We start from the raw sequence: 133,802 nt of genomic DNA on the forward strand, positions 1-133,802 counted from the left end.
AAGCATCCATGCACCCAAATTTGTCACGACTCTTATCAGGCAGAGAACACACTCATGTGGTGTCGAGTGTGGGGAGATGCTCAGCTGAGTTTGCCAGAGCTGGCAGTCCTGATGTGGGGACAGATCTGTTCCCCACCGCAAGCATCCTCACCTGGCCCCGGTGCTGCTGGTGGCCAACAGCTCTTCAATGTGGGGCTGGAGCACCCCGAGGGGCTGGGGCTGAGCATCCCGGGCGTGTGGGGCTCTGGGGGGACCGTTTGTTGAGCTGCGAGCGGGTGGTGCCAGCCTGTCCCGAGGAGCTGCCGTCCCTGCGCACAAGCCCTGGTGGGTGAAACATCCTCCGCACGGCCCCAGCAAGCACCCGGCACCCCGGCCAAGCACATCTGGCTGAAAGCTGTGGGAGCTGCCCCGGCAATGAGGACACCAGTCCGGAAACGCTCCCTCCCGGAGAGATTCCCCCGTCCCGGCTGCTCTCCCGGCACCATCCCTGCCCCTCAGTGGGTGCTGGGCCGGCGGGCCTGCAAAGGGACAAAGGGACGGTGCCCAGGGCTGCCACCTGCTCACAGTTTAGGTGGCAGGAGCAGGTGCTTCCCACTGGTGAGGGGAGAAGATGCTGTGGGCAGACACGAGGGTGTGAGCAACTGGGAGCAGGAGCACTGTGGGGGTGAACGGGTTTATCCCTCAAGCTAGTCAAGTCACACAGGGGGCTCAGGTCCCACCAGTGTGCACCCTCAGGACAGCAGACAAAGCCCCACTGTCCTGTGGGAGGAACCGGTGCTGGAGGAAGGCGAGGGCTGCAAAAGCTCCTTCCACCCACCACGGGCACCGTGGCAGCTGAAGCTGCTGCAATGCGTTGCTCTGGGAGCCCGGGATGGGGTTGGGATGCGGCACCGTGGCTGGAACGATGCACGGTCCCTCTGCTGCCGTCAAGGTGGGGCCAGGCTGGCTGGGCACCCAATATGGGTGGGGGGTCACCCCGTGCACCACTGGGTTCTGCGGCATCGCTCCCACCCCGTGTCCCCCCCTTGACTTGTCGCTATTGTCATCTCCAATATCGCGCAGAGATATGAAAGGCTGGAAGTCGCCTCTTTCCCTGCCAGGTTCAATCGCTCCCCAGGAATGTCTATTATTCCCACAAGTCAACTTTCCCCTGCGCGGTATGTGTCCAGGGGTCAGGCCTGGCGCCACATGAAAGCAGAGGGTATTCAATAACCTCGAGCCGTGGAAAGGCTGGAGTCCAACTCCAACCATGTTGGCTTTATTGATGCAGCATGCCTTTCCCCATTTGTTTCCCATAAACAGCACATGGTAATATTTAGTAGGTCTCAAACAGAGCTTTTTGCATATTCTCCCTTGTCTACAATGAGCTGCTCGGTAGTAGACAGTTTTAATTTACTTAATGCAATTTTTGCTTTTTGTTCTTCCAAAGGGTCTGGGCTGGTTTTGACTGAGTTGCCCCAGCAAATGACTGCACAGCACTGTCACTCCTGGGGGGCAGCAGTGGGACCTGCTCCCCGTGGGGACACACGTTCCCTTGGTCACCAAAGGAGGGAAAAGGCCCCGGTGTGAGCTGACCATTGCAAAATAACCCCTTTTAGTTGCAGCATCAGCAAGGACACGGGGCCTCCCTCCCCAGGGACACAGTCCTGGGGCAGCCGCTGCACGGAGCCCGTCCCAGGAGCCGGGGGGTGTTTGGGGACATTCTGTGGGGCCGAGCTTGGCTCTTGCTGCCAGCCGGGCACATGATGCTCACCAGCTCCAGCCAAAGAGAAAACGCCACTTCACTGCACAAGCCGCTGCTTCCCCATCCTCTGCCTTGGGCTGGGGTAGCAAGTCCCTGCTCGTGTCAACACACAGGGCAGCAAAGGGCCAGTCCCCAACCAGACATCGCCGGCTGCTGTCCCAGCGCGGCCCGTCAGCCCCGAGTCCCACCGTGCGCTGGATGTGGGGCACGTTTCCCCCAGGCTCTCACCCGTGCCGGGAGCCGCATTCCTGGTGCGGTGCTGCCGTCGCCCTGCCAGCCCGCACAGCCGCTGCTCGCGCCAGCACCCGCGTCACCAAGCAAAAAAAGGCAAGAGGAAATCAAAGAGTTGACACCGGGATTCCTTTAATGCAATTGCTTTGAAAATGCAGCCTTAGGGTGACTTATAATGGTCAAGAACGAGAAAAAACAGATCTTTTTCACCTCTGCAATGTGACCGCGCGGCACCTCTGCCTGCAAAACCCACCAGCCACCGTGGTTCCTCCGGTGTTCCCCGGCTGCTCCGGCAGCAGCTCTGCCCCTTCACAGGACACATCACACCGGGCACCCAAACCCACCAAAGGGACTTATTTGGGCGAAAGAAAGGGACAGTGTGAGCTATGCAGTGTCCTGATGAGCAACATTCACCCGGAGAACCTAAACAAGCGGCAGCTTTCTCTCTTTCACTTCACACTCCGGCACAAACCTACAAAGGTACCCGAGTCCCGGCTCCGGGGAAGACGGCAAGAGCCGTCGGCTCTAGGCTCCTGATTATCTCTGCAGGTCTGAGCCTTCATGCTATGTAAAGTGATCTGAGAAACAAATGTCTGGCTGCATTTTCTGGCTGAATGGGACGGCAGAGGAAGTTGATTTTCCAGCATCTTGCTTTTTGAGATACATTACTTGGTGTATTTATTTTACAGAGCAGCAGGTGCTGCAGCCTGCCGCAGCCTGCCAACTCCAGTAACGGGGAATTCTGTTGCAGCCTAAACATCTGTGAGAACACCCCCAGCACCACCTCCACGCTGCGCAGCGTTTACACACCCTAACGGAACAGACTCGACTTACTGAAACGCATTTAACACCTCCCAGGCGTTACTCTGAGCTCTGTTTCTCATTCCGTGGACTCGCCCCGTGGCCCCGGGGCTGTACACGCTGTAGAACACCAATGGTATTTTATCCGCTCTTTCCTTCTCTCCACTTTTACTGCTGCTCCTTTGCGATTTAATGGTCCCTTCCAAGAGGGGAGTCGTGAGGCTGCTGGGGAAGAGAATCTGCGGAAAGGCCCAGGGCGCTGGGACCTCGGGAATCCGACGGTGCTCTCCAGCATAAAGAGCCTCCCCAAACAGGCACCAGCGCTCAAACCGCCCTCCCAAGTCACCCCTGTGTATCAAGCTTGTATTTTACGAGTAACTTCAGAATTAAATGTGGGAAGCCAGTTTGGTCTACAGAAATACTACATGAATGAATCTTAAACACCTCTCCTTAAGGACAGCATTTAAATCAGTGGGGTCTCATAGCTTGGTCTCCAATTCTAGTGATAAAAGAAAAATTCAGATTTGAAGAGACGGGAGCTCTTCTGGAGTTTGAGCAGTAGATCTTGCACAACCAAACGGCACAATTAGAAACTGAGTGTTGAAAGAGTCCCCAGGGGAATACGAAAAAGACATCACCTTATGAAAAAGCTTCAGAATGAACCTGTGAAATAAACAGCAACCAGACAATCGTCTTCTACAGAAGATGGAAATAACAATAGAAGAATATAATAACATCTTAGTGAGTCAGTCTGCATGTACAGGGGCACTAGATCCCTATAGATCTGTGAGGAAAGCTAACGGCCAAACCCAGCTGGTCCCCTCCAGTCCCAAAGGGAGAAACGATTCACTCTTCACCAGCGGGAAGATTGTCTTCGATCCGCCTGATGAACTTCATTCTGATTTCCGTGACGCTGTCACCCTTCAGCGTGTCCTGGACGAACTTCACATCAACAGCCATCTGAACCTGGGCAAGGGAAGAGGGAAAAGCCGTTATTCCCCTTATAACAGAATCAGCTGAAGGACTCTGAGGGCGACAGGCAATGGGGAAGCTCTCATTTTCATGATTACATCCTCCTCGCACACAGACATTCCTGTATCTATCCCGCTGGAAGAACGACGTGGGCTCACCATTTCCAGGGCGCCTCGCAGCACTCCACACAGCAGGTTGGAATAGATGAGAGACGAGTGGTTGTCCGGGAGCTCAACAAAGTCCACCAAGGGGTTATTCTCCAAGATCAGGGAGAACTCGTCGCCTCCAGGACTCCAGTTGGTGATGCTCGGAGTGATGCCCAGGTACATCTTAAATGCTATCTGGTGTGTCAAGCAGAGCAAGAACAAGAACGCGTCCCATGAAGCAACAGCACAGCTTTGATCTTTGCAAAATTACAAAGGGTTTTGCAAACACCGCTCCTTTCTCCCAGTTCCCACCAGTCAGCAGTAGTCAGGCACCTAATTCTCTCTTTTTCTTCCCCAAAATCTCAGTCAAACTCTCAGAACAGTCCCGTGAGCAGCAAACCATGACAAAACCCTTTGGGAATTACCTTTGCAATGACATCCGCAGTTTCACGGAAATCGTGGCATCTTCCCACGTTGGAGCGGGCCAGGAAGTCTTCGATGAGCCGAACGCCGATGTTGTAACCCCTGTGAAGGTACCAAAGAGCAATGGCTACAGAGGGGCATGAGCACAGCTCTCAAAAGACAGCTCATGCTTATAAAAGAAGACAGTGGAGGAGGAAAAAAAAATAATCTGAGAAATATCAGTATTAAAACTCAGCCTACAAGGCTCCAGAGCAGCAGATGCACTTACATTTTGTCAAGCTGCTTGTTGACGTCCTCGTCGTTCTCGTAGTCCTTGCACAGCTGGGTGACCAGCGCGCCGTACGTCAGCGTGAAGAGCTCCGAGTTCTGCACAGAGGCAAAAGGGATTCAGCACAAGGCAAAGAGAAAACTGAGCACTGCTGCATCTGTCCAGCGCTGCTTCCATTGGCACGGAGCGGGGACAGAAACCTGCTGGCCCAAAGGAATTTGCTGCTTAAGAGGGAGAATCCCAGCCCGTATTTTGGCAACGCAGCTTTGCTCTCCTCGGAAAGAGGAATCCTCTCCAACAGGAAAGACCAAGCGCTTTCTTTCTGTCCCTCTCTCCGCACACACAGCAAGAGGCTGCTCACACTCTGTAGCCATTCTTAGCAACTCTCATCAGCTGCCAATTAGCATCTCTCTGCTTTAAGGAGGACATCCCCAGTTACCCGGAATGACACCTCCAGGTCACTTCGTGTGCCACTGCCCACAACGTGCAGTTGCCAGGGACCTGAATTCACCTCAACCACTGACCTCGAGGTGCAGAGTGGCCCAAGTGTGTTCTCTGTGCTTCGTTGATACACTGCAAATGAGCAACACTTGTCAGGCTCCATTTCTGGTCCTTTCAACAGGACAAAAAGCGCTTCTCCATTCACAGATGTGTCCCTAGAAAGTTCTCCAGGCAGAGGATTCGCGCCCTGCATTACAATCAGCGCTCAGACCCCGCGGAGGAACGGCACATCTGCTGCTTTCTGTGCCTGGCTCGCATCGGAGTGACTTGGCTTCCCCCTGCACAGCTGATTTGCAGAAAACACGGAGGGAAGAGTCTCCTCTCCCAGCCACCACCTTCACCGAGCCCCAGCCTGAAGTCAACACATGTTTTCTGGGGAGCTGTTATGCCAGACCTGTGATTAACGTGGTCATTAATGGCTGCGGAACAATCTACAATCGGCTTTAGCTTTTCACGGAACCTGAAGGAGGTGTTTTCAGGAACAACTAAACCATCATAATTTATTTCTGCTTTCAGTTTTAGCATTCAGAAACGTTACAGAGAGTCTAATCTCAGATTAAAAGCCTATCACCTACCATGAGATGCATAGATGCGGAAGGTGAAATGAATGGCAAATACCAGTACTACAGAATGAGAGCAGGAGGCAGGAAGGAAGGGAAAAGAGACAACATACATCAGAGTTAAGTGACAGCACCCATCACACTTCATTCCGAGCAAGTTTACACAACGCCAAGACAAACACGGGGAGGAACCACTCCCAAACGGCACCATTCAACAAGTACAAATTGGGTTTGTTAGAAGACAGAGGGGATTCTGCCTTGTCCTAATTCATGAGGTCAACAGCAACGAGCTACCGAAAGGCTTTAAACACGTGGGAAGAACCAGTCAGGCTCCTTGGGGCTTTTGCCCAATTTCACATCTGAAGAATTGACCCATTCTTTGGGTTTTTTTTACTTACAGTTGTGCTTTTATCTTGGAAAGACAAAGGTTGTGCAAGTTCACATCATTCAAGAGCGAAAGACAAGGCAGAAGTCTCCTTCAGCTCAACAGGCAGAGAGTTTAACATGCAAAAAAAAAGCTGTTTTTGAGGATTTCAGTCATTTTAGTAAAGACAGGGCTTGGCAGCTGGGGAGAGTGGGGGGAATGGATGGAGGAAACCCAGCTGCTCCCAGCCCAGGACGGTGACTGGGAAATGAAGCCGTCACCTCCCATTATCAGCCCAAAAGTCTGCAAAGCCAGTGCCAGTCATCATTATCGCTGCTACTTGGGGAACTTTAAAGTGTTATAACAAAGCAAACTTCTAAATTGCTATTTGTAAACAAACTGTTCATTTTCAGTCCATCTAATGGAATTAAAATGCCCTGTACTTTTCCCACTACTGATATTTTTTTGTCTTACAGACTAGTGTATAGCCTCAACACTATAGCACCATTCTGTGGCTAAAAGATGTCAGAATACTAATGAAGTGATACAAACTTGTTAAATAAAAATCATTCCATCAAAGGAGTTGAATCCCTCGCGGTGCAGGGGGAAGCAGGAGCCACCACTCAGCCCAAACCAGCCCATCCGCACGGCCAAGTGGGGCGAGAAAACAGTTTTATCTTTATTATTTGCTTTCAAGTACTGATATAGCACCAAAAATGAATTAACCCGATCAGTCTGAACCCAGGCTGAGGCCGCAGCTCTGCAGTTCGGTTCTTCATCCCTTCCCTCGGTTCAGCCGGGCTGATAACGCGGGATCGGGTTAGACGGTGGATTCCCGTGACCCGTCCCGCTCCCCGGGCCCGGCCCTGCCCGCCCGCGCTGCCCGGAGCTCCGGCGGAGCCGCCGCGGGGCCCGGCCGCCCCAGGCCGAACCGGCCGCGGGAAGGGGCGGCCGGTGTCCCCCTGCAGCGCCCGGGGAGCGCGGGCGGTGCTGGCGGAGGGGCCGGTCCCGCCGATCCCACCCGTGACGAGGCGGCAGCGCGGCCCAGCGGCGGGCGGGCACGGGCGGGCCCGGGGCCTCCGCCTGCCAGCTGGGGCCGGCGCCTCCTCCGGCACCCCCCGCCCCGGGCCCGCGCCCTGCGATCGCCGGGGCCCGCCCGGCCGCTCAGGCTCCGCGGCGCCGCCGTTACCATTTTCTTGCTCTCGGTGCCGCGGCCGGCCTGGCGCGACATCCTGCCCGGCGCGCTGCTCCCCGGCCCGGCCGCCTCCCGCCCGCGCCGCGGGGCACCACGGGACTCGCAGTCCGCGCCGCGCTGCCGGCCCCGCCGCGCCCGCAACGCCGAACTACAAGCCCCAGAGCGCACCGCGGCCGCCCCAGTGCGCATGTGCGCGCTCATGACAGAACGGGCGGGGCCGCGCCTCCCGGCGTGCCTGAGTCACGTGACGGGGAGGCGCCTACAAATCCCGGCGGGCGAAGGGCATCACCTGACCGCCGCTCCCGGTAGGTGGGGCTACGCGGGGCGGGAACACGCGTGCGCAGACACACGTGCGTGCCGCCAGGGGGCGCGCCCGCCCGACGGGCTGGTCTCCCCGACCGGTACCGGCTCCGGGGCCGCCGTGAGCGCTTCTCCCGGTCCTCGCTTCCCCCGGGAGCGGCGTCTCACAGCGAGGGTTCGGCCGTGGGGAGGCTTCCCGAACCGGCGGGTTCTGCCGCCGCTTCGGCCCCGCGCTGCCCTTTCCTGCCCAGTCCCGGTTCCCGGGGCAGCAACGACTGAGCCCCCGGCCCCCCAGTCAGTGCGGCCGGCAGTGCACCGGGCTCTGCTCCCCGCTGGGCGCTGCCTCGCGGTGGTTGATTTACTTGGTTTCTCTGTTCTAGGCTGAGCCAGCTCCGGTTGCTGCCCCGCCATGCGGCGGGGGCTCCGTGCCGGGTGGGGAATGTGCTCTGAGCGCAGGGGAAGCCATTACCGGGACCCCCACGCCAGCTGCTCGGGAATCCAGCAGCTGGGCCATCGCCGTCACCGCCGAGCGGCAGCGCTGGGAGCTCAGGGGCCGGCCAGGCTCCCGCTGGCTGCAGCCGTCCTGCTACCATCTCCTTACATGGCTGCAACCCCTGCTCCTGCGCTGTGAGCCCCTCGGCCTGATAGCAGAATTTGGTGAAGCTGATCCAGGCTGGGGACCCGCCAGCATCACCTCCATCCCCGGCAGGAGCAGGACACGGTGCCAGTGAGAGGCTGAATTATCTGTGCTCCCCCATGTCTCAGCCCTAAAGCTCAGGGGAGCAGCCTGCAAGTGCCAGTGCACAAATGGCTGTTTTATGCTCTCCTCTCACCTCCTGTGTGTGTCCCAGCTGCAAAGCTACATCCAGGCAATGGCACATGGTGCACAGCCCTGTGGCCACCATGCTGGAGGGGGCACGAGCCCCCTGAGCAGGGGTGTGAGCTCACCCACGTGCAGATGCAGCAGGTAACGGGCCTGGGCTGCCCGGCCGCCACCACACACTTTGTCTTATGGGAGTGACCGTGTGAAAAAGCCACAGAGCAAACATTGCCACGTGCCCGGCGGCTTCCCGAGCCGCACGTGCTGCTCCGGGACACACAGCGCTGGCCCTCCCTGGCTGGGGAGCCACCTGGCCAGGTGCCGGGACACGTGCCAGCTCCAGCCACAGCCCCGCCGGCATCCTCACACCAGAGCCACCGCCCAGCCCTGCGCTGTGTCCCCAGGCTGCACATGTGGGACTAGGGCAGCATGGCTGCAGGGACAAAGAGCCTCAGCCCCCAGGCACTGAGAGTCACCATGGCCACCGCGGCTGCTCCTGTGTGTGGGTGCCCACTGGAGGTACCAGGTCTCCGATCACCACGTGGGTCCCTTTCCCATCCTGCTGGACTGGCTGGCCACCGAGGGGCACACAGGGGCCCTGTGCTGGCACTATGCTCTGTGGCTCTCGTTAAAGCACAGCGTGCTAACGAAGGACCTTCCCCTTGTTGCCCTGGGTCTCAGATCCTGGACAGGAGCAGCGATGGGGCAACTTCTGTCCCCAGCCCCAAGTGGGAACCGTGTCCCCCGGCCCTGCCAGCCCCGCTGCAGCCAGGGCGATCCCGGGAGCCGGTTTGGCTGCACCGAGCAGTTCTGCCGCTTCCCACTCCCAGCCGTGCCCACGCCGGGAGGTCCCAGGGTTGAGAACCAAAACTCTGCGACCTCCCCGCGCGGGGAGCCCGGGGACGGGAGCTGGGGCCCGGCCGCACGGTGCTCCGGTGCCGCCGCTTTTCCCCCGGGACAGCGGGGAGGGCGGCTGGAGCCTCGCAGCGCCCCGGCACCGGGACCGCCCGCCCCGCCCCGTCCGGCGGGCTCAGGATCGAGCCCCGCCCCGCTGCGCGCATCGCCCGTGGCCGCGGAGCCCGGGCCGGGCCGCCAGCCGTGCCATGCCGAGCCGGGCCGGGCCGGGAGCGGCGGGGCCGGGGCTGGCGGGGCTCCGGGCCGCCGCCGTGCTGCTGTGCGCGGCGCTGGGACCGGCCTGCCCGCAGCCCTTCCCGTTCCGGGACCCGACGCTGCCCTGGTCCCGCCGCCTGGACGACCTGCTGGGCCGGCTGAGCCCCGCCGAGATGGTGCTGCAGGTGAGGGGCGGCGGGGGCGGCCCCGGGACCCCCCCGGGACCGCCCGCTCAGCAGCGCCGCTGGCCCGCAGGTGGCGAGGGGGGGAGCGATGGGGAACGGCCCCGCGCCCCCCATCCCGCGGCTGGGGATCGGGCCCTACAACTGGAACACCGAATGCCTGCGGGGCGATGCGGAGGCTCCTGGCTGGGCCACGGCTTTTCCCCAGGCGCTGGGGCTTGCTGCCGCCTTCAGGTACCAGCACTGGCACCCACAGGGTGCGGGACACGGACCCCCACATCCCCTGACACCCCCGTGCTTCACCCTGCAGCCCTGAGCTCATTTACCGGGTGGCCAACGCCACTGCCACCGAGGTGCGAGCCAAGCACAACGACTTCACCGCCTCTGGCCGCTACGATGACCACACAGGGCTCAGCTGCTTCAGCCCCGTCCTGAATATCATGAGGCACCCGCTGTGGGGCAGGAACCAGGTGCCAGCACGGGGGGGTGTCCCTGGGCCAGGATCAGGCCACGCAGCACCGTGGCTGACCGGCTGGAGGGTGGCAGCAGCTCCCTGGGGTGCTGGCCGCAGGGGTGGGGGTCCCAGCAGTGACCCGTTGGCACCTTGGACAGGAGACCTACGGGGAGGACCCGTTCCTGAGCGGGGAGCTGGCCCGCAGCTTCGTGCAGGGGCTGCAGGGCCAGCACCCCCGCTACATCAAGGCCAGCGCCGGCTGCAAGCACTTCAGCGTGCACGGGGGCCCTGAGAACATCCCTGTCTCCAGGCTCAGCTTTGATGCCAAGGTGAGTGCCGCGGGGTGCCGTGGGGCCGCGGGACAGCAGGTGGCCCTCTGGGCACTGACCTCTCTGCTGTGACACTTGCAGGTGCTGGAGCAGGACTGGCACACAACCTTCCTGCCCCAGTTCCAGGCGTGCGTGCGTGCCGGCTCCTACAGCTTCATGTGCAGCTACAACAGGTACCGAGCACGGCGGTGGCTGCGCTGCCCGTGGGGTGGCTGGTGCCCGACTGGCCAGGCTGCCCCATCCGCTCTCCAACAGGATCAACGGTGTTCCTGCCTGCGCCAACAAGAAGCTGTTGACGGACATCCTGCGTGGCGAGTGGGGGTTTGAGGGTTACGTGGTGAGCGACGAGGGGGCCCTGGAGCTCATCATGCTGGGGCACCACTACACACGCACCTTCCTGGAGACGGCGGTCGGTGAGCTCATGGGACGGGCACAGGGTCCCCAGGAACCGTACAGGCGTGACGGGTGGTTTCCCTTCTCTCTGGCACGGCAGCCTCCATGGACGCTGGCTGCAACCTGGAGCTTTCCTACGGCATGAGGAAGAACGTCTTCATGCACATCCCCCAGGCTCTGGCCATGGGCAACATCACGCTGCAGGTGGGCGGGGGGCAGCAGGGCCAGGGCTGCCCCCGCCAAGCACAGCCGAGGTGTCAGTGTTGGGGTCTTTGCAGATGCTGCGTGACCGGGTCCGGCCCCTTTTCTACACACGGATGCGTTTGGGGGAGTTCGACCCCCCAGCTATGAATCCCTACAGCACCCTGGACCTGAGCGTCGTGCAGAGCCCCGAACATCGCAACCTCTCGCTGGAAGCTGCTGTCAAGAGCTTCGTGCTGCTGAAGAACGTGCGGGGGACGCTGCCCCTCCGGGCCCAAGACCTGCGTGGCCAGCGCCTTGCGGTGAGGACCGTACACAGAGGTGGGCAGGGGACACGGTGACCCAGGAGTGCCCACCCCCACCCTTCTGCCCTCTGCAGGTGGTGGGTCCCTTCGCTGACAACCCCCGAGTGCTGTTTGGGGACTATGCGCCAGTGCCAGAGCCGCAGTACATCTACACTCCCCGGTGAGACAGCGCGGTGCTTCCGTCCATCCCCCGGTCCTGGGCACTGCCCAGGGCTACTGCTGGAGCCACTCGACCCTTCGCTGGGGACTGGGGCAAGTTGGGGTGTCCCCAAAGTGCCCGTACCCCGGGGCTCAGCAGCCCCTGTGCTCTCTGCTCTCCCCTGCTGCAGGAGGGGGCTGGAGACACTGGCAGCCAACGTCAGCGTGGCCGCGGGCTGCCGGGAGCTGCGGTGCCATTGGTACTCGCGGGCAGACGTGGTGCGGGCAGTGGGGGCAGCCGATGTGGTGGTGGTCTGCCTGGGGACAGGTAGGTGGGAGTGGGGAGGGTCCTCATCCATCCTCCCTCCTCCATCCACGGTGCTCTGGTGGGTGCAAGGGGGTGTCCTCTGCCTGTCCCCACGCAGGGATAGATGTGGAGACTGAAGGGAAGGACCGGAGCGACCTGTCCCTGCCAGGCCACCAGCTGGAGCTGCTGCAGGACGCGGTGCAGGCAGGTAGGGGCTCTGTGGGGCTCAGCTCCACCAGCACCTGGGGGCTGGCTGGGGTCCTAGGGGTCAGGGCCAGCCCAGAGGGGTGATGATGGGCTGGGGCTCAGGGCCACAACTCCCCCAGGTGTCCCCCGTCCACAGAGCCCCCCTGAGCTGTCTGAGCAGCGCTGGTGAGGGGTTCTTGGTGACAATTGTGTCCCTGCAGCCGCCGGGCGCCCCGTCATCCTGCTGCTGTTCAACGCGGGGCCCCTGGACGTGAGCTGGGCGCAGGCGCACGAGGGCGTGGGGGCCATCCTGGCGTGCTTCTTCCCTGCGCAGGCCACCGGCCTCGCCATCGCCAGGGTGCTGCTGGGCGAGGCCGGGGCCAACCCGGCTGGCAGGCTACCGGCCACATGGCCCGCGGGCATGCAGCAGGTAAGGCCAGGGCAGCTGGCAGCACCCAGAGCCCTTCCCTGCCTCAGTGGCCATGGGAGCCGCAGGACATGGGGCTGATGCTTGGCTGTGCCCACCCAGCCCGCTCCACATCCTGCAGGTGCCACCGATGGAGAACTACACCATGGAGGGGCGGACGTACCGGTACTATGGGCAGGAGCCCCCGCTGTACCCCTTTGGGTACGGGCTGTCCTACACCACCTTCCAGTACCGGGACCTGGTGCTGAGCCCCCTGGCGCTGCCCATCTGTGCCAACCTCTCCGTGTCCGTGGTGCTGCAGAACACAGGGCAGCGGGACGGCGAGGAGGTGATGTGGCTGTGGGGGTATGGGTGCAACCAGGGTCCCCCCCTGCCAGGGGGACAGCAGGGGAGTCCTGTTGGTGCTGACTCCCATCTTTCCGGGCAGGTGGTGCAGCTGTACCTGCGGTGGGAACAGTCGTCCGTGCCGGTGCCCCGCTGGCAGCTGGTGGCTTTCCACCGCGTGGCTGTGCCGGCCAGCCGAGAGACCAAGCTGTTGTTCCAGGTGACCGCGGAGCAGCGCGCTATCTGGGCACAGGGCTGGCACCTGGAGCCTGGTGCCTTCACCCTCTTTGCCGGCGGGCAGCAGCCGGGCCAGCAGACGCGGGTGCCCTCGGAGGTGCTGAGCGCACGGTTCAGCGTCACCGGTGCAGCACGGCCCCTGCGCGGGTGCTAGAGGTGGGGGTGACGGCAGAAGGGAAGGGGTGCGCGGTGGCTGCGTGCGCTGCGGGGAGCGCGGTGGTTCGCCTCGCAATAAAGTGCCGGGTGCTGCTCCACAGTGGCTGTGTCACCAGGCTGGCTCGCCTGCCATGGGGCCCAGGCCTGCCCACCCTCCTGGGGATAAGGCAGCACTGCTGGTCCCCTGCCCCCAGCACGGGAATGCGCTGGAGCAGCCCAGCAGCTATAAATAGAGCGGGAGCCACAGGCGTCACCGGCCCGCACACGTGGAGCTTGAGTGGGGTGTGGGGCTGCAGCAGATGGGGACAAGGGCAAAAGCCCTGGGCAGGGCAGTGCTGTCCATCCACGGGGAGGCACCCAGCCCTGGGCTGAGGGGACAGGAGGGAGACCCATGTGCACCCCGGTGTGCACGAGTGCTGCTGCGTCTGCTCCCCTGACGTCACCCCAGGGTCCCCTCCTGCCGCCAGCGCTCGGGATGTGAGAGCCGCCTGCCCAGGACTGTGCTCAGCCCCTTGGCAGGAGCCGCAGGGACCCCTCTGTCCCTCCCTGCCCTGGGACAGGGATCTGGCAGTGATGCTGGCAGGGGATGTGGAGAGCTGAAAGTCAGCAGTAGCTCCAGCCCTGTGGGGCTGGGGCTGCCCAGGCCTGACACCATGACATCAGGCACTAATTACAGATGCGGCCTGGGATAATTACAGAGCAGGCGAGGGCTGTGGCAGGACGGGGCAGGGCAGGGCTGAGCCCTTCGCTGGCCTCTTTGTCACCTGCCCCCACGGGGAATCGTCCTCCAGCAGCAGGGCTTTGCGGCTGGCCGTGATGCCGGCCCCCATGGCAAGATATTTGGGGGCTGGTGGCTGCCCCAGTGTGTCACCGGTGATGGGCTGGTACCGCACCCCTGAGCTCTGGGGCAGGATGCATGGACAGATTGTCACCCCCAGCTTCCTGCTGGGTCACTGTCCCATGGCTAGTGCGGGTCAGCTGGAGCATTTTGAGGGGATGGGGTTCAGGTCAGCCCTCCCGGCCATGGTACCGTGCTCAGTGCTGGCCCTGCGTGGACACTGAAACTGCCCACGTGGAGCCTGGGGCAGGGGCAAAGTCCTGGGGATGGAGGAGGGAGGTGTGGGGCAGAGGGGTGGGGAGCAGGTGGGATGGGGTGTCCCCCGCGGTACTTTGCCCAGAGATGTCGGCAGGGTTTGTTTGCCGTCCTCATCCCTTTGCACTCAGCCTCCCGCAGTGCCGGCTCGTGCTGGCGGGGCAGTGGCCACGCTGCGGCTGTAATCATGCGCCACTTCTGGGGTGCTCAGCCCCCACTGGCTCCCCCACAGCATTTGGGTGAGGCACTGGGCACACTGCAGGGCTTAGAGCCGCAGCTGGGCCCCAACCCACTGGGTGCAGCCCCCTCCCGTGGCCGTGGCGGCGTAGCCCCGTGTGCGAGGGGCTGAGGAGCGTGGGGAGCTCTGGGCGCGCAGCTGCTGGGGCCGGGCAGCATGATCGTCATGAGCTCATCGGATTTTCCATCAGTGCGGGAAGGCGGCTGTTCTCAGGAACCCCGACGCGGCGGGGCTCTGCCTGCAGCAGAACGATCGATCCATGCTCTGTGTGTTGTATAAGCCCATCGACTTGGGCAGGAGCCCCCAGCATCACTGCCCGCACTGGGGGTGCTGCAGGAGCAGCCACCCTGCAGTGGCACAGAGTGGGGCCACCTCATCTGCAGGGGAGCCCGCTCCCCTTCCCCTGAGTCAGAGGAACACGCTTCTGCAGGAAAGGGCTGGGATTTCAGGAAACCTGTTTGCCTGGTAGGCAAGGGAGAAGGGGTGTCAGGGGATCTCCTGGCCCTGCGGTGGCATCATCCCATAACCAGGCATCTCTGATGGGCGCTGCTGGAGCAGACAGACACCCGTGCCCGGGCTGCGTTTGCTCCAGGATGCTGCACGGGGCAGGGACCGCAGCCGCTCTCCTGGCCCACCCCTGTTTCTTACAAGGCCAAGAGGAGTTTCATCCTGCAGCAGGGCTGAGCCAAGGCCTCTGCCCCTACCCGGGGAGTGGGGGAGGCCTATTGTTATCTGCCTGTTATCGAGGCAGGGTGGGATGTGTGGGAGCGAAACCCTCGCCCCAGCAATGGGGGCGGCTGCTGGCGGTGACTAAGGCTCACGTGTGACGGGTGGGTGGTGGGGAAAGCAGCTGCGAGGCCTCGCGAGCAGCCGAGGTGGGGCTCTGGGACGGAAATCAATGTCTCTTTGGGGTGTCTGGAAATCGGGCAGCTGATCTGAGCGGTGCCGGCTGTGGCTCTGGCTGCAGGGGCATCAGGGGGTGTCTGCTGCAGGGCCAGCACCTCGCAGGTGACCAAAACCTCGTGAAATGTGGGGAGAGGGAAGGGTGGGTGCAAGCCCCAAAATGTGGGTGAGGAGAGGCTGGCAGGCAAGGCTGGGGGATGCTGGGCATGGCAGGGATGGGCAGCAGGGCAGGCCTGAGGCCAGGGTGATGGGCGTGGGGTCCCAGCCTGCCTGCGGGAGGGTGACCAAGACCCCGGAGCTGGAGCTCGCGTTTGGGGCAGGGGAGAGGCGAGCCCGGGCAGAGCATCCTCTGCCCGCTCGCTCCCCCCAGCTCGGGCCCGCGGGGCCGGGCGGGATGCGCAGCCGGGGCGGGGAGCGCCGAGCGTCCTCCCCCGCCGGGCCGGGGGGAGCGGGGCGGCGCGGCTCGGCGCGGCTGGGCCAGCCCTCTGCGCCTCCCCGCCACGCCATGGAGAGGAGCCGCGCCGGGCGGGAGCCGCAGCCCCGGCCCCAGCCGGCCCAGGGTAAGGCTTCGCCGCGGGGACCGGCTCCGGCGGCCGCCCGGGGTCCTTCCCGCACCACGGGGCTGCGCCGGAGTCCGTGCTGCGGGATGCGGCCGTGGGGGAGGCGGGAGCCGGGAGCCGGGCCGCGGCGGGGAGCGGGAGCCGGCCGTGGGGGTGCGGATCCAGCCGTGGCGGGTACCGGACCCGACCGCGGGGGTACGGGATCCCGCCGTGGGGGATGCTGACGGCGATGCCGCGGCGGCCGGGCGCAGGGAGCGGAGCGCTGCGCCGGGCCCGGGGGATGCGGCGGGGCCGCCCGCGGAGCCGTTCGGGCGGCAGCGCGGGGCGGGGGCCCGGGGAAGCGGTGGAGGAGCCGGGAGGATGCGTTACCGGGACCGGGGGCTCTTTCCGGGAGGGACAAAGCCCGGGCACGGCCCCTCCATCTTGGAGTGGGACGGAGCCGCGCAGCCCCCGGCGCCGCCGCCGGCGGGGGGTGCAGGGGGAGCTGCATTTGTGGAGCCTTCCCGGGGGCGGCCCCGCCATGGCGGCGGGGTCCGGGGCGGTGGCGCCTGCCCCTGCCCAGGCTTTTTCCCGGCAGCCGGTCGGAGATGCTGGCCGGCCCCCCCCCAAGTGGCGCTGCCGGGGGTCCGCTGCCACATGTGGTAGCGGCTGCTCTGGGGCGTGGGTGGCCCTGAGATCTGTGCCCCGGTTGTACCGGGGACCCCGCCACGGCCCGTCCCGCTGCCTGCACCCAGAGCCGGCTGGCGCGGCCCGGGGCAGCAGCCGGTGCCGGCGGGTCGGGGGGTGCAGGCGCTGCCCCCCGCCACGGGGGCTCGGGGCACGTCCCGGCTGGTCCGGTCCCGGCGCTGCCCCGGGATGAACTCGGCAAACCGGGAGGGCGGCGGCCGGGGGGGGGGTTTGTTTTGGCTCTGCCCCGCAGGGCTCCAGCCAAGCGCTCTCTGTCCCGCCGGGCGCTGCGCGGGGCTGTGACTAAGCAGTGAGGGCTCCGTGGTGGAGCCGCTTCCCACCGATGGAGGAAGAGGAGATGGAGGAAGAGGAGCTGCGGCTCTGCTCCCCTCCCCCTCGCTCCCGGTGCCGCCGTGATTCACCGCCCGGGCCCTGGCAGGGGGGGAGCGATCGCTGCCGGCTCCCGGCGAGGCCCAGATGCCACTTGTCCTTTATCAGTGCCTCAAGAACAAACTGGCTGCAGGTCCCCGGCTGCACCGCCCGCACGGCGTGTCCTCGCTGCGGACATGTTGTCTGTGTCCCCTCGCTGCCTCCACAGCCCAACGGGGCCTTCCCGTCTCTCTCGAGGCCATTGCTGCCCGGGGAGGAGGGATGGCGGCTCCCGGTCACGCTGACCCCCTGCACCCCTGGCCGGTTTGGTTCCCCGGTGCAGGGGGGTTCTTGGCTCTATCGCCAGTGGAGGATGGCACTGGGAGAGCGTGGGTGGCTCTGCAGCACATCCTGCTCTGGGGACCATCCCTGGTCCTTCTCATTTGGGAGACCCGCATGGCTGCGCAGCCCAGGCTGCTCTACATCTCACTGCCCAGTGCTGGTCAGAGCCCCCGGCTCCCCATGATGTGCCGTGTGCTGGGTGCTGGTGGGGCAGGGTTGTCCTCCAGGGACCAGACACACCGTGATGTGGGGCAGCCGGTGGTACTGGTGGGGCAGGAGCTCATGGAGCCGCCCGTGTGGAATGATGCCCCATGGGCAGGCAGGGGGGTGAGGACCAAGGCAGGGAACAGGCAGAGGTTCATTCTTATCTGGGTTTCTGCCAGCTTCTCCTGCCATTCTGCCACTGGGACGGCAGAGAGGGAGGGTGCAGGGTGAGCTGGTTGCCAGCCAGTGCCTGTGTTTGGGCGCTGGCAGCTCGGGAGCTCTCCCCGTACAGGGACACCCACAGAGTCGCTGCTGCGAAGCTGTCAGAGCAACGTGACGCGATGTGTGGAGCAGAGATGTGACAGTCCCGTGGTGCCATGTCCAAAATAGTGCAGCTCTCGCTCGTTGGAGGGCTCGGAGCAGGGACGGGCGGCAGCACAGGCAGCTGGCTGGGAGCAGCACCGGATCCTGCACGGCCCCAGCCCTGGTAGGTGCCACATCCGCGTCATGAGGCTTAGGACCCATTTTTTGGAGGTGTTGGAGGCTGGATCCCAGCAGATGCAGAGCGCGATGCCCTGCCTTTGAGCCAGGTTTCTGTTTTCCTAGTGTGATGCTAGCAGACAGGTTTTTGGGAGTGTGGCTGGGCCAGCTGCCCTCGGTGTTGGTGGCTCCGTGCGGGTCGCCCCAAGGACGAGGGCACCTCCTGTCGCCACTGCCAGCGCTGCCCAGATGGATGGCAGGCAGGTGCCGCCTGCCCCTGCCCTCGCTGTGTTTGGGGCTGTGCCATCACTGCAGCCAAATGGAAAGTTTGCCGTGGGGGTGCTGAGGCGCAGCAGCAGCTCAGGCTCTTTCCTCCATGTGTATTTTAAACCCTGGAAAACCCCCAGCTCTGGCCCTGCTCTGGCCACGAGATCCCATCTCCCAAGTTCCTCTTGTTGCTCTCTGGCTTGGCATGTCACCGCCGGCTCGGTGCTGAGCCGCAGGAGCTCGGTGGCCTCTGCGAGGGACAGCACGGTTCCTGTGTGGCTGCCCCACACCCCCCGTCCCGGTACCTCAGGGCGGGTACAGACCCTGAGAAGGGCAGCAGCAGCACCATGGGATCCCCTCCACAGGGACTGGGTGTCATTGCTGTTGGGCTGCACTGGCCATCCCATGGTGTAGGGCTGCAGGCGCTTGCGTTGTGTATCAACCTGCCCGTGCACATGAGCCAGGGCCGAGGATGTGCGTCAATGCTGCGCCCATGGCTGGGACGTGCTGGGACTGTGCCGGGGTGCTTGCTCACCGTCCCTCTCATCCAGGTGTGCGGGTGCTGCGGAGCGGGGGAATCCCGGGAGCTGGGTGGGACCGGGCAGACTCAGCAGTGAAGCACATCTGAGACATGGCAAGGCGGGGTGAGATCAGGGACAGTGCCAGGGCCCCGAGCGCCGCAGGGCTCTGAGCACTCCTGTACACCCCATGGCACTGCGGTGGCCTCGGGCAGCTGCTCTCCCTGCCAGACACCAGCACCCACAGAGCAATCCCAACCTTGGGGTGCAGCTGCTTCCCTGCTCAGAGATGGTACCTGGTGATGATGAGGAGAGGCCCTGGGGACGCATCCTTCGGGCACTGCCATCAAGGTGAAGGAGGGTGGCAGCTGGAAACCAGCCACACCAGGAAAGGCCCAAGGGCGCACTGGGTGCACGGGTGTCCCCAGGAGCAGTGGGGACCTGCCCTACAGAGCTGGTGCTGGCTCTGGGGGCTGTGGTTCCCCTTGGGACCTCATCCCTGGGCATCGCAGGGACTTGTGCAATGACCGGGGTTCCACTAGCCAGGCGCTGTGACACCAGCCCTTTCAGGTGGCTTTGCAGTGACCACCAACAGGTCCCTGCTGCACCGGCCAGCTCTGCTCTCCTTTCCTCCCGGGGCAGGGATGGGCCCTGTCCAGTGTCCCCTGCGCAGGCACCGCATGCGGAGCAGCCCATGGTGGCTCCAGCCGTGCCACAGAGCGGGAACATGAGGATATGGCGGATGGGGGAGCTGAGGTTAAAGCGTGGTGGGTGCCCCCCCCCGCCCTCGTGGGATGTGCCCCGCGGGGATGTGCAGCGGACGGTTAACGATGGCTGCTGGTTAACGATGGCCGCTCCTTCCGACTGGAGCACCCGCGGGGCCTCGATGTGCTCTCGCTTCACAGCACCAGGAAATTGGCCTCTGCCTGGCTGAGCATCCCCAGCCATGTGCCGGCCACGGAGCCGTGCCGCACCGGTGCTGGGCTGGAGGTGGCAGTGGTGCTTGGTGGTGCAGGTGCTGGTGCCACACGGAACCCAGGAGGAGCCGGGATGGGCTGGGTGACGCAGCGTCGAGGGGCAGCGCTGTGCCATCCCGGTGCCAGCAGCAGGGTCAGTGCCGCGCAGGCTCGCCTGGGCTGGGGCTGCAGGGGAGCCATGCCTGCACGTCTGGGGGGCTGGGGAGCTAATCCCCTGCGGAATGCCCCGTCCAAGGGAGAGGGGACGCCCGCACCGCCTGGGCGCAGGCAGCGTTGGATTTCAGGGCAGCTGCCGTGCTGGAGCAGCGACAGGGACAGATGGCGGCAGGGCTGGCCCCAGCCGCGTGCAGGAGTTTTGGCCGTGCCCGGCAGCCCTGCCCTGGCCGCGGGCGCTGCCGTCCCCTGGCACCGCTCCCCGCACACCCGAGGCTCCCAGAGGTGCTGCCACCGTGGGTCTTGTCCTCAGAGCTGGCACCTGGGGGCTGCCAAGTGCCCAGCCTGTGGGTGCCAATCTGGGGGGACGGGGCAGGGGAGCCCCCAGCTGCAGCCCCAGCATCTTCCCAGCTGCACATCAGACTCATGGCTGCCCTGCGGGGTGCAGCGACGGGGACGCGGGATGTGCAGGATCGGGCCAGGGGATGGGCCGGCTTCCTGCGGCAGAAAATACCCGGAAAGCTGTGCGGGTGTGCGGGGGGGCCGGGGCTGGCTGTGTCCCACGGCGAGGGCTTGGCGTGGGGTGGGGGAGCGGCGCCAGCGCCTGTTTGCAGAGCCCACACTTTGCCCCTCTCTGAGGACTGTGGAGAGCTTGGCAAACATGGCTGAGCCGGCACGTGATGTCACCCCTCGGCAAGAGCCGCGCATGGGGCCGGTGGCTGCCAGTCGCTGGTGTCCTTGCCATCCCTGGTCACCAGAGCTGGGGCCATGCGCTGCAGCGGTGTCTGCGAGGCTGGAGCCAGGTGCCCAGAGCCCTGGTGTGGGTCAGGCATCCTTCCCGGGGCAGGAGTGATGGCCATGCCGCTGCATGTGGCTCGGGCTGTGATCCCGGCGGGTGCTCAAAGCTGTGTTTGCAAAGGGCTGGTTGCCATGGGGGGGTCACCACTGCTGGCCACCGCAGGTGGTCCTGGCACATCCACTTCTGCAGAGGGCATGTGCTGTGGCTTCGCAGGGTGGGAGGCACCGTGTCTCTGTCCTCAGCGCTGGGGCGTGCAGCAGGCTCCCCCACGGCACCCTGGGGCTGGCCAGGGTGGGGGGCGATTCCCCAGGCACAGAGCGGGCACCGTGTCCCCCGCCAGCCCCACGGCGGGGCAGCGAGCGGCCGGGCCCCGCATGGGGAGGGGGCTGTTTGCTGGCGCGGCCTCGTGTGCATTCCTGGGCCATGAGTTCATGGCTGCGGCGCAGCGCGGCGCTGGGGGACATGGGCCGGAGCGGTGACGTCAGGCCGCGGGGCCCGCGCCCATCCTGCCTGTGGCCGTGCCGAGAGTGCCGGCGGAAGCGGCCGCGCATCCTCCAGGGACAGCAGTGGGGACACACGTGGGTCCCCGTGCCTGCGTGGGGTCTTGGTGCCCACGTTCCCCTGTGGCAGGGCCGGCGTGGCAGCTGCTGGGGGAAGAAGGGTGGCTTTGTGGCAGCGGTGCCTGGCAGAGCCCCGGCCGGTCCCTCTGTGCATTGTGCACCCAGTGCCTGGCACCCGCGTGGGTGCCCCCCGAGACAGGGGCAGGAGGAGGGCTTGGGTAGGGGTCGCGCTGCCCTCCCCGGGGGACATGGGGACTGTCCCCAGCTCCTTGTTCCCATGGGCTGCGTTTAGGGGGATCGGGCTGCTCCCGGCTCCCCTGCCGAGTGACTGTTTGCTCTGCTCTTCCTGTGTTGCAGGGAAGCCACCGTCCCTGATGGGAGACAGCGTGCCCCCCCCCACCCTGCCGCCCCCCTCACCTGGGGGTGTCCTGCAGGGAGACCGCACCACCCCCCAGCATGACCAACCCGTCCCTCCAGCCATTGTTCCCTCCGAAAAGACCGTCTCGCCTGTCCCTCCAGCCGTCTCCGCCTCCGAAAAGAACACCTCGCCTGTCCCAGCAGCCGTGACCCCCTCCAGGCAGCCCGTCTGTCCCCCAGCTGCGACGTCCCCCCCCAAGAGCAGCACCCCACAGCATGACCGACCCGTCCCTCCAGCCGTGGCACCATCAGGACAGCCCACATCCCCCACCCCCTCAGCAGAGAGCGTCCCCCCTTGGTGTGACAGTTCCACCCCTGGGCCCCCCCAGCCCCCCACCATGGAGCACCCCAAAGAAGAGGCGTCTCCCCACGCTGCCGGCCAGCCGGTCCCCGTCCTTGCTGCCCCGTGTCCGGCAGAGACGCTGCCCCATGGGAGTGATCCCCCGGCCCCGGCTGCTGGGAAAGGGGCCCCCTCCGATGCCAAGAGTCCCCTGGGCGGCGCAGCTGGGCCATCAAAGGACGTGCCCCCCCGGAGTGACCGCAGCACCCCAGCCGCAGCCTCGCCAGCTCCTGCCGCCAGTGCCCGGCCCAAGCAAGGTGGGTGCCCGCGGGGGCGAGGGTGCTCCGGGGATGCTGGTGCCAGCGTGGCACAGGATGGGGGTCTGGGGGCTGCTCTCATGGGATCTCCCCCCACAGATGCCCAGAAAGCCCAAGCGAGGCACAAGCAGGCGAAGGAGCGGCGTGAGGAACGGGCCAAGTACCTGGGTATGGGCTGGGGGGATCGGGAGGGATGCGGGGCTGGGGGGATCAGGAGGGACATGGGGCTGGGGGGATCGGAAGGGACACGGGGCGGGTGAGCCCAGGGCGCGAGCCAAGAGGGAAAGTGACCGGAGGGAGGCAGGAGCTAAGGAGCTTTGCCGGGTCGCGGGCAATCCCATTAGCTGCCATGAGCTGAGCCCGGGCAGGAGCTGCTGTGCCGGTGGCTCTGCCCCCCCAGCATGGCTCTGTGCCCCCGGCATGTCCCTGCCATGCTCCCCCGGCTGCTCCCTGCCATCCGGATGCCCCCTGGTCTGTGCAGGTGCCACCAGCGCAGTGCCCAGCTCTGTGCCGTGTGCAGGCAGCAGCAGGCAGCCCCGCAGCAGCTCGGGGTGGCGGGCGAGCGGGGCCCCCGCGCTGCGCATGGGGCCTCCTGGTCCCCGTGCTCTTTCCACCCTCATTCCCCCATTGTTTGCCGGCGCGCTCGGCGGGCTCCCGGCCTCCCTTTTGTCCTGGCCCAAACCCCTCCCTCGCCGACCGGCCGCGATGCCGCCTGCCCCGCGCGCCCAGCGAGCCCGGCCGCCTGCCCCGGCCAGCCCACAGCCCTGTGCCACCACTGGGGACACGCGTCCCCATGGCGGGGCTCCCCGGGGCTGTGCCGCGGGTGTGACCCCACCGCCCCCGCTCCCCCCCGCAGCCGCCAAGCGGGTGCTGTGGCTGGAGAAAGAGGAGAAGGCCCGGCTGCTGCGGGAGAAGCAGCTGGAGGAGCGGCGCAAGCGGCTGGAGGAGCAGCGGCTGAAGGCGGAGAAGCGCCGAGCCGTGCTGGAGGAGCGGCAGAGGCAGAAGCTGGAGAAGAACAAGGTGGGGATGGGCGATCTGTGAGCGCAGCAGGCGGGGGGCTGGGGGCGCGCTTGCTGGGGTGACCCTCTGGCTCCAGCAGCCCCTGGGAGCTGCCCGTATGCCCGTCCTTCGTGGTGTGGAGCCCCCGCTGTACCCAGCTCCTGGGGCACACGTGCCCTGGCCAGGCTGGCATCACTGCCCTGTCTCTCTCCAAGCATCCCCATCTCTGCGATAGCCTCATGCCGATGGCACCAGTCGCTCCCGACCCCCTTCCAGAGGCCGCTGGCCTCACCCATCCCTCTCCTCGGCAGGAGCGCTACGAGGCGGCGATCCAGCGCTCAGCCAAGAAGACGTGGGCAGAGATCCGGCAGCAGCGGTGGTCCTGGGCAGGGGCCCTGCACCACGGCTCCCCCGCGCACAAGGACGGTGAGTGCTGGGCTGGGCGCTGGGCCCTGCGGCTCTGCCGGCGGTGGGGACGGCTGGGCACGGCTCTGCGGGGCTCTGTGCGAGGGGGGTGAGACCCCCTAAACCTGTCGCAGCCCCGCTCTGCTCTGAGGTCACGCTGCTGGGCTGTGCTGGGCCAGGGCCCAGGCGGGTTCTTTGGCTTTTCCCTGCTCTCGTGGGGCTGGGTGTCAGCTGGGACTGTGTGTCACGGTCACCACTCTGCCGGGATGTGCCTGGGGACAGCCCTGGCTGCCTGTGGGGAGCTGTGCCCGCGGTGCCTGGGACTCTGCAGTCTGCCGTGGGCTGTGGAGCCACGCGAGGTCATTGTGGTCTCTCATTAGGGTCTGTGCTGTAGTGTGTCCCCTTGTCCCCTGGCAGGGTGGGGGCAGCGCTTGGCCCCTCCAGCCTCAGCATGGGGGTGACTGTGGCTGGGTGTGCGTGGCTGTACTGTGCCTCGCAGTGCTATGTCCCATAGCAGAAGCACTGAGCCCAGCTGGACCCTCAGGGGCTTCTCAGGGACACCCCACAGGGTTCATCACCATGGTTGGGTGTGTGGGGGTCTCCCGTGTCCCCTGACCACCAAGAGGACAGGGCTGCACTGGCAGGCACTGGCACTGCTTGGTGTGGCGGATGACAGCCGGTGGTGTAGAGGGGAGCGCTGTGCCCAGGGTGCGTCTGCCCCCCATGTGCTGTGTCCTGGCTGTGCCTGGCTGGGCTGCGTGTGCCGGCACCGTGTGCCCAGCTGTACCTGTTGGGGCTGTTCATGCTGGTGCAGTGTGTCCGGCTGTGCCAGGCACTGTGTGTGTACAGGCAACGCGTGTGTACGGTCACCACGTGTCGGGTTGTGCTGCACTGTGCATCCAGGTGTTTTCTGGCCAGCTGTGCCCAGACAGGCTCTGTGTATGGGCACCGTGTGGCTGGCTGTGGCTTGTGGCACGTTCAGGTGCGGTGCTGCGGTGCAGCACCCAGCAGGGACTGGCAAGGGGACACTTGCCCCTGCAACTTCCAACACGGGACATGCTACCGGAGCTGCTGCTGATGCTCTTGCTCACCGATCTCCCGGCTGCCGCCTCTGCCGGCAGCGATCTCCTCTGGTTGTTCTCTCCAGAGGAGCCTGGACAGGGCAGGGCGGTCCTGGCACCCCATGGAGGCACTGCCAGCCACCAGCACCCTCCTGGCACTGCCATAGGGACCCAGCACCTGTGTGAGCATTGTCCTGTGTCTGTCTGGACCTGCTGCCCTCAACCTGCTCCATGGGCTGGCGGCTGGCCCAGTGCTGCCGGGGTCCCTGGCCACCTGGCCCCTGTTTCCCAGGGCTGCGTTTGGGGGCCCGGCATGGTGGGGCTCCCCAAGGATGAGATCCCTGCATGATCCCAGCATGACCCCCAGCTGGGGCACTGTGCCGTGCTGGATGCCAGTGCAGTGTGTCGTGTCCCCAGACACCAGCACCTCCCAGCCCCGCTCTCTGTGCCACGTCCTCCTGCCCCGTGCCCCTATCGGCCGTGCATGCTGCATGCGGGGGCCCGGCCCCAGCCCTGGGACCTTAATGCCCTTGTGTCTTTTCCCTCCTCCAGGTGCGAGCCGCTGCTCGGTGTCCGCTGTAAACCTCCCCAAACACGTCGACTCTATAATCAACAAGCGGCTCTCCAAATCCTCTGCCACCCTCTGGAACTCTCCCAGTAGAAGTAAGAGCCCTTTGCATTTGCCCCAGCGCAGGGGGCACAGCCCAGCTCCTGCCCCGCGCTGGGGACCCCCAGGCCAGGGTCCCCCACCCCCAGGCCCTGCCTTGCAGCACGGTGCCCGCAGAGAGAGGAGAAGCCGTTTGCTGTTTGCGGGAGGAGGCTGGAGCCGGCCGGCAGCTCCTTGAGGCTGTGTGCAGGCTGGGATGAAGAGGAGGAGGAGCAGCTGGGTTGTGGCAGCCCCGTGGGGCGCCAGGACAGGGACTGGGAGCCCTGGCTCCCTGCCCCAGGGCAGCTTCGGCAGGTGCAGCTGCAGCCGCAGAGCAGGGCTGTGTGTCACCGGACCCTCCTTGGGGCTGGGCACGATGCTGGTGCCGCCGCTGCGACGCCTGTCCCCACCGGCACCCGGGGCTCGGTGGCACCGAGCACCGTGGGCACGGTGCTGCGTCGGGTGCTGCAAGGTCATCCTGGTCCTGGGCGAGCTGCCTGATGCTGCTGGCTGCGCTGGAGGGCCGTGTCCAGCACCGGGGCTGCTGTTGTGTTTCGGGGTTGCCTGGCGATGGGCGTGCGCCTTCCCGGCTGGGTATAAATAGCCGGAGCAGCTGACGCGGGCGGCTGCGGGGCCGTGGTGACGCAGGCGGCTCCTGCCAGCCCCGCACCGGGGGCTCAGCCTGCGGAGCGGCACCCGGGGCTCTTGGCACTGCCTGAGCGGGAGCAGCATCTCCCTGGGCCGGTGCCAGCCTGGTGACCTGTCCCCCCTGCTGCACCCAAGGCTCTGTTTGCTCCCCTCCTGGCAGCAGGTGCTGCTCCTGGCCTGACTGGGGGCCACAGTGGAGAGGGACAGAGGGGCTCTGTCTCTGCAGGTGCTTCCCATGTGTCCGTGGGGTGTTTGGTACCAGTGACATGCACTGGAGGGCGGCCACTGGCAGCCCCGTGCCCAGCCAAGCCGGCAGCATGGCCGGGAACCTCCATTCCTTGGGTGCCGTGAGCCTGGCCTGGCTCCCGCGGCATGCTCGGCAGCTTTGGCGCAGCTCCCTTGGGGTGAGGGCACGCTGCAGTGTCCCCGTGGCAGCTGCAGCATGCTGGGGGCTTGATCACAGCAGGACAGGGAACAGGGAGGGCACACGCCGATGCTGGGCACAAGGAGAGGGCGAGTGGAGGGGCTGCATGGCTGCACCCTGGCGCTGCTCACCATGGTGCTGCACCGTGGGTGCCGCTCGCTGTGGGTTCATGGTGGTTGGGGTGTCCGTAGGGCATGGGGACACCGTCGTCATTGTGCCACAGCACCGTCGCACCGGCACGCAGCCGCCCCCACGCCTGCGCCTGCACAGCCCCCCGTCCTCCTCAGCCGCCGTGCAGGGCAGTGGGGGCCCCTCCCCAGCGGGGCTGAGCTCTGGGTGCCCCCAGGGCTGCGCGTGTGCCCAGGCTTTGCCGAAACTGCACGGCTGCTCCTCCTGGTGCGGCCATGGGATTGGGGGCAAGGCTGATGTTTGGGGGCTCGGGGACACACTAAGGGCCCCTCTCCCCCCACAGACCGGAGCTTGCAGCTGAGCCCATGGGAGAGCAGCATCGTGGACCGGCTGATGACGCCCACCCTGTCCTTCCTGGCGCGCAGCCGGAGTGCAGTGACGCTGTCTGGGAATGGCAAGGAGCAGGGTGAGCACCCGGGGGGACACCTGGGTCCTGGCACAGGCAGGGGACTGGGACGAGGGAGCCTGAAGCCGGCAGAGAGCTGGTGCCAGTGCCGTGCCGGCTCTGTCCTGACGGCGCGGTCACTCCTCCCGCAGTGCCCGTGTGTCCCCGCTCGGCCTCCGCCAGCCCCCTCAGCCCCTGCCACAACCACCGCCTGCAGCACCGCTGCCGCGACAGGCGGAAGGTGGCCGCTGGCAGCCCCGATGTGACGCCACGCCGCAGGACCGAGTCCTCGCCTGTGAGTGCCACCTCCTGCGGGGACCCCTCGGTGCCAGGGTGGCCGTTGGGCACAGCGTGGCTCCCGGCCGAGCCGAGCACCTGACGCTCACGCTGCCTCTGTCTCTCCCTGGCCGGAGCAGAAGAAGAAGGAGAAGAAGGAGAAGGAGCGGGAGAACGCCAAGGAGCGCAGCGCCCTGTCCCGCGAGCGCAGCCTCAAGAAGCGGCAGTCACTGCCGGCGGCGCAGTCCCGGCTCCTGCCCGCAGCGGACAGCAGGTCGGGACCTGTCACCATGGGGGCTGCTGGTCCCTGGCCCATCGCTGCGGGGGCTGTCTTGGCCCCGCTAATGCCATCTCTCGCTCTGTTTGCAGCCCCGGCCCCAAGAACCGTCCCTCATCTCCTGCCACCCCCAAAGCCCGTCCGGCGTCCCCCAGCCCGGCCCCTGGCTCCCCCCACAAGCCGCCCCTGCCCCGCAGCGCCCACTCCTCTCCCAAGGTGCGGGCGAGGGCGCGGGAGGAGCGGGGGGAGCAGGAGACCAAGGTGAAGGTGCGTGAGAGGAAGGAGGAGGAGCGGGGCTCAGCTCCCCCAGCACCCCCCGAGTCCCCCAAGGTGCCCACAGAACCAACCACAGGTGGGTAGGGGGTGGCCGGGGGGGCGGTGGGGCTGGGGGCGGCGGGAGCAGCTCTCATCCTGTGTGCACGCTGCAGCCGCCCCCGCAGCCCCCAGCCCCGCGCCCGCCACCCCCCCGGGCAGAGCCCCCGCCGGCACCACGGACCGGGAGGAGGCCGCGCGGCTGCTGGCGGAGAAGCGGCGCCAGGCCCGCGAGCAGCGGGAGCGCGAGGAGCGGGAGCGCCGGGAGCAGGAGGAGCAGGAGAGGTGGGTGCTGCCCCCTTGGTCCCCAGCCCCGGCCTCCCCACCGTGCTTAGGGACCCTCCCCGCAGGCGAATGCAGGAAGAGCGGGCGCAGCGGGCGGCGGAGGAGCAGAGCCGCAGGGATGCCCTGGCGCGGCAGCGGGAGGAGGAACGGCGGCTGCAGGAGGAACGCGACGCCCAGGAGAAGGCACGGGCCGAGCGGGAGGAGACGGAGCGGCTGCAGAGACAGGTGTGCTGTGGCGGGTCTGGGGACAAAGCGAGGGTGGCAGGGACAGGGGAGGAAGAGGTGGGATGGGGGATGAAGGCAGGGATGGAGGGGAAGGCGGGGATGCTCTCCTGTGGTCCTCACCCTTGTGGGATGCAGGGGTGAGGACCAGCCCAGCCCCTTGGTGCCCAGGGGATGTGGGGCTGTGCTGAGCCACCCGGGCAGCCTGTCCCCACTGTCCCTGCCCCGTCTCATCTGTCCCCGCTGTGCCACAGAGGGAAGAGGCCGAGGCAAGGGCGCGTGAAGAGGCTGAGCGGCAGCGCCTGGAGCGGGAGAAGCATTTCCAGCGGGAGGAGCAGGAGCGGCTGGAGAGGAAGAAGGTGAGGGCTTGGGGCACCCATGGGCATGGGGAACGGCACGGGGGGCCCTGCACGGGGTCCCGCTGGCGAGGGCTGTGCACAAGCCCCTCTCTGCCCCACAGCGCCTGGAGGAGATCATGAAGAGAACACGCAAGTCGGATGCAGCAGATGCCAAGGTGGGTGCCTGTCCTTGTGTCCCCCTTCCTGGGGACATGGGGTCCACTGCAGAGCCCTCATGGCACTGCTGCTGCCCCTCATGGCTCTTGTCTCCCTGCAGAAGAAGGAGGACAAGAAGGTGGTGAATGGGAAAGCGGCCGAGCAGGAGGATGTTCCAGGTATGCAACCACGCCTCTGGGGTGCCCGCAGAGACATGGTCCCGTCCTGCCCCCCCAGCCGTGCTGGTACAGGGGCCGTCGCTGAGCGGGGACTCTGCTGGTGTCCCCAGGCCGTGAGAAGCGCACGGGGCCGATGCCAAAGGAGGAGGAACTCCCGGAGACAGAGACACCGAGCGCAGGGACACCGGGGGGGCTGAAGGGCCCGGCGGGCGAGGCGCTGCAGCAGACGTGAGCACGGGGGCGGCCGGGGGGGCTGGGGGTGGCAGGGCATGGCTGATCCCAGCCCTCCCACCACACAGCTCCCCGGCCAAGGAGGTGGCATCTCTGGTGAACGGCATGCAGCCCGGCAAGCACGAGAACGGCTTCTCTGGCACGGGGGGGCCGCCAGAGCTGCTGGAGCTCTCCCATCACGGCACCAGCCCTGGTAGCATCATCCCCTTCGGTGACAAGGAGCCGTTCCTCAAACAGGCTGTGGTCAAGCCCCCCCAGGTGACAGGTGAGAGATGGGGGGTGTGCAGGGGGGGAGCAGGGGTGCTGTGGCCGCTCCGGTCTCACTGCTGCCCCCTCCTCCTCCGCAGAGGTGCTGTGAGGGCCAGGCCCCGGCAGACGTCCCCGCGGTGCCACCGCACACGTCCCGACTCGGACGCCCGCGCAGAACCGTAGCTGTTGTCACGAGAAGAACCTCGCTGCTCCCCCCTGCCCGGCCCTGCCACGGGGGGCCGGGGGGGTGTGGGACCCCGGCGGGGGGGAAACCTGGTTTCTCTCTTCGTTCTTGTTTTTATTTTGTTTTTTTAAATATGCACCTTATCAGACTGACACCCCCACCCTAGCCGCCCGCCAGAGCCGCCCCAGATGTGTGGTGTAATACTGTAGTTATTTAACTCGCTGGGTACAATGTATGTGAATACTGTAAATAGAGCTCGGCCGGACACGGGGGACACCGGCCTGGCCCCGCGCGGGACGGGAGGATTCGGGGCTGCCGGGGCCCACAGCCCGTCCCCACATCCCCGTGTGTGCACTGGGGGCCCCCGGCCGGCGCCACGCTGCTCCCCGTGCCCTTGTGACAGTGTTATGCACCCGGACAACCTTTGCGAACAATAAAAGTGGACAAGTGCCCTTGTCTTGCCGTGTCCCCGAGACAGGAACCGCGCTGCCTGCGGGCACAGCCCGTGCGCGGGGTCTCGGCTGCGGGGCCGCGCTGGCAGCTCGGGGGGTTGGCAGTCATCCCCGGCCCGGCCCCGAGCCGGCAGCTGGACCCGCCGGCGCCACCACCGGCCCGGGACAGGCGGGAAATCCCGGCAGCCGCCGCCAGGCTCCTGAGGCCGCGGCCTGAGAAGCGGCGGCCGCTCACACGCGGTCCTTGCAGCGACCGGCTGCTCCGCGGCCTCACTCCCCGGCAGGGCGGTGCGGGGGAGGCCGGGCGGGGAGCGGACGGCGCAAGGACCCGCGCCCCCGCCGCCATTTCCCGCCGCGCGCGCCCCATGGCCCCGCCCCTTTCTACCGAGGCCACGCCCCCTCCGTGGCGCCAGGGGCGGGGAGGGAGGAGACGGAAATGACGTAACCCCAGCTCCGAGCCTGCTGGGAGCCGCAGTCAGCCTAGTGCTGCCAGCCAATCAGCGTGGAGGAAGGGTCAACTGCGGCTCCCAGCAGCCCCCGCGGGCGGGCAGCGGGCGGGCGCGGAGCGGAAGTGCGTGAGGAGGAGGTGGAGGCGCTCGGCCGCTGGGGAGGCCGCGGGCGGAGCGCGGTCCGGTGAGTGCGGGTAGGCCCGGCCTGGCGGGGCCTGGCCCTGCCCTCCGCCAGCTGGGCTCTTCTCTTCCCCTTCTCTTCTCCCGCCTCGCACCGAGGGTCCTCGGTGGCCGCGCCGCTCACCGCGGCCGGGCCTTCTCCGCCTCTCCCTGGGCCTCGGCGCGGCGCTGCTCCCCCGCCCCCCGGCGGCCGCCACGTGCTGGGCGCGGCCCCGCGGCCCCCCCGGGGGGGCTCGAGCGCCGCGCGACGCCCTCCCGGGGCCGGTTGGGCCCGGCCCGAGTGGGGCCTCGTGGCTGGGCCTCGCCCGGGCCTGGCCCCGGCGGCTCATCCCGGCCCAGCCCGTTCCGCCATTCCCGCTGTACGCCCGGGCCTCTGGGCCCCGGCCTCGGAGATTCCTCCCCCGCTCCGGACCTTGGACCTATCCCCGGTTCCCTCCCTCCGCCGGGGTCACGGGCGGTGTCCGGCTGCGGCGCGGCCGGGGCGGGGGGAGCGGCGCTTTGCGGGGGTAGGAGCGTGTCGGGGCCGCAGCGTGTCCCGGGGCCGTGTCCCGGGGCCGTGTGGCTCTCACAGGATCCGTGACCACTGCTGAGCACTTCTCGGTGCAGCTGGATGGATTTGTTCTTTCCACACCCTGTGCCTTGTTTAAAAGTGAAGTTTGGTAGAACCTCAGGCGACGTGCTGCAATGGGCTGTGCAGAGACACGTGTGAACCCTGAGTCCTCATTTTCACCAGGCTGACGAGGGCTTGTTTCCCCAACTCTTGTTGGTTTGGGGAGGTTAATATGTTTGAGATTTCTATAAGTGTATTTCAAAGTCTGCACAAGGCAATTGTCACTGTAATTGCCTCCTGAATGACTTTTGGAGTGTGTTTCTATGCCAGAAGGTGATGTGGTGAGTTAGGGATAAGCAAACTCCACGGAGCAGCCGTGGGAGGCGCAGGTTCACTCGTCTGCTGGCGGGTGTGAGGACTCCCTGGATGCGGAGTGGGTGGTGGTGCGTGTACAGCAGCGTTTCCACAGGACTCGTTAGCGCTGGAGTACTCAGTCCTGGTTTTAAGTACGCGGGGATGTGTGTGATGCTGCTGCGTAAGGACAGCTTTGTTCGCTGAAATAAACGGTACACAAAGCAGTTTGGAAAATATCATACATTGTCTAACAGCTGAGTGGGGAAGGAGAAGAGTCTTCATCTGCTGCTCTTGCATCAGCACAGAGTGTGTGAGAGGCTGCAGGGTCACATCAGCAAATAGGCATTGTCAGGATGCCCTTTCCTAAGAGCACAGACAATTAAATCATCCGGTTACTCTCTGCAAAGGGCTCCTGGGGTGTTCCTTCCCGCCAGTGGCGAGGGCAGGTGGTTATGTCAGAGGTTATGCCGAGGCCCATTTAGGTGTGTTTTTAATGTGCCCTTTGTGTGGCTGCTGCCCTCGAGTGCTATGGCTGCAGAGATCTGTTCTTTGGATTGGTGTTGCGTAACCTGACTTCCAGTCATTTCAAAAGATACATGTTGAAGCTCAGCCCCTCTGATTGCCTTGAAGGGAGTGTGTTGTAGAGACGGAAAAAAAGAGCATTTAGATGCGGCAGTGCCTTTTCCTGGAGCATTTAGTGGCTGGTCTGGATGTTTGCTCTGGCACTTTGCAGGAGTCCAGCTCAGAGTGAGGAAATGGCTGACTTCGTCAACTGCGTTATTAGTTACACAATCCAACAGCAGATAAGAGGATAAAATAAGGCAGTTATTGTAGAGAGCTGTCTAAAATGCATGGTGGTGTGACACAGGATCCTCTGGCGAGTCGAGGGTCCTGTGATTGTCTATATGTTCTTTGGATCCCGCTGTATGCTTTTGTTTTGCATCTTCCCTACTGTGGATTTAACAGGGATGGGCACCTCTGGCAAGTCAATGTTAGGAATTATCACTGAAGTCTTTCAGTCCGTTCTCAGTTAAAATGAGAATTCTGCTGCTAGGGTTGTGAGGGTATAACTTAGCTGTCTGCTGGTTTCTCCAGCTTCTTTGAGCCAGGAACCTTTGTAAACTATTTAAGAAAAGAGCCAAGCCAGGTCTGTGCCCTCGGGGTTCACGAGTGAGGTGTTTGGCATTGATGTGCTGCAGAAAAGCTGGTGAACACCTTCTCACATGGCTGGTGCTATTAGAAAACAGAAACATTATATGCCTAAAGCACCAGGGTATAAAATAGGTGACAAACCATGCAAGCCAGCAGGTGTTTTGTTTTGTTTTTACCTGGTCTCCCTTTCTCTACTGTAAAAGAAATCTTGTTTTGAGAGGCTTTGGAAGTCCTGGGTGGGACTGGTTAAGTCCGAGGATGCTTTTAATTTTAAAATCATGGTGTTCCTTTTGTAGCTGTAACACTAACTACTTAAAAGAATAGCACAGTTTTGCCAAAGCTTGATTTTTTTTTTTAGCTCACTTGGCTTTGTCTTTGCAAAATGACAGCTTGCTGTGTCAGAGCTCGTTAATTGTTTAAGCAGCTATGTAGCCCTTGAACTTTTTTCCATATCTGGAAAAGTTTACAATATACCGAGCTGTGTTTAGTGGCCGCGTGTGCCAGTACAGTAACGTGGGGTTTGGGCTGTACGGTTTCCTCTGAATGACGGTGGTACAGAGAGTTCCTCTGCGTGGCAGGATTCCTGCTGCGTGTTTGACCGCAGAGTTCAGGGCAGGGGCACTGGCGGAGCAGTGCGGGGTGTCTGTAACGGGGCCCAGGCTGAGGACAAGGTGTTAGGTTTAGCGCAAGAGCTCATGTCTCCTCTGTTCCTGCTGGACTCACGCCCAAGTGGCGCCTGGGAGCAAGTAGGTGCCATTTTGTTTCTGGGTGACGCGCTGGGTTTGTAGGTCTGGAGTCTCTTACTGTAAATGAAAACATCCTTCCCCTCTGCACAGCGAAACAGCATTAGCAGAGGCTGAGTCTCTGCTGTTAGGCTTGAGAAAGTTAAGGGCTCCTGCTTAATTTAGCTTTATCATGTCAGAGCTATGAATAGTGAAATCATGGGATCACATTTCATGCCAGCTGAGAATTGTGTTTGCGCTGTTTCACTCCATGGTAACCGGAAGCTGTCGCGTCCATAAAAAAAAGAGGCACACAGAGATGCCACCCAGCGTCGCCGCGGGAGCGCTGGCTCCTTGGGGGGTAGTTTTCTACCCAAGGAAGAGTGTTTCTGTCAGCTCCCCTCTTTTCCTGTCACATATGAAAATACTTGGTACATTTATCCCCTTTTGTAGGGGAATGGGGCCTTTGCAAAGCCCTGCTCGTAGCTACTCCTTTGATACAGGAGGGAATGGACTGCTCCTAAGTTCATCTCCAGATTTGTCATCTGGCCATTTTTAGCCTGTCGTGATGTACAGTGTAAGGTAGCTGCACAAACCCCAAAAAAGCCCCTGCGGTCATGCAAGGGGTGCTGGAGCTGCGCAGCCGGCCTGCGTCCTCCCACCCGCCTGCCTTTCACTTCTGGTTTTGCTTCGGTGGAAGGAGGAAAGGGAGCTTGGCCACTGACCTGCGGGTTTCTCTGCTCTGGGAGCACAAAAGGTGGTGGCTCAGGGGGCATGGGGGGGGTTAAGCTGAAATTCTGTTCTCAAGAGTATTAGGTTCAGTATTAACGATGTTAACTTGTGACTTAATAGAGGGCTATACACATAATACCCTATGTGGGTTGTGTACCTGATTATTTCAAGCCGTGGGTATCTGGGTACATTATTGCAGTTAATTGCTCCTGTAGGGCTGTGGATGAGGTTGGTTTCCTGCGTTAAGGATCTGTGTATGTACTCATTTTAATGGGGAACAGTGCCGGAATGAATGGCCAAAATCAGAATCCTTTTCAGTGCTTGCAGAATGTGAGGATTTGCCAGTATCTTGATTGGTTTAAATTTGATTTTCCTTTTTTTTACTTAGGTGAGAGCTCAATCGCTTCTAATAAAGCAGTATTCAGACACATAATTGATGGGAGACTTATACAAGGTATGTAAACACAGCACTGAAAACTGTCTGTTTGAATAAGCTTGTTCCATACATACAAGGTTTCTGTGGACAAGCATTTGCCTCTGTTCGTAGCTAGGCAGAGTGTCGGGGTAACCTGTCCTGATGACTTGTGCTTACAATAACTCCACGATTTTTACTTTTTTTTTAAATGACTTTTACTGTTACATCAAGTGCTTTTCCTTGTTTTCCCCTGTGCTAATGAGGTTCAAGTTAAGGTAGAGATAAATAAGGTGCTGGCTTGAGAATAGACATATGAATGGGTTTGCTTTTTGCTTGTATTTTCATAGTTAAGTCTAAGAAGTGTAGTCATTCTTTAGGACAGATTCAGTTTTGGCTGCAAGTGTACCATGAATTTCGGAAGATATTCCAAAGAGCCCCAGATTCAATTGTTTTTTTCGTTATTTGCTGTTTCTTTGGAAGCAGAACTTCCCCATTTTTGTAAGTGCATTGTGGTCACTAATGAAGGAAATACTGGTGTGCAGTGTGCGGGTTTCCAGACTGCAGTGACCTGAGGACCTCACTGGAGCTCACAGTTTATTCTTCTGTTGCTGTGTGGGGAGGAGCACAATAACTTCCATTATGCACAAGTTTGAATTCTTTTGATTAAATGATTTGTGAATAGTTTTCTTACGTAAATTGGACTGTTTCTTGTTTCTCTTGGGGGTTCTTAAACTACAGGCACATGGATTCAGAGACCCCCAATGGTTTTGACAAGGGTTCAGTTCACATCCAAAAACTGCCCCAAATAGTAAGGCTCGCAAACACTAAAGGGATGACAAGACGCCCAGGCAGGAATGTGTTCTCTAATGAGGTGCTATCTTGTTTGCTTTGGGTCTTACAGTGAAATAAACTGTAACAGTTTCATTAAATGCTGGCCAGAAAAGAACAAGTACATTTTTGTTTTCCTACGACAATTATATAGAGCTTTCTACAAATTCTTTTTCAAAATATTTAGTAATTGCAGGTTCATGTTTTGTAAACACTGCAATAAACTGAAACTACTGTAACAAGTTTTGCAGTGTTGTGCACGCTTCTGAGGCATGGACATAAGCCATTTCACTTGTTTCCAAATGTTCTTAGTGTTTGTGCTCAGTGTATTATAGACAGATATGAAGACAAATTAACTGCTTCTTTTGGCAGGGACATATCTGCTGTGTTTTCCTCTCAAAGCTGGCGAATTGTGGTGCTACATGGTATAGCGATCCCTGATGACATGCTTGAGATGGAGTGATTGCCGCTGTAACGTTTTGTTAGATGGCTTTTTTCGTACAGGGCTGTGGTGGTTCTGTTCTGCTTTAACATCTGTGAAAGGTCTGAAATAATGATGAGTACTGCTTGAAAGACTTCAAACCATGGAGTGGAAGATGGAAAGAGACAGTCGTAAAGTAATACAGGCCAGTTGGAAATAGGAAACAAATTCCTGGAAAAAGGCCTTGTGAAAACTAGAAGTGTTCTTCATTTGACCCGTGTCTTGGCATATAGAAATGTTATTTACAGTGTTTTGGAATAAGAAACTCCTGGACTATGATTTCTGCTTCAGCAGAGAGCTCTGAGCATGTTTCCTACTTTCCATATCTGGAAGAAAGGTTAGCTGTTCTTGCTTGTTGTGTCTTGTCTTGGTTGTTATTTTTTGTAGTACTACTCTGAATATGAGAACAGTATTCTAAAGAAGAGAATTCAGTGAGCTGGATCACACCTCTGGAGATGGCGATGTGCTGGTGGATGAATCTGTCAGGAAAACAATTGTTTCTGTTGGCTTGTGGATTCTCTTTAACAATACGGGAAAATGCTTAGTCCTGAGTCCAGTAAGACCACACAGATGAGCTGCTTCAGTGTGTTTTCTTCTAATTCCAGGTTTGCTTCCTGATTTCATAATTGACAAATCTGAGACGGTGAAACCTGACTGTTGAAGGGTGCAAGGTGTGAACCTGCTCAAGCAGGTAGGCAGAAAGACAAGATAAAAACCTCTAAAGTGGTGAAACTGCCTGCCTTGGGATTTGTAATATACCTCCTTATATTCCTTCCATCCGCGTCATATTGCGAGTAAAACTGTATCGGTTGAATTATTTTTTCCACTGTTGCTGTGCCAAAAGGACACTACAGGATTTGAAGAAAAAACGCAGCCTTACCTCTTGGAATGTTTTGGCTGGTAAATAGGAGGGTAAAATAGAGCAATTTTGTGACGTAATCTTGCGTGTCCAGAACAACCACCTACTTTAGGGGGTTTTTTAATGTGATGTTGAGTGATATTTAGATTTACACCCTGGTGACGTTAGGGACAAAAGCAGCGCTTCCCCTGTATACTCGACAGGGGCTTTTTATTTCATTGCTGTGCAGGAGAGTTGAGCTGTTCTTTTCAGTTCTCTCAGGAGATTTAAACAGGTAAAACATTAACTTTCCTGACACTGTTTCATGACGAAATGTGTCTTCTGGGCAAAGTGCATTGTGGTGGCTTAGCAGAAGCCTTCACTCCTCCATTGTTCTAACCCCTGTGAGTGGTGTGATGGGTTCCGGGAGGATTTAGACATGGAGAAGGCAAACTTGGCTTCTTGCAACAGCCTCTGGATTTTAGGAAACTTATTTTATATTAAAATACTTCATTTGAATTGATATAGCACCTTTAGTATAATGAAAGGGAAGAATGGGAACATGTAACAATTTTAAAAATACAAGCCAGCTTCCCATTTTTGGAAAGCACCAGCTCTCCTGAAGAAGAATGACCCACTTTTCCAGCAGTTGCTCCTGTGACAAGTGTTGTGCTGTTCCTGAAAGTGCCCTGGCAGCAGTTGGAGTATCTGGTAACCATATATGTAATTTGGCTTTGGAGAGCAACTGAAAGTGAAGCCATTGCAAGTCAGTCCACTGGAATTTGCTTAAAATGGATACAGCAGCAGAAGTACTTGCTCAGTTGTATTTACGTACCTAAATGTCTCTATTTTTAATCAGTAGGTGAAAAAAGGGATAAAATGATAGTAACATAGTTACCTGGATAGATGCCTGAAAATAGCTCAGGTAATTCATGATTATAGCTATTTAATGCTACAGCATAATCCCTCTGTCTTCAGCATTTGAATAACTCTGTGAATATTTGGAAGGACGTCTGAATTATTTTGGCTGCAACAGAACTCCTCACTGGCCGCTCTGCTTGTAACTGATCACAGCAACTGCACAAACTGCCCGGGCTGACAGGACACGCACGTCCAGGATTTAACCCGAGCGTTCACAGCGAGCCAGAGCTCTGCAAATGGGCTCATATTCGTGTATCTTGGATTATCATTTTGGTTCCCGATTCCTTCTGAAAATTGAGAGAGGAGTTTAAAGGGGTGGGGTTTTGTTTTGTGGGTTTTTTTTTTGACAGTAAGCCTCTTTTTTCATTGTTCTTTAAAGCAGTGACAGCTGGCTGTGTTGATAGTGATGTGACTGAGATGAAGTGGTTTATCTCTTTAAAGGGATTCTTGCTTAAGCGAGTGGTGTGGCCTCTGTTTCTTCTGGCTTTTGCATTAACTTGCTGCTTTCACCTGTAGTGCTCAAATTTGGAATTACTCTGGGTTGACAGGCTTATATTATTTTTGCAGATTTTGCCCTTAGACCGAAATAAGCCTTGTATTCTGAGCCCAACACCATTCATCTGTTATTAGGCACCACTTCAAACACTCCTGTTTCCAGTTTTACCAAGTTCCATGTCGCTGTAGTTTGTCAGGCTGCCGGGTGTTGCCTGTTCTCTCAGATCTCCCGCATTGCTTCATTTTTTAAATACTTCTATTTCTGTTTCCTTCAGGTACAACAGCCAGGTGCTTGCAAAGATGTCTAAAACTAACAAATCCAAATCTGGATCCCGTTCTTCCCGTTCGAGGTCTGGATCGAGGTCGCGCTCACGCTCCTTCTCCAAATCTCGCTCCCGTTCTCGTTCTGTCTCACGGTCAAGAAAGCGCAGGCTTAGGTAAGTGCGTGCAGCTCTGAAGCCCAAGGGTGTAACTGTTCTTCCTCTCTGTCCTGTTCAGATGGTTTCTCACTTAATTATTTTCCAAGGAAAGACTTTGTTTAGATTCCAGGGCCCCTCCCCTCAACCTACAGGAATCAGTTAACAGAAATGATTGTTCTGGATGGAGAAAGTTAATTTCACTGTAGTTAGTTTTGAGAAATAATTAACGTGCATAATAGTTGTTCTTACCTCTCTGAATTGCTTCTGATCAGGCCCGTTAAAGGCTCATGTCTTCCCTGAATATCAGGATATCTGTTTTTTCCCTTTTCTTTTGGCTAAGCATTTTGTATCTGGCAAACACATTCCAGTTAGGCTGGGTATAATGATGTTCAGCTGCATTTTCACTCATCTTAGATTTATAACACGTATTCTGAAAATCGTTAGACTGTAAACACATGCAACTGTTAACAATTAAAGAGACTTTTAAAATGCAGAGTCTCTAATAAATGTACAGTTGGAGAGAGAAGGACATGACGCAACTAAATTGGAGGTGGAGACTTGAGTCAAACAGAGTTCTTCGCAGAAGGAAACTGGAATGCTGGAAGATTCATGATCATTTGGGGATATCTGCCTCGCTATGAAGGACATTTGACAGCTGAAATCAAAGGCACCCTATGCAAACATGGTCGTTTCTCCTGTGCTGCTGCTGAACCTACTTGTGCGTTGTAAATAACTCATTTTTTAAAACAGAATCAAAATGGAGGGGGTTAGTACAGACAAGCCATCTTGCGGGGTGTTAGGATATTCTCCGAGGTAGGTCTCATGTGGTATCTTGGCATAAAAATCCATTATTGTGTATTTCAGCATACACAGCAGAAATGGCTGTGTTGCCACGTTGGAGTCTGCCTAATATTTGTTGCTTTCTTTATGACTTTATTTCTCCTTTTTTTACCTATTGTAGGTGCTCTAGAACTGGAGCAGGGTATATTAGCTGGTTAGCTGCAGGGGGCTGGGAGAATTAGTACTCGCGGTTGCTCTTTTGCGTAATTTTTACTATATTGTTGTAAAAAGATTTCTTGTAAATAGCCTCTGCAACTTTCAGAGTGCAGTTTTCCTGCTGCAAGCCCCTCTGAAAGGACAGAGCAGATCTTGGAAGTGGTGCTCAGTAGGTCCCTTGCTGGTAATTCATCACAAGCACAGCAGTTGTCTGAAAACAGGAGCATGTGTGTTCGTGGTGCTTTTGAGGAGGGCTCCTTAGCGCCGGTTCCTGCCGACTGCCTCTCTGCTTTTCCTTCTCATCGTTGTTCGAATGAGAAAGTGTCTCAGACAAGTTGCGTAGGTTTTTTGATGGTTTGAAGTAAAGGATGAAGCATACGTTAAAATTATCATTACGCTTTGCTAGCAATGGCTATAGTATGAATAGACTGTTTCCTGCTACACTGTCATGTGTTTGGTAGGTGGAAAAATGAAAACAGAACTGAGGTTTGTCTGTGCATGGCTGTGCGCTAATCCTGGAGGAATTCTAGCAGGACTTGTATTCCCATATGTGCTGGGGTTTGAGGTGTGAGCGGAGGGGTGTGTATTACTGGTCTGTAAAGAAGTACCCAGCTCTTGGAGAGCGAGCAAGGAGCGTGCAGGAGCTGCCTGGCTCTCTCTTAACGTACAAAGGGACTGTGGGAATGGCTTCAATTAATATTATTTATGAAGTTTCCACTTGGAAAAGATCTCTTGTGTTTAAACGTACTAGTTTGGATGCTTTCTCTGTTATACTAATGCAAAGTTGCTAAAATCTCCGACTGTTCTTTTTTTTCCAGCAGCTGTGAAATACTCACTGCAAAGCTGGTGTTTAATGCTGAGCTACAGTGGGGCTTTTAAACAGTTACGCAACTGCAGCTCCAAAAGTTTAATGGAAGAAGCCAGTGAAACAATTAGCCCATAATGTTTTGCCATTTCAATCTATATTTGTACAGGCTTTGTGCTTGGACTCAGCTCTGTTCTTTGTGAGGTTGTGGCAGGCGCGGGGTGAGCAGGGGGACACTGCACAGTGCCATCTCGCGGCATCGCGCTGGGAGCCAGCGCGGCCCGCTGCCTGTTCGCGGAGCTCCGGCTTCCCAGCTGCGCCAAGGGCTGTGCCTGGTGAAACCCAAACCACAGGGCAGCGTGTCACTGGCTCCAGTGCTGCACTTCTCATGTTGAGGTGTAGCAATTCAGTAACTCGCCTGGCAAAGAAGTGGGGTTTCATCTTATCTGAATTTCAAAACTGAGGACACCAGAGGAAGATTTTTGATCTGTTCTGCTAACAGCAGCATGACCTGCGTAAAGCAATACTTCTTTGTGAAGGAGATCTAAGGTGAGGTATAGCCTTGGCCTTGAGCTGTAAGGAGCTGGAAGTTTGAGATATGTCCCTTTTCCTGAGGCGGGGTAGCAGCCTTGTTCATCCTAGAAAAATGAAGAAATTAAGAGCCATTTGTACCCGTCGGGGCCTCTCCAGTGATCCTGAAGTCAAATATTTGTTTGGCAGCATCACAGACACAAGTTATTTCCACTGCAGTTTATTGAGGGCAAAGTGTAATACGATGAGGGTAAACCAAAGAAATTAATTTTAAAAGCTTATAAATTATTTTTTCCACTTCTTTTTTATAAGGCTTCAATTAAAGTTGTGACAGAAGAATAAACTTTACAAGGTTTGTGTAATTTTTTCTTTTACAGTTCTAGGTCTCGTTCGAGGTCCTATTCTCCATCTCATAACAGAGAAAGGAACCATCCGAGAATCTATCAGAATCGGGATTTCAGAGGTCATAATCGAGGATACAGGAGACCGTATTACTTCCGTGGCCGAAATCGAGGGTTTTATCCATGGGGCCAGTATAACCGAGGAGGATATGGAAATTACAGGTCAAACTGGCAAAATTATCGCCAGGCGTATAGCCCTCGTAGAGGAAGGTCACGCTCCCGGTCACCCAAGAGAAGGTCTCCTTCACCAAGGTCTAGAAGTCATTCTAGAAATTCTGATAAGTCATCTTCTGATCGGTCAAGGAGATCCTCCTCTTCCCGGTCTTCCTCAAATCATAGCCGAGTCGAGTCTTCCAAGCGTAAATCTGGAAAGGAGAAGAAATCATCTTCCAAGGATACCCGGGCATCTCAGGCTGCAGGAGAGAATCAAGGCGATGAGTCTAAGGAGCAGCCGTTTTCAGGAGGAGCGGCTCAAGACGCCAAAGCATCCGAGGGATCAAAACCATGGCAAGATGTGACCACCTATGGCACGAGTTCAGCGTCAAGAGCTTCTGTGTCCGAGCTCAGCCCGAGGGAGCGCAGTCCTGCGCTAAAAAGCCCTCTCCAGTCGGTTGTGGTGAGGCGTCGCTCTCCTCGGCCAAGTCCCTTGCAAAAGTCGAGCCCTCCGCTGTCCAGCCCGTCCCCGATGAGCTCTGCTTTACAAAGCAGCAGCACCTCCTTTCAGGCGGGCTCTCACCAGAGTCCCTTTGACCACAGCTCGGCAGGTTTGAGCCCAACCAGGAAGAGCCCTGTGTGCAAAAGTCCAACACCCATCGGTTCCATGTATGGTACAACTCAGAAGGAGGAAAGCGCAGCTCCCGGTGGAGGAGCCTTCTCCAAAAGGCAAGCGATGTGTTTCGTTGTGCTGGGTTTTGACCAGCTGCATGTGTGTGTGTGTTCTCCAGGAGCGCTGGGAGGGTTCTCAGCATGTGTGCCTAAGTTATTTGCTTTTCAGTTAAAGACTTTTTTTTAGTATTGCATTAAATATTATAAATCAGCAAAATTGAAGACGTGCAAGCAGCCTAAGGCACGTGTAGTTCCGGTGCTTGTGCTTGTCTATGGGTAGTATGAGAAACTACAACACCCGGATCATTGCTGAAATTAAGACATCCTTCCTACAGCAGACAGCAGCTTCTGTTTGCTGGGTTAGTCCTCTCTGGATTAGTGCCTGAAGGTGACACTTTGTTTTAGAAGACAGGGCGGCACCCACAAGTGCTTTTAAATCTCTCTATTTATTATTTTTAAAGTTATTTTGGCCTGATTCTGTATCAAGGATGTCTGAAACTTAAAAAGGAGGAAAAGAGAAAAAGTTATAACTCTTGTTTGGGCTTTTCAAAGCACTGAACTGGTGTCTGTGGGCTTGACTGCTGGTTCCTCAAAGCCAGGGTTCTGCTAAATGAATGCTTTAAAACATAGTTCTGATGCTTTAAACTAGGTTAATAGAAATAGTTGTTCTCACTAGAAGTGTTTTGTCTTCTCCCAGCAAAATAAATATTCTCCTCTGTTAACCTTTTTGCTTTTATTTGTATTTACAGTCGGTCATGAAATATTTAGCTTACCTATGAAACTTGCATCCAAAATTTGAAGTAGCTTTTGGGGCTTTTATTTCCAGTGTGTTGTTTAAAGCAGAACAGCCCAGTTTGAAAGTTTTGATGTGTTGTTCTCCTGAACCAGGTTTGTAAGTAAATAAACCGATTGGGTAAGATGTTACTATTTTCCTTAAAATGAATCTGTGCATAAGTTGTTTTTTACTTCTTCTTAAGGCTCATGTCATCAGTTCTGCATATCCATTTTCTTCTCCATTTGCTGAATATATTGAGAACTAAAAGTCTAAGTCCAGGCTGAGCAATCTGCTTTACATTTCAACTATTTTAGAGCAGCTTTCTGTACATGGATAGCTTGGTGTTCTCTAAGCTATGACTGCTTTCAACTCAAGTATCAACCTGTTTTAATAAGGGAACTTCTGCGATGTCTGTTTTCTGAACAGGTATCTGGAAGAGCAGAAGACTGAGAATGGGAAAGACAAAGAACAGAAAGTAACAAATGTTGAAAAAGAGAAAAATAAAGAAAAAGGGAGTTTCTCGGAGTTGGGATCCACAGATGGAAAGGCAAAATCTGACTCCTATGCATCCAAAGCCGACTCTGAGAAGGGATATCGCGGCAGCCAGTCGCCCAAGCGCTACAAGTTCCGGGATGACTTTGACAAGCTAAAGACCCCGGAGTTCCACAAGGAAAGTCATTATGGCAAAGAGGAGACAGATGAGCAGGAAAAGAAAGACAAGGCAAAAGGCCGAAAAGATTCGGAATTTGATGATGAGCCCAAATTTATGTCTAAAGTCGTAGCAACCTCAAGTAAAAGTCAAGAGGAGGATAGGTCAGGAAAGTGGGAAGGCGTGGTGTTCTTGCCACCTGGAAAGGAGAAACAAAGGAAAGCTGATGAAACGGAGGAGGAAAGCTATTCTGAAAGATCAAAAAAAGAAGAGAGACCAGCATCCAAGAGAGCCGAATCAGGTCACAGGGGCTTTGTTCCTGAAAAGAATTTCAGAGTGACTGCTTACAAATCAAGCCAGGAAAAGAGCTCGTCCCCCCCGCCAAGGAAGACTTCTGAGGTAAAGGAGAAAGCAGGCAGCAAAGGAGAGGGGCTGGCCCCTGGCAAGTCCTCCTTTTCCATTACTCGTGAGGCCCAGGTCAATATTCGAATGGATTCCTTTGATGAAGATCTTGCACGGTAACTATTTGCTATATTTTGAGAAGTCTAAATAGTGGGTTTTGTCTGTTTTTCTGCTTCAGACCCTCATACACATGCCAAGTGCAAGGAAGGCTAAATAATATCCCATCACAATTGGCATTTTAGGAGATGGGGATTAATTTTTTTCTGGTGTTATAATACCTGTGTGACCCACTTTTTTTGTGCTGGGGGGTTAGATAGATTACTAGTTTGTGATGGTGGTAGTGTGAAGGTTACACAACTTTTCCTAATCTTCTCTGTGACTAGATGTAAGGTCAGTTCAGAATGTAAATGCTTCTGAGTCAGATTCTGTGCTCCACTGCGCGCTGGATAGACTTGGGTGCTCCGTGGCTGCTTGGTGCTAGAATCATGGTAGTTTGAAAAGCAGTCACCTTCCAGTTTCTGAACCATTCATCATCTCAAACTGCTTCCCTCTACCCCGTTCTTCTGTTTCATGTGCTCTCTTCTTTTTCTAGTCCAAGTGGCATATTGGCTCAGGAACGTAAGCTGTGTCGTGACCTTGTGCACAGCAACAAAAAAGAGACGGAATTTCGTTCCATTTTCCATCATATTCAGTCTGCTCAGTCTCAGCGGAGTCCTTCTGAGCTGTTTGCTCAACATATAGTGACTATAGTCCATCATGTAAGAGGTAGGTCAGATGTCTGTGTATCCTCAGGTGAGGGTTCACTCCTCCCTTGCCCAAATAAGTGGGTTTCCTGCACTCTAGTTGATGCTCAAGGAGTCATTTTCCAGCAGATATGACCATGACCAGCACTGGGCCCTTGTGGCCAGGAAGCCAATGGTACCTGGGGTGGGTTAGAAGGGGGTGGTCAGTAGGTCAGAGTTGTTCTTCTGCCCCTCTGCTCTGCCCTGGGGAGACCACACCTGGAATCTTGTGTCCAGTTGTGGCCCCTCAGTTCCAGCAGGACAGGGAACTGCTGGAGAGAGTCCAGCGCAGCCACCAAGATGCTGGAGGGAGTGGAGCATCTCCCGTGTGAGGAAAGGCTGAGGGAGCTGGGGCTCTGGAGCTGGACAAGAGGACACTGAGGGGTGACTCATTAATGTGTACAGATATCTAAAGGGTGAGTGTCAGGAGGATGGAGCCAGGCTCTTCTCGGTGACAACCAATGATAGGACAAGGGGTAGTGGATGCAAACTGGAACACCAAAGGTTCCACTTAAATTTGAGAACAAACTTCTTCCCAGTGAGGGTGGCAGAGCCTGGCCCAGGCTGCCCAGGGGGGTTGTGGAGTCTCCTTCTCTGCAGACATTCCAACCCGCCTGGACACCTTCCTGTGTAACCTCATCTGGGTGTTCCTGCTCCGGGGGGGATTGCACTGGATGAGCTTTTGAGGTCCCTTTCCATCCCTGACATTCTGGGATTCTGTGACTGATGTGCTTTGTCTTTTTACAAAAATGGTATTAATATTTTGGCCTGTTTACTCAAACTCCCAACAGAGCATCACTTTGGGTCTTCAGCAATGACACTGAATGAACGCTTTACCAAATATCTAAAGAAAGGAATGGAACAAGATGCAGCTAAAAACAAAAAGAGCCCTGAAATCCACAGGTTGGTGCTGTTAGACTCTGTCTGACATTTCAGGGGTATTTCAGATTTCCTTCTCTTAACCTCTGGGATAATAAACTTCAAGTTTATTATTAGCTTCAGCAAAAAAAAATGGGAAAATATGGGGAGTTCTAAGTACCTTTGGAAATATTGGTCTGTTTTAAATGACATTCGATCTAAAACCTTTGGATCCTTCTTATGAGCAAGATTATATCTGTGTACTTTCTTTCCTTTTAGGAGGATAGATATATCTCCCAGTACTTTTAGAAAACATGGATTGTCTCAAGAGGAAACAAAAAGCTCCCGAGATCCTGGCTTCAAGGTGAACTGTTACTCTGATTAGTTTAATTCAAGAAAATGAGTGCATTGGGCATGAACTTAACAGTGATGTTTTTGTTTAAATTACTCTCTACTTAAGTTTGTGTTTTTCTTTTAAGGATGGGCATAATTCTAAAAATGAACTACAAAGGGTTAATTTTTATTAAAAATGTATCAACAACCTTTGTGAAGTGGTTAGACTATGGTAAATGACCCCAAAGTCAATTGAGGTGAGCTTGAGAAAAAAGAGAGGATTTTTGGAACAAGTGCCCATGATGAGAGAAGAGACTTTTTGTGATATTTTTCTGCTTGTAAGTATTATTAAATCAATTGTATACATGCGATATTTCCAACCATGTTTTCAAAAAGACATGCATGTCAAAGGGAGGAGAGTAAAACTAAATACTTATCTAAACCGAATACACTATTAAGCAGATTATAAATTTTGTTCTAACAACTTACTGTACCGTTTCTGTTGATTGCTGTTATTTAACATTCAGCACTTGTTTGAGTAGATCCAGACCATTTGGAATTTAGTGTATTAGATTTTCTGAGTCGTAAGTTTTCTGAGTAAGCCGTTGCGCTCACTGTAAACAATCCTAAAAATGGCTTAATGTAAAATGTTTGGGATTTTAACCTTTGTTTAATTCACCTTCATACATATTTACGTTGAACGTTGAAGAGATTTTAAACAGTCCTGCTGAAACCTTACTTGTTTCATATTTGTTTTCGATCTTTTCCAAACACACTTGTGGCTTGACATGGACGATGGTGAGATGGATTTGATGGGCCTGAACTCTGAGCATCAGCTTGGCAGAGTGTATTATAAACGTGGTTTCCAAACAGCTCGCCAGCCTTCCGTGAAACAGACCTGCCCTCCCAAACCCAAATAGTGTTTGCTGTACCACATAAGGGAGCTGCTGCTGATTTGGTCACTTATCTGTCATCCATCGTGTTGGGAGCAGTTTTATTCTCAGAGTAGAAATTAAAGCTCTTTGCCTGGGGAAAGTAGAAGAGCAAAATACCAAAACAAAACGCCTGCTCTCACTCCTGCGTTATTTGACATATTTATTTAAACAAAAAAGTGTTTAGAAACTCATGTAAGTAAAAAATTTAATAGCTAGAGAATTACTAATCCTTTTGTATAATATTTCATTCAAGACGATTAATATGATGTATGTTGCATATAGAGTCATACAGTTCCCAGGATGAGTGGTGTGTAAAGCAAGTAGCGATCGCTGAGCGCGGCCGTGGAGGCTGCACGTTGGTGTTTGCGACGCCACAGCCGTTAACGTTGGTCAGAACCGCAGCCCTGCCGCTGCTGCTGCCCGGTGTGCAGCCAGCGGAGTCTCACCCAGGTGCCACAGCCTTTCAGGTGTGCGCAGGTCGCACAGCCGCCCCTTTGCCGAAGGAGCTTTCTCAATCCATTAGTGCAGTCGCAATTTAAACAGAACTCAGAGCACACATTACCAGAGAATAGTGTAAAAAGAAATAAGCTAGTTGAGTGTTCTCCATGCAGCTGGTTTGGTTTTGCTTTGTGGAACACCAGGCGTAGCTTGCGTTAGACTTGCTGGGATCATGTGGAGAAACACAAACTTCTGTGTCTGGCTTCCTGGCATGGTCCGCATGGTGCCTTCCAGCCCAGGGCACGCAGGGCTATGGGTGACGTCTGACACAGAGTAAATCCTGACAGACGTGTTAAAGGCTGCGCACCAGTGGGATGATTCTCCCAGATGCACTTGGCTGCTGCATTTCAGCGGCCTCCATCACTTACCCCTTTGATCAGTGATCACTGTCTCAGGTACCTCCAAGCAGCAAACAGCTTTTGCTTCTCCTAATGTGCTGTTTCCAGACCTGGTGGTTCAGATTCCTTCCTCCCTGCTAGATGATGTCTGTGAGCAGAATAGCGAGCTTGCTGCTGGCCAGTGACAAATGTCCAGGGGCTGTTAGGTGTTTTTGACACGCTGTAGTTCCAATCCCTAATCAGTTGGATGGGATTTCCAAGTTGTTTTAATCTCTCACTGGCTGTGGTTAACAATAAGTGTGAGCTTCCATGTCTCCCCCTCCTCTATTACTGGTCTATTTATTCTAATGCTGTTTAAGAGCGGAGAATAAAAGTTTAAAAGCAGTAGGAAAGTTGAAGTCTGACAAATAAAAACTTATTTTAATAGTGCATTATTTTACATCTTAAAATGTCTCCAGAAGTCTGTGCAGTTAATAGCAAAGTAATGGTGTGAACTAGTGCACCATAAACCTTGGTGTTAAACTCTCCCCTCTTCCCTGCATTTGTAGGCTGAAGGGAAATATAAGGACGACCCTGTTGACCTGCGCCTTGATATTGAACGCCGTAAAAAACATAAGGAAAGAGATCTTAAACGCGATAAATCCAGAGAGTCGGTGGACTCGAGAGATTCAAGTCACTCAAGGGAAAGATCAACTGAGAAAACGGAGAAAAGTCACAAAGGCTCAAAGAAAAAGTATGTAGGAAACCTAATAGCCATTTCCTTCTGCCTTTCATGTTTCTGCTGTTAAGGCTGGAGATGACACCGTGTACGTGTAGTTGTACACCTGTGACATAAACTCCTCCAGTGGCATCAGTTATTCCTCTGCGTGTCCTCTTGGTTGCCACTGTATCTATCTGAAACGCTAAATAAGTGTTAAAGGTAAATGCGAAGGCTCCGTGTGTCAGGATGGGTGAGTCACTTTTCCTTGTTCCTGTTGTGTTGTAGAGAGCAGGTTTAAACAACTTGGCATTCATGTTAATTTAGTCTTGCTCTGTTAGCTTAACTTTCCATTTGACTAACGCTTGTAGATGCATGTTTATCTAACAGAAGATGGTGTAAACACCGGTAGCAGAAGCAATGAGTTCTTGCTGGAGAAGACTTGGGGCCTATGTTAGATCTGTGTGTTGTAGCTGACCCTGAGCTTTTACTATGGCTCTTCCTTTTCGTAGTAGGAAAAGGAGATCGTTGCATGGATAGGGAGTGATAAAGAAGTTGTTCTGCAGCAAACAGGTCACAACTGAGTTATTAACCCCGTATGTGTCCCCCTGACCTCCATTTCCTATCACTGAAACAGGAAACACCGAAGGGTGCGTGAGAGATCCAGATCCAGCTCGTCATCTTCGCGGTCCTCTCATTCCGTCAAAGCGGAGGAGTATCCAGAGGAGACTGAGGAGCGGGAGGAAAGCACCACAGGCTTCGACAAGTCCCGGCTTGGGACTAAAGAATTCACTGGTCCGAATGAGAGAGGAAGAGCTAGAGGGACCTTTGTAAGTGTTCTCCAAAGAGTCAAAAAGTGGCTGTTACGTATTGTGCTTGCACAGTTCAAGCATCCTGTGAAGGAGAAACCCCAGAGATGTCGTCTGGTTGTGGGTGATGAGCCAGAACATGATCCCTCCAGGTCTGGAGCACAAACCAGGATGCTGAGAATACAGTCTGGGCAGCTGAGCTCAAGATACGTGGTGCAGAATCAAGCCTGGAAACTTTAGTGCGTTACTAATTGCTGAGCAGCCCTGATGGGCAGCACGATGTGCATCGGTCAGTTGGGGTTAGGCTGAGTGACTCGTCTGCTCATAACCACGCTGGTTGTTTGCCGTTCTTACACCTTAGTTACACAGATGTGTATGTTGTATGTGTCAGACGCTTTCTCGTGGGTGCTCCGGAAATGCCTCCGCAGGATCTTAAACAGCTTTATAGAAACTGGTGCACTGTGTGATGAGATGAGCTAGAAAACCCTAAAATGTCCTGAGCCCTTATTTTCCTGGTAGGTTAAGGGTGTTCTTGGATGGTTAGAGAAGCGATGTTGGATCTCCTGGGTGCCCTGGAAGCCGTCTGGGGGGTGGGAGGGCACTACTGCTGCAACCATTTGATTTTCTTTCCGTGTTTTGTTGTTGCAGCAGTTCAGAGCAAGAGGGAGAGGATGGGGCAGAGGCAACTTTTCAGGCAACAATAACAGCAACAGTGGTGGCAACAACGACTTCCAGAAGCGAAACAGAGATGAGGAGTGGGATCCTGAGTACACACCTAAGAGCAAGAAGTACTACTTGGTATGTGTCTGAAGTACTGAAAGGTAGATATATACACTCCAGGTATTTCTGGTCTTAAATGCTTTAGGGCATAAACTCTTCCTGATTTGGGGTACTTGAGATCCCTAATCTTCTCATTACATAGTGCAGTATTTCAGTCTTGTACCTCAAACAAGAAAGCCGTGGTTACTGTTTTACTGCATTATTCTCTGATCTTGTTGAAGGCAGACTGTATTTTTTGGGGTATCCAGTCTCTACACTGAACTTTAGGTACAGAAGTGGGTCAGTTCGAGCTCAGTGACATGGTCTATGTCATCTTGAACCAGCTGCGTCTGCCTCACCTCACACAAAACATTCCTGAAAGCAACACATGTTATTAAACTCCCTGAGTACCCTGCAATAATGACTGAAGCTGCCAAAGTGATTCGATTGGCAAAGAAATAAAGGGGAAATGTGTAGAATATCTAAATTGTATAGTGGCAGAACCAGCAACGGGCCTCCAGGCCCAAACACTCATCCCCTATCCACCCCTAAATATTCTCTTGAGCCTTCCTGCCAATGAGGACAGGTTTCTGTGTGTACGATGGTGCGTTCCTGCAACGGCTGCTGGTTTTGTCCCCCTAAACAAGGCAGCGTTTCCCTTGGGATGGCAGCACACGGCTGTGGGGTTGGCGCTGCAGGGCTGTGCTGGGAGCCAGGGTTTTCCTGCTCGTGTTTGCGCACTCAGGCTGTTCCAGCTGACGTTGGTTCCTCCCGTGCAGCACGACGACCGCGAGGGCGAAGGTGCGGACAAGTGGGTGAACAGAGGCCGCGGTCGGGGCGCCTTCCCCCGAGGGAGAGGTCGCTTCATGTTCCGAAAGTCAAGCACCAGCCCCAAGTGGGCGCACGACAAATTCAGCGGGGAAGAGGGAGAAATCGAAGATGACGAAAGCGGAGCAGAAAACAGGGAGGAGAAGGACAACATGCAGACGACGGCTGAGTAGCCGCGGAGCGCGCGGTTCCGAGGGGGCTCGGCACAGTCCTGGTGTGAGATCCCGGAGCACGGAGCTCGGAAACACCCACAGTGTCACCCGCCTTTCCAGAGCTCAGCCCCAACGTGGACTAGAACTGGGGAATCATTAAACCTGGATCCACTCGTGGAGTTTTATCTTCCCAAAGACTTACCTGCTGGACTGAATAAGGTCAAGTACTGGGTGAGATCCTAGATATTTTTGTCTGTGACCTTACTGAATGGTCGATTATTATGGTTTTTTTTCGGTAACAGGCTTTGAAGGCAATGTGGATTTTGGTTTGTGCCCATCTTAACCCAGTAGTCTTGACAGTTTTGTTTCTCTTTTATAATTTGAAATAGTAAAGGTCGGGATTAACTCGCCGGTTCAAATTTCTCTCCCCTATTGTGTATTCAGTTTTTAAAATCCGTACTCGTTTTAGGCCTTTACGTATGTAGTAACATCAATTAAAATGATAATTTTGGAAACTTTTTGGTTCGTATAAATAAGAAAAGAATGAAGCATGTGAATAAACATCTAAATGTTCACTCGTTGGGACCAAACTGCTATTTTTTTTTTTAACTTTTTTTTTTTTTAATGTAACAGTTGAGTTTAGGGCCTTTTAAAAACGATTGTTTTCCTTTTATGTTGAAAGTTAACCAAATTAGCATGGTTTAAAAAAGAATACACCCTCCTTTTCACCACTGTTTGTGTCCACCGTTAGGCCTGGTGTGTGCTGGAGCCCCAACCGCTTGTAGGCATTTTGTGTATCCTCTTTGCAGCTGGTTGTGAACCCGAGTGCTCTTTCCAAGGTAACATAGTTTTCTAAGACACTTCAGAATTCTACTAGGTGAAAAATATGAAAGGAGATGAGAATTTTTCAATATTTTTTATTAATCTTTTTATAAAAACAAAAGGCAGATCCCTCCTGTGCTGGTTAAGGACGCCCGTTATGATGTATTTCTTTTTATCTTGTACGTAACAAACTCTTGTGGAGCCGTTTGCAGGTGGTTCCTGCTCCGCAGGAGACGTCGGTCCCGGCGCTGAGTGCACGCGCTGTAGAGACGCCGCTCGCCCCGTCCCGTCCCATCCCCGCGTCCCCAGGATTGCTGTGCTGTCCCCACACACCGACTAGAGTTTGGTTTGTTTTGACTTGAACAGTTCTCGTTTAGCAAAGCCCTGAAGTTTGTTTATGCAAATAAAATACAATAAAATAAGTAGTAGGTGTTAACTCTGCTTTGTTTTGTGTTCTGAGTCCGGGGCTCCGTCTGTCACCAGGCGCCCTCAGAATTAACCGGTGAAGCCGGCAGAACCGCGCGGCCCGGCGGCCCCGGCACGCTGTGCTTTGGGAGCGGCTGGCACGGGAAGCTTTGGAACAACCTGGAGCTGGGAGCACAAGAAGCTCCCTTCTGCTCTGGCGCTGCAGGTGGGGAACGCCACGCTCGGCCAACAGGAGCTGCCATCGCGACACGGGGGTGGCTGTTCTTGGGTGACATTGCTGCGGGCACAAGAACCGCGCAGCACGGGTGTTTGTGTTGAGGTGAGTCTCATGTGCTAAGGTAGTTACTATAAATCATTAACTGCTGGTTTTTAAATAGCTATGAGACCTTTTAGCCCATAGTGGTTGCAGGTGGGGTGGCACAGCCCCAGCCCTGCTGCCAGGAGGGATTGTGTCACTTGTGAGCGGGGACACAGCTCCATCCTCGCTGCACATGGGGCTGCGGGCAGCGCGGTTTGATGCTGGCACTAAACCCAGGTTCTTGTCCCCGGCAGCTCATCGCTGCCTTGGGGGCCAGGCAGTAACGCTGCTCATCGCTACCTCGAGGAGGAGGAGGATCGCGCCTCGCTGTGTGGCAGCCATGGGCTGTGCAGCCTTCGCGGTGACGCTGGGCATCTGCCGGCGCTGCAGAGCGGTGTTCCTGGCCGCTGGTTGTTCCTGGTGTTGGCCAACAGCCGTTGAGACAGCGATGTGGGTTAACGGTTCGTGTTTCCCTTCGTGCTTGGCTTTGAGCCCTTGAGCCAGGTTGAAATAACGGGCACCCGGTGTTCCCAGCTCAGCCTGCCCAGCCAAACCCCGGGGGAGAGCGGAGAGTGGAGAGCACCCTCCCTAGCGGAACCTCTGCCCGGCGCTGTGGGTCAGTGTTGCAGAGTCAAAAGCGTTTGGTCTAAAGGAATATTCATGCTGTTGGCCTGGCGCAAGCGCTGCCCAGGACCACCTGGCAGCCCTCGGCCACGCTGGCCCTTCTGGCTGCTGCGCTCTGCGGGCGCTTCAGCGACACGGTCACACCGGCCCCTTGTGCTCGCGGTTTGTGGCTTTCGGCCCCGCTGTGGTTTGGGTTTCACTTCCCACTTGCACCGAAGGTGACGGGCACAGTGAGAGCCGGTGGCTTCGAGGTGCCTCCCAGGGCTGGGTGTGAGTCCGGCCTCGGTGCTTCGCTCCCCAAATCCGCACCCGTCCCCAACAACCTCGCGGAGCTCCTGCTGGCATCGGTGCCCATGGTGAGTGGGGGCTGCACCAGAGCCACCTTCCCTGTGCTGCCCTGCGGCTCGTGCGGCCAGACCTTGCGCCCTGGTGGGCTCCACGGGGTCCGGGCTGTGTGGGGCTGTGCTGTGCCAGCGGTCCCTGCCTGACGTCCCAGCTCTGGCCGTGCTCCAGCGCCCCATTCTTGCCGAACCTTGTTCTCCTGTAGCTGAAGCCGGTGATGCCGTCCTGGGATGCAGAGTCCGGTGAGTGCAGCCACAGCGACCGTCCTGCCCCGGTGTCCCACCAGGATGGCTGGGCAGTCCCCCGGCCGTGTGCGAGGTGGGTTGGGGCAGCCGGGGAACCACCGGTGCCGGGGGGCAGGAGGAGCCCCGTGGGTCGCGAGGATGCGGCGTGGACCAGCACCGAGGTGCTCGCTGCTTCGACTTCCTTCCCAGCACGGAGCCGATTTCCTCTGGTGTCACGTGTGCAGTGTGGGGCTGTGGCGGCCGGGGGCGCCTGGCACAGCACCGCTCCGCACGGCCTCGTGGGCAGCCCCGTGCCGGCAGGTAGGATGGAGCGACCGTGGTTCTGGGGGTCCTGTGTCCAGGGACCATCCTCGTGGCAGCACCTGGGTGCCCGTGCTGCTGTCGGGCTGTGCTGGTGCCATGAGAGCGGAGGGTGGCGGCACACGGGCGGCTCCGGGCACCATCAACCCCATGAGCGATGGAGCCCCAGAGCCTGGAGAGCAGGTCCCCGCGCCCTTGGGCCTGCGCACCATTGTCCCCATAGCCATCATGGCTGCAGCTGCCTCTTTGGGTGGATCAACCCCACGGGCGTTCTTGGTGCCTGCGAGGCCGCCATGGCGCGGGCCACGCTGGCAGTGGTAGGGGCCAGGTGGCAGTTCCAGCCTTGGGGCCAGGGTGGCCTGTCATGGGGACAATGTGACCCACCACAGGGACAGGGTGGTCCATGGGCGCGCACCCGTGGCCTGATGCCCCGTATGTTCCTCTACCGGGGGTTCACACCCGTGTGGCCCTGGGGCTCGGCGGCAGACGGTGCTGCTGTGGCGGGACAGCATCCTGCCCGTGCCGCGGTGCTGCCGCGCTGGGGGAGCTTTGCAGCCGCCTGCGCCGCTGCGCACGGAGGAAGCGCCAACCACAGCGGGGATGGGTGCAGGATGGGTGCGGGGATGGGTGCAGGATGGGTGCGGGGATGGCAGGAGGGGCAGCTGCCCCCAAACTAGCAGACACTGGGACATGTCACGCAGGAAGCGTTTCCTGCCCCGGCTGTGCCGTGCGGTGCTGGCAGCGCCGGTCCCAGCCCCGGTTCTGCCTCCTCTCCCAGAGCTCCTGGCACCGGTGAGGATGGAGCCGACCAGGCTGCCCCCCAGCAAGAGGATGGCGCCTGCTCCCCCCATCCCTGCTAAGGCCAAACCGGCCCCTGTGCTGGCAAGCAAGTAAGACACACACAGCCGTGCTGCGGTGTCTGGGGTCCCCGCCACGCTCCCGGGGCTGCGCTGATGTCCCCGCTTGGTCCTGGCGTGGGGCCGGCAGCTCCTTGGGAGCACCAAGCGTGGCCCGGCAGTGCTGCTTGACCATCGCTGCTGTCCCCAGGCCCAGCGACCCCCAGCCCTGTGCCCTGGCCGACATGGAGCGGGGCAGATCCGGCGACCCAGGTAGGAGCTGGGTGCCAGCACCGCAGCCATTGCGGGGCTGTGCCGGCACCGGGCTCTGACACCTTCCCTTCGGCAGATGCCGATGGCTTCAATGTGGCACCAGTTACCACGGCCAAGCTGAGCCACCCCACGGCTGCGCGCCCACGGGTGCCGGGCCAGCGGCCACCCAGCACCCTGGGGAGCACGGGGGGTCCCTGTGGGGGGGACGAGCCCCACGCCGGGCTCGGTGTCCCCCTCCCCAGCGCAGCGCCTGGGCCACCCGGGGGCACAGAGGTGCCGGTGGCGCCGCGGCCGGAGGAGAAGCTGGCGCTGGAGGACCTGAAGGCTGAGGTGCGGACCCTGCACATCCTCGTGGACCTGATGCGAGTCCAGCACCTGTGAGTGGGGACGGGGGGCGCGGGAGGCTGGCGGGGGGTGCCCAGCAGCTCCCGGCCGCTGGGTCTGGCCCTGGTTGAGCCAACCCGGTGTTCTGCAGGCGAGACCTGGAGGACATGAGGCTGGAGCTGGGCCAGGAGCGAGCCAAGCGCCAGGCGCTGCAGGTGAGTCCCGGGCAGGGGGCTGCCCCCGTGTCCCCGCTGCCCCCGTGTCCCCGCTGCCCCCGTGTCCCCGCTGCCCCCGTGTCCCCGCTGCCCCCGCCCCTCACGGCCTCTCCCCACAGGCAGAGATGGAGCAGGTGAGGAAGGTGCTGCCCTGGTAGCGCGGGGGGGCTGTGCCCACCCCTCCACCACCGCGGGGCACATGGAGCTGCGATGGGGCCGTGTCCCCCAGCTCCGCTCTGCACCAGTTGCGCACAAATGCTGCCCCGGCCCCAGCGCGGCTCCCTGCCCTGTGCTGTGACCCTGCGGCCACACAGCAGTCCTGGGGGACAGATACTGTTTAAAATAAACTATTTTGGGTATGGAGCGCTGCTGGCTGCGTGAGAGCTGCAGTGGGCCGAGCGCTGGGCTGGTCCCGTCAGTCACAGGGGTCCTGTGGGGCACAGGGCATCCCCCCAGGCACAGGGGTCCCCCCGGGTCTGGCTCACAGCACAGCCTGGGGCAGGAGCCCCCAGGTCTCGGTGCCCGGAGCAGACGTGCCAGTGTGGAGGGCAGAGCGGCAGCCTCTGCCGGGTGGTGCTGGGGGGCTGAGCGCCCCTGCGCCCCCTCCCAGGCCGCTGTGCGGAGCCAGGGCTGGGGCAGCGCCGCCTCCTCCAGCTCCAGCCCCCGCACCGTTTCCCAGCCCCAGCACATCCTGGCCTCTGGCCACCAGCGAGGGGCTGGGAGAACATCTGGAAAACATCTGGATCCTGCTGGCGGCGTGGGGGACGGGCCTGGGAAGGAGCTATTTTTATGAATGTGTGGGGAGGGGGCGGTGGGAGCGGGGGCAGGATGCGGCCCAGCCCTGTGGGGAGCAGCCGTGTCCCCGGGGAGCCCCCGCCGCCCTGAGAGCCCGGTGGGAACATCCGCCCGGGCGGTGCCGGAAAGGACCCGGCTAATTATAGTGGGACCGGGCGGGAGGGAATTGATGGGGGAGGCAGCCATGGCCGGACCCCCCTGCACCGCTCGCGGCCCCCCCGGTGTGCAGGACTCCAGGCTGGGTGTAACAGCACCATGTTTGTGGGGCAGAGCCCCACGGCTTACACGGCGTACAGAGCCGCTGTGCCCCATGGGCTGGGCCGCCCTCCCGCGCCGAGCCTGGCGAGCGCTGCCCGGCCTTGGCCTTGTCCCTGCAGCGGCCAGGGCTGCTCGGCTGTGCCAGCAATCGTACCGATGGCTCAAAGTGCAGCGTGTCCCGCAGCGGTGGGGGCCGGTCTGTCCCCAGGGGTGTCCCGGGATAGCGAGCAGCCCCCCATCCTCCCATCTGCGCCCCCCAAGCAGGTCCTGGGGCGGCAGAGCGCTGTCTGAGCTACCGCGGGGAGCCGGGCCGGCGCCGGGTCAGTAGTAGTGGACGCGGCCCAGGGTGCCGGTGCCCAGGATGTCGGGCTGCCCGTTGCGCCAGATCTCGCGGATGATGCGCTCGCGCTCCTCCAGCCGCTGCGCCCGCTCCAGCTCCTCCGCCGAGGCGAACACGTTGACGGCCAGCGCCCCGTCCCCGGCGACGTGGGGCTCCAGCGGGATCTCAGTCACCGGCAGCAGCGACTCGGACGCCGCGCGGTCGACAGTGTCCTCCTCTTCCTCGTCCTCATCGTCATCGTCCTCCTCGTCCTCGCTGAGGTCCCTCGGGGGGCGCGCGGGGGGCCGGCAGGAGAGGCGCAGCACCAGCAGGCACAGGGTCAGCACCAGCCCGAAGCAGACGCCCAGCACGAAGTAGAGCCCGAAGCTCTCCGGGTTGGCTGCGGGGAGAGCAGAGCGGTGATGGATCCCGTGTCCCCTGGGACGTGTTCCCCCCCAGCGCCGGTGCTCACCTCGGATGTGCGCGTACGCGGCCATGCTGTTGCTCAGGAGCTCCATGTCCCGCCTGCGGCTCTCCATCGCCCGGCACGCTCAGCGGCTGCGGGGACAGCGGGTTCTCGGCATCTGCAGGACATGGGGACTGAGCCAAGTGCTGCTGGGGCTGCCCCCCCCGCCCGCTGCTCCCAGACCAGTTCCAGCTGTTTGCTGTGGGGCCCTGTGGCGTGGGGACAAGGACGGTGACTTGGTGCAAAGGCCACCAGGTCAGCGGGGAACGTGACTGAGCTGGGACTGACCCCACAGCTCCCAGGTCCCCAGGTGCTTGAGCCGCCATGGGGTGCATGGATGAGCACCCACCTCCTCCTCCCCACAGACCCAGTGGTCCCAAGCAGCTGAGCGCCAGGCGCAGCCCCTCGCTGCCCCCAGTGCTGCTGTGGGGGCCGGGGCCCTGGGGCGTGGGGCGGGTGTGGGGCAGGGCGGGAGCGATGCAGCGCTCAGCCCTGCCAGGGGACGAGCTCATTTCCCAGAAATGGCTGCACGGAGGGAGGAATGAGGAAAGAAATGCAGAAAATGTGACACATCAGCAGAACCATCCCCGGACAGTCCAGCGCCGCACGTCCTGGGGCCGGGCAGCCCCTCGCCATGGGACACCCCGAAACACGGTCAGCAGCATCCCTGGGGGGCCCTGGTATCGTCCCCATGGAGCAGCCCCACTGCCCGGCCCTGCAAGGGGGATGGCCAGGAGCCGCACGGCCCCGCGTGGGGCTGCAGGGACCCCCGCAGCTCTGCCGGTGACAGGGTGGGGGTCCGGGGCTGCAGCGGCCACAGGGTGTGAGTGAGCTGGAACAGGCGGAGCTGCTGGGAGCTGAACTCCCCAGGCACCCAACCCTGCATCCCAACCACTGCATCCCCGAGCGCTGAGCTCTGCGTCTCCAGGCACTGAGCCCCGTGTCCCCACGCACTGGTCCCCGTGTCCCCAAGCACTGGTCCCCGTGCCCCAAGCCCCATGTCCCCAGGCACAGCCCTGCCGTGAGCCGGGGACAGGGCAGAGCTGTGTCACCCCGCTCTGGCTGTTGGCGCTGGGTGACCCAGGGCGCTGGGTGTCCCTCGGGAGGTCACGTCTACCCCGCGGCCCCGATCCCCGCGCTGGTACTCACCGGGAAGGCGAGCGGCGGCGGGAGCTGCACTTTGGCTGGAGCGAGGGAAGAGAGAGCAAGGTCTGTTTAGCATTAACGCCGCAGCAACAGGAAATAGTTTGGAGGCGGCTGGCGGTCAGCGCTCCCGCCCGAGCCAATGGCAGCCCCGACGCCAGCGCGGCCGCGGCTCGTCCCGCTCCCCCGGGACCCCGCGCTCTGAGCCGCAGGGAACGGGGCCGTGGGGGCCGCGGGGGCTCCAGCCCCGTCCGGCCACCCCAGCGCCTCCCGGGGCCGGATCCCAGCCCAGCTCCCCACGTTGCGGCCTCGGCCGCACGAAGCCTCGTGTGGCACCAGGGCGGGTGCGCGGGGGCTGTGACACGGAGCGAAGGGACCAGGGCGCGTTTAGGGGCATCCCCAGCACCACGGACTTCTGCAGGAATGCCCGTCCGAATAAAATACTCCCATTTTGCCAGTAAAGAAGCCACATCCTATGGAATACCGGTTGGTATAAGACTTGAGAGCCATTAATCAGATTGTGATAAATGTGCACCCGGTACTGCCAACCCTTACACTCTTGACTAACACAGTGGGCAATAGCGTTTATTTTGTTGTCTTAGACTTGGCTTGAAAGATGCTTTTCTGTGTCTACCAGCAGATTCAGAGACCAGCAGCTTTTCGCCCGTGGCAAAGCCCGACCGCTGGACCAAAGATGCAGCTTTGCCGGCCTGTTGCCACGAGGATTTAGGAACAGTCCTGCGTTGTTTGGTAACGTACTGGGGGAATAATTGTTTGGCAATCAGCTGTGACTGTGGTGGCGTTTCCAGAGGCAAAGGGGACAGCGGGTGACTGTGTTTGTGCCACCGCATCAACAAGGACACGGTCGTCCGTCACCTCGCCGAGCGGTGCGGCACCGAACAGCTTAGAAACAGCAACTGACTTCTCACCAGGTAAGCAAGTTTATATATAATGTGTGTGTGTGTATATATATATATATAAATATATATATATAATATTTCATATATATAATATTATATATACGATGTATAATATATAATACATTATATATAATATATAAAATATATATTATATTAAAAATATATTATATATAATATATAATACATTATATATAGTGTATATAAAATATATATTTTCATATATATATTATATATATACAATGTATAATGTATAATGTATAATATATATAGTATATATAAAATATATATTATATATGAAATATATAACATATAAAATATATATATTATATATATCTACAGACTCTAAATGTGCTCTTGGAAGAGATTCTGGCTTCACGAGGGTCACCTATCAAACACAGGCAAGCAATACTGCAGCTGTAGAAGCCGTCGTAAAACCCGGGGAGGTGTCAGCAATGCACCGTAGGGCTCAGCGACGGCACAACCTCAATTTGTACCGGGAAACTGTCAACCTGCTGAAACTGCAAAGGGCCGGTGTGTCCTGATTGCACAAACCCACGGGACAGCAACCGTGAGACGGTGCGCGCTTGTCATCTCCTCCTCTTTTAGACCCTTGGAAGCCGCACAGTCACTTGAGTCTGGCTTTAAAATACATCTCAGACTGTTGGGTCGTGTCCTTTAGCTGAAGTTTGCTCGTGATACGCTAAAAGGATTATCTAAATGCATTATACAAATGTCTAAGCAGCGATCAGGTTTTCTGTAGAACCGCTGTTCTTTTCCTTTCCTGCATCCAGGCTTGTGCACCTCTGTAATAAACACCATCTCGTCCCTGTGTGCTACCGTTTGGAACAGCCCCCAGCGCCCCCGTCCCCACGCGCCCCCCACCACTCCCGCAGGCTCTCGGTATGAAGTTTTATTGCCAACATGCAGGAGTAGTTTGGATGTAGTACAAAAATAATGTCTTTATACAAATTTTTTTCCTCTTTTTTTTTTCTCTTTTTCTATTTTCTTACAACCGGCTCCTTCCCGCCACAGCCCCACACCCCCCACACCGCCCCCCTTCCAGTTCGCTTTAATACACGGGTGAGTGACTGGCGACGAGCGGTGCGCAGGAATATTGGGTATGATATAGCCTTGCAGAGTCCCCAGAATATTGCTTTAACTTTGGGAAAATAAACAAACCAACCAACCACCCCCCACGCAATAAAGAGGTGGGAGCGAGACAGGAGAAAAGCAGATGGAGATGGTGCTCAGGGCTGCTCTGGTGGCACGGGGGGCGATGGGGACACAGGACAGACCTACCGTCTTCCAAATAAATAAGGCTAAGATCAGGCTATTGGCTCAGCTGGCTGGGGGTGCGACTGTTCTGGTCTGTATTAGTGTTCACGATTCCCTGGCCATGGGGAGTCTGCAGACAGGACTAATGCCCAACGCTGCCCAGGAGGTTCAGGTCAATCCCTGCGTCCCCACAAAGTCACCAGGAGGGTGGCCCAGGCTGGAACCGGCCCCAGCCCGGGGCAAGAGACGGCAAATGCTACAAATGGATCCGCTACTCGCTCCCTGCCCTCCCGCCCCCAAAAAGCCGAGGCTACAGCAGCTTTTCCCAGCCCCGCTCCCATTTCCTCGTGCCGAGCGATGCTGGAGCGGCCGCGGGGCTGGGGCACCGCGAGCCCTGGGACGCTGCGCGAGAACAGTTCATCTGGCAAGACAGGCATCCAGTTCAGAAAATGAGGCTCAGAAACAATCGTTCCTGTTCTCAGCGCAGGCAAACACTCTCCCGGGGCATCGGGTGACGAACCGGGACGTCCTTCTCCCGCCTCAGCGCCGCACGAGGTTGGGATGGCAAGAAAAGCTGGGGAACAAATACAGTAGAGACTTCAGCCAGCCCCTTCCTAATTCTAGGCAGATTATTTTGGGAAGCTTTTTCACATTATAAATCATATATTATGTCTGTACCACAACTGAAGTGTGAAAAGGCTAAAAATCAGAATTAATGCAATTTTAACTGCACCTTAGATAAGCTACTGAAAAAATAAGATTAAATCATATATCCTTACGAAACTAAAAAGAATCAGTGAAAGGTGGGAAAGAGGTCAGAGGCCGCGCTGGGCCGAGTCCTGCAAAATCTTGGAACTGTGGAGCAGACGCGATCTTTGCGGCGAGTGCGAGGACGGCCCTGGCCCGAGGGGCGGCTGTTTGTGCCACAGACAGAGGCCCCGGAGCGCTGCAGCCCGCGCGAGGCCACCACGGGTTGGCCAACACAGCCAAACCAGGTGGTACGTTAAGGACAGAAAAAGATTCGATACGGATGAAGGGAAGTGGGAGGTTTCAGGAAATTCTTCCTTTCGAGAAACCCTGATAAATCTAAGCTTATTCAAACCATATGGAGCAAACGCAATCAGCCGACTCCGTACGGCACAGCCGCGACTCCTGTGCCAGCAAACCAGCTTCACCCCGGGTAGTCTTCTCCTTCCCCACAGGCTTTGCTCGATCCAGAGAACAGCATGGTTAAAAAGACAAGAGAGGTAGATTACAGTCATGATTAAAAGCAGATTAGTCATCTAGGCTTCGATTTAAAAAACAGATTCCAGAAGATGCCAAGAGGTTGCTGCTTCCAAAACTAGCTTTTTCAAAAGTCTTCTCCCTCCAGAGCGCGTGTGAGTGCGTGTCCCCGGACAGAGCTCAGAAGAATTGCTACATTAATCTCCACCACAGGACACGGGTATTGCTGTTGGGCTGTAGTAGGTGACGCGAAGGCAGGCTGCAGGACAGCGCTTGTGCTCTCGGGTGCGCGGGCAGCTACTTCCGAAGGTACCTCTGGGCCAGGATGGCCGCGTCCAGCGGGTTCATGGGCTGCGCGTCGTGGCCCAGGCGTCGCACGGGGGGGATGTTCCCAAACTGCCGCTTCTGTAGGAAGCTCTTGGCCTCATGCAAGGTGTTCTTCTCCTCAGCCAAGAGCAGCTGCTGCCTCATGTAGTTCTCGAACTCGTACTGCGAGCACTCCTCCGTCACCTTCACCTGCCAGAGAAACACGTCAGAGCCACAGCAAAAGCCCCGCAACTCCCCTCCGATGGCCCTGAGCTACCACGGGATAACCACAGGCTTCACACAAGAACGGGACCTGCTGCCAGACGTACAGGCAGGACTCCCCGCGAGCCACCAGAACGGAGGTCGGCAAACCTCATGGCTCTGTCCTGCTGTGGCTCATCCCAACCCTGTCAGATATTCCAGGGCTGCAGCTGTTTGACCCCACATCTCACACCCCCCAGCCCAGCGGGGGGATTTCTGACGGCAACACGGGCTGCGGCGTCGCAGCAGATGCTCCTCCAAGGCTGTCCCCAGGCAGTGAGGTCACCGCGCGCCACTTCCAACACTGGCAAGAAAACAGGATGTTTGCTCCCACCGTAGAGCTCAGGGGGAGCCCGAGCCAACACCGCTCCCTTCTCCCGGCACACGGGACGTCCCAGCTGCTCACAGAGGAGCAAGTGGCTCCTCGGCCTGCCCGGGGCCACGAGGAGCTGCCATCGCTTTCCATTACAAGGCAGACTTGGCACAGCAGCACAGAAAAGCCATTCCGTGGAAAGGAAGCAAACCTACCTCCTGAGGGTTTTCAGGGTTAGCCACTTGGTCGTCAATGTCCGGCACGACTTGCAAAGGGCCGCTCAGCGAGGACATGGATTGCCTGGGAGAGAGGACAGCGTCACGGAACGGAGCACAGCCCCTGCTCCCCACCCTCACCATGTTAAAATCCCCAAAAGCTGCCTTTTTTTTTTTTAATTATTTTTTTTAAACAGGATGTGGAACTCTTAACTCTTGCACAGGTAGGACAGAAAACAGACGCAGCTCCAAAAATCCCAGAGCTCGCCACTGACTCGACAGGCAGCAGACGTCTGCCCAGGCACACTGCGCAGCACAGACAGAAGGTCACGGGGCTGACACGAGAGGGGCCGCACCGAGCAAACGCCGCCAGGATCCGCTCCTGCTGGAGTCTGCTACTGGAATCTCAGCCCAGTTGGTTCACATCAGCCCTGGTCAGATTTACTCTCAAAAGAGATCCCCCGCCCTACACGTGTAGCGTTCCCACCTGTGATGGCACCTCTGCTCTTCCCCCCTAGAGAGCTCATGCCCAGTTTTACCTAATGAATGATGCAGCACTAATTACAAGCTTGCAGGAAGTGTCTGCATATGGCTGCGTCTGTTTGTACATGTGAGATATTCCTGATCAGCTGCCTTTCTTTAAAAATCAAATCTGGGGAGCAAGAGGGTGGAGCAAGACCCCCCTCTACCCCAGGCCTGCCTTGTGATGTTATTGCTCTACAGACTCCAACCCTGGTCACAACGACAAGCACTCTGGCTGCATCCATCAGCAGACATCAACGGTCGAGACACAGGATTTAAAGACTTTTCTGCAGTTCTCCCAGATCACCGTCTGGTGTCCTGTTTGGCAGCAGGCTGCTGGCTGCAGCTGGAACAACACAGCCTGCGGCCAGAGACGCCCTGTCCTGTCCCTCCTGCACATACCACGAGGCTATGATGGAGCTGAGAGAATCCAGCACTTCCGATGCCGTCAGACGCTGCTGTGGGTCCAGGACCAACAGTTTTCGGATCAAGCACACAGTGTTTTCTGAGACCCGTCCATCCCTGGGAGAGAGCGCGTGGTGAGGCAATGCCCGAGGCAGCAGCAGGACACGCGGTCAGCACAGTCAGGAGCCGGTGGAGCCACCATCACCCTGACCCAGAGAGCCCAGGATTAACTGAGGGCTGGTCCCTTGTCCCTGCAGCATGGGGCCCTTCTCACCTTTCTCCCAGCTCCACTACGGCTTCCTTGGTGTCTACTGCACACTGTCTCTGTTCTCATTACTCCTGCGACCCTCAGGGGCTTGGACTGAGCCCCTCCAGCTCCGGCTGCCCCCGTAGGACCCAGAACACCGCCCACGCATGCACCAGGAGAAGGGGCTCCCTAGTGCGGGCTGTACTCACTCAGGGATGGTGTACTCGGCAGCCTTGATCTTGCGGAAGAGCTCCTGAGGTATGCTGTCGTAGAAGGGGAACTGGCCGTAGAGCATGGTGAACAGCACCACGCCCAGCGCCCACATGTCACTGGGCTTTCCGCGGTACGGCCGTCCTGCGGGGGGACAAGGGCAACCGCCTTTAGGACACTGCTCACCCCCACAGCCCGCCGGCAATAAAGGCGCTGATACAACGATCTTTTTTTCTAAACATTAATCAAAACCGCCCAAGACTTCCTATTGCAGGACACTAAGAACCTCTTTCAAAGGCAGACTGTTCATCTCCGCACAGTTGTCCTCCCTTCCCCTCCGGAGCAGGGCTATCCCAGCTGAATGGCTCGGATGGGATCTAGAGCATCGAGTGAGCAGAACACCTCGCTGCAGCTCCAGCACGACCTGGGATCTGCTCGATGGAGACGCTGCTTTAAAGTCCCTCCAAACACGTGATAAGTCAGCAAACAGCGGCGTACGCAAGGGTCAAAAAATTGAACTCCAGTGCTGTACCACGGCATAGGGCTGGGGGAATGACTTCCTCTGACTCACACAGTGAGTCACTGCTGCAGCATTTGTTATTTGTACTAATCATTCTTTACTTTATATGCTTAAAAAAAAGGCACCTCTCTCTCCTCCTCCAGCTTTTCCTGCGGTGACATTTCAGCAGCCATAAAATGCAAGCCACCTCTGAGCACAAGACAGCCTCTCCTAGAGACCTAAAACAATGATTAATTCTTCAGGCGTTTTAGCTTCCTCTTGCACCGGAGCATCAGCAAACAGACAGAGGGATGCTCAGAGTCTGAGGGCGGTGGTGAAGCCTGGTATGGCCTCAAGTAACTTTCCCCTCGATGCTTGGAGGGGAACTGCAGACTGAGTCATTTTGGAAGAGCGTTTTCGAGCGCACAGATCGGGTGCAGACGCCCCACGGGGAAGGGCTGTTCGCAGAGATGTCAGAGCCGTAGTGACTGCACCCGAAGGTGGGTGCAGGTGGCGCTGCCGCAGGACACGGAGCTGTGACCATGGCTGCTCCACGCAGGGTCTCCAGCAGCCTCAGCTGTCACTGAGAGCCCGTTCAGTGCCCTGCAGCGTGCGGCTGACAGGCTGGTCCATCCAGCAACAAGGGAGCCCTTAGAAGCAAGGTGGGCACCTGTGGCTGAGCTGCGCTGGGTGACAGGGCTGACATCCAGCACAGAGCGGCGTCCTGGACAGGAGCAGCGCCGTGCAGCCCTCACCACACAGCAGCCACTCGAACTGCAGCTGCTCCAAGCTCCTGCAAAGCAGTTGGCTTGTATCATCCAGCTGGTTGCAGGGGCCTCAGGATATCCTGCAGAACAGGAAAAGCCTGCAAAAAAACACACGTTCCACCTCCCCGCCTGCCCCTACTCCCTTCCTGGCTCAGTCCTGCCCAGAGGGAAGCAGCCTCAAACCTGCCTGGCACATCATGACAGCAGAGCTCAGCTGCATGTATCGCTGCTGTCTGGAAACCTGACAACAAACTCATTGAGGGGAGCCCACAAGGTTTGGAACTTTCAAGACTGGCTCCATCTGGGAGCACTTCTCAAATACAATAGCTTGGGAGACCAAAACCAATAACTCAGATATCCAGCAGGTGTTGTCAGTATTCCAGATGTTATCCTCGCACAAACAAATGTGATACGCACATCAGCAAGTGGTGCTGCCCAGTGAACTGATGGCTCGTCCAGAGAAGCTGGTGCCGGTGACCTGCTGTGCGGTTTTCAGCAGTTTCCACCGTCCAAACGCGAGCGGGGCCTGCGGATGATGACCCTCGGCAGGCGGGAAGCACTGAGATGAGCTTGGAGTGTGTCCTGCAGTTCAGCTCCATCCACAGGGAATGTAATCTGTGCTCACCAGGAGCACTCTGCAAGGTGAGCTAATATACAGGGACTCCAGTCTATGCAGACTTACAGAGATGCTTCACATGCACCATCCCAACTGTAAACGCACCTTTCAACACCCTTGTCAAGCTCCCTTGGATGAGAGCAAAAAAACCCTCCAAAACACTCCCAAAACGATGTCCATGTCTGTTTCTGAAAGCCCCATGCACTGGAAACAGTTAAAAGGTGGGAGAGCATTAGAAAAAGCTGTTGTTTGCCAGACTTCTGCTTAAGGCCTCTCCTGGAGACAAGGTACAGCCCAGACTGCTGCTCTGGCCTGCTGGGACCATCCCGTTATTGTTCACTAACTCTTCTCAGTCAGCCCAGAGGGTCAACGTTTCCCTTCTGGAACCCAACAGCAGTTGCAGCAATTGCTCCTTCAAGTGCACAGCCTCGAATAAACTGACATTATGGTGGGATTTGGACTGGTTGCCTCTTAGGCCCAGGGATTTACCTGCAGCTTAAGTGAAGCCTCAGGAACAAGATTCAGACGTGGGAAATGGAACATTTTTGTCTGCAGTCAGAGTTATTTAGGAACAAGCCGGGAGCTTTTAATTAGCTTTGAAGTTGAGAGTAGCCTTAAGAAAAAAGTTACACTCACTTGTTTCCTCCATACTTTCCCAGATGGAAAAAAAACAGGCCAAGTCTCATAATTGGACCCTAATTAAGAGGCTCTCACAGAAGGCAAGTTACATATGGGAACAGAACTAGGTGGTTTTCATTTAATGTCAAGAGGCACAAAGAAATGAGGCAAGTGTTAAGTGTGGGGGCTGTGAAGACCCCGAGGGGATCACCTACCGCTGAGCACGTCGGGGCTGATGTAGGCAGGGCTCCCGCGCTGGTCCTTCAGCAGGTCGTCTTCACTCACCAGGTGCTTCCCCAGACAGAAGTTTGTGATGGTTATTCGATGAGTCCTGGGGAGAATCAGAGCACACCAGTGAACACGGGCCATCCCACAGCACCACGCAGCACCAACAGAGCAAGCCAGCGCCAAAACGGAGGTGTGCGTCTACAGGGCTTTTTAGGAAAGCTTGAAGTGCTGGGCGAAGACAAGTGGAGCTGTAAGATCAACTCCATCCCCACAGGGAGGGATTCCACACCTGCCACACTCGTACGGGAGAAATAAGGGATTATTTTACAGCTATGAGAACATGAATTCAGTTAGTCAAAATAACCAAGAAGTATTTCCAGCAAATCTAACAGACAAGTGAAATAAAACCAAGTGTGAGTTGGCAATGGAGGGTTGATTATTAAGACAGACAGACTTGTGTTTAATAAGTGTTAGATTCAACTGTCAAGAGACTTCCCGGGCTGAATAACAATCTGTAGGATTTGGTAGAGATTTAAAAGACTAAGCGTTCTGAAGGACACAAAAATGTTCGGGGTTGCTCGGTTTTATTTAGTCACTGCAATTTGATCTAATCTGTAATCATCCAACTTCTGCACTGGCTAACTGGAAACATGCAAGGCTTTTAACGGCCACATCTCGCAGGGGACAGCGAGGGATACTGGTCAGCCCAGGGTGCACCGTGCCTGGCTGGACCCTGCAGTGGTAAGCAGTGATCTCCACTCCCCCACCAACAGGAGATCTGGCAGGGCTGGAACAGAACAAACATTTCTGATCAGCCCAACTGGCTGCTCCTCTCCATGGTGATCTATTCTTACGCCTCACCCACCCTTTCACATGACTCACTGCTGTAGAGGCTACAGTTTTCCCTCAAAGTTGATGGTCTTGCTAGTAAAAAGTAAAAACATTGCACATAATGCATTCCCAAAGCTTCAAATCCCTCCCCGTCCTGCTGGTGGGGGACAGAAGGGAAGCTCTGGCTGGAGCCTTTAAAGCAACAACCTTTGTCTGCCTCTTCCTAGCAAGGAGAGTCCAAGAGGCAAGCAGAAGAGATTGATCTTAAAGCAGCTTGATAGAAATGTCTTAAAACAATGTACAGGTGGCCCTGCAAGGCTCTAGCTGTTGCGGGCATGTGTTGGGGAACCAAGAAGTTCAACCTCAGGAGGTAAAATGTTTGTTTTCAAACAGGATTAAGGAGGAGAATAAAGCAAGCTGTGACCAGAGTGAACCTGCATGTGTCATACAGACTCTGGAAGCCTGCAGACCTAAAGCCTTCCAGTTCTTTATTCGCTTTACACAAGACCAGACCAGTGTGAAAAGAGAATGAATTCCACCCATTCTTGCAGTGAGTGCAAAATGTTTGGCCAGAAACACACCACTGGACACAGCAGAGCATCTGAACTGGAGCTGGCATGGCAACCAGGTAACTGCATAACCCAAGATGACTAAAAACCTGCAGGGAGCCCCGAGGGAGCGCAGGTGACCACCCGCTGGCCCTGCCCCACTGCGCCGGGGGGCTGGTCCCCCATCCCACACAGATCGAGGAGACGGTGGACATGGGTACTGCGTGAACTGCGCCTTGCACCAAACCAGCTACTGGGAACAAGGAAGCTGTTTGAAGCACAAATGCAGACCAGACAGAAGAACTTTTGTTTAGACAAGTAAATATTTTACTGCTAGTAAAAACACAGCAGTGCAACAGGCAAGGGTTTAACACTGCTGTGATTATAGTACACACTGCAGCGCTGGGAATTCCTCTGGCACAGCGGAAAGTGAATTATGTGAACAGAACTACTCACCACGTTTTAATTCTTTTAAAGTATTTCTCTTGCACGTTTCTGAATTACCATAAAATGTCGTTTTATGGCATGAGAACCCCAAAAGAAGTGCTGGCATGGGGTCATTAAGCTTGGTGGAAGACCGAACTATCTAGGTTGGGCTTAAGTGATTTCTGGAGATTCGCTCATATAACTTTGAACTGGATTTGTATTTTTGGGCAGCCTGCTTCCATTTCCCTCGCCCTTCTCACACGAGAGCACTCTCACCAAGCGCTGCCTCCCATTGTGTTTCTAACAGAAATCTGCTTCGGGGAAGAAACAGAAGACAACGGCCAGACCAGCAGCTCTCCAGCACTTACCTTTTGTTTAGCACCATGTTTCCTAGTTTCAAGTCTCTGTGCACAATATTTTTCTGCAAAATAGATAATAGTATAATATGAGAAAAAGTGTATATGTTATACAAGTATAAATTTGATTCTTGGACAAAGGCACTAAGTATCTTTTGAAATTGTGTCATCTTCATTGTCAGAAATAACCTCGATCACGGGTTCAGGTCGGGCTGCATCCTGGGCACTTGGTGCACTTCATTTTTGGTTCTGGGCAGAAGGACAGAACAAGCAAATTCGCTCCTTTGAACACAAAGACAGAGTTGACTGAAACTAAGAGACCTGAAACTCAAGTGTCCAGGCTCAGCCGGACCAATACAACGAGCGTTCCCTCAACAGACAGACGTGTCGCTGCTCTGCCAAGGGCGGGTGTCCCTCGTCACAGGTTAAGAAGTCAAACATCAGCAGAATCTATTTGTGCTACACTAATTTCTAGCTTATTGATCTCAAACTTGTAGCTTGAGGTTCTGATCTCAGAAATCAGTTGTTAGGTGGTGATTTATTTGGCTTCAAAAGGAAAGAGCCTCAAGTGTTTCCTGCATTTGATCAGCCTCTGCTCCCCACCAGCCCTTTCCAAGGCCGGGAACGCTGCGGTTCACCCGTCCAGCTGGCCCCTCTCCACAGTCAACAAATGCCACGTTATCAACGCAAAACTTGAGGGGAGGGAACACTTTTGTATGGCTTGGGCATGAGGTCTAATGTAGAGCCCTGTCACGGGGACACAGCTGAATTACAGCCTCTGTAACTTCGCCGCTGCCTGCACAAGCCAGCTCTAAAACATCCGCTCTGCTAACGGGGGAAAGCCGAGCCTTCCAGCACGGAAAGGATCACAAAGATCTTACCTTATGTAATGCTTCTACCACTCGTACCACATCATAAAATATCACTACTGTCTCCCGCTCGCTCAGTCTCTTCTCTTTAATGACATAATGCTGCAGATTGATCAGATCTGCTGTTTTGTCACTGAAATCATGAGCGCAGAGACAGTCCAACACAAGACAAATGCGCTTCTTCATTTTTCTGACCATTCTGTTGGCTTCTAGATCTTCTATAATTTCACAAGCTCGGTCCTACCGGGAGGCAAACAAATGAGCAATAGTTCAGGGAAGCTATCTGGGCACATGTACTTACACACAGAGCACTAGAGAATAAATAACTACCTGGTGATCTCAAAATAAGCAAATGCAATCATAGCGCTTGATCTTTGCCCTGAGTTGGGATTTCAAAAAGAAATTACTTGATCTCTACTTAAAGCAGAGAGAGAAAGTCTGTGCTGTTTGGCTATACGTGCCTGTCAGCACTGGTACTGTTCATACAAACACAGACACCTTGAGATAGAACCCAGCTCTTCCGTAACATTAAACAGGACATGGCTGAGCTGGACATTTGGCTTATTTAAGATATAGTACAGATGGCTTCAAGTGAAAAGCCCGCCAAGAAAATTTAACCAGCCAGAAAGGCAATCCTGACATCCAAAGAAGTAATTCCCATCAGCCCATCACACCTGTGAGCAGCTCTGAAGGTGTTAACGGCAGCGCAATTCACTCACACGAGACACTGATGCACACACTGACGAGTTTAACTTGCTGAAATCGTTTCTTGGGCATTAGTCCCCTCTTACAAGTCACCATAAAACAGCAGAGAGACTGGAAAGCACAAATTCCATTCTAAAGGGTGTTCTATAGGCACAAATTCATTTTCTAGCGGTACCTGGAAGAGCCCGTGATGGTGAACCACTCCCTCCTGGTTGTGGAGCAGGGAAAGGAGAGAATACTCTGTGTGCAGCAGCATCTTGCCCTGTCGTTCCTCCTGGGTCTCTATGCCTTTATCACCCCTTTCTTCTAAGGTGAGAATCTTCAGAAAAAGGAAAATACCTTTACAGCTCCCAGAAGAAAACCAAATGCCCCCCAAGCTCTCTCATGGGAGGGTTTCATATGTGTTTAAGAGCTGATGTAACTGCTTTGATGTTTGCAAGCCTGACACAAGCCCGTCTGAGCTGACCCCTGCGCAGAACGCGCAGCACGAGCTCGGGAACACGCAACAGCGGCTCAGGTGGCTCTGTGCAAATATCCCAGGTGATTTTTCTCGGTGCATCCACCCCCATTTTGGGCACCGCAGCAGATCAGAGGGCTCGGCTCAGGGCTAATCTCCAGACCAGATCTACGCCTGGCAGAACTGCCCCCGCCGAGGGGAAGTTCCAGCAGCCGTTTCCGACAGCGCAGCGGTTCAGCTGCAGCACACGCCACCGCGAGCGCTCTGTCCTGACAGCCAAAGAGCCCTGAAGATCTGGGAGCCCGGCAGTTCGCTTACCTTCAGCTGATAAAAGTCATCTGTCCCATCCTTTCTTGCCAAACACTGAACAATACTTGGCACGGGGGAGTTACCTAAACGTGGACCTAACAGCACAAAGCAAAACCAGACTTGTTTTCCTTTAAGCAGCAATGACTAATTCAGTGTTACATCAGTATGCAAGTGTCACGCAGTTTACATTAGTTTAAACCAAGTTCCTTTTTTTCAGGAGACTAAGTGCATTTCCACAAATTATGATCTAAAGGAAAAAATGGTATCGAACCCTGAAACCTTTTTGGACAACGTTTCATTTGTTCACTGGGAAAACACTTAAAAGCCCACACATGGCACAGCTGTTTTCAGAAATGGGAATTTCTGCATGCCTGAACCATGGAGCTTTTCCATTTACCAGCAACACCCGTGGCAACTGCCACCAGCACACCTCTGAACCCAGCTGTCCCCTCCGCAGGGACCGCTCCGGTACACGCATTAGTCCAAATTTCGAGCGAACATACAGTCTCTGCTCTTCAGCTTAAATCAATCAGGTTCCAAAACCACCCCTGAATGAATCTGCTCTTTAATAAAGAATGTTGTTAAAAAAAAAATAAAATGGTAAAAGCAAGGGTTCCTATTTATCCTAAAAGCTGCGCCTGCCTGCTCTGTTAGTACTGCAGATCTCCTGGGTTTGAGGGCTGCTACATCAAGCGAGTCGCACTCCCAGCTAAGACGCTAAATTACACATCTGCTTTGCCTAGTTTTATACTGCCTTTTATTTTCAGTTTTGCAATCGGTAGCTACCTCAAAAACCGAAGAAGAAGAAAACGCTCCCTGCTTACCTAGGATAAAAGGGCCCGCTCTCTTGGCATTAGTTCCAGAAATCCCAGTACAAAGAGCTTTTGCCTTAGCGGATGTTTCCCCAGCTCCTCTGTCTGATGCTCGCCGCTTCATCTTGGGCTCTTGAAAGAGAAAGAAGATCACATTTGATGAGCAACAGAGTTAATTTCTTGTGCTATCCCCTGCTTTGTACTGGAAGGCTTTCACCCACTGATGCACTCGTGTCTCTGCCTACTTGTGTTTCTCCAAAAACCTACGGCTCATTACTGATAGACCAGTTGTGGGCTGGAGGCTTAATGCGTTATTGAAGGTATAAATCAGCCTCATTATTCAAAGCAACATGTCCTAGAACAGCTGAGACAAACAGTGGGAACAAGTCAAAATAATGAAAGCTTGTTTTACAGCAAAAACAAGTTTGCAAATCAACATATTCCAAAAAACTCAAAGAAAATGCCCAAGTTACCCTTCTGTACGGGCGTCTGCTGCTCGTTCAGCCTATGGACTCTCGTGGTTCTTCACCGGGCACCACAACCGGCTGAGTTGCTCAGAAGGCTCAAGTCTGTTCCTCAAACAGCCAAGAATGCACAGAACTAACTGACCAGAAAGATGAGCAATATCTTTCACCCTTTCCAGCAAGGGCATTTTTACCTTTTTCCGAGGGGGCGGGGGAGAGGAGGAACCAAGCACAGATCCACTTTCTCTCTCCGAGCAAGTCAAAACCAAACCCTGCTAGTCTTCCCTAGGAGGTTACTACAGCAGACTGGGAAAATATTTTGGGGTTGTACTTATTTGTTTTTAAAAAAGTGCCCGTGTTTCACCACAGAAGAGGCTGATAAATCACAGGCTTTGAATGAAGCTCACCCTGTGGCAGTCCCACCCTCCCCGCGGACACGGAGTGATCTCACTGCGTTCATCCAGCCGGCAGTACCTGTCACCGCCATCAGAGATAGCGAGAGCGACATGGCGAGAAGTCTCACGCGTTCTGCATCCCCACGCTGCCGCCTTCCACCGCCCGTTCGCATCTCAGTGGAGAAGCGTCACCAGGCCCAGCCAGCGGAACAGAACCAAGGCCTGAGCCCCATACGCTCCTCGTTCTGTTCATTCCACATCCCTGATCTAATATTTGACTGTGCCTTACAAAATTCTCTGTTCCTTGCGACACCATCATCCCTGCTGGAAACGTATGAGTAAGATTTCCACTAGAGAAACCCCACTGCACAGAAACTCGGAGATAATGACCGTTGTGCAATCCGAGCTGGCTGGGAATCCCTGGTGCAAACGGCGTTATCGTAAACAACATAATCTGAGGACTCACGTAGTTCAGCATCAACTGTATCTTTACTCTTCTTCCAAACTAGGTTTTCCAACGTCTCAGGAGACAGGAGGCATCACCTTGGAGAAGGCTGGATGGGCGAAAGGTCGAGGACTCTGTAATGCGAAATGAGATACACTTGATGCTGTGGTTCTGGATTATTCTTGATTACGATAACGTGGTATGCACCAAAACTTCTGCAGTGTGAATCATCCATGTTTATTTTGGCTTAGAAAGGGCCTGAATCTCCTGACATCACATGAGAGAATAAAAGGGCTCCTGAAGTTCAGTCCCCAGAGAGTCACGGGCCCTGCACAGCAAGACAAATACAAGCGTCAACGATCTCAAAAGGCAGTTTGTGACACGAGACAGACCCTCAGAGCAGAAACAAACACATTCTCCATCGCAGCCTCCACCACGTGGTACCAGCCTGCCTGTTTTTAACAGGATCTTAAATACACCCAGTTAGCAATAGTGCCACAACAGAATCCTCACCACTAGAAGCAATTTTTAATCAGAGTTAATGCTTAAAGTTTGGACTTGAACAGAACAACTTCTGCAAAAGGCAAAGATGAATACATTGAGTTTTATTCTCATCAAATCTCCACTGTGAGTTAATTCCTCTTTACAATTCATATTTGGCCTCTTAAAAATATAATCCAACTAATTTAACTCAAATTCATTGCTGCTTAATAGCTCATCTGGTCCCAACGCTGCCCGAACCCAACAGAGTCTCCTGCCCTGGTTGGGGCAGCACAGCCCCAGCAGAGCCCACGGGTGAGAGCAACAGCAGCACCGGTCTGAACGGGTACCCGGCTGTCAAAGGCAATCGGTGCCACCCACAGCACTTTCCACCCAACCTCCCTGTTCCGTACTCAGCTCCCACTGCTGGGGCTGCGCGGCGAGGGCAGCAGAGCCCACCAAAAACTCCAGCTGCGCCCGCAGGGTTCACGCGTGAGCACGTCGGGTGCTCTGAGCCTGGAACAAGGGACGGTCAGGTGGAAGGAAGGTCCCAGAGGAAAAGGAATAACACAGGGGGCAGCTGCTGCAACAAGCAGGAAGACTCTTCCCTTTTCTGCACATTGTGTAAGCCAGATCAGAGCAAGGAAACTGGTGAAAAGGGCACGGGTGCCCTTGTGCAAGGTTCCCGCAGAATGAGCGGCCGTCGCCAGGCACGGCGCTAAGAACAAGCAGTGAGCGCAGTCCCACACACAAACTGTTGCACTGAAGCACAGCGGACACTGAAAACAGCCCTAAGCTGGGAATTTCCAACATTTCCATGAGAGCTGGTGAGCATCGCGAGGGTGAAGAGCATCCTTCCAGCCCCTGCAGCGATGCCTCCGTCTACGGGCGGCCCCACAAACAGCCGGGACTTCCCAATTCTTAAAGACTGAAAAAACAAATCATTTTAACATCAGCAGGATCAGTCTGGAGAGAGCACCCAACACTGTGCAAAGAACCAGAACAAAGCCATTTATCTTTTCAAACGCCCCATGCAAAGGACAGGACTGGTAGATACTGATGTGTATCAAACTACACAAACCGAATGAAACCACCCCCGCTCCCTGTCCCACCATCCGCAACACAAACAGTCTCTCTCACGCAGATCATGAAGTTACAGGTCTAGCACAAAAATCCATTACTTAATTTTTATGTGATGCATGCGATACATCAAACATCTTACTGGGGAAGTGTCTAAAGCTTCTTACAGTGTTAGCTATGACTTTAATAGAATTATTAATCAAATAATTTGGAGACCCAGATGTAATGTCATTTAATTATGTAGCTTAAGGAAATCGTCTAATTCCCAAATTACTACATGATGTTCCAGAGCCCAGCAAAGGAAAACAAGAGGAGGAAACTGCCCTTTTGGTCTGAGATTAAAGAACAAAGCAGGTCCCACAGTCCAGCAGCCACAGCTCATAGCTGGGGCAGGGTAAAAAAGGCACCTCTGGGGAGTTACCAGGATTACTCAGCAGCACAGGAACTAGTTTAAGACACCGGAGCAGCTGATACAACCTCTGTGACACTTTCTGTTGTTTTATCTCACAACAAAAGGACAAAATGTATTAGTTGGTGCTGACACTTCCTAGAGAAGGTGTCCGACCCCCGTGCTGCACGTGGCTGGTCCCCGCGAGCCAGGCAAAGGGACGAGCTGGCAGTGGGGAGCAGCAGCAGGTGATGGAGCTCACCAGCATCTGCTCAAGTTCAGGGCTGCTGAGGACACGCTCCTTCTGCAGGAGCTCGTACCCGTTCCAGGACACCTGCCCTGGGAGCCCAGCCGCTGCCAGCTCCCCAAACCTGCCATCACTTCCCACCTGGAAACACCGCAGGTGGAAATGCGGCAGGGCCGGGCAAGACAAATGAATCACCACCGGCTTCCTCCCCAGGCTGGAAAGCTCTGTGGCGGAGAGGAGGCACTGCAGTGGGCCACCTGGGGAAGTGTGGTATTGCTCCATACTTGTGAGTTATCCATCCTAAAAACCTACACGGACACTAATATTAAATGAGTAAAACCTTGATTATGGTCTGGCTTCCCAACACACAAATAAGAAGGTTGGTATCGCTGCAAGAAGCAGCAATCCCGGAGCGTTGCCACACGCCTTCCCCGGGCAAACCTGGCTGGGACAGCTCAGAGCAGAGTCACCGGCACTCGGTTCCATTGGAAAAGGCTCCCGAGAACCGGCGAGCTGGGAGCAGCGAGGCCTGCGGAGAGTCGCTGGCTGTGGCTACAGGGAACATCTGCCGGGCAGATCCCAAGCAAAGCAACCAGGTGGGCTCCCCTCTCTCCGCAAAGTGCTTCAGGAGGTTCACTGTACAAGAGCATTCACTTCACCACGGGCTTTGGAAGTTTAACTGTTCTGTAACAGAGGAGAAATAATTTTTAAACAAGTTCATCAGATGACTCAGAGCCACCAGCGCAGCCCATGCACTGCTGTGCGAGCCCTTCCGGGAAGGGAAGCCTTCTCCAGACACACAGAGCAGCCCTGACTCACAGATTTCTTGGAAACATGCAGAGACTCACTTGAGCTTCTTCCCTAAGCGAGAAGTTTGCTCAAAACCAGACGCAGAGTTTCTCTGACCAAGGAAGAAGGAAGAATCCTGAGAGGCCAGCACAGCACAAGGGGCACCTGGTGAAGTATGAACCCCCCGAGCGAGCCGGGAGACACGAACAGCTCCAGCAGCCCCTGCTGAACCGCCGCTGATGAAACCTCCTTCCTCAGCCCAGCCTGACAATTAATCCCAGGTATGTGAGCAAGGCACAGCCGGCCCAGGAGAGGCCACAGCGCTAAAAGGGACGCCCGTCCACCTTGCCCGCATCCCAGTAGCCCATCTCCAACTTCTCAGGGACTAAAAAGGCGTCCACAGGCCAAGTCATACATCAGGAAAGCAAATTCCTTCCTGGCGCCCCCCACACACATCCGAGGAAACTCTGAAGCACAGGATTCCAGCAACGTAATTACAGTGCAAGGAAGCAACAAGCTGGGCTTTCTTCAAACCCTTCTGATGCATCAGCGCATGAGATAACCAAGGACTCATCTCTGGGAGTTCCCTGCTTGGTTACACAAACACCGGCTCCAGCTTAACCCTTTCACGCTGAAGCACGGGCCACATAGAGCAGGAAAAGCGCCGGCTGTAGCCCAACATCCGCGTGGTGGGGCAGCCAGAGCCGGCACAGCGCGGCAGAGGAGCCGGGAACCCCAACCGCAGCGCGGTGAGAGCGCCCGACCCGCATCCCTCCCGCAAGTCAGGCAGATGGTACCTTTAAAATCACCATCGGGCGAGATGTGTGCTGTATTACGTGATGCTGCTTTTCATTTATAGCTTACGTTACTACACACACTTAATATCCCATAAATCCACTGCAGCAGGACTTTCCTCATGTGCGCAAAGATTATCGCATGACTCACACGTGCTGACACTTTCTTTACAGTGAGGTGTGGCAGCTGGTTTTAAATGACAATCTACTCATCTAGCCCTAACTGGGTAGAAAGAAATACATTTAAGTTATCTACATGTACTGCCATGCTAATATTACTAAAATTTATAGCATGACAGCACACTGACAGTTACCGTAAGCTCACAAATGTGTACTCGACAACAAAAAAAAGACTGTTTCACGTAGACAATTTCAACAGGCATGGAACATTCTCTGGTCTAGCAAGAGCTCCCAGCTGGGAGCTCCAGGAGCCCGGAGCAGCGCAAGGCTCTGCAGACACAGAGCACATCCCTTCCTTGGGCCGAGCACAGTGGGCAGTGCCGGCAAAATCAATAGGGTTGTCCTTAATCAAAGAGCAGCTCAGTACCTACAAGGCTTCCCTCTGTATGGTTGCAGAAAGAGGTGATTCTGTAACAACCTGAGGATAAAAAGCAGCTGAACACGAGGGTGCTCTTAAGTAATATGATTATGGAACCAAACCATCACGATGCCAGAGAGAAACAATGGAAGGATGCAGCACAAACAGTCCAGCGCTGGGGGAACACATCCTGCACCCTGAGCACTGCTGGCCACAGCGCAGGTGTGGGGCTCCCACGGCGGCCGGTGACGGCCCCGGGGGCTCTCAGAGCGGCCGGTGACGGCCCCGGGGGCTCTCAGAGCGGCCGGTGACGGCCCCGGGGGCTCTCAGAGCGGCCGGTGACGGCCCCGGGGGCTCCTGCCGCCTCCTCCTCCCCTCAGGTGAGCTCGCAGGGGAGGACCGGGCAGGTCTCTGCAGCAGCTCCACGGTAACACTTCACGCTCTTACTCATCCCCACTCCGAGGAACAACCTTCGGCGACTCACCGCTGAGCCACACGGGCTCCTCCTCAGCGCACAGCTCCGAAACTACTAAATTAAGAAATCCCTGCCCGGACCGAAAGCAAAATCAGCAGCGAACAGGAGCGTTTCGCTCCCCGGCGAGCCCCGGACCCGCCAGCGCGCCGCGAACGCCGCTGCGCCGTCACCAAACCCCGACCCCAGCGGCACCTCACGGGGGCGAGAACCGCGAAGGAGTTTCCTCAGCGATCCGTGACCCGGTCCCCCCGCGCCCCGAGCGGCCTGCGCGCCGGCCGGCACCCCCGGGAAACGCTCCGCAGAGCGGGCGGCAGCTCCGCGCTGACGCGCCCGAGGCCTCACGGCGCCCCGAGGCCACCCAACAGCCGCGGGGAGCGGCGCCGGGAGCGCCGGCCGGGCCCCCCCCGAGCTGCCGGCAGCGGGCGAGCTCCGCCGGCCCGACCCCTCCCGCCACCCTCACCCGGCGGGACGGGGCCCGACCCCCCCCGGCCCCGCTCACCCATGGCCCCGGGGCCGGCGCGGCCGCCGCCGCCTCCCGCAGCCCCACGCCCGCCCGCGGCCTCCGCTCCGCTCCGCGGCGCCAGCCACCTGACAACGGAAGTGACGCACTCACCCTCCACCGCCCCCCCACCGCCGCCATCCCGCCTCCTGGCGGCCGCCGCAGATATGGCGGCGGGGAAGAGGGCGGCGCTGATTGGCCAGCTGAGCCACCGCTGGCTCTGATTGGGAGAGAGCCCGGGGGCTGGCAGCGGATGTTTGCCACGGCTTTTGATTGGTTGACGAGAGGGAAGCAAGAAGCGAATGCTGATTGGCTGGGACGGGATCACTCCCTCGCTGATTGGCTCCCGCTCCGGCCGGCGCCGGCCGCCAAAGCGGGTTGGTGGGCAGGCGGGAGATTCGAACGCGCTGTGATTGGCGGAGAGGCGGGTCCTTTCCCGCAGTCCCGCTGCCAGCGGCCGAGGCAGCAGAACCTCGGCTCCCGAGCGGGAAGGGAGCCCGTGGGACCCTTGTGCCCCCCAAGCAGCACCCCGAGCTGCTCCCAGCACTGCAGGTGTCCCAGCTCACCCCTGGCTGTGGTGGGGACACGTGGCCCTTGTCACACACAGCTTCTTACATGTGACCTCTTGACGATCAGCCTGATCTCCACCCGAGCAGCTCCCAGGGCTGCCCCAGAGCTGCTGGTGGCTCCAGAAGGCACCCGGGTGCACCGAGCTGCAGCCCCGAGGCTGAGTGCCACGGGACCCCGGCAGAACCGGGGCGCAGCCCCTGGCCCGGGCAGCGCTGTTGGTCTGCAGAAGCACCGCAGAGCTCGGGGAAGGGTGACAGAGGAGCCGGCAGCAGCACTCTGTGTCTTGGGTGAAGAATACAAGTGCTGCTCCTTCCCCTTCTGCTCTGGGCAGGTGTCCATCTCACCCTGTTCTCATTAGGCACTTCCAGAACGGTGGTTGTCCAGCAGGAAGCTGGGAGGTCAGACCACGAGCAGCATCTCCAGCTCCCGCAGGCAGCAATGCTGCAGTAGCCAGGCCTTGGGCTGGCTACGGGAACCTGTGGCCAAGCAACAACCCCAGGCTGCGGCTGTGGCCAAAAGGTCTTTGTTTGGCCATCAGAGGAGAGACATGAGCAGATGCCAATGGAACAGGAAACAAGCTGAAAGATCTCAAAACCTTTTTAGTGGGACTATTCATTAACAAAAATAACCCTGCTCCCCGCCAGGTACTGGCCAGGGAAGCAGCAGAGCCCCAAAATCCTGGGTAGATGTCCAGGGCAAGGTGTGGAGGTGGTGGCAGTTCAGCCAAAGGGACAGGCCTGTCCTGGGACTCACTTGTGCTTGGTGCGAGGAAACTCCTTCCTGCCCTTGTCACGGCCCCCAAAGTAGCGGACCCTGTGGATGATCTGCAGCTGCCGCTCGATGGTGGCCCTGATGTCCACCTCGTCGGGGATGTGGACGTAGCGGACGTTCCTGCCGGTCACAAAGAGCTCGTCCAGGTGGGACACGGCGCCCTGCCTGTCCGTGTACGTCACCTCAGCCAGCCGCACGTTCATGAAGGCGTCCACGTTGGTGACGCGCCCCGTGGCCGTGCTCTCGTCGCGGAGGTCCACAGTGGTGACGAGGCCGTGCAGGCCCTGCAGCAGGATGACCAGGCTGTTCTCGGCGATGGTGCGCTCCTTGACGGAGTGGCTGACCTCCATGGCGCGGCTGTGGCGGGGCAGAGGGAAAGCCGTGCTGCCAGGAACCCACCGCCCCTCGCACACCCACCCGCACGCTGCCGCTCTCCAGGCCACCCACACTCTCCACGCCTCCCCCCGCACAGTGGGGTCCTCCCTGCCGCCTCCCCTTCCACCGCTCACTCGCATTCTCCATGTGCCGCCCTTGCACGCACACACGGCCCGTCCTCCCACCCTTGCACACTCACCCACACGCCGCCCTCTCCTTTTGCACGGCCGTGCGGCGGGGCCGCTCCTCCCCTTCCACGCCCACCCGCCCGCAGGAAGGGGCGGCTCCGCCTGCGCTCTGCGCCCGCCCCGCCCCGCTCCGCCTGCGCTCTGCGCCCGCCCGCCCCGCCCCGCTCCGCCTGCGCTCTGCGCCCGCCCGCCCCGCTCCGCTCCGTCTGTGCTCTGCGCCCGCCCGCCCCGCCGCTCCGGCCGCGCCTGCGCGCTGCGCCCGCCCTGCCGGCCCCGCCAGCTCCCGGTCCGTCCCCGCCGGGCTCCGCGCAGCCTTTCCCGTGGCTCAGAGCGCGTCCATCAGCGCCAGCAGGTCCTCGCCCTTCCCGGCGCTCTCCGGGCGCGGCTCCGCCACCTCCAGCTCCCCCAGGATGCGGGAGAGCTCGGCCCGCCGGCCCGGCTCCTGCGGAGACACCGCGCTCAGCGGGGGTACCGGGATGTGCCCCACTGCTGCTAACACCGGCCTTTGCTGGGATGTACTGGGGAATACTGGGACGTGCCCCACTGCCCGCTGATGCCCGTGAACCCCTTTAAGAATCTCCATCCTATGCAGCTAAAAACTTACTCTAATATTTGTCAGGTTTTGAGTTCTCTTACTAAATAGTCACCAAGTCCACAGGCTTGGCAGAAAATACTGCCATTAGTTACTGCTGAGGTTAAATTAAATAGGGAAAAATGTATATTTTTAAGTTGCTACTGTGGGTTAAAGTAGCAGGCAGGAGTGATGAGAATCAAAGATCTGAAACGCAATGTACGTACCTGCACGGCTTCGATGTTGATAACCTTGTACGATAACTCCTCTGGTCTAGTCAATGCAGCATGTCTTGATTAAAAACATGAAAAACAGGCTTAATCCCATGAAAACATACAAGTGAATTATAAAAATCAGATTTCATGAGGCTTCTGCAGGCATAAAGTTTGGACAGTATCCGTATTCCTACAAGGCAACTTAATGTATTGACCCCAGTCTGGAGAATTTTCCCTGTCTTAGATTTTTTTATGCTATAAGTAGAACAGCGGGAACATCTTTCTAACTGGGATTAAAAGCCGGTAAAAATATTAGGCAGAAATCGCATAACAAAAAGTCTCGTTGCACATGTGCTCCCTGCCAGAAGGGGTTCAAGGCTTTAAGACCCATCACCTCCAGCACTTATATTCTTATCTCTGAAATACGCACGTGTATTAGGGGGAGAGGAGAGAGAAACGTGCGGGAGGGATGTCCCTGTTCTGCAGGAAAGAACCGAGCACAGATTGTCACCTGCTGCTGACCACCAGCGTCACCTGGAGGGAACGCAAGGCTGGTGATGGAAATGGCTCTTCTGGCCAACAGCCAGGAAAACGGAACGCTAAAAACCTGCTGTTCTGTCCCTAAAGCTGTCAAGGTGTCCCCAGGGATGCACACATGGCACGGCATCACAAACCCCAGAAAACAAGGACTTGACCGTACTCTTCCTCCTCGTCGGTTGTGAACAAATTCAGGCGGAATCCTGTCTCGCTGCCACCAGGTTTCTTGATGTCCAGCCCTCCCAGCAGCCTCGCCAAGAAGTTCAGTTCTTCTTTGGCCAGAGGGTTGGGGACTGTGCTCTCCTGCAGAAACAGCAACGGGCTCATCGCTCAGGTTACCAGGGAGATGAGGACTGCAATAATTTCCCTGTTTTCTGATATGACATAAATGTTCTTCAGAGTGATATAAATACATTTCTGTATTGTTAATGATACAGAATGTGCAGATAACTAGTAATTATCAGCTACATATTTAAAATGGTTGCTTGAATTTATAGATGCAGGACAAGATAATTTTCCAGCTAAATGGGACAGCTGAGAAATCTGTAATACCAGCTTTTCTGTTTTCTGAAGAGATTAAAATAGGCAGCAAGTACAACATTGCATAAGCCTGTGTGTAAGATTCTTCAGGAAAACATGCCCTTCCCCTAGCTCAGAATGGACTGTGGAGGAGTGGATGGGGCTCCAAGAACTAAACAGTTTTCCCAAAATTTATCCCCTAAGTGTAGACTAAAAAGACGGTTATTGCTTCCCTGAGAAAGGAGATGAACAAAGGGAAAGATAATTCAACTGTACAGTAAGGGATGTGGAGGTGACAGATGCGGGTGTTTCATTCAGTGTCCCCATCCATTCAGAGCCAAGGGAACAGAATGTAAAATCTGGTGGTTGTGGTGAAACTGCTCAAAGGAAACGCTCTCAGCCACGTGTGACCGGCTGCAGGACCTGCTGGCACAGAGCAGTTAACCAGTTAACCAGTTAACCAGGGACAGGGACCGAACAACACTGACCTTTGCATGGGACGCCGGGTTTTTGGATGATCCCACCATGTGTGTCTCTACGGGCCGACTAACGCTGTACCTGGAGAGAAGAAAGCACGAGGAAGAGCAGCTCGTTACTGCATGTGATACAGGAACTGGAGGGAGCAGCACACAATCTAAATATGATGTTTTTGTAGGACAAAAAATTACTTACATATTTGTTCCAAGTTTGAGGACTCTGTCACCATAAAGATCAAAAGATCCTTCCCTTTGCAGAGTAACGTAATTTCCATCAGTGGTGAACTCAGTTCTTTTAACTTCCTCTCCATTGCGATTAAACATCCTTAAAAACAAGACATTATTGAAAAATATTTAGTAGTTTTATTACTGATTTTCTGTACTTCCTCTGCTTACTGCACATGAGAAATGGGAATAAACCCCTTATTCTGTATGTTGGTAAATGGATAAATGACAAGTAGCTCATTTACCAGAATAGAGAATGTCAGAAACAGTTCAGTATTTCTTTGCTGGGTGACTCAGTCCCCAATCCAGCCCTTTCATTGGCACCTACTGGCAGTTCAGTTATCCCTGCACCATGTGTGACAACCCAAGCTTGATTCCTGAGCTCTCTGGGACCAACTGCTCCTCTGCGAGTTTGCAGGCAATGCAGACAGTATAAACGGCAGTTCAGAACTCACCTGATGAGTCCTGGAACTTCTGTACCCCAAGGAACAGGGCCCGATATTGGCAGCACAAAGCGACCGTTAGAATTTTGCACTTTGTCCTTCAGAAAGATGGAGACCTGCAAAAGAATATTCCACCTTCTAGAAAATCAGTTCCGTATCTTCTCATCCAAATTCTTCGAAGCCTGACCTTGCAGCCTTCCTGCCTAGACTGGGGTTGGTTTCCTAAACATTTAGATGCACAGAGACTCTGATACAGGCCAAAGCCAGTAACGCAGAATTGTGGTCCTGAGCACACTGATCTAACGTTAAAAAAAAGGTACTCTTTATGCACTTCAGTATGATCATTTTATTTAGAGAGCATCAAGCCCTATGACTTCAAGCTCACGTTCTCAGTTTCATATCAAGTTTCTACTAAAAGGAAAAATGTATTTATCAAGTAGCAAATCCATACAAGTAGGTATTCCTTTTCTCATGACACTTTAGAATGAGTATTATTGTAGTAAACGTGCTCAATTTGTAAAATTTTGAAGATCAAAAATGCAAGCACCCCAAGATGACTGAAAAGCGCGAGTAACAAACCCAAACTTGCAGTGTAATTATAACAAGATACCTTTGTGTTCCAGCCACAAACTCGTTCATTCTTACTGACTAGTTGTATTGGCCTCTTACCCTTATGTGCATGTCCTGAAAAAAAATGAGGAGTGTTTGTCTGATGAGCTGAAGTTCACCCGCAGAGAGACCACCGTACGTCTGCAAGAGAAAATCCAGCACGTAAGGCTTTGCAAGTGTGCCGCGTCCCACCCAGGCAGGTGGGATATATCGGTATATCAGAATTCTGTTGGGCCAAAGTGGTACGTGTGTGGCAGCGGAAGCGGAAATTGTATAAGGGGGGGACTGCTGGTCATTATCAGTAATTATTATCCATGACTAAGCATCTGATTTAATCTCTGTGCTGAAGTCAGAGGAGACTTTGATCAGGCTGAATAACCAATGTATTGATTTAAACTGGGCCAGTAGAAAAATAACACTTGACTCGTAGACATCCCCACTCCAGAAGCCCTTTGGAAACATTTCATGACTTCCCAGGACTTCTAACATCTTATGAAACCAGTTCCCTTCCACTGGAATGCTCATTCTTTATCCAAAGGATTACAGCAGTTACAAGAGCAGTTTGTTTCCCTCAGATTAAAAAGAGGGGAAGGTTATTTGGATGGTTCTCTGAGGTGCAGAAGATATCAAGCTCCACCCTTGATAGCAATATTTACTTTCTATGATTAGCTTCAAAGAGAAAGAAAAATGCCAAACCCCAGTGTATCCCAGCATTTTTCTAAGGATTCTTACTTCAATCAGCTGTCGGAAAGTTTCATCCACCTGGTTCAGAATGCCAGGAGAATCATGTACGAAATCCTTGATCGTGTCCAGGTGGTTGAATGTGACCAGCAGAATGTCTTTGGGCCGTGGGCACAGCAGTACTTGGTATTTGAAAGCCATGGTCATAAGGTCGTACAGCTGCAAAATAACACCGGGAAATGGTGGTTCCATCACAACCCAGAGCAACACGGCTTAGGTAACTTCATGTGGATGTACCTGACGTAAAGCCAGGTACTAATTATCGCAATCAGCACCTCGCGAAGGGGAGCACGAGGCCCAGCGGGCAGGACCGGGTGGGTGGTCTCTTTTACCTTGTCCATGCTCGCCTGGTTCAGCCTCATGATGGAAGCGTGAGCTAGCCGGTCGTACACCGTTCGCAGCGCTTTCTTGGAATAGAGTTCCTGCGGTTTAAACAGCTCTTCCATAAATTTTTTATTGAACATGGTTGTGATGATGTCATTCATAACTGCAAAGACAAAGAGTCTCTGGTTTTTGCTTCAGAAACAACACACTGATGTGACTCACTCCCCACTGGGAACCCGGACACCGACAGCTGTGGGGATTGACAGGAACGCGTACCTGGGAAAACTTACATGGTCACAAAGGAAAAAGGAGGAGGAACGTCACTGCTTAATGTCAACATTCTCCTCAACCCCACCTTGGTGTCAGCGAGCAGCACGACTCCTGCTGACCAGCCCCAGGGGCAGAATAGCTGCTGGAGCTGCAGACAACAAACCCTGGTTTCCAGTGGGAATAAGGCTGGGTTTGTCGCCTTGTTTTTACAGCCATGGCCAGCACTTTTCACTTTCTAAATCAGCTTGTTTATAGCTACTCTGACATGTATTATTTATAAAAGGTACAGTTCTGCTTCCTAAGTCAACTGGTTTGCATCACTCTAGATTTTTGCAAACTACAGCTCGCTGACTCTGCCTGTTCTCCCTTTAGCCTTTGACACTATTAGTCTATTTTTTCTTCTAAACAGAAGCTCTTGAATGATTCAAGGCTCCTTAAAGTATTTATTTCAAAGGGATTAACACCAACAAGTATTTAAGGAAGCATTTATAACACTGGAATCTGTGTCAGGCCATTCAGGGCTCTTACTCAGCGACATCCACAGGTAGTCCCTAGGGAGATGTTTATGCCATTCTAAGGATGGAAAATAACAAAGAGGAGCTGAGGGAAACGGCACAGCAAGCAACAGAGCATCCAAGCGGTTGAGCAGAGAGGGGTTTCACCAGCTGGGATAGGGAGAGGGAAACCGGGGAGAGACAATGCGATGGACAGAAGGAAGCTGAGGATTTACGGTGGTTTTCGCCTACATCTGCCATGTCACTGGTGACAGACACATTCAACGGCCTGTGCCGCCACGGCACATGGTGGGGATGCATGACATGAGAACGGAGTCTTTACACCTGGGTTACGCTCGTGCTTCTCAGAGGACATTCAAGGCAGCAGAGGGGATGTTATGAGTCCAAAACAGTCACACAATCTACTTGCAATAGGTTTATGGTTCATAACAAGGGGGAAGGCAGATGAAGCCACCTCCTCATGGCTTCAGCAGCAGCGGGTTCAGCTGGTTGCTCTAGGTAACCCTTCGGAAATGCCCCAAGAGCAGTCGCTGTTCACAGGCAAATATTGTCTTTCACAAGAGCATGCTTGGTCTGCATGGGATCTGCATCTGTGCATCTACCATCTCTATACGATAAAGTAGCCTTTATACAGCTCATCATCATTTTGGACGTGACAAAAGAGGAATATGGAATCTTTTAGACTTCTGAGATATTAAATACTGGGAAAAAAGTGTTCTTGGAAGCAGAAGAAAAGCTGGGGCAAACACCAGGATATCAATATTTACCTTCTTTAAATATCGAAAACCTACAAACGATGCTTATTTTGAAAAACATGAATCATAGCCCTGACGTTTCTTAAAAAAAGGCTGCTCAAAAAGACACTGAACGTTCTACTCATGTCCACCGAGCAAAAAACCTGAGGCTGTTGAAGAGATTTATTTCCTCCTCCAGGTCCCCAGCACGGCCCTTTGCTGGAGGCCACCCTGGAAGGAAACACACGCTCACACCTCGGCTGGGTCTCAGCTCAACCCCTGAGGGATCATTTCAGCCAAGACGAGCATGAGCACCCACTGCCTTGTGTTCGCTGCAGGGTGGCGGCCGCCAGCACACAGGGGTGAGCTGGAAATGCCTTAATCCTTCCTGCGGTTCACCTGCCAAAACCCTAAGCAATGCATTAGAAAAAACCTTAGAAAAATGCAGTATAACATAATATTCCTGCATTTAAGCAGAAAAACAACCTTCACAATGCTCACACAATTATATGCTTCCAGCAATATGGCACCAGAAAAATACAAATACCATTTTGGCTAGAAAAACTGCTACGATGAAAAGTTTTGATCTATTTTTAGTCTTGGTTAAATTAGCAACTTATTTTAGAAGCCATATGATTTTGAGTTATTGTCTATTTTTTCTAAGACCTACAGTTAAAGTGCATTTTAATGAACAGGTGAGTATTATTATTCATCTTTGACACTATGACTAGAAGGCTGCAGGACCAGCAGACGGTGTGTTCACGTACGATGAGCCTCGTGTGCATGTAGTGGTGTTTGTCTACTGCATGCAGCTAGCAGATTACAGTACCTCGTTTCCTGTCCACATCTGTCCATTCATCTACACGAAGCATATAAAACAAAAACACCAGTTCAAGAAGTAAGAACAATAGTTTCAAGGAGACGGAAAGAAATAAGCTAAAAATACAAAAAAAAAAAATCTAATGGATTTTGGTTTTTGTCATTGGCATTCAGAGCTTAACAAGAACAAACTCCTCCATCACACAAAAAAGGAGACCTTGCTGTGCCCTGGAAAAAATCGCGTTGCTTCAATGGAGATAAAGCTTTACCCTTGAGTGAATCTTGGCATGTTTTGCGTTTAGCTCGGGAAGTTTTCAGCTGTTTCTTGCATTTACAAGTGAACAATACGGGGGAACATTTTCAAGCATTAAGAAACACCTCAGTGTGGGTGAAATCACCTCACAGGGACAGGCCCCGCCCGGCACGGAGAAGCCGCGGCTGCCTCGACGAGGCCCCCCCGGCGTGGGAGCGGCTCCGGGAGGGGCCCCGGCCGGCCGGCGCTCACCTTTGCGGGCCTTCTCTCCGGGGATGCTCTGTGCGCGGAGCCGCTGGTCCAGGATATAGAGCATCTCCCCGCCCAGGTTCAGGAACAGCAGCGGCAGCGTCCGCGCCGACATGTCTACCGCCGGGCTCCAGCGCCGCCAGCGTTGCCGGGCAACCCAAGGACCAATCGGGAGGCGCCGTCTTGGCCCGTGGCAACCCAAGGACCAATCGGAAGGCGCCGTCTTGGCCACCGCCGGTGCCAAGGCCCCGCCCACCGTCCCGTCCAGTCACCTCAGCCCTGGAGCGTGAGGAAAGTGTAGAGTTTGCACGGAAATGACGCAAATAAAGGAATTTTAACAGAAAAGAGCCGCTCTGGTTGAGGTTTTAACAGAAAAGAGCCGCCCTGGTTGAGGTTCTGCTGCAATCCAGGGGCTGCCGGCCAGCAGGCGCCACTGCCACATCAGTAATTCCCCTCCAGTCACCAGCAATGGCATTTTCAGTATAACACACAAAATCAGCAGGTTTGCGAGTGACAGCAGGATGACTGCCAGAGAATGAATATAAATGTGCGAGCCGGCTGGGAAATCACCCGCTGATAAACACGATTTGCGCGGCCGCAGAGCTCCGCATCAACCCGCCTTTCCTGACAGGAGGAACAGCGCTCTGAGCTGCTGTCAGGGCTGCTCAGGGTCCAAATCAGCAGCATTTCGCCTCATTTCTCTCCTCGTTTGTCATCCCGCTGCCCAAATCCCAGCTGGACGCTGCTGAGCAGGTGCTGGCTGACAGTGCGATCCCGCAGCCTCAGGGGACATGGGGACTGGGGGTTGTTCACATCCAGACATCCCTCTCCATGGGTGAACCCCCCGACCCCCCCCTCGCACCCACTGAACCGCTCCCAACGCAGCCTGGAGCACCAGCCTCAAATTTAACCTCTAAAATGCTTAAACCACCCGTTGCGCTTCTCCGGGTGCTCGCCACAGAATCATTTTGGTTGGAAGACACCCTCCAGATCACCCGGTCCAACTGCTGCCACCACAGTGTCCCCAGGAACCTCGGCCATGGCGCACAGCACTCACACACGAGCAAAGCAGCTTCATGTTGTTGTTTATTGTCAGAGACCAGTCGCCACGTGTCACTATACAGGTGTCCCCTCGCACTGCGCCGCTTCCTCCCTGGCAGCCCTGGCTCTCTCTTGCCGCTCTCTCCTCTGCTTCAGCCTCTCGGGTGCTTTCAGCTTCTGAACCTCCTGGAACACCTGCGGGAGGAGCAGGAGGGGAGAAAGGGAGAGATGAAGTGGATCCATGGCCAGCAGACGACATGCGGCAGGATCAGCCCCCTCCCAGGCACTGCCCTGGGACTCCAGCCTGCCCTGTTTTCAGGGAGCTGTTCCATTACAGCTGCCCTGTCTTTTGGTTATCTTTTATCAGACTGAAATTCAGTATTTACAGACTGAAGGCACTTCCAGCTTTTTGATCCTGCTCAGTTACACCAAAGTGTATCACGCACAGCTCCTACACCAATGTAGACAGTGGGCATACCCACATTTCTGTCGCAAAGCTGCCATCTAATTGAATTGTCTCACATATTAGTTCCCATACCAGGCTCTGGGAAAAAATAGCTGTTTTGAACGAAACATTTCTGAGCAAAGTGGCAGCACAATCTGAAGTTCTCATGCTCAGCACAGCACAGGTGTCACTGCCTGCTGTCGTGCATGGAGATCTTTGTCAACCTTATGCATGTGTCTACAAACATTATCATTGTCTCCTCAAATTCAAAGCATGCATGAAAAGGATTTTGTGTCTTAATCCTGCCCTTCTATGAAGCGATTTTTTCCTCCTCCAGCTTTGTGGCTCTCTCCAGACTCTCCGTACCTTGAGACAGAAAGCTTTCTTCACCAGCCAGCGCTTGGTGATCCTCCTGGTGTATTCTGGGGGGGGGATGTACTGGATGTTCAACTGCTTGCAAGTGTTCTCAAAAGTATCATAGCGGGAGCGGCGCAGATATGCCAGGAGCCTCCTCCGGCGATCTATAGCCATCAGCATGCGGCGGCGGTTACTTTTATCCTGCAAAGGACTCAGGGTTCACTAGATTGCAGACAGATTATTCTTCCATTACAGTAAATTACTTAGAATAGACCAGATTGTGGCTGAAGGGAAACAATCAGGTTAAGGACAGTATCTAGGAACAATTTTTCTTGGCAGATACTGCAAGCACATTAGGTCACTACAAGGAGATCTGAGAAGACTTAATTTACTTTTCACTGAAATTGCTTTCTTCATTCTGTGTCTGCACCGTCCTCCCCCAGCCCTGAAGTCTGTTTTGAACTCGTGTGTGGTTTCAGGCGGCCGTTACCTTGGGATGCCTCTGGAGATGCTCCTCGTAAGTGCGGATCTTGGCAGTCAATATAGCAACTATAAAGGACAAAAGAAGCCATGTGAGAGCAGCAGCTCTCCAGCAGCATTTACGTTTCCCTCAAACTGTTATGGGCACCCACCGCACCACAGCAAACATCACCGCACAGCCCCGAGCAAGCACAAAACAAACCACAAATACAACATACATAAACCAGAGGCAGGACTGTTACTATTATGAAGCTGCTTAACTAGAGGTTAACACTTTAGCAACAGATCATGAATTCATCTGTAAAATGTCTCTTGCACTCAGTTACCAGAGGTTTCACATTCATTTCGCCTCACTTGGATTAAGCTTTGGAGGAACAAACACAAACGAAGAGGTTCTTTCAAAGGACAGCAGCCAGTGCTCTGAGATTCTCCTCCCTGATACTGGAAACTTGAAGTGCCAGGGTGGGAACAGCAGAATAAAACCAGAGATGTATCATCTGCAAACAATACGCTTCTACTTTTCCACTTACCTTGCACCTCAAAGGAGCCATTGTCACTGGGAGACCTCCTGACCTTCTCCACCAGCTGCTGTGTCTTTATTTTCACCTTCTCTTTCTGTGGATAACAGAAAAGAGTTTGTCAGTCAGGAACACAATAGGTCTGAGACACCCCAGTTCTCTCCACAAATGCCCAGAGATAAAAGCTTTGCAATTAATAGCTTTGCTTAATGTCCACCATAAAATGCCTAAGAAGTGCTGCAGAAAAGGACCTACCGCTTGCAGGAAAAGGTACAGAGAAGTGGCACAAAAAGATCTCGGCAGAACAGGGAATTGTCACTGTTCAAACCAGGAGCGCAGGCACAGCCCCCTCCCGAGGTTACAGGGGGGTGTTGCAGTGGCCCCACTGCTCACAAATGGAAGAGAGAATGGAAGCCTTTGTTTTTTGCATCTTTTTAAGCTTAAGTGGTAAGAAATGTAAGATCTTTGTGCTACCTTATGACACGCTTGCTGTGTTTTCAAAAAGCAAACGTAAGATGAAGCCCATCTGCTGCCCAGGGTACTGTTTTCTGGAACACAGGCCAAGCCTCAGCAGTAAGAGCGCAGAGCTCGTCCCTCTGCCACTGCCCCGTGCTTTCTTCCCTCCTTTTAGCATGCAACTATTATCATAAAGAAGACTGCATGATAAATTTTAAGAGCATACAAGACTTATCACCCTCATATATTTAACAGCCCCAGATCTGCAGTCACCAAGCGACACGTCAAGGGCATTTATGAATACAGATGTCTCACACAAACGTGCTCACTAAATCTTGTAGGTTTTTATGCAGGTAGAGTGAAACTAACCTGGCTGGCCATCTCCAGAGACAATAGTCTTTTCACCACATCATCAACACTGCAAAGAGATTGCAGATTAGTTTATAAGCTGTCCGAACACAACATTACGTGCAAACTGGGTGCTGAAGATCAACCCCCAGGCAAGTGCACAAGGACAAAATAACTCATTTTAAGGCTGCTGCAGAGATCCGTGAAAGTCTCAGATATGCCACTGGGGGCCCTCAATGCACCAGCTCTGGAGTCAAAACGTAAAAATGCTGAACTCCCTTTGGAAGCAGACACTCATTTTGAGTTAACGACACACCCGCCAGCACCTGAGCTCAAGACAGGCAAGGATTATTTCTAAGAAGCTTATTTCTAGTATTGCAAGATTATTTCTTTTCTCTATGGACTACAAAGTCCACAGAGGATGTGGGTAACGAGCACTTAATCTCATACTAAGTAAACAAAAACATTCCATACCCCTAACCGGTGGCTGCTTTTGCTAATTTGACTTTCAAAACGACTTTGCGGCTCCTGTGCTAAATTGCATACCAGAGACCACAGAACATTAATTAATTACTGAGCAGGTGACAGCTTCCACGTAGTGTGGTTGTGTTCTCTCAAGAGACCCGTCACTCCCTTTCCCTGTATCATACCTGTCTATTACTGGGACATTGGCATAATCTTTCCTGATCATTGTGGGAGGAAGATCATCCAAATGGCTGGGGATTTCTGCAGGGAGAAGATGCAACATTTGAGGAAGAGCTGTACAAAGCCAGAGCTCTGAACTGCAGCATTAGAGTGCAGCTCTGGTAATGTAAATGCAAAACATTTTGCCCCACGGTCCCGTGAATCCTGACATACCTTTCCTCTTTCTTCTCACGGGTCTGGCGTAACATCTGGCTGTCTGAATAAATGGACTGCAAGCTTGATGGAAGAAAACAAAGATTTATCAGACTTGTGTGCACTTTTTTACCAATGTACACATTAATACTGTCCAGTCTGTACTAGAACACTGGTCGGAGTACTTAGACTCCAAGGTGATCAGTGGCCAGCCCAGGTCTTTTGTGTGGAATGGTTCAGAGCAATTATCACACGAGCGTGAAAACAAACACTGTGTCACCTCAGGGTGAGCTGAGCCTGTATGGTGAGAACTGAGCAGCAGGAAGAGATGCCAGGAACCACACAGAGTGCGAGGGCTCCCCAGCTGAACTGCGTTCATTTGGCGGGCTTCACCGGATGAACTGAAGTAATTCCACGTGTTAGACAGGCTGCTCTGGACTGTCCCAGGGCTGAGTGCAGAGGCAGCGAGACCCAGAGACCCTGAGACCGCACAGGTTGGTACAGATGCGAATATTCACCAGCAGCCCGAATGGAGCCATTCTTTGACCTTTCAAGAACAAGCTCTTCCCACTGCTCTTTCAGGGTCCCTGCTGCTGGAATCAGAACCTGCTTCACATTATTCACCAGCACCTCAGACATGGTTTTATACCACAGACTCATAGAATGTCAGGGATGGGAAGGGACCTGGAAAGCTCATCCAGTGCAATCCCCCCATGGAGCAGGAACACCCAGATGAGGTTACACAGGAAGGTGTCCAGGCGGGTTGGAATGTCTGCACAGAAGGAGACTCCACAACCCCCTGGGCAGCCTGGGCCAGGCTCTGCCACCCTCACCATGAAGAAGTTTCTTCTCATCTTTAAGTGGAACCTCCTGTGTTCCAGTTTGCACCCATTGCCCCTTGTCCTGTCACTGGTTGTCACCCAGAAGAGCCTGGCTCCATCCTCCTGACACTCCCCCTTTAGATATCTGTAAACATGAATGAGTCCCCCCTCAGTGTCCTCTTGTCCAGCTCCAGAGCCCCAGCTCCCTCAGCCTTTCCTCACACGGGAGATGCTCCACTCCCTCCAGCATCTTGGTGGCTGCGCTGGACTCTCTGCAGCAGTTCCCTGTCCTGCTGGAACTGAGGGGCCACAACTGGACACAATATTCCAGGTGTGGTCTCCCCAGGGCAGAGCAGAGGGGCAGGAGGACCTCTCTGACCTAAACCTATACCATGCCATGCCAGCCCAGTACCGGCCCGCAAACGGCGCTGGCTGAGGAGCAGGCGCGCTCAGCTCCGACCTGTGCGCCCCCGGAGCCGTGTGCGGGCTCCTACCCACCCCGAGACCGGCCCTTCTCCCTTCCCCGGGCCCCGCTTCCCTCTCCACCCGTCCTCCCAGCGGGCTCTCCAGCGTGGCCCGAGCTGCCCGCGCTGCTCACCGGCCCCGGGGCGGGCCGGCCCCGCCAGGCAGCGGCCCAGCGCCGTCCGCAGCGCCAGCATCGCCGCTCCCGGCCCCGCCGCCTCACAGCCCCACCGCGCCCGCCGCCATCTTCACCAGGCGCGGCAGCCGAGCGCCGAGCCACAGGCCGAAGGAGCCGAGCGCCGAGCGCGTCGATGGGCGGGCCACGTGTTGGACACCCTCCGCCGCCACCCGGAGCCCCGGCCGCGGGTTCGCGTCCCGCCGCCACCCTGAGCAGTGCCCACAGTGTTCTCAGCGCGTCCCTGTTTATTGCTGGGGGGAAAAGGAGCACACAGCACCGGCGGAGGGAGGGGCTGGGTCTGTTAGCGCTGCCCGGACCCCGCGGCACTAAAACACCCGGCAGTCTTGGAGCTCCTCGGCCCCGCCGATGCGGAGGCCCTGCAGCAGTGGGAAGGTGGTGGGGAGCTCCTCGGTGCACCCCCCGTCTCCCGGGCAGCCCTGGGGAGCAGCCCCGTGGAACCAGAGGTTCTCATAGGGCTGGGGGCTGGGGCTGGGGTCGCTGAGCAGGGGCTGGCTGGAGCTGGAGCCGCAGCGCAGGTAGAGGCGCGGGGGGACATGCTGCTGCCCCTTGTACCCCGCGCCCACCACCCGCGCGTACTGCACAGGCTCCCCGCTCCCGCCGCGGCCCCGCTGCGGCTCCACCGCGGCCCTGGCAGTGCCAGGACGCTCCTGCCGCACATAGGGCTGGGGCGGCATGGGGAAGGTGCCGGTGGGCTCGGTGGTGGGCTCCTTGCCCCGGCTGGGCGGCTGCTTGCCCGCTGCCCTTTCAAGCACGGTGACGGTAGAAATGGTGGCCAGGCTGGGCTCTCTCACGCCGGGGACCTGCAGAGACTCCTGGAGGAACAGTGTGTGGTCACAGCCTGTGCGGTGCAGCCCCTCCTGCCCACTCTGCCCAGCATCGCACCAGCGCTCCCAGTGCCCCCGTTCCCGTCCCAGTGCAGCCTTGCACCCCCGGGGCCGGGGGGAGCAGCCGCCCAGGTCTCACCTGCGGGAGCTCTGCCGGCACCCACTTGCCCAGGCTGCTGTTGGCGGGGTCGGGGACGCTGGGCCAGAACTGCTGCTTCACCCTGGGGACCACAGGACAAAGGGACCTGAGACTGGCAGCTTTGGGGCTGGCCTTGCTCCCGCCGAGCTCGCAGTGGGATGTTACCTCTCCCCACGGCCAAGGCCACCATGGCCACTGGGGACAGGGACTCCCGGGGCAGCCCAGCCCAGTGCGGGGCCAGTCCAGCCTGCAACGGTTCTCGGTACTCACCGCCCGTTCTTCTGGAAGCAGATGAGCAAAAGTATGAGCAGGACAAAGACCAGCCCCAAGGTCAGGAAGAGGAACTGGATTTCAATGTCGTCTGGAAAGCAGGGAGGGGAAAGAGTCATGGGGGGACCATGGTGGGGCACCTCTGGCCATGTGTGCTGTGAGGCCGGGAAGGACCCGGGGTCAGGCGGGTCCCCTCCCATCCCTGCACCCCCTCACCTAGTGCCATGGTCACCAGGGTCAGGCTGGTGCCGTTGGTGCTGCCAGCAGCCGTGGATGCCATGATGTGCACTTTGTACAGGGTCGAGGGCTTCAGCTCCTGGATGACAAAGGAGCTGAGAGAGGGACCCACGGCGGCACCTGGGAAACGCAGGGGCTGTTGGCGCAGCGCGGGCTGCTTGATGGGCGCCCCTCACCTGCATGGCCCCTTGGGTGTCCGCTGGCACGGACCTTACAGGACCCACACACACCCCCGACCCTGTCTGACGAAGACACGGACTCTGCTGATGTTCCCACCCAACAGGCAGGACTCACTGGACACCTCTGCGGTGCTGTTGGCCCAGAAGATGGTGTAGCCAGTGATAAAGCCGTTCTGCATCTCCACCGGCAGCAGCTCCCAGCACAGCTCGGCATCAGACTTGCTGATGCTCTTCAGGTGGAGCTTTGGGGCGAAGGACGGGGCTGGAACAGAACAGGACAAGTGACCAGGTGCTGTGCAGAACCGCTGACTTGGGGTGGGGGATGGATGGGGGATGCACGGTGCGGTGAGTCCCACTTCTGAGGTGGGAGAGACCCTCAGAGAGGAGCCAAGATCCAGCCCAGAGGTCTGAGCTCCTTTGCACAGCCCCTGAACTGGCGGGCTCTCCTTTTGGAAAGGCAAAGGCTCGCTGGTGCAGGGGGAGGCCCTGGGGCCCCACGGGCGCTGCTGGGCACACACGTACCCTTCTGCTTGGAGTAGGCTGCGGTGTGGACGGGCACCCCGACAGCATCCGGGTAGAGGGGGTACACTGAGATGTTGTACCGCTGGAAAGGCTCGATACCATCTGCAACAGAGCAGAGCGGGGGTTGGGGACAGCCCCACTTGCCCCATGGTGCCACCCGCCTGCCCCAAGCCATGCAGGGACCCCCAGCAGCCCCCTTTACCATGGATGAGGGCTGCGGTGGTGGCCCCGTCACGCTCCATCTGCCAGCAGGCGCTGCAGCCGCCGGGCTCCATGGGCACCCGCTGCCACTCCAGGACGTAGGCGGCTGGTGGGGCCGGGGGGGACTCCCAGCGCACCCAGAGGCTGCGCTCACCCCCCGGCACAGCACGGAGCCCAGCCAGGGGCTGACCTGCATGGGGACAAGCAACCGCAGCCCCCCAGTCACACACGCAGGGAGGGCCGATGGAGCAGCACCCAGTCTGAGAGCTCATGGAGCTGGGCAGGGGGAGCGGAGGCCAGGGGGCACACGGAGGGTTCGGGCGTGGAGGTTTATGCTGCCCTCACCTTTCCTCTCCAGCAGCACGACCTCGGTGGCTGCCGACTCGCCGGCGGCGTTGTAGGCTGAGAGATAGACCCTCGCGGTCCCCGCTGGCGCTGAGAAGTTGCACTGGGTGCGGGTGGTGTTGCAGACGGTGGGGGGGTCCCTGCCCCTCCTCCTGGGGCTCAGGGTGACGCGGTACCCCAGCACTCGCCCGTTTGCCTCCCTCCGCCCGGGGGCCTGTGCACAGACAGGGTGTGCAGGGGTGCTCGGTCCCAACGCGGACACTTGGTCCCCAGGGTGATGCCTGGCAGCCCCCACGTCCCCCCTGCCCGTGCTCACCTTCCAGCGCAGCTGCACCTCCAGCTGCCCGCCCGCCCCGGCCGGCCGAGCGCTCCACCACACATCCAGCGTCCCTGTGGGGGCTGCAATGGGACAGGGAGCTGAGAGGGGCCAGCGTGGCTGTGCCACCGCGGCTGTGCTGCCCGGCAGGGCAAAGGGGACCCCGTGGTGCCCCCACAACCACCTTTCTCATGGGTGGTGTAGTTCCTGCCCGGGCTCCAGTCGCTCCAGTAGCCCCGTGCCGAGCTCCGCCGGCAGCGCATCTGGAAGCAGTACGGCGTGCCGAAGAGGAAGCCACAGTGCTGCGCGGTGCGGGCCTGGCCGGGGATGCCGGTGACCTGGCAGGAGAGAGGGGGCTGGAGGCTCCAAAACACACCTGGAGCTGCCCCGGGTGTGGAAGGCAGGTGGGAAACCCAGCAGAGCTTAAGGTGGAGGGTCCCGGCTCCCACTCGTCCTCCCAGGTCCTGCTGCCCAGTGTCACTCACCAGAGCCCAGGCAGCGTCCTCGGGCGCCCGGTAGCGCAGCTCGCACAGCAGCTCCATGTGCGCGTGGCTGCGGGCCACCTCCCAGGCCACGGTGACACAGTCGCTCTGGAAGGGGACGGACTGGATGCTCTGCAGGGCCGGGGGGTCCAGCTTGGCTGGAGGAAGATCCAGGGGAGAGCTGGAGAGGTGCCGCGGTGCAGGGGCCACAGCCGCGCACGGGGCTGTTGGTAATGCCACAACCTGTGGCACCAGCCTGCTCGGACCCCGAGGCAGGGATGGGGAGAAACCACTTCAAAACCTTGAGAAAGGCTCATGGAAGGGGATGGGAGCTGGTTTGTGCCGCTGCCTGGGACACGGGACAACACTCCCAATGGGAGCAGGGAAAACAGATCCCACAGGATCCAGGTCTGGTACATGGCCGGGACAGCCGCACATTTGGGTCTGCCAGGGCTGAGAGCCCAGCATGGCCATGGGAGGGCTCAGCCGGTTCCTGGGTACAGAGCAGGGAGGATGAGTCGCACCACCTGGGAAGGTTCTTTTCATAAATAGTTTATAAGAGCTGGATATATTATTAATAGACCCGCTGAATAAATGGGTAATCAATTGCTGGAGAGTGCAGCAGGTCAACCGGCGGCTCATAACCCACTGGCACATGCTGCTCAGTCTGTAATGCGGCTTTGGCACCTATTCATCCTGGCAACCCATTCATCATGGGAACCTGCCTGTAAAATATCTCCTGCAAGCCCGAGGTGCTGTTAACGGCACACTAATACCCTTGCTCACCGCCGAGGGGCTTCCCTGCTCCGACTGTCACTCACCCACATCCATGGGGTCGATGCAGAGATGCTCAGACTCGGCCGTGCCCAGCGCGTTGGTGGCCGACACCCAGAGCTCCATTTGCCGGTAGAGCTGGAGCAGCCGGCGCGGCACCGTGCAGCGGTTGTACCCGCCTTGTGGGGTGCAGCCCATCTCTGCTGGGGCTCTGCTCCTGCGGCAGCAGCAGGGGTGGCTCGGGGACCCTCCAGCGGTGACAAGGCTTGCCAGGCGGGTTGGGAGAGGGCAAGGGCCTGTGTCACCCCCTGAGGTTTACCTGGCAAACTTCAGCGCGACGCTGGTGGGGAGGTGGCTGTCGGCTCCCGGCTCCCACTGGCACGTCAGCCCGTAGTCGCTGAGGTTCAGGACGCAGCTGAGGTTGAAGGGCTTCGCAGGAGGGTCTGGGAGAGAATGGCCAAGAAGAACCCGAGCAAAGCACCTGTCCCAGCTGCAGAGAAGCCAGAGCCCCCTCCATGCCCCGCTGCCACGCCACCCTCCCCAAACCTGCCCTGCCCCGCAGCCAGACACCCATGCGCCAGGGCATGGCTGAGCACAGCGCCGAAACAGCCTCCACCAGCCATTGGCCATCAGCCACAGCTGCGGCTTTGCCCAGGGCAGACACACGTCTCAAGGAAGACACACAGGAACCCAGTGCCAGGTTGCGCCGCTTGTGCACACAATGGTGACCCGTGGCAGCAGCAGACTTACAGCCCGCCCTGATCTCAGCCATGCCGACGCGCTGCTTGGTCCCGTTCCACTCCACCCAGCACCACAGCCTGGCCTGCGTGCGGTTGAACTGGGGCAGGGTGAGGTTGGACACCTCCGAGCCCCCCGCGCCCCCGCGCTGGCTCCCGGCCATGGGCTCATTGTCCAGCATCCAGGTGATCCGAACCTTCCCCTGCTCCAAGCCGCGGCACAGCTCCCTCCGGACGGTGCAGGATGCCGTGACGGCCGAGCCCAGGGGCACAATGGGTGAGCCCACGGCCACCGAGGCACAGCCCAGGGTCCCTGCGGGCAGGAAAGATGTGTCAGATCCACGACACTGCTGTGACAAAGCCAGGACAGAGGGGTGAGTGCCTCTGCCCTTAGATGGGCCCCCAGCCGCTGGGGAGGAAGAGCTGGGCGTTGGGCAAGGCTGCCAGCTCGCACCGGGCCCCATCCTGCCAGCCCCGCGATGCGCGCATAGCCCCGGCGTGCCACGGCGCTGGGGACAGGCGAGGGGTGCACAGGGACGGCACCGGGTGTGCGGCTGTGGGACAGGACAGACCCCACTCACCGCCCGGGCGCAGGAGCAGGAGCAGGGAGAGCTGCAGCAGGAAGGGTGTCCTGGCACCGCGCCTGGCCATGGCCTCCGCCGTGGCTTGGGCATCACCTGCAACAGAGAGAGCGGCGTCGGGAAGGGGCTGGGGATGAGGCGGGCTGGAGGAGCCGTGTTGCCACCGTCACCAACGTTTCCTGGAGCAAAATGTCCTTTTGCCGTCAGAGGCAGCCTCTCCCCGCAGCCCTTCTGCAGCGCTGACACCTCCGCCCCCGGCTCGGCCGCCCTCGCTGCCGCGGGCGCCAGCAGGGACAGACAGCGGTGACACCGGTGCGGTCCCTCCTGCCACCAGCTCTCAGCCCCACGCACCCCGGTCCCGGGGCACAGCACGCTGTGTCTGCAACAGGCACCGGCTGATTTTATCTCAGGTATCTGCATCCTCTGCCGGGCAGAGATTTGCGGTTTCGGGGAGGGCTTGGGGCGGCAGAGCTGATAAGCTGAACGAGCTCATGAATGAACGAGGGGCTGGGCAGAGCAGCCACCCCCGAGCACCTGGCACATGTGGCTGTCCCAGGCTGGGGACAGGGCAGAGCAGCTCACACGGGCAAGGTGCTCAGCTGGGGCCAAGCGCCCTATTCCCCACCCTGTCTCACTCCATCCCTACCTCACTCCATCCCTACCTCCCGTCCATCCCCACCTCACCTCCGTGCCCCTGCGTCCGGCCGCTGCTCACCGTCCGCCCCAAGTGCTGGCCTTCGGCTGCCGGCAGCTAGCCGCACTCAGCCCGGTTGCCAGCATGCTGCTTTCACCGTTAGTTCCTCAAAACCAGTGCTGTTAATTGCTGTGACTCTCTCAAGAAGGTGATTGCAAAACACTTCCCTGCAGGCTGCAGCCGCAGGAAGGAAACCCAGAGGCATGCATGGCCCCCAGCCTCCCACCCGCTCCAGCAACCGGGACGTGGCACAGCCAGGAACTGGCTGCAGCTGCCCCGGGCCGTGGGGCTGGGGGACACAGCAGGGGGACATGGCTGAGGGACACAGCAGGGGGACATGGCTGGGGGACACAGCAGGGGGACATGGCTGAGGGACACAGCAGGGGGACATGGCTGGGGGACACAGCAGGGGGACAAGGCTGGGGGACACGGCATGGGGATGTGGGCTGGGGGACATGGCAGGGGTACATGGGACTCCGAGACAGGAGGCAAACCCAGCCGCGGCTGCCCATGCACTGTGGTGCCGCCCGAGCGCAGTTTGCACCCCACAGCCTGCCCAGGTGTCTTCAGCACAGGGCACTGGGTCGTCCTTGTCCCTCCAAGCTCCATCCCTCTCTTGGGACATGTTCCCCAGTCTCCCCTCCCCATTCCTGAGGACAGCACCGCTGCCCTTTGCACCAAGCTGGGGCTGTGTCCTAAATCCCAGCCCCAGAGCTGCCCTGCAAAGCCCCATTTGCCCCAGCTTGTCCATGTGCACACAGTCCAGCTCATCTCAGAGCAAGAACACCCATGGGATGGGCCAAGGGCGACCCAAGACCTTCCCACTGCCACCTCCCCATGCCGACCACTAACCCAGGGTTTTCCAGCAGCCCCTCCAGCTCTGCCCACCCCACCAGGCTGGCACTGCAGCCCAGCGGGGAAACCCGTGTCCCGCGGGACGGGACAGGATGGGAGCAGTGGGGTAAACAGGGGATTGCCCAACCCACGCACTCGCAGCTTCGCAACGGCGGCTGTTGTGCAAACAGCTGTTTACTACGAGACTTCCAGCACGCGTTTCACCTCCAGCAGCGTGTTACTCAGCGCTCACGCAACCCCACGCTGCAAACACCTGTGGGGGCGGCGCAGCCCCCACCCCAAGGCTCCCAGAGGAAGGGTGTCCGGGCCACGGGAGAGCAGCCTGGGGGGACACGCTCCAGTGTCACCTCCCCCCGAGTTGGCCTGGGGCTGTGGCCATGCAGCCCAACAGCCCAAGCAAAGGTTTTCACCCCCAGATCTCCCTGCCCAGAGCGGGCCAGGCTGCTCACGGGGCTGTGGGGCTCACAGCTCCCCGGGGGCGCAAGGGGCCGATTCCCACACCCGCTGGCCTGGGCAGAGTAGCTGCCCTTGCGACATTTCCCGGGGCTGTAGCAACGCCCGTGTTTTGGGATGGAAGCGAGCGGCGTGCGGGCTGTTTACCAGCAGGGATGCCCGCGGGTAGCCATGGCGACACGGGCATCTCCGTGGGAACCGGCGGGCAGGCGGAGCTGCAAACACCGCCTGGACACAAACAACGCTGCCCTCCCGCACCCGCCCATGGGGCCCTGCCATGGGGTATGTGCGCTGGGACCGCGTGTCCCAGAGTGCGGAGGGGACCCTGTGTCCCCCGGGCTCGCCTTGGCCATGCTCTGCAGGGACACGGTTTGTCCCCAGAGAGGCTCTGAGAGTGACAATCTCTCGGGGCATGGCTCCCTGTGCTGCACCCGCAGCAGCCCCTTCCCCAGGCACGGATGGAGCAGACGTGTCCCCATGACAGTGCTCTCAGTTCCCCTTCATCTCTGAGTCACTCTCACAAGCGTGTGGATCCTGTCCCCGGGATGGACAGGGGACAAGAGGCAGGGTGACATCCCCGCAGCCCGAGGGTCCCTGCCAGCCCAGCGGGCGTCTCAGGGGAGCTGGGGCAGGAGGACACATGGGAAGGAGCTGCTGGCATACGAGAGCCGGCTGGGTGATGGAGGGTCCCACAGCCGGCAGCGGCAGCACAGAGACGGGGGTGACACGGGGACGTGGTGCAGGACAGAGCGGGGAGCACAGTTTGGAGGGACGGGAGTGCTGGTGGCCCAAACGGGCAGGTTTTGGGGTGAGCGGCAGGGCAGTGGGCTCCCAGCCCAGGGCGCAAGGGCTGCCCGAGGGGGAAGGCGGAAAGGGGAAGCGGCCGTGGGGCTTTTCGTGGGTTGCAGCGCGTGGGCTGGTGACCAGTGGCTGCGGGCAGCAGCTCGCCGGCACGGCCAGAGCCCTCGGGCAGTGCTGGAGGCGACAGGGACAGATCCGGACCCCCCCAGCAGCATGGAGCCACCCATGCCCGGAGCACCGCGCTCCCACCGGTGCCCGTGTTCAGTGCCGGGGGTTCCCAGCTGCTCCATTTCTCAGGTGCATTATCAGCACCTCTGATTTTATCCCTACCAGTCAGATCTTTGCTATTAAGCAGAGTAAAGCACATTACCAGGTTGTATCAGCTCAGCTGCCAGCAGGAACCAGCCTCCCTAAAGAGATTTTCTCTTTCTTCTTTTCGTTCCCTAAAAATATAAAATATTGCCAGTCATGTAAGATGCAAGATCTATTACAAGTGCAGAATCTGCTGCAGTCTCTAATAGATGAGGAGAGCCGTTTAATTGCTGCCCAACGTGATTAATTCAAACAAACCACCTTGTCTGGCCGTCAGCAGTGGGGAGGGAGCAGAGGGCGTGTGGCCGAGCCACAGCCAGGGGTGCTGGGGAGGGGACCCTCGTCTCAGGAGGACACGGGGGACACGAGGGGACACGGGGAGCCCAGGCTGCCAGCATGGAGCCACCCCGGGGAGGGGAGCTGGCCAGGACTCCATGTGCACCGACTCCAGCCACCTGGTCCCCAAGCACTGGGGACAACCACTGTGCTCGTCCCCACCGTGTGCCACCACACGGCTGCTGCAAATTGGAGAGAATTGATTACAGGGGTCCAAGAGGCTGACCTTGAGCAAGGCTCCTGCCACGCTGCTGTAATTAATGAAGCAGAAGGATTAATCTTCCGTGTTGCAGGGATGCGGGGAGTCCCTGGTGGGCGCAGGGAGGGGGATGACGGGGCAGGGGCTGCTCCTTCTCCCTGAGACACTCAGAACTCCGAGGTGCGGAGCATCTCCTCCCTCTGCCGCTGCTGAGAAGAAATTTCCCTCGGTGCTGCCCCCAAATCAACAAAGCAGGGGGATTTTTGTCCCCCCAGCACCGTCCACCCCCACAACTGTGGTGCCAAGCAGCAGGTTCGATCCCGCTGCCGGGTCCGTGCATCCAACGCCTGACACTTCCCGGCAATCAGGCTGCAAGCACAGCGCCATTAGTTTTCTGCTCTAATAAACACCCCTGACAATAATAGAAAAAAATCAGCTTTTATCGGAAGAAAAAATATATCTGGAGATGATTTACTCAGAGTCAATAGTTGCAAGCGGAGGCTGATAGCCCAGGCGGCTGGGCCGTCGCATGGAAACGGAAACACGCTCCCAGCAGATCCCAGCTCAGTCCCGCTGTACAAACACGGAACCTTGCTGAGCTCTGCAGGACCCTCCGCACCCCTGTCCCTTTTACCCCGGGAGAGCTGCGAGGGTTGCGCCCCGAATTGCCCGGGAGGGCTTTGGGTGCCCCTCTCATCAGCCACAGGCTCAGGTCTGCGAGAGCAAGAAATTCACGGTCAATTGAGTTGCAGCTAATCACAAAAGGCAATTAAATGACTGCTTCTCGAGGGCTATAAACATCACCGATTTAAATCCAGTGACACACGGAAATGGGAATCCAACCAAGCAGCCTCCAAAAGTGCTTTATTCCCCATTATTTTCATTAGCTGGCTTGTAATTTGATTTGTCCCTCTCCAGCTGCTGGCTTTTTCCACAGCCAAGAGGAGTGACGAATGAAACACCCTCAGACTTGCGAACCCCGACGGTGTCCTCATGGGTCAGGAGTGACACAGCTCATCCTGCTCACAACAAGCGGCCGTGTTTGTACCCATGAGAGGGGACAGAGGGGTCAGGGTGCCCGGACTGTTCCCACCGGGGCTCCCCCAGCACTGAGCCCCCACTGCCGGGGTCACTGCAGCCAAGTGCTCCGGGCATGGGGACACAGCAGGGACACCATCCCCGCCACAGGCACAGCCAGCCTGGTCCCAGGGGCAACGTGCCAGGGACGTCACCTCCACTGCTGTTGTCACACGCCTGGGCTGCCTCATTTTCTGCAAATTCCAATTAATTTCACTGGGCTTTTCTGACAAGACAGATTAAGGTCTTTCCCCATCAATCCCCTCTGCCGGGAGGCTGCAGCCGAGGCAGCCGGGGGCGATGCCGGGCTGGTCTCCCTGCGGATCTCTCTTTGCTCTCTGCCAGGGTTATGGTGCTGTGGCTGGGACGCTGCTGCCCTGGCCAGGATGGTGCTGCCACTGTGGTTCTTTGCTCACCAGTGGGGAGCTCAGGGCAAGGGCCCCAGGGCTGGCACCGCCATCAGCATCGCCCACCTCCAGGTGTTCCTGTGCGCCCTGCTCCTGTGCGCCCCGCTCCTGTGCGCCCCGCTCCTGTGCGCCCCGCTCCTGTGTGCCCCGCACCTGTGCGCCCCGCACCTGTGCGCCCCGCTCCTGTGCGCCCTGCACCGGTGCGCCCCGCTCCTGTGCGCCCCGCTCCTGTGTGCCCCGCACCTGTGTGCCCCGCACCTGTGCGCCCCGCACCTGTGCGCCCCGCTCCTGTGCGCCCCGCACCTGTGCGCCCCGCACCTGTGCGCCCCGCTCCTGTGCGCCCCGCTCCTGTGCGCCCTGCACCGGTGCGCCCCGCTCCTGTGCGCCCTGCTCCTGTGCGCCCTGCTCCTGTGCGCCCTGCACCTGTGCGCCCTGCTCCTGTGCGCCCTGCTCCTGTGCGCCCTGCTCCTGTGAGCCCCGCACCTGTGCGCCCTGCACCTGTGCGCCCTGCTCCTGTGCGCCCTGCACCTGTGCGCCCTGCTCCTGTGCGCCCTGCACCGCACCGATGGCTTCTCCCCTGTTATCTGCAATTTCCTTGAAAGCTGTCAGGCTTGGCTGGGGCACCTTTGCAAATGAAGAGAGAAGAAAACAACCAGGTCTGCATTTATTCCACTAGAAATTAATCCCCCCCCTTCTAATTTAAAGGTATCAGTGAACGAGGCCAAGTTGTTAAGTGACAAAAGAAAAATGATTCTTGCCTTCCAGGGTTATTAAAATCATGTTCTACAATTTTAGCAGCCACAAGGAAGCCCAGATAATGACAGATGATGATAATACATCTCCAGCACAGCCTGGTCTATAATGATACTGCCCATATCTCTTGTATTACCACCAATTACTCAGCGTATAAGTATAATGAAAATGTACATCCATTCTGGGGAGCTGCGTTTGCCGCCTCTGGTTCCAATTTCTCCCTCTCCCAGCCGGTGCAGGAGGCGGCAGCAGCTCGGTGCTGTCTGGAGCCACCGCCGTGCCCGGCTCTGCCATGGGCTGCAGGAGCCACCGCTGTCCCCAGCAGGGCCGGTGACCGATGGGGACAGCTCTGCGCAGGCAGGAGATGCTGTGAAATGCAAAGTGTCGGAGGAACCTGAGGAGATGCAAAGCTACGTGAATCCTCTCTCCTGAGCTGCCATCAAACCCCCAGTGTCACCTTTGGGTGGCTGGAGGTGCTGGGTCACACACATACCCATGTGTTGGCGAAAAGGCTCCCTTGAGTTCTGATCTCATCCCAGCCGGCCGGGCTGACGTGCTCCCCGCTGCACCGGGCTCAGCATCCCACAGCAGCACCTAATCCTGCTAGAGCCGAGTGGAAATGGCTCGGATAAAGGTGCTGTTTTACTGCACGCCCAGTCCACTCCCGCTGCAGCCCCTGGCAGCTCTGAGAAGGCTCTCTCTGTGTAAGATTAATACACATACATATTTCATCTGGATTCTATTAGCTTTCATTTGATTCAGGTCAAAAAGCAGGAGACAACATCTTTTAAGATGAAAACATAATCTTTTGGAAAATTGAAAATATAGATCAGCGTTTGTGTAGAAGTACGTGCGCGTTTGCGCTGCCGGCAGCTCCGGCGCTCGGCCCACGCGCGGGACGGCTCCACGCGGGTCCCAGACTGCTGGGGCATCTCGTGGTGACAGAGAGGAGCTCTGTGTGTGTGTGCCCGGCTGGTGCTGGGCAGAGCCCCACCTGCCCTCCCCATACCCACCCAAACACACCCATGAGAAGAAAAGCCCACCAGGACAGGGCCAGCCCCCCATGAACGTTCATCCTGGGAGCAGAGCTCCAGAGCCAGTCGGCTCTTGAAAACAGGTCTCCAGGGAGCAGAACTTGCCTCGTCCTTTCTTAAATTAAATGCCTTTATTTTTTCATAACTCATTGTAATATGTATGTGTATGTTTAATACATAATTAGCAGCCCCTCCATGCTCTAAGCTGCTCTGTCACAGAACGTCCGTTACCTCCTCCGAACAGATTGCACTTCGCAGCGCAGTTCTAAATGAGTTATTAAAGAACAGAGGTGCATCTATTAATTATTTCATAAATATTAACAAGCCCTTAATGGCTGGAATCCTGCAGTAACAGGTTCCCAGGGAGTCAGTTTTTACGGCGGTTGTTAACTGCGCTGACCGCCGGGCTGGTGGCGGCGACACAAGCTCACCCTGCGGCGACGCTGCGGGCGGCGGCTCCTCCGGGAGCACCCAGCGAGGTCCTGGCTCCCTCCCCGGGGCAGGTCAGCACAAGGGCAGCCCCTTCCCGGCTCCTTAAATCACCCCGGGCTCCTCTCACTCGTTAACCAACCCGGCTGCAGCAGCGAGCAGAGTTATGGAATAATTATCTGGTATTAGCAGCCTCCCAGCAGCCGGCAATGTATCTGCCTTCTCCCTGGGGTGTATTTAGTCTGCGCTTCCTTTTCATGGAGATAGATGGACACGCTGCTGTGAAGTCCAGGAGAAGTTACGGCCTTGAACCGTGCACAGCTGAGCAATGTGCAATGTGGACAACGGCTGCGCCGCGGCTGCCAGGGGCTGGGGGAGTTACAGCCCCTTCTTCCCGGGGAGAAATACAGAGCTATGAATTCTGCAAACCTCCATGGAGCACAGTTATGTTCTTACACAAAGCAGGAGACCCGAATCGCAGCTCCCACCTGCAGGGGGTGTGTGGTGGGTGAGCTCCACGCAGGGGGTTTCCAGCCAGGGCCCCCCAGTGGTTCCCCCAGCCTTGGGCTTGTGGAAGCGAGAAGCACAGAGTCAAAACTCTTGGGTTTGGCGTGTTTTCATTCCACCCTGCAAATCGCCTTTCGCTGCATCTCCGCGGGAGGAGCTGGTGCACGGAGCAGGGCCGCCCCGGGCAGCCCCGAGGTGCAGGGCTGGTGGCACCTCTGCCCCCCCAGCCCCCAGCCGGGGATGCTCCGGCGCAGCAGCTCCTGGATCTGCTCCTGCATCCCGTCCCTGACACTGCTGCAGCTCCGACTGGCGTTTTATCGCCGCGACCAGGCAGGAGCAGCCTTGGCCTGGCAGCGCACCCCAGAGCGGCTCCGCCATGAATATTGATGGGGCAGCTGGATGGGGCGAAGACACACGCTAATTTAATCAGGGTGACAGGAGCGGGACTCCCCGGGGGCACCACGCTGCCATTTCCTGACATTAATGTTACTTTGTGTCACAAGGCATTTTTTAATGTAGCTTGCCAGTAAAATAATCAGCCTTCTCTGGGGGTAAAGAGGAATTTGTTTCTCATCTATTATGATACAGATGTCGCTCCTCAGCTGTCATTAGTGCATAAGAGGAAAGCCGGGGCAACACGTCTGGTATTTTTAGAAGTATGACATGGATAGGAAACATATTCTTGCCTTTCAAAGGCAATAAACAACCTCTGTTGTTCAACATCCCTCCGGGGACACAGGGGTGACGGGTTCCATGGAGCCCACCCAGCCCCGCATGGGATGCTCTGGGCTCTGTCCCCAGCTCTTCCCTGGCCGGGATGTCTTGGATCAGAGTGATCTGGCTCCCAACAGCATCTCGGGGTCCTGGGACCCCTTGCGAGCCCCAGGGGGTGACACCAGCCAGGGCCCTGGGCTGGGGGGCAGTTCAAAGCACCCCCAGATTTAGTGGGTTTTGAAGCTCTCTGCCTTTTCTGCTCCAGACCAGAGATCTGAGGCAGTTTATCAATTTATTTAGTGAGCTCTGCCGCTCACCTTCAAAGCCTCTTGACTCCGCGGTGAGCAGCCCTGCTCAATTCTGCTCATGCATCTTTAATCTCAAGTGAAAAATGAGGGTGTTTTTTTTTTTCCCTTTCACTGTTTGGTTTCAGAGACTGATAACAAAATCAAACCTCCTCCTCGAGCGGCGCAGAGGGGCCGCTGCAGCTCCTCTCACCCCGAGCGGCCGATCCCCGCGGCACCACCGCCCGTGCGAGGGGTGCACGGAGCCATCGGCGCCGAGGGGCAGGAACCGGCCGGGACCCTGCGCAGGAGCGTGAGGATCTTCCCTTCACAGCCATTTAGGCAACAAGCACCAAGAGGAGCTGAACAAGCACTGGAAGAGCCTTAAATCCACTGCCCTGCCAAAATCCACCTTCTGCTCTAACAGGGTCTGAACAGGGGCCGGCAGGTGAAGCCCCAGCACTCGGGTGGGAGCACGAGGATGTGTTGTTTTGGTTTGCTTTTATTTTATTATCATTTTTTTTTTCCAAGAGGAAAAAATTGCTATGGCAACTTGTGCAACAGCCGAGCTCCTGGGAGAGTGGCTGCAAGTGAGACTTGCCACTCATCAGCTGACAATGTTAATCTGCCAGATTTACATAGTAATTAATGTCAAGAGGCAATCTACAATTTGAGCAATCAGAGTTCCTGCAGCATGAAGTCAGACGGCAATTTGTAACTGTAAGAAAGGCGGTTAACCCCTTGTGGGTTTTCCCTGGGGAGCAGAGGGGCCTGCACACCCTGACGCCGACGGGTGCGCAGAAAACCCTGAGCACCCCAAACAGCACCACCGAGCCCTGGGCTCCGCGCGGCAGCACCGGCTGCAGCTCCCGCCGCTCGCGCCACCTCCAGCTCCCCAGTTCCTGCTCATTCCTCTTCGCCCCAAACTCCATCAGCTGTTCCCCGAGCAGAAACCCGCTCAGGTGTGGCCGTGGCTGCGCAGACATCGTCCATTTCCCCGATGCCATCACTAACTCGGCAAATTGCAGGATCCATGGCTAACGAGGCTGCCGTGAGCCCCACCGCGGGGGTCACTCTGTCCCCCCAGAAGCACCAGAATCCCCCCAGTTTGGAGCCGAGCGGCCCCTCTGCTGCGCCCAGGCAGGGTTCAGTGTCTGCTTCCCAGGAAACCCTGCGAACCCCTGCACTAAGCTGCTCTGCAACCTCCTCTGTAGAGAATAAAGCTGCTGAATCCCAGCAGCCTTTCTTCCTCCATCCTGTCGCTGGAGCCAAAAACTTCAGAGGAGGAAAAAAAGCCCAACCTAATTGATTTCTTCCGTATTAACAAGTCAATCACCAGGGTGTGTTTTTTTTTTAAATGACTCATAAGCAAGCTTGACGTGTCTGTTAATTAAATAGCCATCCTAGCTCTAATCCGCTGAAAGTTAATCATTTGGGGAATTAAAAGGTGTCAGTGCTGAATACCTCATTATGATGAGTGCTGCCTGCCCCTGCTGGCGGGAGGAGCCGGCGCCGCTGGGAGCGCAGCCGGGGGGACGGGGCTGAGCCCCAAACGCCCCCCTCCCCTGCCCCAAACCGCTCTCAGTGTTTCCTTATTGTGGGTCAAGACCTTCAGGTCTAGAAAAATCCTTCTGCAGGGTGTCAGCGGGCACGGGCTGTGCCGGTGATGCAGAAAGAGGGTCAGAGGAATTTACAAGCCAATTAGAGGCTCCTGTGTATTAAATCTTTATTATATATTCCTCAAAGACAATTCTCCTGCCCCCCAAACATCCCGCCCCAGCCCTTGTGCTCCCTTCCCTTCCCAGGGGCTCGCTCAACAGCAGACACTGATTTCTTGCCTTTATTAAGCTCAATAACAAGAGGGCAAATAGGCTAATTCTGGTGGTGAATGAAGGATGCAGTTTTGTGTTGCTGTGTGCATTGTATTAATCATTTAGTGACATGCTGGCTACTGGCCTGATGCAAGATAACAAGAGGTAATTAGTTACCAAAATTAGGAGGTGGGCAGATTGCCAGTTGTTGATGGGGGCAGCCAGGAGAATTGCCTCTTCTGAGGGATCAAAGCTTCTTTTAAAACATCTGATTCAATTATGGACCACAGGCTGAGCCCTGAGCAGCCACAGGAGACAGACCGAATGTCCCCAGGGTCCCTGTCCCCGCTGCAGTTGGGGCGCAGAAGGTACCTGACCCCCCCTGCAGCCTCGGGGCAGCCCTGGGGTGAGTTATCCCTGCAGAATGAGTCCCTCTGCACCCCAAACCCTTTCCTGCTGCTGCAGCATCCCACGGCCAGGGCAGAAGGAGAACAAGACAACAACGAGCAGCTCAGGGGGAGCCTTGTGCCCCGCCGTGGCACAATTTAAAGGTATTTCCATCACCCATTCAGTGGCAGCAGCTGCAGCACCGTGCACATGTGAAATCAGTTGCTGAGGGAGTGGTCGCTGCTGTGGGTGCTCCCGTCCAGGCTCCCCAGTAAAGTCCCTTTTCTTGCCATGCTCTGCCACACTTGCACGCAGGCAAACCCAGCACGGGTGTGCATGTGTGTGCACACAGGCTGAACCAGCACGGGTGTGCGCACACGCACATGTGGCACATGTGGCACACGTGGCGTCACGTCGCCGGCAGCACACGCAGGAAACCCCCCCGCCCTGTAACGCACTTGGAACAACAGCCACAGGGAGCACTCGGCTTTATTCCCTCATAGATACAACTGATGTGGGCAGAAAATATCAGCTGCCACTTGGAGAGGGGCGCAGAGGCCAACTCCATTAAAGCTGCTGGAATTGGTATATTTGACACAAACACTGGCTATAACTTAAAGCCAGAGTATGAATAATAGAGCTCTGTACTCAGACCCACAAGTGAAATATATCTGATTGTTATATCGCCTTCTGCACAGAAACACAACCCCAAATCAATTCCCTACGTGCCTGGCGAGCAGCAGCCGCCCGGCCAGGCTGCAGCTCCTGCTTCCCTGGGGCATTTCTCAGGCCAAAGAGCTAGGCTGACCCTCTCATTACCGCGGTGCTTAAGCACGGCTTAACACGTTGGGTTCGGCTTAACGCGTTGGGTTCGGCTTAACGCGTTGGGTTCCCCAGCCGGTGCTGTGACAGTGCGGCAGTGGCGGGGGAGCCACGGTACCTGGGTGAGGGGTTCCCTGTGCCACCGGCACCGCGTGCCACCCTCTGCCATTGTCACTGCCATGCCAGTTTTTACAGCAGGAGACAGGACGTATCCATCTTGTAAAACGCCTTTGCCAGAGGAGCTGGGGAAGGCGTTAGGAGGTGGAAGGGGTGGAATTGTAAAGGGCCAGGTGAAGGTGAAAAGCAAATGACATTTATCAACCACAGTGAGAAGTTAAAGCTTGACAACCGTCCCCTCCACTCAGACTCGGGGAGTCCCGGGGGAGCCGGCAGCAAAGCGAGGGGAGCACGAACGTTTCCATGGCCTCCGGGCCAGCTCCGGCTTGTGGCACCGCTGAAGGCAGAGGAATAAGCACAGGCTGATCTGAAACCAATACTGCTCAAAAAACGGATTTCAAACCACCCCCAAACACCCGATTTTTCAGGTCAGCAGCCGAACTGCCAAAATCCATGACCGCTCCCGAATTCGTTGTCCCTCGCCTTGGGGACCGGGAGCCTGTGAGGGACACTTGGCTTGGGCAGCCCCTTCCCCACAGCCAGCGGGGCAGAGACACTCTGGAACCTGAAATTCGCAGTTCATTCCTTCATTTAATGGTTTGTTTACATTGTTTAGTCTGCTTGCTGACATTGTCTGATTTGTTTGCTTACACCTCTCTCTTTCTTTGGTTCTATCTGTGTATTTATTGCTGCCAACCCCAGCCCAGCAGTGCAGATCTGCTGCGAAGCTGCTCAGTGCGGCCACAGCCCCAGGGTGGCCGGTGGCCCCGTGTTCCCTCCCTGCGGTCCCCAATCCCTGATACCCCAACACCCCAGCCATGATGTAGAAAGTACAGCATGCTGGCAGAAAATCTATGCTGAAATATATCAGCTTTACTCCATCCTTTAAACAGCTCTTTTAAGAAATTATTTAAGGCAGGGAAGTTAAGCACACAGTGTATTGCTGTTGAAAATTTCCCTCTGAGCTGTTTTGCCCCACTGACGGAGCCTTGATCCACAAACTGGCTCACCCCAAATGCAGGAGAATCCAGGGTTCTCCTACCCGAGCTCTGAAACATGAAATACGACACAGAAAACAGCAACACTTGCAGTAAACCCACGAGAGGTGGCAGTGCTGGCAGTGCAATTTTGGCCCCTGCTTCACAGGAGTAAATACATCAGCCGGCTAGAAACAATAATCTTACCAAAACACAGGCTTTGCTTCATAAATATGTCCAGGCTGGAGTGAAACGCGGCACTGCGGGAGGAGGGCGAGCAGTCAGCAGAACATCCCATTGATTGAGATGCCAATCACAGGCGGGGCCGCCGTCACCCCGCGACGCAAAACAGCAACAGGTCCCAGCTCCTGCGGTGCGAGGGCAAACCCGCCAGCAACCGCCTCTGCGGCTGACGAGTCTCCGAGCGCTTCCCCGTCAGCCGTGGACACCCCTCGAAACACCCGCAGCGGGAGGGACACTGAGCATCACCCATGGAGCACAGGCCAGGGCAGAGTCAGGGTGCTCAGAACAGCAGGTGAATGTATCCAGCTTGGAGACAACAAACCCTGGAACACACCTGGAAACAACCACGTTACTGGAAGAAAATTGATACCAAGGTAGCACAGAAAGTGACGCTGTTCGGTTCATTCACAAACCAGCCCTCAGCAACGCGTCTGGCTGGCCACGCTGACAGCAAATTGAAGCAGCAGATTTCATTTGAGTCTATTAATTTTTTTTTAATATATATATAAAGGGATGCTGCCAAGATAACAGGTTCTTCCTCCCACTAAAATAATAAAATGCATATCCAGAAAGTTTGGAATCGGGAGTTGGTGGCTGTTCTGTGAGGGATGAGCTGCGGTGCCCATCACTCCTCGTCACCAGAAACAAGCTAATGACCTGAATTAATTTTCCTTCAAACCCAACAAAAACTTGCAAGAACGAGAATTAATTATTCACTAAGCTCTAAAGATAATAAAGATAAAAATTAAGCTTGGATTTCGAGACAGAAAATAGTTCCTCTGCTGTTCAAATATAAATTAGGAGTGCGCATATATGCTACGCGGCTCAACTCTCATTTTAATTCCTAAGCAGCCATACAATATTCATAGTCACATAAGTGATTTCATGTCTCGCCCAGCAGGTAAATAGCTCCGGGGTCGGGCACATGGAGCAGCCCAGAGCTGCGCGGCCCCTTCTGGAGCTTTTGCTGAATGGAACAATCGCCCCTTCAAAGCTGCTTTTGGTTCTGAGCTTTACTCCTCAAATCAGCCCCTTTGGGCCAAGGGGAAGGAGGAAAAGCCACGTGTTCCAGCGCACGGTGCTCGACCTCCATCTGTCCCTCCCCAGCACGTCCCGCCGCGGGGACTCCAGCGTTTGTCCCCTGGTCCTGGGGCTTCGGGCACAGGATCATCAAATCCCAGGTTGGAAGGGGCCACACGCATCACCCGGTCCAACCCTTCCCGGGAAAAGCCCGGTCTAGCCAAGCTGCCCAGCACCCTGTCCAGCTTAATCTTAAGCGCCCAACATTGAGGAATCCACCACTTCGCTGGGGAGGTCGTTCCAACAGCTGATTGTTCTCATCGGGATGCTCCTCCATGGGGGTGTCTTGGAGCACTGAAGCGATTTGTCCCTGGAACAGCGTGAAAACAAGAGGAAAAAGAATTATCTGCATTTTTGCCACGTATTTTTGCAAGTGTTGCGCATGGAGAAAATAAATGCGTGTAGAACAAATTAGTTTGTCGCGAAGAAGCTTTGCTGGTAAAACGTTAAGATGCAGATAACGCAGGGAAAGCTTTTGAAACCCAATGCCCAGCTGCACTGACAAGGCGATTTTTGTAAATGCTGTTCAGAACAATTCAAACAATTAATTTTAGCATTTAATGGGCACTTGCACTATCTGCTGAAGCAGAAGCGAGTACGTGTCTTTCATTACCTGCCACACTTTCCCTATTCCTCATCTTCTCACCACCATTCCCCGGGGGCACAACAAGGCATATGTTAATTGAAATTGCAGCACAGCTGCAAAAAAGGCAAAAAAATTAGAAAAAGGTGGTTTTCAGGTTTGTGTCGACCCTGTTTTCCACAGAGGGAATATGATACTCGACTGTTTACAAGCAGGAAACTGTCAGGGGATACAAAGGCTGCTGGAGAATGAAAACAAACAAACTGCAGCCGCGTGTTACGCAAATGGAGGTGGGAAGTGAACTCGGTTTATTTTTGCTTGTTAATCAGTGTAAACTGGTCCCTTTCCCATGAAGAGAATGGGATCGTGGCTCACGCAGCTCCAGCCCCTCCTGGTGCTGTGTCCTGGTGTCATGTCCTGGTACCATGACCTGGTACCATGTCCTGGTGTTGTGTCCCAGTGTCGTGTCCCATTGCCATGTCCCATTGCCGTGTCCTGGTGCTGTGTCCTGGTACCGCATCCTGGTGCTGCGTCCTGGTGTCATGTCCTGGTACCATGTCCTGGTGTCGTGTCCCGGTGTCATGTCCCATTGCCATGTCCCGTTGCCATGTTCCGGTGCCGTGTCCTGGTGCTGTGTCCCAGTACCGCATCCTGGTGCTGTGCCCTGGTGTCATATCCTGATGCCATGTCCTGGTGCCATGTCCTGGTGCCATGTCCCATTGCCGTGTCCCGGTGCTGTGCCACAGTCCCAGGCCACCGCTTGCCAAGCCAAATGTTAGTTTTGTGTTCAGCTGCAATTGCCTTAATTTGCATCATCCCGTAACGAGGGGCAGGCTCGGGAGTCCTTTTGCTCGTGCCGCTGCTCGCTCTCAGGACAGCGCGCCTCCTTGAGCTGAAAATGATGATTTTTCTTGACAAATCCTCCTGCTGCCGCTTTTTCTATTAATCTCCATCTCTTCAGAGTAACGAGAATTACAGAGGCTGCTCAGGGGCCCACTTGCTCATCTGTCCTTGAACCTGGCTGGCAACCCGTTGTTAGCAGAATTGAGCAAATAGCAGAGAAAGGAATTTCTACAAATATTTTCTTGAATTTGAAAGCTAATTTCCATCCAGCAGCACTCGCGGCTCCTTTGTGCTCCCGTCCCGGGAACGCTGCGTTTGCCCTGAGCAAGCAGAAATACGAGAAGCATAACTTATGCTTCTGCCATCTCAATAGCAAAGCATTATTTCTGACTAAAAATACTCAGTCCGAACAAAGATTAACTGGTAATTAATTTCAGAGTTGAAGGAAGGGGGTGGAGGTGGCGGAGTCCCCCGGAGCTGCGATGGGAGCATCCCTCGGTACGGGGACAGGACACACCTTGGGCGTCCTTGTCACCATGACCCCGGCTTCAGCACCCTGCAAGAGGTTAAAAAATGGAGCTGTTTGGCAATTCAGACAAGACAAGCATCCAGAGTTTGGGATACGGGTTTAAAACCCCTATTACTTTCAGCTGAACACTTAGGAGAGCCTAATCCAATTGGCCATATGGTCCTGGGCTCCCTCCAATCTAATTCAGCCGTCCCTTGGGCATTTTGAGGGGGAAAGGAGGGGGAAATTGAAAAAATGTAAATCACATTTTAATAGACTCATAAAAATACACAAAGTGATGACCGAGAAAACTTATCAGATTTTATGGACATGCGGCTTGCTCGACAGAATATGGAAATGCCACTCAAACGGCAAAGCTGCCCTCATAGAAAACTTCACGACGTAATCCAATTTGTGCCGTTCGCTAGACAGAGCAGCCGGAGTAATTCAAGCCGTCTGCATCGCTGTCACCGCTGCTCCCCGCGCCTGCCACTCAGGGCGAGCGCCAGCTGGCGTGTCACGCTCGGCACGGCACGGCACGGCTTGGTACGGCTTGGTATGGCTTGGCATGGCTTGGCATGGCTTGGCATGGCTTGACATAGCTTGGCATGGCTTGGAATGGCTTGGTACGGCTTGGAATGGCTTGGAATGGCTTAACATGGCTTGAAATGTCTTGGCATGGCTTGACATGGCTTGGCATGGCTTGACATGGCTTGAAATGTCTTGGCATTACTTGGCACGGTTTGACATGGCTTGGAATGGCTTGACACGGCATGGCACCCCATGCGGCAGGACTGGCTGTGTTCCGTGTCCTGGCACCCCTGGGTGCCGCAGCAATGGCATCTCGCTTACCGCCATCCAAAGTCCACTCATGCAAGAGCCAAGAGAAGGGAAGGTGCTAAAATAAATATGCAGGAAGTTTATCTGGGGTGCACAGAGCCCCTGGGCAGCGCAGGGCGATGGAGGGGAAGGAATAAGCACGTTCCCGGTGACATGCACTAACACGCTGATCCAGCCGCGGTGTCACCTGCGGGGCTGGGGTGACATCCAGCCCCGCTCCTCGGGGGGACACAGCCCCGGTTTGGGTGCTCTCTCCACCAGCATCCTGGTGCTGCAGAGCTGGATGGGGGTACAAGCTCACAGAGGTGCAAACCCCTTCTCCTGGGCCAGCAACGACCGTCCCAAAGCGCGCAGGACTCGGCCAGAAATGGGGCTGCAGGAGTATTTGGCGAAGGCTTTGCGCCAGCGCTCCCGGGTCGCTGCTGCGGGACAGCGGTGACGTTCTCACTGGTGGCAGCTCAGCCAGGGACTGTTGCTGGGAACAAAGGAAATGTTTGAAGCTCTGACAGGAATGATTGTAGATGAGAAAATAGGTGTTGTGCAGGTGAGCTGGTAAAGTTCACCCCTCTAATTACTCTGTAATTGTTCTGCCTTGCAGTGGAGTTCTCTGTCGAGCCTGTTTTTGCTTGAGCGTGCTTGCAAAGAGCTATTTTGTTGGAAGAATTTCATTTTTGCCATTATGTTGTCCAGCACAGTCCAGCTCTGGGTACTTACCACCAATTATCCGTCTGCTATAAAGCTAATGTTGACACGGAGGTCCTTGATGCATCGACTCTGGGAATCTGCCAGGAAGGCTGGTTTCAAGCAGAATAATTAGTGGGCATGGGCATCCGTGTGAGATGCCCTTGAACCGATGGACTGTCTTTATTCACTGGGATGGGATCAATTCTGAGGTTTTTCTCTTAGACAAGCCCTTGAACTTAATTCCATTCCGTACAGTAAGGATTTCTTGTCTGAAATTCACTTTGCATCGAGAGAGCCCTGTCTGAGCTCCCCATTAGCTTATTCTTTCCCCTCAGCCAAGAGTCTTAAAGCACTTTACATGGATTAACTAATTAGCTCTCTCCAGAACCCAGGCTTTAAGTTAATTTCCCCATGTGCATTGTAAGGACAACGTCAACCAACAAATCACGCATCCTCCAGCGTTTTTCACCTATCGCTGCTGCAGTAACACCAAAGTGGTTGAGAACAGAGAGAAAGGAGCCCAAAATCTCACGGGAGGGTGACACGAAGATCGAGCAAACATGACCCCACTGGGGTACCCCTGGAAACCCAAACCTTGGCGTGGAGCTGAGCTGTGGAGCTGGAGGCTGAGTAGGAACAAAACACCTTTTCTTACAATCTTGTGGAGCGAGAATGACAATTCTGCGAATGCAATCGAATGATAAAAATAAAACCCCTTACAGAAGGGACGTCATCCGCTCTCGAGATCTGCAGTTTTAAGAGAGATTACTACAGGCTTTTGTATTTCTTTTCAGGCCCGCTGATTTCAGCATCGTTACTATGTCGGCAGGACCTTTCCAGAAGGATGCGAACGGAGCAGATGTGCTCTCTGACCGGGGCTTTCTGCTCCGGACACCTCCCAGCCCCGTGTTCCCATCCCGGTTGGGGACAGGCAGGAACGCGGTGACCGCGGCCACTCGGGTGCCGGGGAGCGGGGGGATCCCAGCCCATGTTTTCAGAGCGTTTTCCAGCGTTTCACTCCCATGTCCCAATCACTCTGTCCCCTTTACCTGGGGCAGCTCCATCTGGTGCACGCAGGGAAGACCCTTGGTGTCCATGTTTGGCCTCTCTCTTGCTGTTGCCAGGGGCTGTGATTTTATGTTTGTTTAGAGGTAATTTTGCTGGCCCCTGAGTTTACAAGGCACTCCAGCTCCCTGTACACTGTGTACATGGAAGGGTTGTTTACTACGGCGCTATACTCCGGAGGCAATAACCACTGCCATATATTAAATGCCACAGTGTAAAATAGAAGGAAGAAATTCTTCTTTTATTTCTTTCCTTTTAGAAACTCCTACTCATGTTCGATTGCTGTTCTCGTTAAGTTATGAAAAGGTTTATTTTTCGATAAGCATGTTCCACTTTAGCATCCAAAAAAGAGAGCAGTATGTAAAGAGAGGACACAACATCTCCTGGCAGATCCCGGGAAGGAGTGGGCACAAAGGAGGGGAGGAGATTCATCTGAAGGAGGAAGGGAGTGAAATTCAGAGACGGGATTTACAGTGAGCAGGAGGGAAATGTGCTAACGAGGAGAGCCATTAGGCACAGAGGAGCTTCTGAAGACAAGGGCTTTATGCTGGGCTTGTAATACTGGGGAAAATAATGATAAATGGTAGCCCGCGGGAAGCTGGTGGGGATTCTGGACCTGAGTGGCAGGAGGTTTCATTTGCTACCCAAGGGTTGGCTGGGCGAGGGCACAACCCCCTGATTTTCTGAGGGTCTCCCGGGTCGCAGGGGGTTGATCCTCCGCTCTGGTGAATCCCTGGGGACAGTGGCTCCTCTGGGATGTGAGCAGCTGCTTTGGTCACAGCCTCAGCATTTCTGCTGCTAAAAAGTGACCCCGGCGGGTCGGGAGGGACTGACTGACAGCACGGGGCTGATGGCGGCTGTAAATCTTGGTCCAAGAATGAGTCAGAGATGGAAATTTGTTGCCGCACCTCCAGCAGGTGGTAAAACCCATTGTAAATCTCTGAAAAGCTTGTCAGGATGCTAATAGATTGAACTCCCGATGCTTAAATTTCACAGCTTCCAGTTCTCCTGAAATGTCACTTGGAGGACACTCTGCAGAAGGACATGGGGACAGAAATGAGCCCCCTCGGGCGAGCTCTGACAGTGGGGACGGCCCCAAGCACCGGCACCGGAGGGAAGAGCTGTGGGTTTGTGGCTGAACCCCAGCCCGGGGCTGGATGGTCACACAGCCCCGGTGCTGCTCTGCTGTCACCTCCCCTCCTGTCCCACCCGTGGACACCCGGGACAAGGCTCCCCCAGCTCCACCCCACACCTGGGGGAGCAGGGGGATCCAGACCTTGCTGTGCCCCTCCCGGATCCAGCAGCACAGACAATGAGGAGCAAAGAGCAAAACCCGAGGTGCTGCCTGCGGCACGGGGAGGTGCCGGCTCAGAGCCGGGAGCCGGGCAGCGGGAGACAAATGGGACAGGGAATAAATGGCATTAACGTGCCCACAACCGGCATCCATCCTGCTCTGCCTCCGCCAGGTGAACAGCGCGGCGGCAGCACCCTCCCTGGGAGCAGAAATGATGATCCCTATTCATCTTGTCTGGCGTCTCAGCTCTGCTGGCATTTTTAATTCAGTTTCTCCATTTTTCCCCTCTTTTTGTCTTCCCAGTTGTAAGTCCCATTAAAATCTGTCTTGTTGGCTGCTTTGCAAGTACCCAGCAATGGCAGGCAGGGTATTTCGGGTATTTCTCTTCTGAGGTCTGTCCTGACTCAAAGCAAATTAACCCCTTGCTATTTCTAAGCTACTTCTGTTGTATTTTCTTTTTTGTTCTTGCTACAGTTCTGAGGTCAGAGAGATTTGCAAAATTAAAGGGCTGTTACTTCACTTAGTCTTCATGTCCTTTCCATGAAATCAGCTGTGGGTTTGCATGGGAAGGCAGAAGGAGATGGGGACGCTGGTGTGGCCGCGGATCCATCGCGCTCCCACCACCCCGGGCCCACGTCTCCCGCGAATCCCCGACACAGGTGACAGTGCCACCCCCAGCACAGCCGGGCTTGGGGCGGACACGCCGGGCTCCCCAGCGCCTTGTACCGCTGACAGACACTGACCTAATGATGCATTTTACAGCGTTAATGCCATTATCGCACTGCTGTCAGCTGGGAGCTTTTAATTCATTAGCTCGTGTTGGCTCTGGCAGGACTGTCTGGATTTTCAGCGCACAAACAATAAGAAACAAAATATTTAACGAAATCTTCTGGAATTCCAATATCACACCATTGATTTTGAGCCACTTGGGCTTCAATAGCTTAAACATTATTGGTTTCTGTCACTGGGGAGTGGAGCGGTGGAGCTCTGAAAAGCTGCAGGCAAATGAGTAAATATTAGGGCTGTTTTGTTCATTTTGTATCCGGACCCACCTTCCTTTCCAATAAGCTGTTACACCATGGTAGAGTCCAATCAGTTAAAACACAGTAAATTAAGAGTGCAAAGATATTAGGAAGAAAACCACAAACCGAAGAGATTTGCCAAAACCACAGAGGACGGCAGCAGGGACTCCCATCCCCCCAGATTTTGGGGCTGAGGGTTCAGCCATCAGTTTGGGCGCCACCACGGCGGGACGGTGCCGAAACAGGCACGTGAGAGCAGCCGCTCCCTGTCACCGCGACGCCGCGATGGCCCCTTCACAGCGTCCCTGAACCCCCAAACCTTCCCCTGGCACGAAGGGGCCGGGTGTTGATCCCCAACACCGGAGAGGGATCCAGGGGGTGGGAGATTTGGGGCTGAGTGACCATCTGCTGCTGGAACCTGCGCTGGGAAATCCTCTCAGATGGAGGGAAAACAAGCTGTGGGGGATGAATAGATGTTGGCGTGCAGATCGCCTCCTGCACAAAAGGAATATCATAGCATGCAAATGTCATTTGTATTGTGATCATTAGCCTGAGCTGTGGGAGGTGCCTTATATCAGTTAAATTCTTCCAGGGGCTCCTACAGAGAAGAGGAGAACTTCTTAAGTGCACAGTGGCATTTAAGAGATTGCTGCCTGCTCCAAGCAGATGTTCCAAGGATTAGAGAGCTCAGTTTGCAAGACAGCCTCGAATTAAAATTATAAAAAAAAAAAAGAAAGGCACTACAATATTTATGGGCTGCTCTGCATGTGCTGGAAATCTGAGAGGAACACACAATGTCTGGTAGCTAAAGTTACCATTAGAAACGTAGCTGTAAACACAGAGTTTGACTTCAAAGGGGAAGCAGCCGCAGGTCAGGGCTGGCGCAAGGGTGGCTGGATTAGCATATCTTGAATATTCACAGCCAGTTCGTTTAGATCTGGATGCTGATAAGCAGCTCTCACTGCTGGTCCCATGTCCACCGTGGCTTGGCCCAGCGCAGCCTCTCCCATCCCACCTGCTCCTCCACCTCTTGCTTTCCTTTCAATCTGCTCGCGCTCCTTTCTCGGGGGGAGTTTTCCTGTTGCACCATTTCCCCTCTCCGCAGGGGCTGAGCTCTTATTTCGGGAGCTGGCAAGGGGAGGAGCAGCGGCACAGCCCCGGGTCACCCCGTGCTCCCCGGGGTCCTCTGGGAACGATGGGGAATCTCAGCCCCGTCGCTGCGTGGGCGCTGCTGGTGGCTCCGAGACCCAGCAGCAGTTTGTATTGCTGCGGAGCCCGCCGTAGATGGCAGCATTGACGAGCCAGAGGCTCCTCCGCTGGGCTTATTGAGATAATTAATACCTGAAATACAACAGAATACATGATGCAGGTAATCCTGAGCAAAAACTCTCCCCTGGCTGTGGCTGTATCTCGGAGCTCCGGGCGCAGAGCTGCTCTCCCGGGCTCCTGGGACCCTCCATCTCCCCCACCCCGAGGTCACCGTCACCGTTGTCACCGCCTCAGGAGGTTTTCCCACCCAAAGTCCTGCCCAGAGGCAGCGCTGGGTGAGGTTTGGGGGTGAGAGGGAGGCAAGATAGGGCTGGAGAGCTCTCGCGGATGGGTTGTTACAAGCCCTCGCATCTCCGACATTTATAGTGACTGATGGTAACTCAAACACGGTTTGTGGTTCAACCGGATGAACCCGAAGCCCTAAATCACACAAGTCTGCCAAGTGAAGTGCTTTAGCCTCCTGCCCTCGCCGCCGTGCACAGAGCGCGTCGCAGGCTCCCGGGAGCCGTTTAATGAACCGCCTGATGCTGCCAACACGCGTCCTAATGCTTTGTGTCCCTCCTGTGCAAGTCCCTTGACCCTCTCCTCATGCTTTCCGCAATGTTTTCTTGTAATTGCTGCCCTTCTGTTGGGGAAAACTACCGCGAAGCGCAGCTGGGCAGGCAATGGGCCGCCTGGGCCGTGTTTTCCCGCAGTTCTGGCAGCGCGGTGCCACGCGGGGACGCGTCCGGTGACGGCTGTGCCGGAGCTGGTCCTGCCGCGCGGTCCAGGTCTCGTTGCTGAGCAGCTTCCTGCAGCGGGTAAGGGACAAAACCACCTGCATAGGACACCAGCTGCAAGACCGAGGTGTGCGAGATCACATCCAAAGCCTCCACTATCTCACCAAGCTTCCCGTTTATTTCCCAGACACAATAGACTCTGTATCCTCCTGTTTCACTCAGAAGGGAAATACCTTTATTTATTTATTTGTTTTAATTGAGAACCCTGGTGGAAAACAAGCTTTGCTTCCAGAAGCAATTACATTCCATCTCTTAACTGGATTAGGTAACTTGATAAAACTCCAGTGGAGAAATATTTGCTCATATTTAATCATTTGTTGACTTGGCACCTCACGAAAAAAAAAAAGCAAGATTAAATAAAAATGTGTAAAGGGCAACCCGCTTGCTGATAAATCCTCCCCACTCTGAGCAGTTTATTACAGGAGCAACGATCCATTAGCTCTATACATAAATTAGAATCATGCATTCAGTTTATGGAGTTGCAAATTGTCGGCTGCTGCCATTATGTCAAAAATACGCTGTGCCAAGAATGAAACACGATTATTGTCTGTGTTGTCTGACCTCAGCACATGAAGTCCAGGGATTTAGGGGGGGCACTATGAAAATCTAAAGGAATTCAAGCCTTTCCTCCTTGTTTTCCTTTTCCCTGCTTATAAAAACACAGCAATCAGCACGCTTGCATGTTAACACAGGCTGAAGACGTGTAACGAATGCTCTATTAGTGCCCTGAAAACAACCCCCCGTAGCATCTATCGATCAGAGGCTTTTTGTTATCTGCGTCCAGTGCGGGAATACAGCCCTTGAAATGAGATCAAGCCATCAATATTCTCCCCGGGCGCACTTGCTGCCGGGGCTCCTTATTGCGGGTTGGATCACCACCCGAGGAGCTTTGCATCGGTTCCGAGGCCAAAGAGAGCGAGCGCTGCCCCTCCCGCCACCGCTACACGTGTGCTGGTAACGGGAAATAAAAGGCTCTAGCGTGACTTGTGGTTCACAGGTAATCATTATACAGCTATAATGACAGACAAACAACAGGTCTTGGGGGATTCCAGCAGGAATGGGCTCAGCCGAGCGCTGACACCATCAGCCCCGTCGCTGCGGCTTCAGCCCGGATGGGATTTCCCGGTGCGATGCCCTAAGAGAACAAAATACCTGCTAGGAAGCCGCACACTTTAGCTGGGATAAATCTGTTTATGCAGGAAAGGTCCCTGTCACGACGAGTGCAGCACTTTGCTCATTAAAGGCTTCAATTCTTATTTAGTTCAGCCCGCGCTGAATACACTTAGTCGTGAGGGGGCTGAGAAACACAACAGGACTATGTTTAGTGTGTTAAAATCATTCACGGAGAGGCAGCTTTGAGCAATTCATTTATTCTGTGGCTGTTTATTTCCCGTGTTATTACACACTCCACATGGTGCAGTTGCACCACAGGAGATGTGAGCCCAGAGGCCCATGTGCACACACACGAACCTCCACAGGTTATTTGGCTACGGACTTGCAGAGGCAGCTGCAGTGAACCAGCCGTTGCACAGGGTGTTTTGAATGTGCTTGTGTGATATTCAGCCTGAGAAATACCACAAACAGCATCTCAGAAGCGGGTTAGGGTGGGCTTTGGGCAGCGTTTGTGCAGTGGCCAAGGTGACTCGAAAGACCGTTTCATTCCGACCTTTGCTGGGATCCCAGCTCAGCTCATGTGAGGGGGAGTCACTGCCCAAAACTCCCCAGGAAAACCTGCAATTTCTGTTCTAAAGTCCTGACCGCAAAGAGCAGCTTTTGGAAGACTTCTGTGGGGTTCTGTATTCCCTGCAGATGCGCTGCGGGTTCTGAGGACAACTCCATCCCCTGCGCCGGGTCTGTGTCCGCAGGACAGACGCCTGGATCAAACGCTCGGTGCTCACGCCAACGCTCTTCCAAGATTTACAGACCGGAGCGGGCGCTGCCAAAGGGAAGGATTACAGGAGTGATTTTCTCTCCTTGGGACCCACAGTGCGGTGCCGCATTCCCAGCTCCCCCGCCGCGGGGGCTGAGCTGCCCTGGTTGCTGGCGGCGGCACCGGCGCGGGTGCGAGCGGAGACGGGGCTGCCTGACCCTCTCCTTCCAGTCGCGCTCGTTTAAAATGATGGTTAATAACCCCACCTCACCTGCACGGGCAGAAAGAATAAAATAAGAGAGGTTCTGCTTTATTTATTCTTCTTAATATGAAATTCATGCCCTGATTGCCTTTGCTCTCTCCAGCCAGGCTTCTGGGAGGTAAGAGATTCAGTTCATGAATCTGAATTTGGGGAAGCTTCATCTTTTGAGCTTTCTGTTCAGGGAAAGTTACTTGATAGCCAGGGAGCCAAGGGGGAAATACATTATTGAAAGAAAAGCTTCCTTTTTAATCTAAAATTCAGCAGGAACGTTGAGATGAAAAAGGTTATTTCCAAGAGTCTGTCCAGCATATCTTGAGGGCTTCTCCTGCCCATACAATAGCGAGTGGGAGGGAGGAAGGAGCCGCGGTCAGAAACACAGGCTGCTCCTTCTCTCTCAATTACACCGACATCCCATCTCCTGACAAGGGAATAGCAATTCCCCTCGCAAAGAAGCGCTTGGAGGCTGACTGACTGTCGAAAGGAGAAAGTAATTATGGCTTAACTGTGCAAACAGCGACTCCTGGGAGCAGCCTGGCAGAGCGCGGGGGGCTACTCACAGGAGTAACGTGTGAGTTAGCACATTTCCACCCAGGAAAGCGCTTAAATAGGAGCCTCGGTCCCTTTGAACTCGATTTGCTGAATGCTGTTGAAGAGCAGATTGAAGCCCAGGAAGGCGAACGGCGGGTGGATGCTGGGGAGGTCGCGCTCGGGGGGTGGCGGGTGCTGGCAGGGGATGCTCGGAGCCCTGCAAGAGGCACATGTGTGTGTTCGGGTTCCTCCTGCTGCACCGACCGCAAGCAAGGTCAAGATGAGACGCCTTCTTCTGGTGCAGTGGTAGAATGGGCAGGACCGTCTGCTTTGCTCCCGCTGGAAGGAGCCACCAGGTTCCCAGGGCAGGAAAACACAAACCGTGTTCCCATGTCCCCGCACGGCCAAGGACGGGGCGGTGGGGCTGGTGGCCTCGTGAGGCAGAGGGAAAAAACCTTGTGAGAGACTCAGCTCCATGCTTGTGAGAAGCCAGTTTTTCTCCCTGCCCTGGAAACCCTCCAGATTTGCTTCTGCTCCCGATTTAAAAACATCCTCTTGCCACGGTCAATTATTTTAAATCCTCTCGGCGGACGGAGCTGCGCTCGCGGAGCTGACAGGAGCAGGAGCCGCGTGTCTGTCTGCCCGGGGAGCAGGCACGGCGGGGCCGCTCCTCTCCGGGGATGCCATTAGCCGGGTCCCTGCGCAGGGAGGGACGTGCACAATTCTGCGGGCAGCACTTTGCTCCACAAACATGCACACAGCCGACACTCCTCTCCAGCCTTTTAGATAGATTTTAGGGCTTGCCGTATTAAAGGGAGGCTTGTGTTCCTGCCACTGAGATGACAACTACTAAATGAGACATCCTTGCTCTAAAAGGTGCATTTTTTTCTCTTGTTGCTGCTGCGTGTGCCACCGGCTGTCAGCCGCGCAGCATCCCCTGCGCTCTGGATCGCACCCACATCCCCATTTCAGGGGGTTTCCATGCTTATTGCAATGCAGGCTCGATGATTTCCATTTATTTCGAATCACTGAAATGCCATTAAGCTGGGAGGAGATGTAAAAACCTCTGCTGGCATTCAGAGAAACAGAATTACGCTTACATGGCATTCACAGCAAATTATCTCTCCTACCTGTTTTTACTAGGAACAAAACCTCAAGCCCTGGGATTAAAGCTTCCCGGCAAAACTAATTAGAAGATACTAATAAATTGAAAATATTAGTTATGCAAAGACGTCTTCTAAACAATATTAGTGTTGTGCTTTCCTTGTTGAACAAAAAGTAATTAAATTAGCTCATTTTTAACCCTTCAGGTATTCAAATGTTTGTGCTGATGGGAAGCAGCAGGTGGGCAGCTGGGGAACGGAGGGATCAGTGGGAACTGATGGAGCTGAGACTTCTCAACAAGAGCTGGAACTCGGCACTGCCGGACAGCCGGCGGTGACACCGGGACGGACGGTGATCACACCCGCACCGGGAGTGCGCAATCAGAGAAACGATGGAGTTTTGTAAGACAGCGCGGTCCGGTTCTGTTTCCTTCTGCCGTGGGAAAACACCAGCGCTCCACTTCCCAGCGCTCCTCTTCGGTTTGCTTTGAGAAAGGCAGAACCAGGGTTGGTCTCAGGGAAGCACCTTTACGCACCTTCCAGAACATTCTCTTTCTCTGGGAGGTTTTAGTAGATATCAGTAAATCCATTGCACACCAACTGGTGGAAACCAAGGGGCCCCACGAGGAACAGGAGGCAGGTGCAGGGCAGAGCTCCCGTGCCCACGTTCTGCAATTATTTCGGTTATGGTCTGTGGTTTCCCACATGGGAGCCAAGGGAGCTGTGGCTTTCCCACAACACCCATCCTGTTTCCTGCACCTTCGCCCTGTTGTGCTACGTGAAGCTGTTGCGTGCGGAGCCATATGGTCCGCAGCAATCAAGGCTACTTTCTGCCTCATTTCTTTTGCAACCTGCATCGTGATTCCAGCGTTACATTTAGAGATGCTAATTATTATCCACTACATTATTTTGTGATACTCAGGGTGACGAGATGGGATTCCTGTCTGCACAGATTATGGATTCTCCCACCTGGGTCCCCTTGTCCCCGTCCTTGCCCTGTCCCCTGCAATACAATTTTCCAGAACACTTCTATTCAAAAAGGAATCACCTGCCAAACCCGAAAAGGTCTTTATCTGAGGGGAGGTATCTGTTAATATTGGTTAAAATAGATTTTTTGAGCACAGAGTATTGCTTTTTTTTTCACGCCTAAACTGCAAAGCGATGCCTTGAAGATGAGATTAGTTCATTATTTATAAAAGCAAAATCCCTCAGAATGTATTAAATATGAAAACATTGTATCGGGGTGTAAGATTTGTGAGGATTAGGCTCTGAAGTCTAGACGTTTATCTCGGAACGCATTACATTTGCATTCATTACATATCCTGCTGTACCTCTAAACATGAAAACTGATCTGCAGAACAGATGATCAAAGCGGGGAAATGCAGATCAGAAAACACGCTGTGTTCACTTAGGAACGAGAAAACGTTGTAAAAAAATATAATTGTCTGATATTCCGGTACATGAAACCATAATGTAAAACCCGCAGCAGCAACGGGGGAACCTCGGGAGCCGCTGCCGAGGACACCAGAATCACGGCAGCCGCTCCATCTGTCACTAACCAAGGACTTTCTGGGGTTTATTGCGCTGGTTGGATGTTGCACGAACAGACCCGCCACTCCTGTATCCCCAGACCGTCCCTTTTGCAACACAAACGCAGTGTTCACCTTTCCCGAGCCTCTCAACTTTACCCAGTGTTTTAAGATTTATGAAAAAAATCAATATTAATGATCCAGAGACCACTTTGGCCGGCTCTTCAGCAGCTCTTGGACGGTAAGTTATCCGAATCTGTAGAATTTAACAATATTCTTAGCATTAATAATTGCTGATTAACGTTCCCCGGAGTTCCTATTGGAATGGAGGTGTTTCAGCATCCTGATAGGAAACGCCTGCGCTGGTACAGAGTCTGAGCACAAACCTGCGATCTGGATTGGGTATTTGTGCCCCGTCACAGCCAGACGTGATCAGCGAGTCTGCAGCTGAAACCTTGAAAGCAGGTGAAATTTCAGGTGAAATCCATCTAATTTTAAAGAACTTTTGCTCTCCGCCGGGACTGATGTCAGTCTGCTGGAAACGCTCCCAAGCTTCATGAAGCGTTCCAGTGAGTTTGGAATCATTTTAGGATGATTTATATGTTTGGAAAGAAACCAGGCTCCCAGGCTCCCTCTGGCTTTGACCTACACGCAGCTCCACCGGGTGGTTTACACCATGATTTATACCATGCGCTTTTTGCATAACTTCAAATCAGAATAAAACTCCAGACCACAACAACACGTGTCAAGGTTTAAGGCAAGGCGGCAATAAACCGTGGCAGACGCTCCCTGTTATCCCCTTTACCTCCCGCCACCCCTTCCTTTACATTGGAAAGACGGTAAGCAAAGCGAGACTGATAGAACAGTTTGCAGAAACCTCTTCTGTGTTATCCACCTGCCTTTATCTCTTCGGTGCGCTCATTTCCCAGCCCAAATACACCCAAATCCTGGAGCAGAGGGTACTATTGTTTCCCATCTCCGTCTGCTCTCACAAAGGAAAGCTAATTACATCCAACGCCTGGTATGGCAACAGAACCGACCACGCATTGTCAAAGCTTGTGCTCAACCGCTCCAAAACTCTTACGCTTCTAACGCAAAACTCCGTTTCCTAATAGAAATTTTAAGTGACAAATCCATGGAATGAATCCGGTATTCATTATTTGCAAGAGAGAAGAGAGGGGATTTAAATGAAGCATGTATTCTGTGCGGAGCCTCAGGAAATCATTTAACAGCTCGAGAGAGAGGGGAGCCGCGTTATCATTAGAATTTACATGATACATTAGCCAGGAGAAGAAATGTTAATCTTTTCACCCGAAATTTATTTGCAGAATTAGTGGAATACTGTTGCTTTAATGCCCTTTTCTTATCATCAACAGTGTAAATCCATTCACCTCCGCTGGGAATTTGAGAAATCAATTTTCTAGACTATTGTCCATTTCCCAAACCATCACTGCACCAAGAGTGGGGAACAGACGTCAAGGTCAAAAAGGCTTGAAGTTGCAAAAAAAAATGAGGCATTTTTAGCCTTAAAGAACTGCTCATACCATATGTGTAAGATGAACGAGCGGTTGTTTTATCCTGCTGCCTGCTCCATCTGGATCTGGCACCTGCGAAATCTGCGGTTTGACTCTCCCTGACGCTGCTTCCACCTGAAAACAAGGTCAGTTCCAGTATTGGACAAAATAAGACCTTTTTGGTGCATAAGAGCAGAACAGCTCGTTAGCAGCCAGAGATTCCCTTTGTCTGAACGCGACTTTCAAATGGTAGATGAGTGGAAATCTTTTCTCGCAGCTTTCACCTTAAAAACCTTGTTGCTTCTAACTGCGCTGGCCCAAAGGCAAAGCGCCAGGACCTACGCGTAAAACCCAGCACATGAATATCAATTTGAAATTCAGTGGAGCTAAATGTGTTCCTGTGTTTAGGACGCACTTAAATACCTTACTGGACGGCAGCCCAGTTGCTAAGGCTTCTCATACTCAAAAATCTCGCTGTAAATTTCCACTTAATGGAAGAATGGGAAATAAATCCTGCTTGTCCCTGCTCGGACCGTTCCCTCTCGACTGTAAATCTCTGCTTGGCACACCAGGACCACACGGCGCTGGTGGGGAAGACGGGATGTCCGTGCCAGCCAAGCCCAAACCAGGATTGTTCCTGAAAGATGGTTTGATCCCTAAATAACAAAACATCTGGAGTTCGGACAAGCCGGGGGTCAGACCCCAGTGGGGAACGCTGCACCTCCCTGGGTGACAGTGACGCTGTGGCTTGGAAAAGCTTTAGGCTGAGATTATAAAGCTCTAATTGAGTGCCCTGGTAGGATAAGACATAGTTCCTATTGCTCTGGAAATATATGCAATGGACGGTCAATGAAATATGCTCAAACCTGATTTTCCTCTGTTGCAAACCATTGCCCTGAAACCTCTTTATTCATTTTCACAAAGGCTGAAAGCTATTTTCTGGCAGCAGATCCCCCAAATTTCCACTTAATAAGCAGGCTTTGTGCTGTTGACCTTACACACGCTGGCACTGCCAGATTTTCCAGCAGAAATGAGAGGCCAGCAGCCAACTCGTATCACATTTGAAAGCCCTGCAGCTCGGAGGGGAGAGGGAGACGATCCAGCAGTGCCGCAGCGCGGTGACTGGCACCTCAGCACGGAGCTCGGGCACCGCTACACGCTGTTGAAATTACTTTTGGATGCTCCGTCAAGCACAGGATATAAATTGCACAATGTTTTTAAATGTTTTGGAGAGATTGCCTTGTGAGTGGCACCCTCCATTTCTGTATGTCCAGTAAGGTGTAGAGAATTCATTTGCATTTCTCATTTTTATCGGCGTCTTTTAGGCAGCCTGGACCAGGGGAGTGAATCCAGCTGTGGGGATGATGCCAGGAATGGCTCAGCCTCCATCTGCTCCAAGATACAAATTTGATATCCCCTCATCTTTATTTTCATGTCAAAAATTTTCTCTTTTTCAATATCCTTTTTTCTCCCTCTTTTATCCCTGGTGTAAATCGGGTACTATCAAATGAAATGAAATGGAAGGGAATGGACTGCCTGAAGCTATTCACTGCATGGGAACTAAATACACCTCCTAATAAGACATTCTCTATTTATTTTTAGCAGCGTACCGTTCATATCTTTCCTGTTATTGTTGAATACTCAAGTGATGCTGCCGCTAAACATTATGACTTTCTTTCCTGTGCTTAATTACGTGCCAATCAGTGTAAAGCAAAGCCCTGCTATCAGCTGCTTGCTGGATAAATACAGAGTGCAATGAAATTGCAGACATTACTAAGGAAACGGGCATTTCCAGACTCCAAGATACTGAACTCTGGGTGGAAACGTGAGCCAGTTGGGTTTCTGGGCGGCCACAGAGCAGCTCACAGCCTCTCATGTCCAATTTGGACATTTCCAGCTTAAAGAACCCCCATGGGGCTCAGCACAGAGGGTGATGATTTTTGGACCTAAACCCAAGGAAACCCAATTTTTGGTACCCAGTTGTCTTGTTTTCAGCTTGTCAAGGTATTTTTACACTGTGCAGGCAGGAAAGCAAATGTACCCTTAATAACCCGCGCTGCCCTTGGCTCCTTGTAAATAAACCACCGTTCCAAGAGGGATCCCGTTTGGTTGGGACCCACGGAGGATCAACCCATCTCAGCCTTCTTCTTGCATGTGGATTTGTGGCTTTTTTTCCATCTAGTGTCTTTGCTCTTTGTTGTTGTTTTTACATAGCTGAGAATATACTGCTTGCTTCTAATGAATAGCATGGAAAACATAAGCTCCCAAGACTCTTGGGTCTTGCCGAGTAGTCTGATGCTCCCCATATACTGCTGGGATGTATTTGCCAGCATTTCAATTAGATCATCAATAACCTAGTGCAGCTGCTGAGAGAAGAACTCAGATGTTCATAAATGTTATAGTCCATTAAGTTCAGATACTTCAAAGGCAGTTTGGAAAGAAAGTCATTTGTTAGGCTGAGTGTCGGTATAGCGGAATGCAAATCATACTGGATGCCAAAGCAGGGGATTAAAAAATAGAGTTTAAAGGTCAAATTAACTTAATTTGACCACTTGTGACACATAATGCAGCTCCTTGGCTTTTAAAATACCGCAGTCATTTACCAGGGTGCGGGTTCTCCAGAAACCTGATGGTGTGCAGGATGCTCAGGGCGCCTCTGTGCTGGAATGGTGGCGGTTTGGGGGCAAAATCCCGGTGATATTTCCTGCCCTCTAGAATTTGAAAGGCAAGTCAGTGCTTCACGTACAGCAAATATTCAAATACTGATTAACATTGTAAGAGATTTTTCCTGTTTTAGAATGATTTCCTTTCGAAGCAGGCAGAGAACTAAGGCTCCTTTCCCAGGATGTTTTTCATCCTCTCCCCTCGGGAGGCCGATATTTGCGTGAAGGAGAAGCAGCGTGATCTGTGGTGCTTTGGAAGGAGACAGGAACGCAAACATCAGGATGAATTAACAGCTGATGGAAAACGCGGCCAGCTCACCTTAGAGGAGGGATGGCACGACAGGGAGAGGGAGAAAACCACTAAATCAACGTGCAACTGCCAAACTACAGCTGAGATTCAACAGCAGAAGGAATCTGGGGATGGCATCTGCTTTCAGCAAGCGGGGCTGCAGCCAAGGAGCTGAGCAGATTGGCAGCAGCGTAACAGATCCTGCCCCAGAAACAGCGGCAGGACTCCCACCCTCTGCCCACCTGCACTGGAAAGTCTCCTCTGCAAAGGTGGGAGCTCCAGGAGGCAGAACAAACGCCTTCCCCACCTGGCAAGGGCAGGAACGTGCGGCTCTCCAGCCAAATCCGTCCTTCCCGCGCGTCCTCCGTGACGACACACATATGGCTGGAACGGTCACTGCAGCCCGTCCCCTGCTGAATCCGTCCTGCTGTTCTCTCTCACAGGCTCAGGGTTGGGCTGGCTAAAGCACTTCTGTGAGTCCTTCAGTGGAAAATTAGGTTTTTGTTTAACAGGGAGTTTTTCAGCAAGTACTTGCTGCTATCAAGCAAGTTGCAGAGCTCTGGATGTTCATGGCTGCTTTCCGTCAGGACATCTCCCCTCACTTCAATGGGCTTCACGCCGTAGCTC

At 55.7% G+C, this 133,802-nt stretch overlaps 11 protein-coding genes across 19 annotated transcripts; 4 read left to right on the forward strand and 7 right to left on the reverse strand.

Annotated features, from left to right (window-relative positions):
- Window positions 1-2,089: 2,089 nt before the first annotated feature.
- Window positions 2,090-7,312, reverse strand: TRAPPC3 (trafficking protein particle complex subunit 3). The gene is made up of 5 exons (XM_082071403.1): window positions 7,200-7,312; window positions 4,586-4,683; window positions 4,320-4,419; window positions 3,907-4,089; window positions 2,090-3,742 (listed from the first exon to the last, which is right to left on the reverse strand). Exons 1-5 carry the CDS (start codon window positions 7,239-7,241, stop codon window positions 3,623-3,625), a joined length of 543 nt encoding a protein of 180 aa, XP_081927529.1. The 5' UTR covers window positions 7,242-7,312; the 3' UTR covers window positions 2,090-3,622.
- A 2,071-nt stretch (window positions 7,313-9,383) lies between these two features.
- On the forward strand, window positions 9,384-13,166 carry LOC309449260 (uncharacterized protein). Of its 2 annotated transcripts, none has more exons than XM_082071241.1 (14): window positions 9,384-9,620; window positions 9,691-9,851; window positions 9,928-10,087; window positions 10,230-10,400; window positions 10,482-10,573; window positions 10,656-10,813; window positions 10,894-10,997; window positions 11,072-11,296; window positions 11,374-11,459; window positions 11,629-11,765; window positions 11,863-11,952; window positions 12,152-12,360; window positions 12,479-12,685; window positions 12,785-13,166. In XM_082071241.1, the coding sequence occupies exons 1-14, from the start codon at window positions 9,429-9,431 to the stop codon at window positions 13,070-13,072; spliced, it is 2,280 nt and encodes a 759-aa protein (XP_081927367.1). In that variant the 5' UTR covers window positions 9,384-9,428; the 3' UTR covers window positions 13,073-13,166. The 2 variants fall into 2 exon arrangements, with proteins under 2 accessions (XP_081927367.1, XP_081927368.1); XM_082071242.1 differs by having other exon boundaries at window positions 11,869-11,952.
- Window positions 13,167-15,731: 2,565 nt separating this feature from the next.
- On the forward strand, window positions 15,732-30,135 carry MAP7D1 (MAP7 domain containing 1). 2 transcript variants are annotated; one of them, XM_082071433.1, is made up of 18 exons: window positions 15,732-15,868; window positions 21,561-22,217; window positions 22,317-22,385; window positions 23,074-23,237; window positions 23,528-23,642; window positions 25,235-25,345; window positions 26,873-26,995; window positions 27,127-27,269; window positions 27,391-27,524; window positions 27,620-27,879; window positions 27,956-28,124; window positions 28,190-28,349; window positions 28,601-28,705; window positions 28,807-28,860; window positions 28,962-29,019; window positions 29,130-29,247; window positions 29,319-29,515; window positions 29,598-30,135. In XM_082071433.1, exons 1-18 carry the CDS (start codon window positions 15,814-15,816, stop codon window positions 29,606-29,608), a joined length of 2,703 nt encoding a protein of 900 aa, XP_081927559.1. In that variant the 5' UTR covers window positions 15,732-15,813; the 3' UTR covers window positions 29,609-30,135. The 2 variants fall into 2 exon arrangements, with proteins under 2 accessions (XP_081927559.1, XP_081927558.1); XM_082071432.1 differs by lacking the exon at window positions 25,235-25,345 and having other exon boundaries at window positions 15,755-15,868.
- Window positions 30,136-30,678: 543 nt separating this feature from the next.
- Window positions 30,679-51,619, forward strand: THRAP3 (thyroid hormone receptor associated protein 3). 3 transcript variants are annotated; one of them, XM_082071642.1, is made up of 13 exons: window positions 30,679-30,768; window positions 34,663-34,728; window positions 36,604-36,689; window positions 38,528-38,689; window positions 41,381-42,286; window positions 43,431-44,171; window positions 44,648-44,820; window positions 45,629-45,740; window positions 45,975-46,059; window positions 48,348-48,532; window positions 49,134-49,326; window positions 49,954-50,103; window positions 50,844-51,619. In XM_082071642.1, the coding sequence occupies exons 4-13, from the start codon at window positions 38,553-38,555 to the stop codon at window positions 51,063-51,065; spliced, it is 2,904 nt and encodes a 967-aa protein (XP_081927768.1). In that variant the 5' UTR covers window positions 30,679-30,768; window positions 34,663-34,728; window positions 36,604-36,689; window positions 38,528-38,552; the 3' UTR covers window positions 51,066-51,619. The 3 variants fall into 3 exon arrangements, with proteins under 3 accessions (XP_081927768.1, XP_081927770.1, XP_081927769.1); XM_082071644.1 differs by having other exon boundaries at window positions 49,957-50,103; XM_082071643.1 differs by lacking the exons at window positions 30,679-30,768; window positions 34,663-34,728 and adding an exon at window positions 34,752-36,335.
- A 152-nt stretch (window positions 51,620-51,771) lies between these two features.
- On the forward strand, window positions 51,772-56,087 carry LOC309449492 (SH3 domain-containing kinase-binding protein 1-like). 3 transcript variants are annotated; one of them, XM_082071651.1, is made up of 8 exons: window positions 51,772-53,570; window positions 53,762-53,798; window positions 53,991-54,101; window positions 54,880-54,991; window positions 55,149-55,210; window positions 55,287-55,587; window positions 55,686-55,749; window positions 55,869-56,085. In XM_082071651.1, exons 1-8 carry the CDS (start codon window positions 53,568-53,570, stop codon window positions 55,905-55,907), a joined length of 729 nt encoding a protein of 242 aa, XP_081927777.1. In that variant the 5' UTR covers window positions 51,772-53,567; the 3' UTR covers window positions 55,908-56,085. The 3 variants fall into 3 exon arrangements, with proteins under 3 accessions (XP_081927777.1, XP_081927776.1, XP_081927778.1); XM_082071650.1 differs by having other exon boundaries at window positions 53,762-54,101; window positions 55,869-56,087; XM_082071652.1 differs by lacking the exon at window positions 53,991-54,101.
- A 715-nt stretch (window positions 56,088-56,802) lies between these two features.
- EVA1B (eva-1 homolog B) lies at window positions 56,803-58,836 on the reverse strand. The gene is made up of 3 exons (XM_082071672.1): window positions 58,737-58,836; window positions 57,594-57,705; window positions 56,803-57,521 (listed from the first exon to the last, which is right to left on the reverse strand). Exons 2-3 carry the CDS (start codon window positions 57,658-57,660, stop codon window positions 57,124-57,126), a joined length of 465 nt encoding a protein of 154 aa, XP_081927798.1. The 5' UTR covers window positions 57,661-57,705; window positions 58,737-58,836; the 3' UTR covers window positions 56,803-57,123.
- Window positions 58,837-61,631: 2,795 nt separating this feature from the next.
- STK40 (serine/threonine kinase 40) lies at window positions 61,632-79,358 on the reverse strand. 2 transcript variants are annotated; one of them, XM_082071648.1, is made up of 12 exons: window positions 79,264-79,358; window positions 73,995-74,107; window positions 72,682-72,801; window positions 71,867-71,952; window positions 71,267-71,410; window positions 70,399-70,626; window positions 69,530-69,582; window positions 67,344-67,459; window positions 64,628-64,772; window positions 64,169-64,288; window positions 63,245-63,329; window positions 61,632-62,665 (listed from the first exon to the last, which is right to left on the reverse strand). In XM_082071648.1, exons 3-12 carry the CDS (start codon window positions 72,791-72,793, stop codon window positions 62,447-62,449), a joined length of 1,308 nt encoding a protein of 435 aa, XP_081927774.1. In that variant the 5' UTR covers window positions 72,794-72,801; window positions 73,995-74,107; window positions 79,264-79,358; the 3' UTR covers window positions 61,632-62,446. The 2 variants fall into 2 exon arrangements, with proteins under 2 accessions (XP_081927774.1, XP_081927773.1); XM_082071647.1 differs by lacking the exon at window positions 73,995-74,107 and having other exon boundaries at window positions 79,264-79,286.
- Window positions 79,359-80,412: 1,054 nt separating this feature from the next.
- Window positions 80,413-81,267, reverse strand: LSM10 (LSM10, U7 small nuclear RNA associated). Of its 2 annotated transcripts, none has more exons than XM_082071244.1 (2): window positions 81,179-81,267; window positions 80,413-80,961 (listed from the first exon to the last, which is right to left on the reverse strand). In XM_082071244.1, exon 2 carries the CDS (start codon window positions 80,952-80,954, stop codon window positions 80,583-80,585), a length of 372 nt encoding a protein of 123 aa, XP_081927370.1. In that variant the 5' UTR covers window positions 80,955-80,961; window positions 81,179-81,267; the 3' UTR covers window positions 80,413-80,582. The 2 variants fall into 2 exon arrangements, with proteins under 2 accessions (XP_081927370.1, XP_081927369.1); XM_082071243.1 differs by lacking the exon at window positions 81,179-81,267 and adding an exon at window positions 81,022-81,153.
- Window positions 81,268-81,409: 142 nt separating this feature from the next.
- Window positions 81,410-88,801, reverse strand: OSCP1 (organic solute carrier partner 1). Its single transcript, XM_082071425.1, has 10 exons — window positions 88,671-88,801; window positions 85,836-85,990; window positions 85,495-85,662; window positions 84,823-84,903; window positions 84,166-84,269; window positions 83,682-83,810; window positions 83,498-83,567; window positions 82,654-82,793; window positions 81,966-82,029; window positions 81,410-81,609 (listed from the first exon to the last, which is right to left on the reverse strand). Exons 1-10 carry the CDS (start codon window positions 88,780-88,782, stop codon window positions 81,493-81,495), a joined length of 1,140 nt encoding a protein of 379 aa, XP_081927551.1. The 5' UTR covers window positions 88,783-88,801; the 3' UTR covers window positions 81,410-81,492.
- Window positions 88,802-89,740: 939 nt separating this feature from the next.
- MRPS15 (mitochondrial ribosomal protein S15) lies at window positions 89,741-94,709 on the reverse strand. Its single transcript, XM_082071628.1, has 8 exons — window positions 94,569-94,709; window positions 93,171-93,233; window positions 92,963-93,038; window positions 92,334-92,382; window positions 91,521-91,605; window positions 91,001-91,059; window positions 90,520-90,711; window positions 89,741-89,903 (listed from the first exon to the last, which is right to left on the reverse strand). Exons 1-8 carry the CDS (start codon window positions 94,627-94,629, stop codon window positions 89,784-89,786), a joined length of 705 nt encoding a protein of 234 aa, XP_081927754.1. The 5' UTR covers window positions 94,630-94,709; the 3' UTR covers window positions 89,741-89,783.
- Window positions 94,710-94,837: 128 nt separating this feature from the next.
- CSF3R (colony stimulating factor 3 receptor) lies at window positions 94,838-101,063 on the reverse strand. The gene is made up of 16 exons (XM_082071627.1): window positions 100,923-101,063; window positions 100,239-100,334; window positions 99,671-99,970; window positions 99,240-99,363; window positions 98,968-99,137; window positions 98,150-98,304; window positions 97,849-98,002; window positions 97,665-97,747; window positions 97,349-97,562; window positions 97,005-97,193; window positions 96,803-96,904; window positions 96,396-96,542; window positions 96,081-96,221; window positions 95,865-95,955; window positions 95,595-95,676; window positions 94,838-95,443 (listed from the first exon to the last, which is right to left on the reverse strand). Exons 2-16 carry the CDS (start codon window positions 100,306-100,308, stop codon window positions 94,937-94,939), a joined length of 2,529 nt encoding a protein of 842 aa, XP_081927753.1. The 5' UTR covers window positions 100,309-100,334; window positions 100,923-101,063; the 3' UTR covers window positions 94,838-94,936.
- Window positions 101,064-133,802: the final 32,739 nt, after the last annotated feature.

The sequence above is a fragment of the Streptopelia decaocto genome (assembly GCF_964273445.1).
Source record: "Streptopelia decaocto genome assembly, chromosome: 23".
Lineage (NCBI taxonomy): Eukaryota > Metazoa > Chordata > Aves > Columbiformes > Columbidae > Streptopelia > Streptopelia decaocto.

Excerpts from the sequence above, each read along its gene's own strand:
- TRAPPC3 (XM_082071403.1), bottom strand. The coding sequence starts at position 7,241 with ATGTCGCGCCAGGCCGGCCGCGGCACCGAGAGCAAGAAAATG. Across the intron at positions 4,090-4,319 it reads CTGCGGATGTCATTGCAAAG|ATAGCATTTAAGATGTACCT; the intron begins GTAATTCCCAAA and ends TTGACACACCAG. Across the intron at positions 3,743-3,906 it reads TGCGAGGCGCCCTGGAAATG|GTTCAGATGGCTGTTGATGT; the intron begins GTGAGCCCACGT and ends TCCCTTGCCCAG.
- LOC309449260 (XM_082071241.1), top strand. The coding sequence starts at position 9,429 with ATGCCGAGCCGGGCCGGGCCGGGAGCGGCGGGGCCGGGGCTGGCGGGG. Across the intron at positions 10,088-10,229 it reads CGCTGTGGGGCAGGAACCAG|GAGACCTACGGGGAGGACCC; the intron begins GTGCCAGCACGG and ends CACCTTGGACAG. Across the intron at positions 10,814-10,893 it reads CTTCCTGGAGACGGCGGTCG|CCTCCATGGACGCTGGCTGC; the intron begins GTGAGCTCATGG and ends CTGGCACGGCAG.
- MAP7D1 (XM_082071433.1), top strand. The coding sequence starts at position 15,814 with ATGGAGAGGAGCCGCGCCGGGCGGGAGCCGCAGCCCCGGCCCCAGCCG. Across the intron at positions 28,861-28,961 it reads CGGATGCAGCAGATGCCAAG|AAGAAGGAGGACAAGAAGGT; the intron begins GTGGGTGCCTGT and ends GTCTCCCTGCAG. Across the intron at positions 29,248-29,318 it reads GGCGAGGCGCTGCAGCAGAC|CTCCCCGGCCAAGGAGGTGG; the intron begins GTGAGCACGGGG and ends CCCACCACACAG.
- THRAP3 (XM_082071642.1), top strand. The coding sequence starts at position 38,553 with ATGTCTAAAACTAACAAATCCAAATCTGGATCCCGTTCTTCCCGTTCG. Across the intron at positions 44,172-44,647 it reads TTTGATGAAGATCTTGCACG|TCCAAGTGGCATATTGGCTC; the intron begins GTAACTATTTGC and ends TTCTTTTTCTAG. Across the intron at positions 50,104-50,843 it reads AGAGCAAGAAGTACTACTTG|CACGACGACCGCGAGGGCGA; the intron begins GTATGTGTCTGA and ends CCTCCCGTGCAG.
- LOC309449492 (XM_082071650.1), top strand. Across the intron at positions 54,102-54,879 it reads GGGCAGCCCCGTGCCGGCAG|AGCTCCTGGCACCGGTGAGG; the intron begins GTAGGATGGAGC and ends CTCCTCTCCCAG. Across the intron at positions 55,211-55,286 it reads GGGCAGATCCGGCGACCCAG|ATGCCGATGGCTTCAATGTG; the intron begins GTAGGAGCTGGG and ends TCCCTTCGGCAG.
- EVA1B (XM_082071672.1), bottom strand. The coding sequence starts at position 57,660 with ATGGAGAGCCGCAGGCGGGACATGGAGCTCCTGAGCAACAGCATGGCC. Across the intron at positions 57,522-57,593 it reads CGCGTACGCGCACATCCGAG|CCAACCCGGAGAGCTTCGGG; the intron begins GTGAGCACCGGC and ends CTCTCCCCGCAG.
- STK40 (XM_082071647.1), bottom strand. Across the intron at positions 71,953-72,681 it reads AGCGGGCCCTTTTATCCTAG|GTCCACGTTTAGGTAACTCC; the intron begins GTAAGCAGGGAG and ends TTGTGCTGTTAG. Across the intron at positions 63,330-64,168 it reads AGCTCCATCATAGCCTCGTG|GCAATCCATGTCCTCGCTGA; the intron begins GTATGTGCAGGA and ends CCTCTCTCCCAG.
- LSM10 (XM_082071243.1), bottom strand. The coding sequence starts at position 81,119 with ATGCGAGTGAGCGGTGGAAGGGGAGGCGGCAGGGAGGACCCCACTGTG. Across the intron at positions 80,962-81,021 it reads TGGAGAGCGGCAGCGTGCGG|CCGCGCCATGGAGGTCAGCC; the intron begins GTGGGTGTGCGA and ends GCCCCGCCACAG.
- OSCP1 (XM_082071425.1), bottom strand. The coding sequence starts at position 88,782 with ATGTCGGCGCGGACGCTGCCGCTGCTGTTCCTGAACCTGGGCGGGGAG. Across the intron at positions 84,270-84,822 it reads TTCAGGACATGCACATAAGG|GTCTCCATCTTTCTGAAGGA; the intron begins GTAAGAGGCCAA and ends ATTCTTTTGCAG. Across the intron at positions 82,030-82,653 it reads ACAACCGACGAGGAGGAAGA|ACATGCTGCATTGACTAGAC; the intron begins GTACGGTCAAGT and ends TTTTTAATCAAG.
- MRPS15 (XM_082071628.1), bottom strand. The coding sequence starts at position 94,629 with ATGCTGGCGCTGCGGACGGCGCTGGGCCGCTGCCTGGCGGGGCCGGCC. Across the intron at positions 90,712-91,000 it reads ATCTCCAGAGGCATCCCAAG|GATAAAAGTAACCGCCGCCG; the intron begins GTAACGGCCGCC and ends AGTCCTTTGCAG. Across the intron at positions 89,904-90,519 it reads AGAAAGCTTTCTGTCTCAAG|GTGTTCCAGGAGGTTCAGAA; the intron begins GTACGGAGAGTC and ends CTCCTCCCGCAG.
- CSF3R (XM_082071627.1), bottom strand. The coding sequence starts at position 100,308 with ATGGCCAGGCGCGGTGCCAGGACACCCTTCCTGCTGCAGCTCTCCCTG. Across the intron at positions 98,305-98,967 it reads CATCGACCCCATGGATGTGG|CCAAGCTGGACCCCCCGGCC; the intron begins GTGAGTGACAGT and ends ATCTTCCTCCAG. Across the intron at positions 95,677-95,864 it reads TGCTTCCAGAAGAACGGGCG|GGTGAAGCAGCAGTTCTGGC; the intron begins GTGAGTACCGAG and ends TGTGGTCCCCAG.